Source organism: Eleutherodactylus coqui, chromosome 4 (assembly GCF_035609145.1).
Source record: "Eleutherodactylus coqui strain aEleCoq1 chromosome 4, aEleCoq1.hap1, whole genome shotgun sequence".
Taxonomy (NCBI): domain Eukaryota; kingdom Metazoa; phylum Chordata; class Amphibia; order Anura; family Eleutherodactylidae; genus Eleutherodactylus; species Eleutherodactylus coqui.
Genome location: NC_089840.1, coordinates 5,829,928 through 5,974,106, shown reverse-complemented (window position 1 = coordinate 5,974,106; position 144,179 = coordinate 5,829,928). Strand labels below are relative to the sequence as shown.

The 144,179-nt window shown below is 49.1% G+C and overlaps 5 protein-coding genes across 8 annotated transcripts; 4 read left to right on the top strand and 1 right to left on the bottom strand.

The window, feature by feature from the left end:
- Positions 1–36,158: 36,158 nt before the first annotated feature.
- On the bottom strand, positions 36,159–56,737 carry SETD4 (SET domain containing 4). 3 transcript variants are annotated; one of them, XM_066598997.1, is made up of 11 exons: positions 56,668–56,737; positions 52,183–52,271; positions 51,653–51,748; positions 50,623–50,660; positions 48,683–48,771; positions 47,175–47,604; positions 46,449–46,623; positions 46,294–46,375; positions 45,279–45,359; positions 43,162–43,285; positions 36,159–37,994 (listed from the first exon to the last, which is right to left on the bottom strand). In XM_066598997.1, exons 2-11 carry the CDS (start codon positions 52,250–52,252, stop codon positions 37,863–37,865), a joined length of 1,317 nt encoding a protein of 438 aa, XP_066455094.1. In that variant the 5' UTR covers positions 52,253–52,271; positions 56,668–56,737; the 3' UTR covers positions 36,159–37,862. The 3 variants fall into 3 exon arrangements, with proteins under 3 accessions (XP_066455094.1, XP_066455091.1, XP_066455092.1); XM_066598994.1 differs by lacking the exon at positions 36,159–37,994 and adding an exon at positions 38,011–38,339; XM_066598995.1 differs by lacking the exon at positions 36,159–37,994 and adding an exon at positions 38,011–38,339 and having other exon boundaries at positions 52,183–52,267; positions 56,668–56,711.
- Positions 56,738–62,414: 5,677 nt separating this feature from the next.
- LOC136625058 (carbonyl reductase [NADPH] 1-like) lies at positions 62,415–95,360 on the top strand. 2 transcript variants are annotated; one of them, XM_066598993.1, is made up of 3 exons: positions 62,415–62,759; positions 63,513–63,620; positions 93,413–95,360. In XM_066598993.1, exons 1-3 carry the CDS (start codon positions 62,474–62,476, stop codon positions 93,847–93,849), a joined length of 831 nt encoding a protein of 276 aa, XP_066455090.1. In that variant the 5' UTR covers positions 62,415–62,473; the 3' UTR covers positions 93,850–95,360. The 2 variants fall into 2 exon arrangements, with proteins under 2 accessions (XP_066455090.1, XP_066455089.1); XM_066598992.1 differs by lacking the exon at positions 93,413–95,360 and adding an exon at positions 64,917–66,169 and having other exon boundaries at positions 62,416–62,759.
- LOC136625057 (carbonyl reductase [NADPH] 1-like) lies at positions 75,821–90,757 on the top strand. Its single transcript, XM_066598991.1, has 3 exons — positions 75,821–76,151; positions 89,037–89,144; positions 90,188–90,757. The coding sequence occupies exons 1-3, from the start codon at positions 75,866–75,868 to the stop codon at positions 90,622–90,624; spliced, it is 831 nt and encodes a 276-aa protein (XP_066455088.1). The 5' UTR covers positions 75,821–75,865; the 3' UTR covers positions 90,625–90,757.
- A 7,419-nt stretch (positions 95,361–102,779) lies between the features above and the next one.
- Positions 102,780–109,423, top strand: LOC136625056 (carbonyl reductase [NADPH] 1-like). The gene is made up of 3 exons (XM_066598990.1): positions 102,780–103,114; positions 107,706–107,813; positions 108,854–109,423. The coding sequence occupies exons 1-3, from the start codon at positions 102,829–102,831 to the stop codon at positions 109,288–109,290; spliced, it is 831 nt and encodes a 276-aa protein (XP_066455087.1). The 5' UTR covers positions 102,780–102,828; the 3' UTR covers positions 109,291–109,423.
- An 11,987-nt stretch (positions 109,424–121,410) lies between these two features.
- Positions 121,411–136,198, top strand: LOC136625055 (carbonyl reductase [NADPH] 1-like). Its single transcript, XM_066598989.1, has 3 exons — positions 121,411–121,728; positions 134,479–134,586; positions 135,629–136,198. Exons 1-3 carry the CDS (start codon positions 121,443–121,445, stop codon positions 136,063–136,065), a joined length of 831 nt encoding a protein of 276 aa, XP_066455086.1. The 5' UTR covers positions 121,411–121,442; the 3' UTR covers positions 136,066–136,198.
- The last annotated feature ends 7,981 nt before the right edge of the window (positions 136,199–144,179 follow it).

The window sequence follows — 144,179 nt, the reverse complement described above, 5'->3', positions numbered from 1 at the left end:
CCTATGTGTACAATGTATGGAGACATCATAGCAGCAGGCTACACCCACCAGCTCAGAGATAGAGAATAGATCCTGCTCTCCTATGTATACAGTGTATAGAGACATCATAGCAGCAGTCTACACCCACCAGCTCAGAGATAGAGAGGAGATCCTGCTCTCCTATGTGTACAGTGTATGCAGACATCATAGCAGCAGTCTACATCCACCAGCTCAGAGATAGAGAAGAGATCCTGCTCTCCTATGTGTACAGTGTATGAATACATCATAGCGGCAGTCTACACCCACCAGCTCAGAGATAGAGAAGAGATCCTGCTCTCCTATGTGTACAGTGTATGGAGACATCATAGCAGCAGTCTACACCCACCAGCTCAGAGATGGAGAAGAGATCCTGCTCTCCTATGTGTACAGTGTATGGAGACATAATAGCAGCAGACTACACCCACCAGCTCAGAGATAGAGAAGAGATCCTGCTCTCCTATGTGTACAGTGTATGGAGACATCATAGCAGTAGTCTACACCCACCAGCTCAGAGATAGAGAAGAGATCCTGCTCTCCTATGTGTACAGTGTATGGAGACATCATAGCAGTAGTCTACACGCACCAGCTCAGAGATGGAGAAGAGAACCTGCTCTCCTATGTATATAGTGTATGGAGACATCATAGCAGCAGTCTACACCCACCAGCTCAGAGATAGAGAAGAGATCCTGCTCTCCTATGTGTACAGTGTATGGAGACATCATAGCAGCAGTCTACACCCAGCAGCTCAGAGATAGAGAAGAGATCCTGCTCTCCTATGTCTACAGTGTACAGAGATGTTGTAGGAGTAGTTCACAAGTCATATAACGGCCAGATATAGTGTTATTATTCATGTACACAAGCGCCAGCTTATGCGGTTATGCTTTATTTTGGATATGCAGCCTTGTAATGGCATCTCTGGCTCGGAGAAGTGAGATATTGGTGTTAGTTGCTCCATATGGAGATATAGGTAACAGTGTTCATCTGCAGTACAGTTACACTCACATTATACAAGATGAAAGCCGAAAGACACAACTTTGAACATGAAACAAATTCTTCACTCCTGATACACCAGACATGACCTCCGTTCCAGCAATGCGTTCAGACTTGTTGAGAAGGGTTTGTAGACATGTCACGGCCATTGTTGACTCCTCGGAGCAGACACAAGTAGGTGACATTGTACCACCAGGAAAGACTCACAACCTGCGCTCATTTGTATAGGTGGAAGGATCCGTGTGGCTGAGGTTTTTGTGGTGAGCCAGAATTGTGTGTTTTTATCATTGCGCGACCTCAATTGTTTCACACGACACGCTTGTGGTTTTGGTCTCCAAACAATCCCCAGGATAAGCAAATATCCAGCGAGCGGCACATCTCCCATGTCCCCCGGCAGCTGCTCGTAGGGTAGATACTGTCGTGGAGCAATTACATTGTCTCAGTGTGGAGCGGGTTCAACACCCTGAGGGCCTAGACACCTGGGTGCAGTATTAGTGTATCTTGACGCCACCATGAAGCTAGGGGTTTGAGAGGACTTGGACGCAGCCACACCCCTAGGTCCTAATTGGCGAGTTGTCCAAGGTCCTAGCAGCACAGTGTTTAGTGCTTTTTCCGTGGCTGGACAACTAGGGATTACTGTACCTGCTAGGCGTACAGCATTCACTGAAAAGGGTTGCATGTAAGGGGGAAAAAAGAATGGAAGCCTAATCCCAAGTCACAGCACTGTTATGCCGGAGAACAGGCTGCTTATCGATGTGGCGGAGGGTTACTGTGCAGGCCACAAGAAGATCTGAGTCGGCCCCACCCCCGGTGTTCACCGGTTACATGTGCAGACCAAGGGCTCTGCGCTTCCTCCTTGGCACCCGCTACAAGGGAGCGGAGCCTATAATCTTAACACTGCAGCCGGCGGGGACAGTCACAGGGGCCATGGTAAGGGGAGGGCACAGTCAGTGCCGCGCTGCTTGGAGGGACAATGAAAGCAGGAAGAGTGACAGGGACAAGCCGCTGGGGACACTGCCGGCGGTGCAGCGCTGCCCACAGTCACTGTAGCGCTGCTACCATTAGCCCGCTGCCGCCACCGGGTACATTGCCGCTGGGAAGACTCACAGGAAAAATCCAGGGCCGGGCCAGTGCTGCCCACTGTCAGTCCAGCGCTGCTGCCGGGAGACCCCAAGTGCCGCTGGGTACGGTGCCGCTGTGAAGAATCACAGGAATAAGCTGCTGCCGAGGGGAAGCCAGCACCACTGGAGGGGATACAGCCACCGATGCAGCACTGCTGGGTGGAGGCCGCTGCCATCTACAGTCACAGCGGCGCCAGCAGCACATGTGTGAGTAGGAGACCGCTGTGCATTGCTGAGTTGAGTTCCAGGACCTGCTGTGAGGGTGACTAATAGCCTACCAGGAACAGGGGGGCGTTAACCCCCTGTCAAGCACCTACTATCTTGACACCACCCACACTTCCGGTGGCGTCAACATACACTAATACCCATGGGTGCTAATACACTCGGCGCTACAGAGCATATTAGCGCATGAACCAATTTTTTTTTTTGACTATTCGAACCCTGCACTATAGCGCGGGTTTGAAAAAAGAGCGGGAAGATGGGTCCGGCCCTAGCTTTCTTGCAGGTTGAAAAACTACATGTGAAAAAAATAGGTCAAGTCCAATCTTTTCATGTGCCAATTCTTAGGAGGAGGTAGAGGTGTATGTGTCGGCCTGGGCTCACCGTATGGTATGTCTGATGCAAGACTGATCATGATGGCGAAAGCTGTGCTGCTCCTATAACTGACAGCCACAGCTGCCCAGGACTGACCACTGTGCTGCCCCATTAAAGGTACAGGCCCGATATGCTCATACTTGACAGCCACAGTGTCCTCATACCAGAAATCAAGAGTGCCCCACTAAGGCGCCACAGTGCCCCTACACCCGACAGCCACGGTGCTGCCTTAATAGAATTTACAGAAAGTCTAGAAATATTCGAAGCCCTTCACAGACTAGACTCTTTAAAATGATTATTCTTTATTGAAAAGTATCTAAAAACATACATACAAGGGCTAGACCAAATGGGATAGGGGGAAATATGGCCCAAAACCCCATGAAAAACACACAAAAACAGACTCCGACACAAACAACAACGAGGAGAGACACTGCTCTCCAGCAAAGGAAGGGCTAAAGATGGTGATACGAGAAGAGGACCCAACACCCATCCGTATCCCTAGTGTAAGGGTCGGGTGGAATGGATGAGGAGCAGAGGAGCTCAATTGCATTGGGGTTAATTATTGTTGACAAAGGAGTATCACTACAGGCTCTACGCGTTTCACCGCCCCCCCCTTGTGCCGAATCTTCAGAAGATATTGATGCGTGGGTTAAGGCCGACTAAGATAATCAAAAAAATGTGGTCTGAGTCGCCAAACCATAAAACATTATAGGTGCGGCAACATTTAGGCATTCACCCTTAGAGAAAATAAGTCAAGGACCAACACTGAATAGTGATCAGCTGTCAGGATCCCCATGTGGGGAACTGGTTTGGTCGTTGGGGTGTTAGGGAAGTAAAGAGTATATAGCCCGTCTGGTGGATATCGCCGTCAGACCAGAAAGCTCTGTATATCTGAAAAAGAGATCATTCCCCACCCTTCATATAAGACCTATATAAAGAAAACAAAAAGTAGCAGCGCCTCTGGCCTGGATGGTAGGTCAGGGACCAAATGGCTGATGGCACTAGAAGGAGTATAAGTAGTGAGAGGTAGGTCCTCCCTCTGGGTGGTTCTCCTGGTTTCCAGCCAATAAGCAGTGTAGTGGGCTGGACACACCATGAGCTAATGAATAAACACCGCCCACTAGGCAAGCAAAGCAATAAGGCATCATGGGGGAAAAAAAGAGGGAAGAGAGATGTCCCCAAACCTGTATGGCGCCTCGTTTAATCTGCAGACACTTGGGTTTGGACATTCAATAACGATTATAGGGGGAGAAACCTCAAAATGAGGAAGACAGTCGAGTAAACAGTCAGAAAGTCTGCGCCATTGTTATGGTACATTCAAGGCACCAAATAAACACTGATGACCCCTCTGTGCTTCAATCACTACATTATAAGTATCCGGGGTCATGAATGAAGGGCAAAACAGATCTTCAGAGAAAACATTAAAGGAGATGTGTTCGTTTAATCCTATTGGTTGGAGGGATTCAAGGCGGTAAATCCACTCGGCTTCTTTCCTGAGTAGTAACTGGTCAAGGCCACCTCCTCGGCCATCAGACTTCATCACCTCAATGCTGATCTGGATTACGGTTTTCTCCAGCAGGCTTTGGGGTATTTTGTCGCTTCCGAATTATATCGTGTGCACACATCATGGAGCAAATTAGACACAAGCTATCAGCCTCATATCCAAAATGGCTCTCTGCCCAGAAACAGCCAGACAGGGCCTTTTATTGAGAAGGATAACACCTGCCCTTTATGGGCGTTTAACAGGTTACATCAGTAACATATATGATTCTCATTTGTCGGATCATATAGAATCCCCCCTCCTTCCTGCCCACCTTCTCTCAAGTCCAATGTATAAGCAAGTCTTTGTCTCACAAACGTGCTCAAAACTGAAAGTGAAAGTACATATCTCTTTGTTCAAGAAGATCCTGTGTGGGGGATGGGGAGGACTGGGAAAACACTCAAGCAATAACATATAACACTGTGATTTAACTCTTTCCTTATGCAGCAGAGTTCCACATTAGGCTGAAGTCACAAAACACACATAATACGTCTAGTGCAAATCGATAGACATTTTACACCAACCAATCATCATGTCTATCACAATCCCCCCTTAAAATGTCTATCCTCTAACTCTCTATCTAATTTTCACAGTTCTCTGCGCATGAGCCTATAACTGGAGCGCATTGAAGGTTCGTTTTAGAGTCTTCAAGGGGGTGTAGGACTTGTCCACTCCTGCTGGGGATGCATCCAGCAAACTCATGGTGGGAGCGGCTTTTCCAGCATCAGTTTCACAGGTCTCTCTCTGACACAGGGGATAACACAGCAGACTAGAACAGAAAAGGTAACCATCAGTTCACATACAACAGCGACGCCCATCTGTGCCAGGATCCTTTACCACCCGCTCATCCATGGCGAGTGCTGGTCCCAAAAGTTAGCTCTTTTTAGTTAGTGCGGTCAGCCTCTTAATGGCAACTGCGTCTTTACCCGCGGGTCACGTGTCGTCTGGGATGTAGGTACAACAAGTCTCCCCTATCATCTTACAGACACTCCCCTTTTAGCTAAAGTCATATCTAAGGTCATTCTATTTTAAAAGTCATAGTCGAGGTAGGTCCTATTGGTCGACTAGTCCCTATAAGGCGTCTCTAGTATAATTTATAAACCACTGCTAATTATAATAAACATAATTAATCCAATCAACGTTTATTTACCATAATGATCAGGAAAATGGACTCGATTCTAGTTTTAACTTGGTCTCTATTTTTTTAAAACTTGTCAGGTACCCCCCTTGGCTATCCTATGACGTCAATGTATACGTGTAGATCAAAACTACCACCAGGGGTCTCTCTTCTCGCTCTAGCATAATGTTACAATACTAGTAGTGTGCACAGGTACGCACGGCGTGGGACTCCCTAATCTTCACCCACACCAATGTCCCTCCTGGAGATAGTCCTAATGGTGAACACGTCCAGGTCGCCTCACCCTTGCGTCAGGGTTTTCCCACTGCCCGTAAGTCCCTACTCCTAGGAGGGGGGGATCCCTACCTCACCTCAGAGGGAGGCCATGGATTCCCTGGGCTCATTTCCGGGCATCCATACCCTCTATCTGTACAAGTTAACACCCCACAGGGTGTGCCCTCGCCGGAACCTAAGGTCTTCTGCACTATCCCTTGGCAAATGGGAATTCCACTGACAATCCATCTTAGGAGATCGGGGCAGGCACAGTACTAGTACATTTCTCCTTTTCTTTGGTAGCGTATGTGGTTGGCATTATCGGAACTGGCTCTTCATCTTTTTTAAACAAGGGAAATATTGGTGAGTTCCCCAAAAATCTCCCTCTACCCTGCCTAATTGCCCGGCAGGTGTAGTTTCCAGGGTAGTCAGTAACACTCTCTCCGGTGCAAAACACTTAAGTAGTTATAGAGTATTCCTTCTTCCATCTCTCACGGACAGTGTAATTAGCGGAAATGTTCGTGAAGAGACTAATAAACCACTCTTCAGCATCTACAGGGAGATTTAGGGGGACCATCCCCGAGTGTAGTCGGGCACTACCGCACACGCAACAGTTAGACTTGTTGCTCCTGTTAGCATTGTACCTCATCAACTCCAACCAGAGATTCTGGTCAGAGTAGCCAGTCGCTACTGTCAAGGTGTCCTCAAAAGGTAGGGTCGGCTATGATCATCATGTTCGTCAAGGTCTTTATCTTACGGCGGAGGGGGTTAATTATGGGCACGGGACTAAGTGAAGGCTTCCATTCGGCTGCATCTACCATACCCCTTATTTTAAACTTCCCTAAGGGATCTGTCCTCCCGTACCGGTATGTCCCCAGACTATAAGTCTCCCCGTCCCCCGGGCTTGGATCTCCCATGGTTAATGTAAAAACCGCATTAAAACCAAGCAACATACTAAGTTCAGCCTTCCAACACCTGCTGTCCTTATTATTCTCAAGGAGGGTTATACGACTAATTAGGGATTTCCCGCTCTTATCTTTCTTATTTAAGGCACTTCGCGGTTTATAGGACCAGTCTATTCCTGTGTTACATCCCACTAATCCCCAATAACGGCAGTCTTCTCCCCAGACGTTATCAGTGGCGCAAACATATTGTATTCCCCGGGTATATAAGTCATATAACCAGCTGGACTGAGCTAAATCTGGCCTGCGGTGGGATCTTGCGCCTAGACACGGGACCACAGTACAATAGTCGAAGGAATATGCGGCTACTTGAGCATTGAACGAGTTATACTAGAAGGTAACCATACCCTCATATTCTTCCGACTAAGGATTCCAGTTGCTACCCTCCTCTCTCACTAGCCCTAACCAGAGTAATGTCTTTGGCACAACTAAGACTGGTCTCCCGGATCTGAAGCTTTCTTACAGTATGAAGCATGGATCCATGTAAGTCTTTCGGCTAGTTTCACAGCTGTGGCAGTAGTCAGAAGCACCTGGTAGGGGCCATCAAATCGGGGCTCAAGAGGGTGCTTCCTGGGGAACTTCTTGACGCACACCCAATCCCCAGGCTGCAAGATATGTGTCCCAGTGTCTGCCTCTGAGTCTGGAAGAGAACACCTGTGCATAGGCTTTGGTTAATTCTTTAACAACGGAAATCACATACTCAGTCAACACATCAGATTGTAATTGTAACCACTGAGGATAGTAACGACCTAGCCTTGGGGCTAGCCCAAACAATCTCATAGGGAGATAATGTATAATCCCCCCCTGGGTTCATATCTAACACTGTATAAGGCTATTGGATGACAGTCTTTCCAAAGTGGCGTCATTTTTAAGTATCTTACTTTTTAGCGTGCCACTAAGTCTCTCCACCTTTCCATTACTCTAAAGATGGTAGAGTATGTAAAAGGCCTGGGATACACCCAGAGCAGACATGACATGTTACATTCACCTGCGAAGTTTATACCTCTGTCTGACTCTGGATCACCTCTGGTACCCCATATTCACAGTTTACCTCGTTCATGAGCTTCTTTGCGGTTACCTACTTGTTTGCCTTGGTAACAGGGTCAGCCTCCAACCTGCAAAGACATCAACAACAACAAGCACGTATTCATACTTCCCAACAAGTGGGAGCTGAACGTAGTCAATTTGCAATCCCTGAAATGGGTAGAGTGGTCCCGGCAAGTGCGATGTGACAAATTTACTTCTGCCCTGACTTACCCATGGCATAGATCACGCTAAACAGGACAAATGATGCAGCAGCTACGGAGAACCCAGAAGTCGCCCATCCTCTTTCAAGCGTCGTCGTCATTGCTGCTTCACTAGGTGGGTCTTTCCGTCCACCAGCTGGGCCATCATGGGATACAGGAACTGTGGTGGGCAAGTGCTGTTGACTGTTCACCACACGCTGTCCTGTTTCTGCTGCTCCCATATTAGTCCATTTATTCTTTTCTTCCTTGCTGGCTTGTAACTGTAAAAGTCTTTAGCATATCAAAGTCCAAATTTTTATCAATGTCCAAAGTTTTTACCACTGACTCATGCTGTCAGTATCTTTCTTCTTTCTTCCACGGCTTGAGGGCCGCTGCCTTTGCTATGCTGTCAGCGAGGGTGTCGTCTCTCGCCTCTCCAGTGTAGGAATCGGTGCGAACTCTCAACTTTGTCAGGTAGAAGCAGGGCCTCCATGCGACTCTGTACCGCTGCACCATTCTCAATTGGTTGTCCTGCTAAGGTAAAAAAACTGTCTGGCCTTCCATATTGGGCCGTAATCATGAGCTATGCCAAATGCATACCAGGAGTCAGTGTAAAGGATTGCCGGTCTTACCTCTCGCCACTCTACTCGCCTCAGTGAGGGCCTTCAATTCCGCTTCTTGTACTGTGACATGCGGAGGCAGAGCTTCTGCTTCTAGGACATCTTGTTGTGTGACCACTGCATATCCGATGTGGAGTCATCAGTCCTCACCCTGGTACCATCTGCAAAAAGCTCAACATATGCATTATCAACAGAGGTTCTGATAACTGTTTGCATACCTGCAGTTTCTTACCGAATTAGTACTAAATAATCGTGCTGATGTTCTATTTCACATGGCTCAGAATCTTGTTATCCTATTCCATTTATTTATTTATTTTTTTTTCAAACCCAATAGCTGATCTACAACACCTAGATCATCTATGACCCAGATCACCTATGCCTCCCCCCTTTTGAACCGGAATACTCAATGGAAAAAGAGTCATTGCGTTCAAACTAGTAAACCAAGAGGCACAAAAACAAACACTTTGTAGGTCAAGGTGACATTGTATGCAGCGAAGTCTGAGCGAAAATCTCCTTACAAAAATTTTTTTTTCCTTTCAGGTCGCAGTTAGCATTTTTTAACACAAGGGGGCGCCACACAAGTCAAATTTTACGTCACCCAGTGTAATAGTATTTCAGGGTATGGCCAGCGTTTAGCTTTTACTCTTCTGTCGGAATATAATTATAGCTTCAGTGTAAACTGACACTAGAATATACAAAAGACTTAAAGAAAAACTAAAGAATACGGATGAATTAACATCCTACTCTGGGCAATTCAGTCCCTCTTTCTTCACATAAAAAGTAAAATTACTTCACCAAATTGCATGAAAAAAAGTTTGCTGGGTGACTATAGGGAAATTATTTCATCTGTAGGAGCCTTCCGTAACATCATCTGTCTGAGTATCCATTGGAGAAGCGGGCAGTGGAAAACAGAGCCCCTGGGAACATGAGAGAGCGTCCCCTGTCATGTATTCCTGGTCTCTGTCCCCCATGCATCAACTCCAATCTTCCATGCACTATAAACCAGCTTAGTCATCTACTATGTCCCAAGCTGCATCTCCACAAAGGTTTGTTTCCCTGAACTTATCACACATCCAAAGTGGCCACATCTTGGAGTGTAACAAAGTCTGGTCAAACAAAACCTTACTTCAGACAATCATGATGTTAGCACTGGATACAGTAGCATTGGGGAATATAGGCCTCCCAAGTGCAGCAAAATGGCCGCCAGAGGCAGAAAGGGGCGGGGCTACAGATCTCCCAGGTGAGGCAAAATGGCCGCTGGAGGAATGGGCGGGCCCAGGAGTAGCAGCACTTCCAGGTGAGGCAAGATGGCCGCTGGAGGAGGAAGGGGCGGGGCCAGGTCCTGTCCCGGATGGGGAGGGACCGGAAGTAACATCACACACCCTGAAAGTGAGCACATGGGGGGGGGGAAGTAACTTCAGGGTGGGGGCAGGCCTCACTACATTTTCTGCAGAGTCACACTATGTTGGACTGTAAACATTGCAAGCGCGGCCGCCATTACAGGGAGGGGCTGTAGTGAACACAAAGGCATTACATTGTTCATTAGCAATACACATACCCCCCCTACATGCTTTCCCCTCTTCAATCTCTTAACTACGTTATACCTCCTCCTAGCAATCTAAAAACACCTTTCTTTCTGCAACTTTTCCTGGTCCTTTCCCATTGTTCAGTAGATTCTGCTCCCTTCCCTTCAGCAACCAAATCACAAGCTCTATGACCTTTGTCCTTGCTCACTCTGCTCAACTCTATTCTATTCGAAGTTTCTATTCATTCTATTCGAAGACACAGTAGTGTTTCTCTTGTAAAATCTGCTTTCTTCAAATCCTTCCAATATAACCTCTCTTTCCCACTCAGATTACAATGCACATTAATTCTACAAAACACAGGGAACGACAAAGTAAACAGAAAGGGTTAATTGGAAAAAGCTTTCAGTTCACTCTTATCAGCAGCCCTCCCCCCAACAATAAACACTGCACATTCTTTCTATAATACCAGACAGACGGGATTACTGGAGAATACCCACAACGGCTCAAGGTATATATCTCATCTACCTTTATAACAGCCCACCATATACTAGTAATCCCCAAGAGCACTCCTTATACACGATCTAGACAGGACATTTAGCTATACACAGAGACTGACGATTATTTTAAATGACCAAAACCTCAATAATATTCTGGAGACATCAGCCGTCACAAAGCACGGCTATACTTCACACGTATATACCTTTTCACATATGAGAACATAACACGCTCAATCATAAAGGTAAGTATACGTATCATAAATCTTCCTAACCTCACACTAGTTTTACCTAGGAGTAAGTGTCACTGGCGTGTTCCCTCAGACCTAAACAGCCGAGTCCGCCCTTCCGACACATTAACCCTCACAGAATTTATCTCTTGGTCTTGCATACACAGTGTTTAACCGTCTCAGACACAACAGCATACAAAATACCCCTAGACAGGTAACATGGTGATTTTTCGAGTGGACAGACCTGTCTTTCAGTGAAGGTCCAGTCTGGATCAGATACAGGCAGATTTAGCAGTCAGAACCCAGATCACATCGGTAGATTTACATAAAGCAATCTTACCGTGTTCTGTAGATTTTCGGGCCCCTGAGTTCTGCGTGCCATCTGCCGATCTCTGTACGTTCCAGGCTGTGACCTCACAGATCCACTCGCTCACCCAAGGACGACACTGATCTGGATTACGGTTTTCTCCAGCAGGCTTTGGGGTATTTTGTCGCTTCCGAATTATATCGTGTGCACACATCATGGAGCAAATTAGACACAAGCTATCAGCCTCATATCCAAAATGGCTCTCTGCCCAGAAACAGCCAGACAGGGCCTTTTATTGAGAAGGATAACACCTGCCCTTTATGGGCGTTTAACAGGTTACATCAGTAACATATATGATTCTCATTTGTCGGATCATATAGAATCCCCCCTCCTTCCTGCCCACCTTCTCTCAAGTCCAATGTATAAGCAAGTCTTTGTCTCACAAACGTGCTCAAAACTGAAAGTGAAAGTACATATCTCTTTGTTCAAGAAGATCCTGTGTGGGGGATGGGGAGGACTGGGAAAACACTCAAGCAATAACATATAACACTGTGATTTAACTCTTTCCTTATGCAGCAGAGTTCCACATTAGGCTGAAGTCACAAAACACACATAATACGTCTAGTGCAAATCGATAGACATTTTACACCAACCAATCATCATGTCTATCACAATGCCTTTGAATTTCAGGCATGATGAATCTCCGGCATGAAAATCACGTACATGGTTAGCTACCGGCATACTTTCCACCCGGCAGGTGTTACCTATATGTGCCAATATGCGTAGACGCATTTGCTGGCAAGTTTTGCCAATGTATTGCTTTGGACATGTACATGTGGCCAAGTAAACAACGTGGGATGTCTGGTAGCTGACAAAGTCTCGCAAGGTGTAGTCCTTGCGTGTTCGCACAGAACAAAAGGTATTGCCTTTGTCAATAAACGGGCAAGCCGCCCAGCCAGAACAATGAAAACATGCCTATTGGTCTAGAAGTTGTCAACCAGTCAAGTCCTTGGTCTCTACAGGCTCTTGACAATGTGGTCTCTCACGTATCTCCCTTCTGTAGGTGATACTTGGGGTAATCGCAATGGATTCCTTGATGTCCCTCTCATAAAGTAAAATGTCCCAATAGTTTTTTAGTATATTACGGACCTCCATGTGTCGGGTATCTAACATCCCAATAACCCTAAGCCCCCCTGCACATGGGCGGAAATTCTGTGGCGGGATTTCCCGCAGAATTTTCGCCCCTGCCCGCCTGCATAGGATTGCATTACAATACGCAATCCTAGGCAGACTGCTGTGATTCGTCCGCATGAAAATGCATGCGGAAAACAAACCGCGGCACGTTCTATTTCTGTCACGCAGAGGCCCGCACAGAAATGTCACTCCCCGGCCGCCTGCTTCGCCCTGCAATGCGCCGGCTGGCCGGCAGCAGCCGGCACATCACAGAGCCGGAGCCGGGGTAGAAGGTGAGCAACGCACTGGTCCCTGCAGGGGCGCGGGTCGAGTCCCGCTGCAAGAATTCTCGCAGCGGGAACCGAACCGGACGTCTGCAGGCGGCCTAAGTTTTGTAGATTGATTTCTTATGCGTGGGGAAAGCAGCTTGGACCGATCTTGCACTTCTCTCCGCTTCATCTAAGAGCGCCTTTGGATACTTTCTTTGTATAAACCTGTTTTTCAGTTTCGCACTTTCCATTGCAAAACATTCTTCATCCGAACAATTGCGACAAAGCCGCAAAGATTGGCCCTTTGGTAGGCCCTTCTTCAGACTGAATGGATGGAAGCTATCCCAGCGCAACCGACAGTAGCTCTCTTCTTACGAAATAAATCAGAGGAGATGCTACCATCGGTCTGTAGGGTTAGTTGGTTGTCGCTAATGTCCGATGTGAAGTGCAAGTTGAGATCATTTGCATTGAGAAATTTGGTAAATTCACGGAACTGGTTTCTGGAACCAGTCCAAAGAATTAAAACGTCGTCAATGAATTGTATCCAATTAAGGACATATGGGGAGCAGACAGAGTCAGGGGAAAATACTGCCAAAGGCCGCCTGCAGGGACCAGCACGTACTCACCCGCGCCCGCGGCTCCGGCTGTTTGATGTGCCAGCTTGTCGGGCAGCCGGCGCATGCGCAGACCGGAGCCAGCGTCGGGTGAGTGATGTTTCTGTGCTGGGCTCTGGGAGCCCCGCAAAGAAATAGGACATGCCGCGGTTTGTTTGTCGCGCGAGATTTTACGCGGCCAAACCGCAGCCATCTGCATAGGATTGCGTTTGTTAACGCAATCCTATGCAGGCTTCCAGCGGCGGAAATTCCGCGGGAAATCCTGACGTGGAATTTCCGCTCGTGTGCAGGCACCCTTAATAGAGAGCAACATTTTCCCGCTAAGAGGCAGACAGACACAATGTGCTCCTAAGAGACAACTACAGTCATGGCCGGACTCAGCTACCCATGTGCTTACACAGAGCTTTGGCTACCAGCGTGTATGGGGACCCTAGGCTGTGGCAATCGCTCCCTAAACTCCGCCTGGCCAGATGATCTTCCTCTGTGCAGCAGCATCTTGTGGAGCTACTGTGTTTCCCCAAAAATAAGACGCTGTCTTATATTTTTTCACCCAAAAAGGGCACAGTGTCTTATTTTCGGGGGGGGGGGGGCTTGTACTTACCTGGTCCGCAGAGTTCCAATGGTGTCCGGTGGTGATGCGGCATCCTCCTCATCTCACAGATGCCTTCTGCTGGCAACGGGGCTTTGAATACCCCGCCTCAAGCAAAGCAAGCGCTGTAATTGGCTAACCGAGCGCTGGCAGCCAATCACAGCTAGTGCTTGATAAGCCAATCACAGTCATTCAGTGATGTCATTTACAGCTGTGGCTGTATTCATGTACTGAGCTTGGTTCTGGTGCTGTGTTTTATGTGTAGTGGCTCAGTACATGCTTTCCTGGACCACTCCATAATGTCATACATATATCTCTTATGTAGATGCTCTGTGCAAAACCGTCTTGTCATTCTGTTATGTGTATTGCACAGCTGCAGCGGGTGAGAGGTTAATGTCTGCAAAGTGTGAGCTGACTGTCTGTAAATGTATCAATTTATGTCTTGTCACATGGTATGAGAGAGACCATACCTGTGAGTGTTTTAGAGGGGGAAGGGAGTCCAGGTCTTCCATCTGGAGTTCCAGCTGATAGAGCCAAGTACAGAGGCACATGGGGGTACCTTCAGCCCTCATGTGTTGAAGATGGAAGAGGAGGAGAGGTTTCCCAGAGTGCTTGTTTCTGTGATGATGATGGAGTGAGCCCCCAAGGGAGAGAGTGAGCAACTAGTGAATAAGACTTTCTCAAGGCCCAGTGCAGAGGTACTCTTTCTTTTCTTCAATTGTTCACGCCCAAGCGTCCTGAAGTCTGGGACCGCTTGGTGGGGGTACTCATCTTGAAGTCTGTATATATATATATATATATATTGTGAGGGATCAGCGTTTAGGATCGGTAGCAACCTGGACATAAGCAGTCAGAGACAGTGACACATAGGATAAAGTCTTTAGTCCAGGCTTCGCCTGGGTTTATTTCCAAGCAACAAAAGCAAAATACAGCCTTAACATCAGGCAAACATAAAGTAAATCCTGCACGTCTGAGCACTTACTATACATGTAGCGTCCCTGTCTACACACTGGTAACCAACTGGCTCCTGCACACAGCCAGCCAGGACTCTCAGACCTGCAGAGGTCTCAGCTCTCCCTCTAGGCCCTGTAGGCCCAGGCTTTATAAGGCCTGGTACCAGCCCCACCTGGTACGTGGGAGTGACCATCCCACCCTTCACTTTGGTCACTCCAGGAAAAGCCGGCCCGGATTATGCGGCTTGGAGCCACCTACTTACTACAACGTGTTAGTAGCTTACTGCTACTAACACTATACTGCTGCCTTCCTCCACCGAGCCCAGGCTGCTCGGTGGCACGTATCTGCCCAAGCGCTCCCCAAAGCAGCATAGAAGAGCATCCTATGCGAAATATACCTGCCCTCCAGCACCTTGCCGGTCACCGTCTCACAATATATATATATATATCTGTAACACTACCTGCACTCGGAATACTGTCTACTCGTGCCTTGTATTGTTGGAATTGTTATCCAGTAAAGTTATTCCAGGCCCTGACCGTTCTCGGGGACCTGAGGTACTCTATTCCTGTCTGAGGCTCATTTATGAGCTTGGTTCTAATATTGTATCTATGTACTGAGGTTAGTTCCTGCTGTATTTATTTATTAGGAGCTTGGTTCTGTTGCTGTATTTATGTTTTGAGCCTGGTTCTGGTACAGTATTTAGTCACCGAGCTGTTCTGGTGTGGGTATGCCGCAGATTGCCTATCATTGCCTATATATTGTTTTTTTCCTTATTTTGGGGGTGCCTGCTAATCTAAAACCAGCAATGGTTACAGTTGTACTAGAACAGACAGCCACAGCACTCCTTTAAAAGACATGATCCTCCTTAAGCGACAACTCAGTGCAAACAGCAATAGTGACCACGAACTATAAGTGTTCTCCTAAAAGAGAGCATTCAAAATGGCCGTCTTGTCGGTGACATGGCCTAGGAGGCTTCCTCCTTCCCCCGCAACTTGCTGCAAAATTGTATCACCATCTACCAATCTGTTTTCATTCTACATTGGTGTTTCCACACTTTTTGGACACCCTGGATATCAGTGAATCCTAGTAATATTGTACAAAGGTGACCCCAGGTCCAGCTCTTACATAATCGTGACCCCAGGTCCAGCTCTTGCATGATGGTGACCCCAGGTCCAGCTCTTGCATGATGGTGACCCCAGGTCCAGCTCTTGCATGATGGTGACCCCATATACAGCTCTTACATAATGGTGACCCCAGGTCCAGCTCTTACATGATGGTCACCCCATGTACAGCTCTTACATGATGGTAACCCCATCTACGGCTCTTACATCATGGTGACCCCATCTACGGCTCTTACATGATGGTGACCCCAGGTCCAGCTCTTACATGATACTGACCCCAGGTCCAGCTCTTACATGATGGTGACCCCATGTACAGCTCTTACATGATGGTGACCAGAGGTACAGCTCTTACATGATGGTGACCCCTGGTACAGCTCTTACATGATGGTAACCCCATCTACAGCTCTTACATGATGGTGACCCCAGGTCCAGCTCTTACATGATACTGACCCCAGGTCCAGCTCTTACATGATACTGACCCCAGGTCCAGCTCTTACATGATACTGACCCCAGGTCCAGCTCTTACATGATACTGACCCCAGGTCCAGCTCTTACATGATACTGACCCCAGGTCCAGCTCTTACATGACACTGACCCCAGGTCCAGCTCTTACATGACACTGACCCCAGGTCCAGCTCTTACATGATACTGACCCCAGGTCCAGCTCTTACATGATACTGACCCCAGGTCCAGCTCTTACATGATACTGACCCCAGGTCCAGCTCTTACATGACACTGACCCCAGGTACAGCTCTTACATGACACTGACCCCAGGTACAGCTCTTACATGATACTGACCCCAAGTACAGCTATTACATGATGGTGACCCCAGGCACAGCTCTTACATGATGGTGACCAGAGGTACAGCTCTTACATGATGGTGACCCTAAGTACAGCTCTTACATGATGATGACCCCAGGCACTGCTCTTACATGATGGTGACCAGAGGTACAGCTCTTACATGATTGTGACCCCATGTACAGATCTTACATGATGGTGACCCGAGGTACAGCTCTTATATGATGTTGACCCTAGGTACAGCTCTTACATGATGTTGACCCCAGGTACAGCTCTTACATGATGGTGACCCCATGTACAGCTCTTACATGATGGTGACCCGAGGTACAGCTCTTATATGATGTTGACCCTAGGTACAGCTCTTACATGATGTTGACCCCAGGTACAGCTCTTACATGATGTTGACCCCAGGTACAGCTCTTACATGATGGTGGCCCCAGGTACAGCTCTTACATGATGGTGGCCCCAGGTACAGCTCTTACATGATGTTGACCCCAGGTACAGCTCTTACATGATGGTGACCCCATGTACAGATCTTATATGATGGTGACCCCAGGTACAATGGTGACCCCAGGTACAGCTCTTACATGATGGTGACCGCAGGTACAGCTCTTACATGATGGTGACCCCATGTACAGCTCTTACATGATTGTGACCCCATGTACAGCTCTTACATGATGGTGACCCCAGGCACAGCTCTTACATGATGGTGACCCCAGGCACTGCTCTTACATGATGGTGACCCCAGGCACTGCTCTTACATGATGGTGACCCCAGGTACAGGTCTTACATGATGGTGACCCCATGTACAGCTCTTACATGATTGTGACCCCATGTACAGCTCTTACATGATGGTGACCAGAGGTACAGCTCTTACATGATGGTGACCCCAGGCACTGCTCTTACATGATGGTGACCCCAGGTACAGCTCTTACATGATGGTGACCCCAGGCACTGCTCTTACATGATGGTGACCCCTGGTACAGCTCTTACATGATGGTGACCCCTGGTACAGCTCTTACATGATGGTACCCCCAGGTACAGGTCTTACATGATGGTGACCCCATGTACAGCTCTTACATGATGGTGACCAGAGGTACAGTTCTTACATGATGGTGACCCCATGTACAGCTCTTACATAATGGTGACCCCAGGTACAGCTCTTACATGATGGTGACCAGAGGTACAGCTCTTACATGATGGTGACCCGAGGTCCAGCTCTTACATGATGGTGACCCCAGGTACAGCTCTTACATGATGGTGACCCCAGGTACAGCTCTTACATGATGGTGACCCCAGGTCCAGCTCTTACATGATGGTGACCAGAGGTACAGCTCTTACATGATGGTGACCCCAGGCACTGCTCTTACATGATGGTGACCCCAGGTACAGCTCTTACATGATGGTGACCCCAGGCACTGCTCTTACATGATGGTGACCCCTGGTACAGCTCTTACATGATGGTGACCCCTGGTACAGCTCTTACATGATGGTACCCCCAGGTACAGGTCTTACATGATGGTGACCCCATGTACAGCTCTTACATGATGGTGACCAGAGGTACAGTTCTTACATGATGGTGACCCCATGTACAGCTCTTACATAATGGTGACCCCAGGTACAGCTCTTACATGATGGTGACCAGAGGTACAGCTCTTACATGATGGTGACCCGAGGTCCAGCTCTTACATGATGGTGACCCCAGGTACAGCTCTTACATGATGGTGACCCCAGGTACAGCTCTTACATGATGGTGACCCCAGGTCCAGCTCTTACATGATGGTGACCAGAGGTACAGCTCTTACATAATGCTGACCCCAGGCACTGCTCTTACATGAACCCCTTTGACTAACCACCAGAACCTCCCCAGTGACCTCACTGATACATTTAGCCCTGATGAGAGCGCGTCGTCCACATACTTTGTGGAATTACCTGACATTTTCCGCTCTTCTGCTACATTTCCAGATACAAGGGATGCAGAAGTTAATAAAAGAAGGTTTTGATCATCCTGAAACCGAAGACCTTTCTGCTCCTCCGAGAGGCTTTCAGACACCGAGACTTCTTCAGAGCTACCGTAAGACACCAAGAAGGCAGCTCGGGTTTCTGCTTCAAAGGTGACTCCATGTAAAACTATCTAGGAAGAAACAAGGCGTTTCACGACGGCTCGTCACCGCTGAAGGCATATTTTGACTTTGATTCATTTGTCTCCTCGGGAGACTTTGGTAAAGGAAGGGTTTTACATCCTTAAGATGCCGAAGAGCCTGCGGAGACCCTGCTGTATACAGAGCAATAGCAGGAGGCGTAGATTCCGTGCGTGACTTGAGGTGGTGATGAGCGCCATTTTCAGGCTGAGTCTGTCATATTGATGTCAGATCTGGAGGAGCCGCAGCAGCGATTAACCCCCAACAGTCACGTTAAAATTGGGAAAACCCTCCGGATAATATCGCCTCTTTTACTGTAGATTGTGAATTTATGTCTCGTGTAAATATATTTGGCGCAGAATTCGGTCGCCTTAAGTGCATTTTTAACCAATTGGGGACATAACTAATTTTATCCTTAAGAGCCAGTAAATGGTTTCCCCTTTTGTGTTCCAGCGGTCAGGACTCTTCTTTTTTCGTCACTGTAGCGGTACGACATCTTGTAATTTGTTGGACGAGTTCTCGTTTTTAGAGGAACCATTCCGGGTCCATAGAATGTATTCAGTAACGGGGGGGTTAGCGGATACAAGCTGTTCCACCATCGCTTCCTGCAGGTTACCTTTACAGCGTTCGCCCGGCGCTCTGGAGATCCTGTTACCTTTATTCTTCAGGTCATTCTGATTCTATAGAGGGCTTATCAGGTTTTACCATATTTGTGTGGCGCCACATTCCAGGACCGGCAGAGTCTACAGCGCCGCATCAGGCCGGGTATTTATGGTGCTAGTTTGAGATATATACGATTTTTTAAATTGTTTTTTATTTCTGTTTTGGCTTTTTTATGGAGTTTTCCGCGCTGGATCTATGATCGATGATCTAGGAGGTTTCACTCTTCCAGCAGATGGGTGAGAATGTAAAAAACATTTACTCTCCAGAATACCCTTCCAAGGCGTATTCCGATAATTAAAGGGGCTGTCAGAGTTATTTATTTTATATTCAAGTAGTTTTTGGCTACCCATGCCAAAAACTATATAAAATTCATATAGTCACCCTGGCACCGAACCGCCGTCCCCGCTCATCACGTATTTTATAGTATGAGTTGTTTTGTTCTTTTTTTTTTTGTCAGTTTTTAAAGTCTTGTGTAAGGGGAAAAATGTTTTTGCATTTTTTTTCTGTTAAAACATTTAGATACCACGATCAGCAGTGACTGCAGCATCTGCTGGGTTAAATGAGTGATTACATGAGCAAGTCCTCATCATTTACATTTTTTTTTCACTTTTTCAGGGAAAAATCCCATGGGTGACAATCAGAGAGCAAATCTGCTCTCTGATTGACGGGGGATGGTAACATGAACAAAACTTCATGCCATACCTTCCCTGGGACAGGGAGGTACACAGGAGAATCACCGATCTTCTCTGACACCTGCTGTTGTCTTCTACTCCTCTCACTCTGCTCTGCACCCACTGATTGACATGACAGCTATAAAATTGGTTTTACCAACCGCAGCTCGAATGGGTTTAATGGCGACCAACAAGCCAAAAAAATATACCTTTAAAATGACACCCAAACCATGTTGCTAGCCCTCATGGAACCGGCGCTACAACCATTTTAAGTAGAACAAGTTCTGTTTCTCCAAAAGTATAATGTTCTTTGAGCAGAGCTCGTTCTAAACTGTTGGGGGTTAAAGGGGTTGTCTGGTTACTGGACAAACCCGCTTCGATAGGGCTGAAGGGGTTAAAATGCTCAACTGAAACATACCTCCACGACTGCTGGGACCCAGGGCTGCAGCCACGCTGTGGTCCCAGTGGTTGTTGACATCCCAGGAACTTAGGTGACCGCTGCAACCAATGAGGGGCTGCAGCGTCACATTCTTGAACTCCTGGCATCATTGGCTGCAGCGGTCACATGACTTCCTGTGATGTCAGTGATCACAACAATCACCTGGATCAGCGCGGGGCTGCAGCACTGGATCCCAGAGGCCACGGAGGAGTAAGTATGTTTCAGTTTATTATTTTAACTCCTTCAGTCCTATTGAAGCTGGGTTCTCTGGTAATCAGTCAACCCCTTTAAACAACAAGAATGACAATATTTCTTTAGGGGTCCCAGTGATCAGACATCCCTGCCGTTAAAGGGGTTTTCTGAGTAATTGGTGGCAGTGCGGGGATACAATGCTCACCTTCCGCTGCCGTATTGCTCCCCGCCGCTGCTCGCCGCACTCCAGCCTTCTGTTTACAAGCCCTGCAGTGGTCAAGTGGGTTGTTTACCCATGTGACTGCTGCAGCCAATAGAAGGGTCGGCAGGGTAGTCACCGATAGCATCCTGTAAACCTGACGGGGGCTTCTGCATTAGTCAGGTTTAGGGGGATCACCAAGCCCTCTGGTCAGGTGACATCCCGTCAGATGCCGCAGCTCCGGACTAGACAGTGAAGGTGGTCCGTTGCCAGGGTGAGTATATTTATTATATATCATTTTGGGCATTTGTAGCCAAAACTAGATGAAATAAATAACTCGGACCACCCCTTTAATCAATGCATTGAAGGGGGATTCCAGGGAGTAAAAGCTTCTTCCCATTTTCACCCATCTGCTGGAAGGGTGAAAACTGACAGCTCAGTGGGGTCTGACCACTGGGACCCCAACTGATTCCAAAAATAGGGGACCCATGCCTCCCCCCTATTTCTCAATGCAGGGTTGCTTCTCCCCAACATCATAACGTTGCAGTTGGCTGCAGCTCCATTCATTTCAATAGGGATGTGATAGCCACATGCAAAGAACTCGGCTATTTCTGTCAGCCCCATTGAAATGAATGGAGCCGTGGTCGGACCCCACCGATCTATGAAAATTAAAAGGGGTTTTGCCATGACTTAAAATTAGTGCATGGAGGCACAAGAGGGAACTATTACCAAATGGAGTCACAGAGCAATATCACTGTATGGGGTTTAAGAGGGCACTATTGATGTATGGGAGCACAAAGGCGACACTATAGCTACATGGGGCAGAGAGGGGGCACTATTACTGTTTTGGGCCTCAAACATGGTACTATTAATGTGTGGGGTCTAAAATAGGCGCTATTACATTGTGGGGCACCAACGAGGGCATTACTACCATCAGGGACACTGTGGATATATACGGTATATCCCTGGAGCACCACCGGGCCCTGTGCGTCCAGGCAGTAAACTTTCTGAACTTGCCCTGGGGCCCATTCAGCGGGTGTCCTCCCAGACTACTAATATTAGTTTACGGGCCACCAGAAAAGTTTTATTCTCATCCCGCGACTTTTGACGCCCCACAAGTTCACCCTAAATGTCCGTTAAAGACGATTTACTTAACATTTTCCCTTTGCGCCTGACACTCTTAAATAAAGCATCGGGATGATCGGCTGACATGCGGCGGGCACTCGAGGCGCTCGCGCTGCTGGCGGCGCTCGTCATCCCAGCCGGCGCTTCACTTCATCCATTATCCCTCTGAAAATTTTATCACAGCTAGAACGAAAAAACAGCAGCGAGCGAAGCCAGAATGTCTCCAGCCATCATGGTGAAGCGAGCCCGGCGGCATGACAGCAGGCTGGCAGCAGCCCCGAATGCCTGGAGGGTCTACACAAGCTGAAGAGGTGTACGAGAACCTGTCCGCTGTCATGTGACCGCCTGATGCGCACGAGATAACATTACAACAGAGACTGCTGCAGGCTTCAACACATCAGAAGACCCCGGCTGCAGAACGAATGCAGGACTTACTTTAGGAATGCTCTGCAGTCCGGGTGGTTTTTGTTTTTGGTATATTTTTGAACTCCACCATAGATTTACTTAGTTGTTTGTTTCATTTTATGTTCCCTTAAGGGGGTTACCCAGTTGTAAATTATTGAGGCAGGATAGTAAATCGATGGGGTTCCGTTGTCAGGCGATTGTTCACTGGATCGGTGTGCTTGTGCACTGAGCTGATTTCTACAGGAAGCAGACAGCTCTGTTCTTCCTGCAGTGGCCAGGCTTGGTATTGCAGGCAAAGTTCCCACTAAAGTGAATGAAGGTGGAGTGCGCCAGGGATCTTTCCGACCCATCTACCCCCATTCACAGTAACAGGAGTTGCTCATGCATTGGGAGACTCCTGTTTACACCGAGCGAGAAGCTGCTCAGCAGTCGCTCCATTTCAGTAAGCTGAGACTCGCCACTAGCGATCACTGAGTGATTTCTCGTTGGGTGCCCTCTTGGGGACTGTGTGTATATGGGCCTGCAGTTGCCTGGAATCGGCCCATGTAAAGGTACCTAAAGCTGACCGAAGACCAGGCAGACTGCGCCAACTGCCATACGCTGCTGCCACCAGCCAGAAACGCATGTGTTGCAGTACCGCCGCTAAGTGTCTGTTTTATTGCCGTTTTAAGCCTGTCTATAGATATACTTTACCGCCAAACTCCTTCACGACCGCAGCATCACCAGTGACCAACGTACAGTAAGACCGACCTCAGCCGGACCGGTGAGTGATTCCCGACCAGCAGGCATTGCCCGTCTCGTCCTCTCTGGCTTATGAGGTGAGCCTGGCATCGGCTTACACCGCCGCTACGCCGCGCCGCAGATCCTCAACCTACTAAAGTGATCCGCTACATCTAGATGGAATTGGATGATTAGTTAAAGAGCTTTACGGGGATTTGCATCGCCTCAGATCCCGGTGACCTGCTGGAAATTAATTGTAAATCTCTTTTTTGGGGTGGGCGGGGGAGGGGTTGAGGGGGATAAGTGTCTTCACGCTGAAGAATGCAGACATACATCATGTCTGCGAATACAATAAAAAAAGATCAAATGTAATATTTTCTTTCAACGCAGACAAACTGCTTTGAGATTTTCCATACAGACAGCCTTGAAGACCGCCGCGGGCGCTGGCCAATTACAGCTGACAAATACCATTTGGTTGGGAGTTGAAGAAGGCAGCGAGAGCGGAGATAGCGGGATGAAAGGGATTGTGCTGCTGCGGAGAAGTGTAACTAGTAGGGTCACAGGGCTGGAGCCCTGGTCACTGACTGCACCGACCCATCAGGGCGGCCCGGGGGCCGAGAGGATACAACTGCAACAAAAAGCTGCTTAATAGTGAAGAACAGTAACAATGTATCAATCCTCCAGGGGGTCCAGAAGAGGTGGGTTTATTGCATAATTTCCAGTAGCAGCAAAGTGGATGAGGAGTCGGTGGAGGGAGCAGCGGGGCCCAGACTGTATATAGGGATCATTTATTGTGGAGAACTGACCCCTGGTAGGGAGGCTCTAGTACCCTGTTGTACCGCCTCTAGCTTGGATACAAGATGTGATACAGGGAGGCATGGAGACTCTAGTACCCTGTTGTACCGCCTCTAGCTTGGATACAAGATGTGATACAGGGAGGCATGGAGACTCTAGTACCCTGTTGTACCACCTCTAGCTTGGATACAAGATGTGATACGGGCGGACATGGAGGCTCTAGTACCCTGTTGCACCGCCTCTAGCTTGGATACAAGATGTGATACAGGGAGGCATGGAGACTCTAGTACCCTGTTGTACCGCCTCTAGCTTGGATACAAGATGTGATACAGGGAGGCATGGAGACTCTAGTACCCTGTTGTACCGCCTCTAGCTTGGATACAAGATGTGATACGGGTGGGCATGGAGGCTCTAGTACCCTGTTGTACCATCTCTAGCTTGGATACAAGATGTGATACAGGTGGGCATGGAGGCTCTAGTACCCTGTTGTACCGCCTCTAGCTTGGATACAAGATGTGATACAGGCGAGCATGAAGGCTCTAGTACTCTGTTGTACCATCTCTAGCTTGGATACAAGATGTGATACTGGCGGGAATGGAGGCTCTAGTACCCTTTTGTACCGCCTCTAGCTTGGATACAGGATGTGATACTGGCGGGCATGGAGTCTCTAGTACCCTGTTGTACCCCCTCTAGCTTAGATACAAGATGTGATACTGGCGGGCATGGAGGCTCTAGTACCCTGTTGTACCGCCTCTAGCTTGGATACAGGATGTGATACTGGCGGGCATGGAGGCTCTAGTACCCTGTTGTACCGCCTCTAGCTTGGATACAAGATGTGATACGGGGGGCATGGAGGCTCTAGTACCCTGTTGTATCGCCTGTAGCTTGGATACAAGATGTGATACTGGCGGGCATGGAGGTATACAGGTTCTGTATGGTATTCCTGCCGCATATCATTGCACATTTGCTGTAACTGAGTATCTAGAGGCCGCTGCAAGTTAAACATGTGGCTGATCGGAGGCCGATTACCAGACCAACTTCAAATAAAATGTCTTTAGGTAAAATCAAATGCTGCAATATGAAATAATGACGAACGTCCTGGTCGGGGTTAACTCTTTGCTTCCTGAAGTACGTGATGAAAACTTACGATCAACAAGAGGTTTCAAAGTTCTACTTCCTTCGAAGCGACTATAAGCAGAGCCTCCAGGGGCAGTAAAGGGTTAACGTGTCTCCAGGCCCCCCAGCTGTTTGGCTTTTGGAGTGTCAGATGAGGAGGACCTGTGACCTGGAGGTCGTTTGTGCAAACCACAAATTAAGAGGTCGGCTTCCCGCTGCCCCCTGATACTAACATTGTCCTAAACCGCAGTAACCTGCAGTAATATGATTAGCGGGAAGAGGCTGCGGTGCGCAGGGGGCTTGTGGAGCTGGAAAGTGGGCATCAGGGGAAATTACTGCACGGAGCGAGAAGGACCCTGCGATTGACTGCGACTGGGCGTGAAATCTACGCAGGGCAGAACGGGCGCAGCCGCTGGGTCCAAGAAACAGAAGCCACGCTATAGGGCCGTGCGGGGTTAGAACAACATGGCGGCTTCCTTCCAGAGGATCTCCACCCCAGTCCATACGTTATGTCTACTGTAGGGGGCGACGCATCCTCCCTAGTAGTGCAAATCCCCCATAGAGTAACAGGAGCATTAATGTTTGGAAAACTGCATTACTGTGCCTTTAAACTGGGGCGGTTTTGGAGATACGCGCACTTGGCTCAAGCCTGGTGGGTTATTTGGCGGGGCTACGGCCGAAGGCGATGTGACGGGTGAGAGAAGGTGAAGAACCAGGAAACCGCCTGCAGTGGGAGCTGGGAAAGACGGCATTTACCGGGTGATGGGCAACCAGATGACTGACGAGGGCCTCCCGGTCTGCCATGGCTTGTGAAAGCAAGTAAAAGATAATATTCTGCAGCAGTACTGCAGTGTATTATCTGAGAGATGATAAGGTCACAGGTTCAAGTCCTCTTCATGAACATGGAAAAGGTCAAAAGCAAAATATATATATATAGCGCAATAAATAATAAAAATAGATGTTTGATGTCTCTGCATTCATTACGACTACAATAAACTGAACACAATTGTTATTCTAAGCAGCAAAAGCTATATGAAAAAAAGCAAAAACATGGAGCCAAAATACTTTTTTTGTTCATTTCACCTCGCAAAAAAGCAGTTTATACACCCACATTTTCGAATGAAAACCGTACGCTGACAAGCGTGTGAATTTAGCCCTACAGTAATCAGAGGAGGGCGAGCAGTGCCGCCGGTCTCAGTAGTGCAGCCTCAGGCTCCGCGCCCGGAACCGCAAGCAATCATATCTCCGCCTAGAAGAAAGTTATTAAAAATATTTTTAGTTTTTTATTTGACACTTTTGGGACCTTTCACGCAGGACGGAATAGGCGGCGCGATGTACTGTGTGCTGCGGTAACTTCCACGCCAAAATCTGCAGTCTCCCTGCGGATTTGATGCGGAATTGAAAATGGCTTAAGTCCTGCCTGCAATTCCTCATTAAAATCCATAGTCAGACGTGGATTTCAGTGTGGAATCTCGGAGCTGCGGATACGGCTGCGTCCTGCGGCGTAATTCCGTCCCGTGTGAACGGTCCCGTAGCGCGCCATCACACAGGTGGAATTAGCCCACATTACGCAGTAAATTTTCTACCAACTTCTGGGGCCTCCGTGAGTATTTGGATGCAGAACTGAAAATGTTGCTGTCAGTTCTGCATCAAAATCCTCCCCAGGCCGACCGCTCTGTGGCGAGACTCCGCAGCAGCAGATTAAGCCGCATTTTACAGTGCGGATTGCGGAATAATTCAGCTCATGTGACAGAGTATTTACTGAAAAGGACAAAATCCACAGAAAAATGGCCGTACTTGCCGATATAAGGGTGCACTACACTAATGGCGCACTACACGTACTTGTGGCAATGGCACCCTATATCGGCAGCCGCCCCTCCAACAAGTTGTGGTCGTTCACCATTCTCCTGCACCGGCTACATCCCCATGTAGTATCCCTCCCGCTGCGGGGTGCTGGGCCATGTATCTGCGCTTGTACCCTTATACCCGTCTCCTGGATCGAGAATTAGTTATGTACCTGCAGAGGTCTATCAAGGCTCATCAGAAGGGCTCACTGACGGGCGTATGTCACCCGCAATACGTGGTGCTAAGAGCCCATTGATTTCTATTGGGTCACTCACATCTGTTTTTTTTCACATGCATAGTAAGCCTGTGAAAAAACCGCCGCACGGCCTATTTACCTGCGCAATACTCACCAGTATGGGCTGTGGAGCGTTTACATACATGTGATTGTGTATTTACTGGGCTCTGCACATTTTACGCAAATAATACGCGAACACGTACGCCCATAGAGGTTCATAACTGCTATGGCGGCTTTGTATTGTTAATTGCACGTCTTAATAAATGAGAGTGGAGTGTTTCTTGCTGCGGTGACCCCCGACTTCATGGGTCATGGCGCGGATGCCAGAGCGACACCCACTTAATCTGCAGCAGCGATCTAAAAAAGTTCCTCAAAGAAAAGTGTAAAGTTTATCAAAAGAATTCTCCTTCGTCCGTGAGCCGCGGCGGCTTCATGCTGCATTGTGTTGCTGGTCCTCCACCTGACAGCCCTCGTCCTCGCACCTCATCAGTCCTTGGCAGGAGCTCCGGGGATCCTCCACCTGTGGATGTGGGTGCCGTCACCTCCTTCCATCTGCTAGTAATAGACTCCTGACTTCCTCGCGCTGGCGGTGTATATACAGCTGTACGGCGGCCGCTCCGTCCTGACATGTCTCATCGCTGCCAGACCCAGCGGGATTTATTCACTGCATGAACTCGTTTTCCCTTTAACCGCAGTTGTGTAAGGTGGACCACCCATCGTATCCCGGCGTGCAGCGGCACTCACTGGAATCAGGCCTGTCGCCTCAAGGCATCCATTAACCGCCAATACGCCTTTTTACTGACCTCACTAATGGGCTCTAAACCTGCACATCCATCTTTTTGAGGTGGTGGCTTGGCTGACTACTGACAACGGGGCTCCTGCTCTAACCGTCAGGAGAGGAGAAAACTCAGACCCCTTACATGCCCCAATCAGATGACAGGGGAGGGGGTCTTTCTGCCTCTCATCAGCCCCCATCACAGTGCAATTGTAAGGTTCCAATGGGTTTACATGGCAGCCAGAAACCTGACAAAGGCCTCCATGTCTGCCATGTAAGTCAGCTTATTAGGCCCCGCCTCCAGCTGCGGTCATAGGCTGCACTACATAGGTAATGCAGTGTGCTATTCTAGCGATCGAAGGGACTTAAAAATAGCAACAAAAAAGTTCAATAAGGTTTAATTTAAAGAAAAAAAATGCACATTTTGTGGTGGCCAGAAGTCTATGTTGCTGGCCCCTCCATAAATGTCATACATGTAATGTCTTTTGTAGATGCGCAAAGTTGTCTAGTCATTTTGTTATGTGTATTGCCCAGCTGCAGCAAGTGAGAGGTTAATGTTTGAATGAGGCTGGGAGATGCCTACAATGTATCAATCTTTGTCTAGTCATGTGATCTGTGTTGTCTATAAGTATGAGTGCTTTGGGAGTTTGGAGTCAGTTTTCCATCATCTTCTGGGTTTCTGAGTCTTCAGAGTGCCGGCCACCTGGGTACCTTCAACCCTCATGTGGTGAAGAATGGAGGAAGAGGAACGGTTCCTGAGGGTTCAGAAGCCAGGAACCGTGGAGAAAGAGAGCAAGAGGAGTAAGAGAGAGAGAGATTGAAAGAAAAGCCCGAGATCCCCGTGCAGAGGTACTGACCTACGAGAGTGTCTGTGGAGTGACCGTACCCCTATCCTCCTCTAGAAAGTTCTCCTGCCAGGAGCGGTTCCTGTCAGATAACTTGGCCTGCAGAACCGGTGTCATCTTGTGTTTCCTCCCTGACCCCTATTCTTCTGTTTTGCCTGCATGGCCGTCTTGTATCCTTGTGCCTTGTACCAAGTTTTCTACAAGTAAAGTTTTGCTAGGCCCTGACCGTTCCCTGGAACCTGAGGTATGTTACACAGTCTGTGGCTCATTAATTAACCACTGAGGGTCATTCCGGTGGGTCACCCGTGACAACCTTGTATCCTGTTCTCATGTTTATTGGCCACCCCTCTCCTAGTGGTGTCTAGAAGAAGCCCAGCGCTGCTGTGGCCGTGGCGGAACTGGTGTATCTTGATGCCAACGGAAGCTAGGGGGTTGACAGGAGGAACGCTCCTGTCACACTCCTAGCTCCCAATTGGTGCAAGAATTGAAGGCCCTGGAAGGTCCTAGAATGCATTTTTTCCAAACCCCGTGACTATCCTCCCCGGCCTCAGTGTAAGTTGCCCATGTTGTGCGTGCGTCGGTTGTCACTCCCCTGCCGCTGTGGCCTCCCTGTGGCAGTGCATCACTGTCGTTTTCTCCCCCCCACGCGCACTGTATGGGCTCTCTGCTGTCGTCCTCCTGCGGTACTCTGGCGGCGCCGCCTCTCACAGTGTTATGTCCTCCCTGCTGTCCTTTGCTGGTACTCATTGGCCAACGGCACTCAATCACTGTGCCCCCACGCTGTATGGCCTCCTAGCTCTCTTTCTGCTACTGTGAAAGGCTGCGGGCGCCAGCGGTGAGTCTCTGTCCCACGGCGCTGTGTGCTCCATGCTGCAGCAGCACCTGGGAAGCCTCTTGATACCACTGTGGTGTCCCTGCTGACGCGGCCCCTGTTGGGTGAATGGGTTAAGCCCCCGGGGAAGATTAAAGCCGCAGTGCTATTTCTGCTGCCGACCCTGCTGTGCGCTTCGGGGAACGAACTTGTAGCTCATGCTGGCTGCCTGCAGAGAAGTTGGGGGGCCCCAGGATAAACTTTTGCACCCGGGCCCATGATCCTTTAACTATGCCCCTGGGTCAAGACACTGCTGTAGTAAACTCAATCAGTTTCCTGAAGTAGGAAGTGCAGGACGTTCCCGTTACTAAGAGGACCCCATAAATACCGCCATAGAAGAGTTCAGTCCTTCCAAGTGCTAGAAGAGCTTCTGGACCCCGATGCCATCTACAACACTGGTGTCTTCATATATAGAACACAAGCCTTCGGGTCCCCTTAAAGGGGTCGTCCAGTTATGGGACAACGTTCCCCCACTAACTGCAACTGCATTAAAATAACAAAGAGCTATACTTACCCGTCCTCCGCCGGGGGGATCCAGCGCTGTAACCCCACCGTCCTCACGGCATTTGTTGTAGAAGATGACATCAGCACGTCACCTGACTGCTGTAGCCAATTATAGCCTGCAGTGTCATTGCTCTGGACTCCGGGCATGATGGCGCCCAGGATGTGAGCATTGATGACAGATGATGATTGGCTGCAGTGGCCACGTGACTTTGTGACGTCATCTTCCTCAACAAGTGCCGGGAATACGGCGGGGTTACAGCGCTGGATCCCCCTGGTGGAGGACGGGTAAGTATAGCTCTTTGTTAAATTAATGCAGTTGTAGCTAGTGGGAGAATGATGTCCCATAACCAGACAACCCCTATAAAGACCTGAGGTCGGCTGCACCTGCTATCTCTGCAGCCCCCAGAGCTGCGTCCTCGTCGGTACGGCTGGAAATCTTGTGCATCTCGACTTATCAGAGGCATTTGATGATGTGCCACATAAAATGAGAATGCTGGGCTGGAGGGGAATGTGTGATCGAGTTACAAGGGACTGTGCCAATGTAAGGGGTTACAGAAGGAGTGAGATCAGTGCTGGGAAGAACTGCCCTTACAGTAGAGAATCAATAGGCGCCACCTAAGCCCCGCCCACCACTTAAAGATTCTCTGCTCTTCTAGCTCCATATAAAGAAAAGGTATCTGCATCACAAGGCCGGGCAGAACACAGGAGGGCAGGGTGATGCAACCACTGTGAAGTGAGTGCTGCAGACGCAGCAGAGAAACCCTAAAGTACATAGCGGCTGTTGAGAGCTGAGTGCTGTCCTCCAAGCAGTGCAGGAGAGATGACCGAAAAGGGCTCCGATGATTGAGGTCTCAAATTGAGGAAGGCGAAAGGACCTGATGACCAGGGGCAAAGATATGGAAACAATCCGTGTGGAAGGAAAGGGAGGCTTCCTTCTTGGAGATGCTAACAGCACCATGGACCCGAGACGGTGACAAAGCTGCAGGATGCCTGAGACTGATCTAACGACTACTTAGTATGCGCACTATGACAGCCGAGCACGGACTGGGGGAGTGCGTCCCCGAGGCCACTGTAGTTAATTGGGCACCAACACCACAATCCCTATGCATATACCCCATTAGGTCATATGAACATCCTGGGGCACGTCCCCCTCTATAAGAGTGGCACCCATTCTGGCGAACTTTCCACCATCTTTGTATTACAGGACACTGAATGGTCATTGTGTAACACTACGCTTCCTCTGCTGCCGCGGACATGTGTGGGCGCAGGCGGCTTCCCATGGCAGAAACAGCTGTTTGCTAGGGGTACTGAGATTGAAACCCGGGCGATTGCTGCGGGGGTCAAATTCCATGAGGATGTTTTCACACACAATGAAAATTGGGGAATACGCCATCCTGGAATTACGCGCCAAAATCTGTGCGTTAGCAGCGAGGATTTGGGCGCTGAATATTATGTAGGAGGACCATATTCTGAAATGTTGTTATGGAATATTCCCTCCCGTATGAAAGCAACCTTAGGGGTTCTCTCTGATTGGACAAGCCCTTAAAGAATCACTTTCACATAGCTCAGATTTATATTTAAACCCCACCCACAAATACAGACCACACCCCCATAACAACCACCGAAGTGCCTCCATTGACGCCTGTTCACATGTGGTTCCTGGCTCTCCATTGGTTTTGATCTGGACAGAAACCCGGGGCAGAGTCAGAAACTAAGTGTGTATAGGCCCATCTTCAGGACAGGCCATCAATAGTTGATCAGTAGAGTTCTGCTCGGGATCCCCGACGATCAACTGATTGAAGAGGCCGCAGCGCTTGGGAAAGCACTGCAGCTTATTTCAAAGCCTGTGACATCACATTCATTGGTCACATGGCCTGAAAATAGTCAGTCCTATTCACTGAGCTGCAATACTAGGCACAGCCACTATACAATGTATGGCACTGTGCAGTGAATCGCAATCAGTCAGCTACTTTTAACCCTATAAACTAAGTTTACAGACTGGAAGTAGGTGACCTGCTGAGTCCGGGGAGGTAGGTTTTATTCTTACCTTCCCCGCTGATCCCTAGCGGAATGGGCGGAGTACTTAGAGTGCCGCTCAATACAATGAACAGCGGCTTTCAGTGTTGACTCTGGAGGGGCGATGGGGATGGCAAGTATAACATTTACATCTCCACACTCAACGGGTAACCTAGAGCGCCACTGGCACTTCAATCGACTGATGATGGGGATCCTGAGAGGTGGACCCCGCCGATCCACTATTCGTGACCTATCCTGAGGATAGCTATTAATAGTAAAGTCCTGGGAATTCCCTTTAACGAGCGCCATCTTGGTGATCCCATTAACAGTGCCAGCAGTTTGCCCTCTACTGCCACACAGCGCCCTCCATGCGCTACAGGGCGGGCAGAAAACCGTAATGAGTAACAGGGATTAGATACAGCTTGGAGGACCTCTAATTGGTTGCTATGGGCAACATGGATAGTTTTTGTCAGTTTCGACAAGTCTCCCTCTAATAGACGGCAGATCTGGTTGTCGGTCTTCAGGAGCCACAACTTTGGCTCCCAATTCCGGGTTTAATAAATAAATCCTGCGATGTCCTCGGCTCCGCGTTCTCTTGGCGGCGCGGCCTCTATAACAGTTATAACAATAGCGAGGTGCGAGAATGACAGATCAAAAGAAGTCCTGCGCCCCAACACGTCCCCCTCCGGAGCTCCGACAGGACGCAGGAGACGTAACTCAGCGGTGACATCACTGGTTATGACAACAAGTCCGCAGACGGCCCTCGGAGCCGTATATGAAGTTACATGAGCCCCATAATGGGGGCGGATATATGTTCTGGAGTAAGGCTCTGTTCACGTCTGTGCGGTGCCGGATTCACCCTGACAGAACTGGACAGCGCCGAACAGACCCCTAGACTTTAATGGGGTCCGACCGGCTTCCATTGTGCCCTTTAGCATCTTCGCGGATGAAATCATGCAGCATGCTGCGCTATTTAGGTTTTTAGATTGAATTGTGTCAGAGACCCCTTACAGAGCGGCCAATGCAGATGTGAACAGTCTCTAATGACCACCGGGCGGGTGTGGGGTCTATGAGGCCGTTGGAATGAATCCAGGTTTAGTTTGGCGCTGATGACAGCCGTGTTCATGTCTGGAGACCTCAGGGTGAGCGCCTCAATCCTGCCTTTGCTGTGTAGCGGCACACTGCCCCCTGCTGGTGTGATGATCTGGGGGGGGGGGGGGTCACACATATGACACTCGGTCCCCCCTAGTAGTGGTAATAGTTGTTTACAGTCAGTCTGTGACGTCCCATAAAGCAGCTGCAGCAGCCAGTACAGCACAGTCATTGGCTGCAGCAGCTTGATTGGAAGGCTCAGGCTGCCGGCAGCTTGTCAAGATGATGTGACCAGGCAGACCGGCAGCCGCCAGCAGGGGGGGGGGGTGAGCAGGGAGACCGGCAGCCGCCAGCAGGGGGGGTGAGCAGGGACACCGGCAGCCGCCAGCAGGGGGGGTGAGCAGGGACACCGGCAGCCGCCAGCAGGGGGGGTGAGCAGGGACACCGGCAGCTGCCAGCAGGGGGGGTGAGCAGGGAGAGCCATCAGATGATTCGTGATTTTACAGCATGGGGGGCCGCTGAGAGGCCTTTACATAACTCGGACAACCCCTTTAAGGGGATTTTACACTGCATGATAATCAGGCAAGAACACTCACCCCGAGGTTCTTCTGCCCCGTCATCGATGCAAGAGTGCAAATAATCAGCAGGCGAACCAGAAAACACATTAACCGATTGGTTGGTTTACGTGATCATAAAAATACTCGCTAGTCAAATGCCGATCACGCCGTGAAAAAGGGAGACGTGCGGCCGACCAGCGGCAGCTCTACGGGGCCAACAATGGTATCAACCGGTCTGGTAGACGCGCGCTGGCCCGCTGATGGCGCTCAGCTACTAGATCTAATTAGTCCGTGTGTAAGAACCGCTATACCTTGATGCGAATGGGTCACTAAAGAAAGCTCTCCGTTCAGAATAGCGGATGACGTTACAGCTTCGCGGTGATGGTTACAATTACAAGTTAGGACAATTCTACAGTCCAAAAGCCGCCATTTACATGAGGAGCGATCAGTGAGATCGGGGCTTATCCACATGGCCATTACACAGGCTATTGTTATCGGAGATGGAAGCCATCCGGTGTGTGCTTCCCATTCTGCTGGGAAGAACTGGGACCATTGCTTGTAGTGAAGTCACCCTCAGCACCAATGGGTACAGAGACATCCCAGACAATGTGGCATCACCTGCCCTGTGGTTATACTTTGTGTCTCCACCAACATGACGAGCGCCATGTCATACGGCACGCAGGGTGGAGGAGCAGAATGTCTGCAGACTTCATTGGCCCAAAGTCCGGATCTCAATCCCATTGAACGCGATGAACTAGAACGCCGTATCTGTGCGCCCAACACACCCATCATCCCACATCACTATCTGATGCTCCTCCAGGAATGGAAGTGATCCCTCCAGACATCTATGGGGATCTGGTGGAAGCGGCCGCGGAGGGGGACTGCAGTCACTGAGGCCAAAGGAGCCAAAACCGCATGGAGGAATGTGAATAACATCCAATTTCACCCCCTTCTATGTGCGTCCCAATACTTGTGTCAGCTTAGTGTATAGGGAAGAGCAGCTCTGGAGACCAAACTTCTGCTTTAAAACAGGGGGGGCACAGGAACCTTCCGGGGCCTATTTAACATATACGAGGAGCCTCGTGTGGTGCAGAGTGTAAGCTCTCGCCTACGACCTGAAGGTTGCAAGTTCGATCCCTGCATGAATCAGGTAGCCGGCTCAAGGTTGACTCAGCCTTCCATCCTTCCGAGGTCGGTAAAATGAGAACCCAGCTTGGTTGGGGGGTAATAAGTAATAATTACCTGAAAGCGCTGCGGAATAAGTTGGCGCTATACAAATACCATGATTTGATTTTGATTTGATTTGATATACTATTGGACAGGGTCAAATTTTCGATAGTTCAATGCATCATCTTCCTTCAAGAAGGTGCTTTCTGTACGTGTGACGTAAGGCTGCCGGCCGCTCGCTCTGCCGGGGACGACGCTACTTTCTGCCATTTGGGATTGTAATGGGCGCATCCCGCTGCCTGTCGGGGACTCCATTATTTCACACTTGCTTCCGACCTCTCACCTCCCCGCAGACTGCAGTTCAGCTACTGTTCCTGCCAAGTGAAAGGCTTCCAGCTGCCAGATCCTCCTGTGAAGTGCGGGAATATCCAGGCCGCTTACTTTCCCCCTGACATCACGAGGAGCCTTGAGAGTCTGCGATGGACTTTATAAAGTGAGAGCCATTTCCTCTCCTCGTAAATCGCAGTCCTTAGAAGGTTGCGCAACGGGTTGACAAGTGGGAAATCATAAAGCTAACGGCGCCACCTACAGCACAAAGGGCGTAATGCTTTACAGACCATTTAACCCTTTCACTGTGAAAATGGAAAGCGCAATGTCAGCCTGACCAGGACCTTTATGGGTATGAGGGACCTGCTGATAATGGTGGCGTATAAAGGGGTCGGCGGGGGCCATTTATTTTACCTTCAAGTCTCAGTTCACATTTGGGTTTCCGTTTTTAAAGGATCCGTCTGCAATCCCAAAAATGGTTTAAAAACAGAAGCCGAACTTCGTCCTTTGTATTGGTTTACATACATTTTAACGGACGGCTGTCTTAGCGCAGGATGCGTTCACACGGCAGAATTCAGACAAGGAGTGTTGCTGCACCATGAAGGGGCGGGTCACTTCTTAAAGCAAAAACCTGCAGAACTGCGTCCAAATTTCACAAACAGATTTTGCCCATTGACAGGACGACATCCGCGCCCAAAGCTGCAGCCGATAATGTTAGCAGCAGAATTCAGCATAAAATTGCGCAGCGAATTCGCCGTATGAACGTCCCCTAAATAATTGGATCTTCGAGTTTCCCTCCCAGATGAAAAAACGGGTCCATTAAATGGAACGAACCCCGGCCACACGAGGGCGGCTTCTACTTCCATCCGTTCTCCATTGGCAACAGTGTAAAAGAATAAAACCAGAAGGCTTTCTGTCCGGTTACCATTTTTTATTGACACAACCGCCGCCGCTACAGTGCGGGAAAAAAGGGCGAACAGCTGATGTAGCGGATATGAACGGAGACGCATTGACAAACAAACGTTTCTTTCCATTTTCTGTCCATGACGGAGCGGAACGGAAACGCGAACACAGATGTGAACGGAGGTGACGGACCTGCATGGTTACGCCCCGGTGTTTGTCACTGCGGGAATCCACGGCAAAATCTGCGTCTGAATTTTGATATAGAATTGCTGGCAGAGTTAAAGGAGCTCTCGGGGTTCCCGGACAACATCCCCCTCCAGGGCCCGCTGTGGTCACATGACAAAGGGAGCGGTACTTACCCGTCCTCCACCACCGTGATCCAGCGCCGCCGTCCCCTTGGTGCCTGTTGTATTAGAGGTCAACAGAAATCACCAGACTGCCGCAGCGCCACCGCCCATAGACCTGGCAGCAGCGCTCACATCCTGGGCACCATGATGCCAGAACTTCAGGACAGTGGTCTCTGATTGGTTGGTGATTTATGGTGATATCTTCCAAATCAGACTCCGGGGCGGGGGGGGGGTTGCTGTGAATCTGGATTGTGGCTGCGGAGGAGGGGTAAGTACATCTCCTATTCTTATTTTACCCCAGTGGGCGCCACTATGGGGGGATGTTGGCCAGAATTGGAGAGCCCCTTTTAAACAGTTTTCAATTCTGCATCACGACCCGCATGTGAGGACTCGTTCACACAAGCGTATTCGCGCGGCATCTTATGCATGTAACAGGCAGTGAATGATTTCAATGGGTTCATTCATCTGCGTATTTTTTCATGCAATGTTCTGTCCCGTGATAAAAAACGTAACATGTCCTCCTCGGGGCGCGTCACGCACTGAAATATTACGCACTGAAATATTATGCACTGAAATATTACGCACTGAAATATTACGCACTGAAACATTACGCACTGAAGTATTACGCTCTGAAGTATTACGCACTGAAGTATTACGCACTGAAATATTACGCACTGAAATATTACGCACTGAAGTATTACGCTCTGAAGTATTACGCACTGAAGTATTACGCACTGAAGTATTACGCACTGAAATATTACGCACTGAAGTATTACGCTCTGAAGTATTACGCACTGAAGTATTACGCACTGAAGTATTACGCACTGAAATATTACGCACTGAAATATTACGCACTGAAATAGGCCATTGAAGTGAAGGGGCAGCGCAAACGCGCACAAAGACCCGCAGGAACGGCTAAAAACGCAGGCAATGGCGATTATCGGTCACATAAAAACGCGGCATATTTACAAAACTGACACCTGCATCCGCCCTGTGAACGAGCCGAGGGGGCAGAATTTTCCACAAGGCGGTCGCACATTCCGCCGCGTGTTGCAGAACAATTCCGTGTCCTGTGAAAGGTCCCTTCAGGAACAATCCAGCAGCTTTATCCGTGCGTGCTGTACGAGAAAAGGTGAACCCCACCCAGGGAGCGGCGCGCCCGGCGCAGCCCCCACTGCTAAAATAAAGTATATACCGAAAATCAAACAGCCGCCACTGATGGAAGCTTCTGGGTGACGTCACATCGTGGGTACGGCGGCCTGGGAAGACCAAGGACCCTCCAAGGCTTCCTTCATCAGGCACACGGAGGGGTCTTGGTCTTCCCAGGCCGCCGTACTGTGTGACATCACAAGGAAGCTTCCGCCATCATGCATACGTTAAATGGCGCCTGTGCCCCCGATCCGTAGAATATCGTCTGAAGTCCTCAGAATCTTCATTTCCTCTCGTCTTAAGGCTTCCACCAGAACAAGGTGACGATCCGCCGGCTTCTCACCTTTCCGAGACGAGATCTGAAAAGACAATAACTTTTACTACAAATGTTCAATTCACAAGCTGCACTAGAAACATCTGGTGGGCGGAGCCTCTCCTCTAAAACTACCGCCCCCCCGATACTGCTGGGGTCACATGACCCCGATTAACCATAAAAACCAATTGTGGTGTTGTAGTCGGTGGGATTCAGAGGAACAGCCGTCAGCTGCTGCAGCGCCCTCTTGTGGATGGTTCCATAGCAACCCCAGAGCAAGCGCACTACTTGACCGAACGTAGACAAAGCAAGAGATGAATATCAGAAACAGCGCAGCTCTTGGTTGAGTGTGGAACTGCAGCTTGGCTCCATTAACTTGAATGAGGACGACCTGCAATACCAGATGCAACCATCAAGAATAGACTGGTGCCGTTCCTGGAATAAAGAGCTAGGTTTTTTAACCCCTTAGTGAAGCGGCATATTTTGGTCCTGAGGATGAGACGACTTTAGGAGGATTTTCATCTCCGATTTTCAAAAGCCATGTTTTTTATTTCCCCCCCCCCCCCCCCCCCCATGGCCGCGTGACGACTTGTTTTTTGTGTGGCGAGATGAAGTTTTTATTAGTACCGTTTGGGTGCATATAATGTAGCGCAAAACTTTTATTAATTTTTTTTTTTGAGGCCGGGAGAAAAGTCTGTCTTGTTTTTCTTTTTTTTTTTAGACAGTTCATCATGCAGCATAAATGATGAGATAATTGTATCAACCTGCAGGGAAAAACAATCTTAAGACAACAGCAAAATTATATGGGGGGCGGCCATCCCGTCTAGACAGGACTGTGGGGCGGGCGGCCTTCCCGTCTGGACAGGACTGTGGGGCGGGGGCGGCCTTCCCGTCTGGACAGGACTGTGTTGGGCGGGCGGCCTTCCCGTCTGGACAGGACTGTGGGGCGGGGGCGGCCTTCCCGTCTGGACAGGACTGTGGGGCGGGGGCGGCCTTCCCGTCTGGACAGGACTGTGGGGCGGGGGCGGCCTTCCCGTCTGGACAGGACTGTGGGGCGGGGGCGGCCTTCCCGTCTGGACAGGACTGTGGGGCGGGGGCGGCCTTCCCGTCTGGACAGGACTGTGGGGCGGGGGCGGCCTTCCCGTCTGGACAGGACTGTGGGGCGGGGGCGGCCTTCCCGTCTGGACAGGACTGTGGGGCGGGGGCGGCCTTCCCGTCTGGACAGGACTGTGGGGCGGGGGCGGCCTTCCCGTCTGGACAGGACTGTGGGGCGGGGGCGGCCTTGCCGTCTGGACAGGACTGTGGGGCGGGGGCGGCCTTGCCGTCTGGACAGGACTGTGGGGCGGGGGCGGCCTTCCCGTCTGGACAGGACTGTGGGGCGGGGGCGGCCTTCCCGTCTGGACAGGACTGTGGGGCGGGGGCGGCCTTCCCGTCTGGACAGGACTGTGGGGCGGGGGCGGCCTTCCCGTCTGGACAGGACTGTGGGGCGGGGGCGGCCTTCCCGTCTGGACAGGACTGTGGGGCGGGGGCGGCCTTCCCGTCTGGACAGGACTGTGGGGCGGGGGCGGCCTTCCCGTCTGGACAGGACTGTGGGGCGGGGGCGGCCTTCCCGTCTGGACAGGACTGTGGGGCGGGGGCGGCCTTCCCGTCTGGACAGGACTGTGGGGCGGGGGCGGCCTTCCCGTCTGGACAGGACTGTGGGGCGGGGGCGGCCTTCCCGTCTGGACAGGACTGTGGGGCGGGGGCGGCCTTCCCGTCTGGACAGGACTGTGGGGCGGGGGCGGCCTTCCCGTCTGGACAGGACTGTGGGGCGGGGGCGGCCTTCCCGTCTGGACAGGACTGTGGGGCGGGGGCGGCCTTCCCGTCTGGACAGGACTGTGGGGCGGGGGCGGCCTTCCCGTCTGGACAGGACTGTGGGGCGGGGGCGGCCTTCCCGTCTGGACAGGACTGTGGGGCGGGGCGGCCTTCCCGTCTGGACAGGACTGTGGGGCGGGCGGCCTTCCCGTCTGGACAGGACTGTGGGGCGGGCGGCCTTCCCGTCTGGACAGGACTGTGGGGCGGGCGGCCTTCCCGTCTGGACAGGACTGTGGGGCGGGCGGCCTTCCCGTCTGGACAGGACTGTGGGGCGGGCGGCCTTCCCGTCTGGACAGGACTGTGGGGCGGGCGGCCTTCCCGTCTGGACAGGACTGTGGGGCGGGCGGCCTTCCCGTCTGGACAGGACTGTGGGGCGGGCGGCTTTCCCGTCTGGACAGGACTGTGGGGCGGGCGGCCTTCCCGTCTGGACAGGACTGTGGGGCGGGCGGCCTTCCCGTCTGGACAGGACTGTGGGGCGGGCGGCCTTCCCGTCTGGACAGGACTGTGGGGCGGGCGGCCTTCCCGTCTGGACAGGACTGTGGGGCGGGCGGCCTTCCCGTCTGGACAGGACTGTGGGGCGGGCGGCCTTCCCGTCTGGACAGGACTGTGGGGCGGGCGGCCTTCCCGTCTGGACAGGACTATGGGGGAGAGCGGCCATCCCGTCTGGACAGGACTATGGGGGAGAGCGGCCATCCCGTCTGGACAGGACTATGGGGGAGAGCGGCCATCCCGTCTGGACAGGACTATGGGGGAGAGCGGCCATCCCGTCTGGACAGGACTATGGGGGAGAGCGGCCATCCCGTCTGGACAGGACTATGGGGGAGAGCGGCCATCCCGTCTGGACAGGACTATGGGGGAGAGCGGCCATCCCGTCTGGACAGGACTATGGGGGAGAGCGGCCATCCCGTCTGGACAGGACTATGGGGGAGAGCGGCCATCCCGTCTGGACAGGACTATGGGGGAGAGCGGCCATCCCGTCTGGACAGGACTATGGGGGAGAGCGGCCATCCCGTCTGGACAGGACTATGGGGGAGAGCGGCCATCCCGTCTGGACAGGACTATGGGGGAGAGCGGCCATCCCGTCTGGACAGGACTATGGGGGAGAGCGGCCATCCCGTCTGGACAGGACTATGGGGGAGAGCGGCCATCCCGTCTGGACAGGACTATGGGGGAGAGCGGCCATCCCGTCTGGACAGGACTATGGGGGAGAGCGGCCATCCCGTCTGGACAGGACTATGGGGGAGAGCGGCCATCCCGTCTGGACAGGACTATGGGGGAGAGCGGCCATCCCGTCTGGACAGGACTATGGGGAGGGCGGCCATCCCGTCTGGACAGGACTATGGGGGGGGGCGGCCATCCCGTCTGGACAGGACTATGGGGGGGGGGCGGCCATCCTGTCTGGACAGGACTATGGGGGGGGCGGCCATCCCGTCTGGACAGGACTATGGGGGGGGCGGCCATCCCGTCTGGACAGGACTATGGGGGGGGCGGCCATCCCGTCTGGACAGGACTATGGGGGGGGCGGCCATCCCGTCTGGACAGGACTATGGGGGGGGCGGCCATCCCGTCTGGACAGGACTGGGGGGGGGGAGCGGCCATCCTGTCTGGACAGGACTAGGGGGGCGAGCGGCCATCCTGTCTGGACAGGACTAGGGGGAGTACGGCCATCCTGTCTGGACAGGACTATGGGGAGAGTGGCCATCCTTTCTGGACAGGACTATGGGGAGGGGAGGAGGTGAGCTGTGACTATTGTGAATGGTGGATCCTGTGTTATCTATATATATGTGTCTCCTCTCAGTGTAATCATGTCTGTACAGGGAGGGGAGGAGGTGAGCCGTGACTATTGTGAATGGTGAATCCTGTGTTATCTATATATAGGTGTCTGTTCTCAGTGTAATCCTGTCTGTACAGGGAGGGGAGGAGGTGAGCTGTGACTATTATGAATGGTGGGTCCTGTGTTATCTATATATAGGTGTCTCCTCTCAGTGTAATCCTGTCGGTACAGGGAGGGGAGGAGGTGAGCTGTGACTGTTGTGAATGGTGGCTCTTGTGTTATCTATATATAGGTGTCTCCTCTCAGTGTAATCCTGCCTATACAGGGAGGGGGAAGAGGTGAGCTGTGACTATTGTGAATGGTGGCTCTTGTGTTATCTATATATAGGTGTCTCCTCTCAGTGTAATCCTGTCGGTACAGGGAGGGGAGGGGGTGAGCTGTGACTATTGTGAGCCGGTAGACTCATGTTGTCTGAGGTGCAGTAAAGCAAGGAGTAAGACATATTAGAAGTGAAACAAAGATAAGGGCGACGAAAGGGAAGAACAATCTACATGAAGGGCAGAAACATAGGATGTCCTGGTTGTAATACAAATGTCTGCAGATGAAAATCAGGACCTAAAATCTTGAACTATATGAATGATAACATAAAGCGGGGGGGGGGGCGACGGGGCGAGGTGTTCGCTGAACGGCTAAATACTTGGGATTAGGTAAAGTACAGATGATACAATGAAGGGGCGAGTATAGAAGTAAGGAGGGCGGCAAACGTCCTGAGAGCAGAGGGGGGCAGAAGAACTGCATGTGCTTCATATACAGAAGGGGGGAGGGGGGCGGAGGGGGGTCCTAGGGAACAGATTCATCTGGAGAATTAAAATGAAGAGAAAAGGAGGTTCCCCAAAAAGCAGGTAGGGCGGGAACAAGTCATGCAGGTTCTTATCTTTTCTCCCACCCCATCTCTCTGCCCCCATTACATCGTTACACCTACAGAGCGGACTTCACTCGTTACAATGTTTATTCCAATGGCTGTACATCTTTTTTTCTGTGTGTGCAGACCCCCTTTCTGCCCGTTGGATAGTAGGAACCGCGGCCCCCCATGACATCTCCAGGCTCTCGGATACGTTTGGCAGCCAGGGAGACTTTAAATGACCCGGCCAATCTGCGGCTTTTGCGCTGCGCCTGCCACTTTGGCGACGGGAGCGTGAACAGAAGCTGGAGTAAGGTCAGCAGATAAATCCGGGGCCCTCAGGTACGTAACTTCATCCCCCCTCAGGATCCATGAGGGGAGATGTAACTAACTTTTTTAACTTGTTTTTTACTTTACATGATCACCGTTTATCAATTGGATAACGGTGATCATGTGACCAGGAACCGCATACAGGGGCCCCCAGTGACATCTCCGGCAGCCCCCATGACAGCTTCTCGGCTACCTCACAGCATGGAGCGGTCCCATCCTCAGCCCACATGGCTTTGATCCTCTGGAGATGCATGTTTTTACGTCCGTCGCTGGGGCCGTCACTAAGGGGTTAAAGACACATTTTTACAACATCCTTCTGTAATTCGCACTGGGATCCCGTGTTCTCTGACTCACCTCGTCTAGCGCCCGGGAGGTCTCTTCTAGTAAGTGGAGGCAGATTTTCCTCACCAGTTCCCCGGCCGCTCGCTCACACGACTCGGAAACAAAACTTCCCAGAAGAACTTTTTTCCAGTAGTGGCTGAAAATGATGTAAAAAAGGAAAATTAGACTAAATTGGTTTCCAATTCATTATTTCTTAAATCTCCTTTACAGAAAACGTCATCTGTTCCTGTAAGACACCTGATGAAGAGTCATCTCACTTATTACCATGGCAGCTGCTTTAACCCCTTCCCCTCTGACATACCTGTACAACACAGTGGTACAGGGTGAGTAGGAAGCGGGCGGGCTGTGAGCCCCCAACACGTCCAGCGGGTGCCGGCTGCTTGAGAGACGTCACCCGCTGCAATCACAGCTTACATGCACCGCAATCCTGACAACCAGAGAGGAGGTGGGCTACTCCCATCCAACATGTGATCGCAGGGCGCCAATGGTAATGTTGTGGGGGCTCCTGGGACCCCCTTGTGTGTGCGGCCGAGCATTATCCTGCTGGAAGCCGCCATGAGAGGAAAACATGGCTGCAGGATGTCCTGAACATATCGCTGAGCGGTCATTGTCCCTCGTACCACTACTAGGGGGGACCGACTGTTATATGCGATGGCCCCCCCAGACCATCACACCAGCAGGGGGCAGTGTGCCGCTCTACAGCAAAGGCAGGATTGAGGCACACAACCCCACTGCAAACGGAGGTGAGGGTGGGTGTCAGAAGCCGTACATGTAATGGGGGCGATAGTGGGGGTCAGAGGCCGTACATGTAATGGGGGCGATAGTGGGGGCCAGAGGCCGTACATGTAATGGGGGCCGTGAGACCAAATGTCCTTCAGCCCTCTGTCTCTGGATGGCTGACAACGCTGGTGTTGTCGGACCATCAGACGGTCCTCTCTACCTGTGGTCTGTAGGGGGCGTCCTGAGCCCAGTCACCTTGTGTGCCCCCATCACTGGTCCCAACACCCCCTAACAGTCTGGTCAGATGCTCCTCTCTACTGGTGGTCTGTAGGGGGCGTCCTGAGCCCAGTCACCTTGTGTGCCCCCATTCACTGGTCCCAACACCCCCTAACAGTCTGGTCAGATGCTCCTCTCTACTGGTGGTCTGTAGTGGACGTCCTGAGCCCGGTCACCTTGTGTGCCCTCACACATCTACTGGTTCCAACACCTCCTAACAGTCTGGTCAGAACGGCCGATGGGGGACAATTCATGGATACGACCCTCCAGCTTCTCACATCCCAATAAGGCGCCCCCCTCTGGTAACGAGGTGAAATCTCTTCTCTGTGTCATAGAAGCGTCTAGTGGCCAACAAGCTCTACAAGCGGAAGAAGAGGTCACTACACACAAGGGGCCTCCGAGAGCCTCTTATAGGCCAAGGTGGGAACCACTTTTAGGGTCCAAGATGACAAGACCGTCCATCTAATCACCACAACTCCCAGCATCTACAGATCTGCCTGAGATGGAACCGCAGGACGGGGTCCGCAGCAACACAGGAACTTCTTTTGGGGGTGGGGTGTTTTTTTTTTTCTTTAACAAAGAGTGTATTACATACAGATGTGCCCGGTGTCATGGTCACCTTCTCCCACCGTATTCACCTGTACCTGCGACCTGTGATGCTTCCATCTCTAGCGAGGACCACCACAACTGACCATCCAATGCAGCACACAACCTCTTTATAGGTGTTGTCCATGGAGTAACATTTTTAGCACAAACCCAGTAACGTCTTGTGGGATAAATCAGGCTACAGTCACTTGTTTCATCCTGCTCCCGTCTCACCTCTCCCCCGGTCTCTGCTCATTTCTGGGTAGCTCGGTTATGAAGACTTGTAAGTGCAGGACAGCTTTGGCCAATCTGCTCTGTGGCCTCGGCTGTATCAATGCTGAAGCCAGGGACTGGTTGCAGGAGTCACATGCCTAAACAGCACATGACCAAACTAACGGGAGCGGAGACCGGGGGGACCAGACAGGCGAGTATAGTCTGATTGGGTGCCGCTCATACTGACTGCTTATTAAGAGATCTAGTCTGCTTAGATACAACATAGATACATTGTATCTTCAAGAATAAAGATGAAGACGGAACGCATCTCATACAATTCATCGGCTGCCAGGCTCAGTATTCTGCACGCTGTAAGGAGCCTCCAGGAGGGACCATCTTGTCCGAACGTCAGGTTTCTGGAAAGAGAGAAAACTTTGAGAATCCCTTTTAGATGGCCCAGAATTACCGCCGGTACAAGACAGGAGGCCAAAGGTACATGAAAGGTTCTAGGATGATTTCTGTCATGGAGTATTGTCTCAGCAAAAACATATGCTACTACTGAATGCTAATGGACTAAAGCTCATAATAAATGTGGCACACGGCAGGTATAACAATTGTTGACTCAATTTGTGCCAGAAAATCTTTCCCAGTGTGAAGGGGAAAGCAAAAAGGGTATATAGGTGACCCAACAGGGTGACCTCTGATATGGAAGACTCACCCAGCCATGTAATACAAACTATGCAGTTGCCCGCATCCTCCACCAACAGAAACACATGATCAGCATGGGTTTCAGCCTTTGATCCTTCAGCGATCCAAGGATGGGACTCGGCTTCAGTCACTGTCTGAAGGAGGCATTATATGGCTTTACTATATGCCAGTTAGCTCGGTGGTGCCTTCTTTCACCAGATGCAATTTGGGGATCCAGCTGGAGTAAATCTCAGCGCATCTCACTGGACAATGTGCATCTACTGTGCAAAAAGTAGCAGGCCCACAATCTAAGGGGCTAGTGGCGAGGCGAGGTTTACTGGGGCACCTTATAGACACCCTAACCAAGGAGGTCTTTGTGGGACAACAGAAGCAAATAATTGTTGTCACTCCCACCTGGATACAGAGAGCATGGTTCAAAGCTAATAAAGTACTCCATGTAATCTCTTATTTATCCTGTGGGGGCGCTGCAGGGAAACTGCACAGCTGCTAGAGGTTCTGAAGATTAACAGCTGTTTCTTACAAAAGAAAAAAAAGGAATAAATGAATCGAGTCCTAAAAACTATTCACCCCCCAAGGAGGCTGAAATACTGAAGCTGCACAGTACAAAGGTGAACGATCAATAAGACGGTGATAGGAACTTACTCTAAGAAGCCGTTTTCTTTCAGCAGCGACAACTTCTTCTCTGACTGTTTGTTTTCTCTAGACACAAACTGAAGGATGACGGCTGAAATCATAAAACATCCGGATGGATTACAGGTCCGATAACGCCATGCAGGTACACTGAAGACTATACCCACCCGCTGTCACATATACACTTTGGTGGGGATTGTTAGCTGCAATAAAGCCGTACTCCAGGAGGAGGCGCTGGTTATCATGATGTCCGTAGCATATAAACACCTGCTCATATTTCCTATAAGGGACCAAAGTCCGGATCTCGTAGCAGCGATTCTTCTCATTGAAAGCGCCCTCCACCTTGTGGGAAATAATAAAAGCCATTGAAGTCAGGCGAAGGGTAAAACACAGACGGGACAATGAGCAGGGGCAGAGTAGTCAGGAATTAACCCTGCGCGGTGCTCACCTGGACAATCCCCATTGTACACAGAGCTCACCTGCACCCTCCCCACCGTAACAAGACATTTAGCTGGACTCTCCACATCCTTTGTGGCACTCATCTGAATCCACGACCCCACCACCTCCACGCTACAGGGCACTCACCTGCACACTCCCCACCCTACACCGCGCCCACCCCCATCCTACGAGGAGCTCGCCTGCACATCCCCCGCCTGCACATCCCCCACCTGCACAATGTATATACACAAGTATGAATGGATCAATGAAAACCAGTGTGCTTTCATTGGATCCATACGCTGCGTAATATACGATTAAATTACGCTCCTTTGAGCCTGTAAGTCACAGCGGCACTGCAATGTACCGGTCTCTCTGCAGACAAACACAAGGGGGCGTAACTCCTACAGTTAAACGTTGGCAGCCACATGATATTCGGCCGTGTAATCCGCGGTTACCTGCACCCCTGCTTGGTGGTTCAGTAGATCTAAATAAGGCGCCAGAGCGTACACATCCTCCTCCGCGGAGAAACATTCCCTGCGTGCGTGCTTCATGTACACCGTCCTGGTATTCACCGTGCACCAGGCCCACCGCACGGCGTCGTAGGTCAGGATGTTCTCTGCGGCCTCAGGAAACAAGGGATCCAAGGAACGGAAGAACGGCAGCGCTGAAGAGTAGAATTCACGGACGGCGCTCCGCTGCTCCAACGCTTTCTGCTTAACAGGATCCGGCAAGCAATTCACCGTCTCTGCTTCCCAGTAGACCGGACAGTCGTAGGCGTTGGGCAGGACATCCAAGTATGGCTTCCATGGCGACCGATCGCCAACGTACCTCTCCAAGACCAGGAAGGTGCACAGAGCCAGCAGAGGAGACAAAGGGGGGCGCCACCTAGCCATGAAGATAAAAATACCCCGTAAGAGGCAATGACGCTGGTTGGATGCAGCAGAGCTGAGATTGTCTTTTGATGCACACTAGGGATTTACATGGGACTGCAGCTATGACGAGCTGTGCTGCGTTAATGTGAATACAGCTCAACCCTTGGGGAGTTTTTGTTTGCTTTTTTTTTTATATAAACTTTGATCAATCATTTTTACTATTATCTTTTGTAAATCCCACTAGAGGACTGCTTGGCGGCTTCTGATGTACCTCCAGGGGTTACAGCAACCCACCGACACCCCACAGCTGTGCTGCAGGCGTACGCATGGACCTACAAAGGAAGCCCCATCCATCTGTAAAACCACTGACGTAGGTGCTGAAGTCACCATGGACAACAGCAGCTAATGGGTTAAATGTCCAGGATCGGGGTTAGCTTCAATACCGGCCATTGCCACCAGTTGTCCACTGCATTCCCAAGTGGAGTGCATTGGAGAGAACACAAATTCCACCATCTTGGACTTTTGCGGACGCAGCGATACCAAATATGTTTTGGGGGTTTTTTGTGATCATAAATATGTGAAAGGAGTTTTTGTATCTTTATTAAGTTTTATTAATTATAAAAAATAAAAAGTATAATTTTTTAATTTTTTTAAGTCTCCATCAACTTGTGATCGTTTGATCGCTTATACTGTATAATATAATGCCAAATTCTTGCATTACGCTGCGTCCTGACAGGCGATCAGTCATGGCAGCCCTGGGGGCCATCAGAAGGCAACCGAATGGCCCCTCATGATCTCATCACGGGGGGCGCACGGGACCTCTGAACATCGATCGGGGCATTTAAATGCTGCAGTGAGGACTGAAAGCAGCTTTTCAAGGCTTTACAGCCACAATCAGTGGGAATGCTATTGCGGTTGCTGTGGGTAAGTGCCAGTTGCAAAAGACAGCCGGCACCCACCGTATATAGAGTGGCATCGGCTTCTGATCCCGCTCCATGCAAACCCCGCACTCCCAGGATTAACTGCATGCCCTGGGGCGTGAAGGGGTTAATGATATGTGCAGAACCAACATGGAGCCGTGACATGCTCACCCACGGATGTACTTGCCGAGGTCACTGCGGAGGACGGTGCTGGTGGTGAGCAGACAAGACTCTGGCAGGGAGATGATCAGCGCTCCTGGCTGGGCAGAGAACAGAAACGTCAAACACTGCACCCAGGGAAAAAATAACAAGGCGTCTCGCTGCGGCTTTACTGCAACTGCATCCAATACTACAGCAGGTTCTAACCGCCGCCTGTGATACAACCAAGATGGGGCTCAGCTTTCCCCGTCTTTGTAAGCGCTGCGGAATATGTCGGCGCTATACAAATACTGATTCTTATTTCCCTTTCCTGTCTCTTAGAGGCCGCCCTCACTGACACACATACATCCGTGAAACACGTGTGACCGGTAAAATGGATGAAAATGTAGCGTTCCACAGATCTGCAGGCTAGAATGGGTTAAACGGAGTCAATCTCTGCGTACATTGGACTACGTTTAGTCTGACATACATTTCAGGCATTTTTTTTTGTGGGATACAAAACTACAAAACCGAAGCGGCCGTTCTTCTGTCCCACAAAAAGAGTATGGAAGCGCGGCTGCATATATATATAACGGAAAACAAATGGAAATATACGGCCGCACGTTTTCATCCTCAACGTACGTATTTTGTGGTCAAGGGGCAAAAAAAAAAGCGTTGAACTACAAAACTATATTAAGAAAAAAGAGCGGACAGTAAAAAAGGTAAACGTGTTTCATAAAGAAAAGATTCAGAAAGGATGGAAACGAATTCCGCACAATCGATTTTAAAAACGTGGCTGAACCCTCAGAGCGCCGGCGTGTTTAGACTTTTTTCATGTATGTTTCTTATTTAAGTGAAATGTACGTGGGAGCGCCAGCGTGGGCGGCCCTTAGACTGCGCCGGGCAGATCTGTCGTGGATTTACAGAATCTCATCCACACTGCAGAAAAAAATCTTCACTCAATCAATGCCGAAATTGATCTGCAGTGCGGAACCAAAATCTGCGGCACGCCAATGTTAGCAGCGCATTTGTTGCAAAGAACTTGCAGGATTCTGCCAGAGACTTCAATGGAGGCCGAAATCCACCCCAGGAGCTGCGGATTGTTAAAGAAGATTTTACCCACCGAAAATAGGACCCGTGAACGTACCTGCGCGGTGCGGCCACACATGGTGGGTGTGCTGCGGCCACACATGGTGGGTGTGCTGCGGCATGTGAGATCCGTGGCCGATGCGCCCCGTGGATTATTATGCGGATTTGGTGCAGATTTTTCCAGGTGTGAACGCACTCCTGAGGGACGTATCCAGCCTCTTCGTCACTGCAAGATCTCTAACAGTGAGGAAGAGCAAATCTACAAGTACTTGTGCCCCTCAGGCTGGTTCACACGGGACGGAATTGCCGCATGAAATGTCCGCACGCCAATTCCGCCCATGGCTCCTAATCCCAGGATTACCCAGCAAAGTGGATGAGATCTCGCTAAACTCTCGTCGACACGCTGCAGCCAATCCGCGCGGAAGCCAAAGATGCAGCATGTCAATTCTTTTTTCATTTCTGCAGCAGCCGCTCTCCTCTCTATGGTGAGAGATGGCCGCAGGGGGAATGCAGGCGGCGAAGCAACTTCAAAAGTGCAAAATCTCGCAGTTCTTTGGTGCGGTCGTTACGCGAGATTTCCACCCCGTGTGAACCCAGCCTTAGTGCGAGGGCTACAGGGGGCTGGTACATGAGCATTCAGCTAGTGCACGCAGTTAGCACGACTTGCCAGGCTGCACTGTCATTATATCGGCAGCAGAGGGCTGGTGTATTACGTATTAGAGTGCAGCACATGCAGCGGTTCTCCACTGATTGCCGCCGGCACCCGGCCTCATCTACTGAAACAATGCCAAGACCAGGAGCCATCCGGTCATCAGTGGAGACCAGCCTACGGTGCAGCGGAGAACTGCTGCGTGTAAAGGTGCCCCTACTGTATCATCACCTACCTGCAGCGGCCGGGCGCTCATCAGCCCCCTCCCCGTATCTACAAGAGAAGAAGAAGCAGGCGTCAGACAGGGTGGACAGCAGAGTAAGGGAGCTGGTGCACACGCTGCGGGATCTCATTTGGGGGCTGCATCATAGGTGACGACAGCAGCGTTGTGCCGGACCCCCCAAACAGGACCATTCACTACCGTTAGTAGTCAACTACACCAGTGTACACTCCTAACACTGAAGAAGTCAACGGGACGCTTGTAAACTTTACTTCTGACAGTGAACGGTTCGCGGTTCCCTCACGACGCCATTTTCATCACCTGTGATGGAACCCCGGCACAGCGAAAAATGCTGCGAAGACAAAGCTGAAATGCAGAGGAGGGATGAGCTGCAGAATACAGACTGTCCCCGTCCATGTGTGAGCAAGAGGAGGACCAGACTACACAGGGTATATAGTAGTCTGTATCCATGGAGACACACAGGTCTACAAAGGAGCTGCATACACAAAACAGCAGGAGACCATTAACCCATTCCTGACCCAGAACATACATGTACACCGTGGGAGGGAAGCGGTTTATGCAGAATGCTGCAGATGTACGGCAAGTAGATGGTGCAGGCCCAGGAGGTGAGCCTCTGCCATCCACAACGGGTGCCGACTGAAACTGGGGCCCTGCAATCCCCACCGTTAAAGGGAACCGGTTGCATCCCCACAGCTCAACAGACTAGTTTCTGGGGGTGTGAAGGAGGCGGGTGAGACCCCTACGGGAGCGTGTACAGCTCTATGAGGGAAGTCGAATTTCAGTGTCGTGCACAATCTGAAGTGGCGGGCACTGCAAGAACCAGGGAGTGGGTGAGTATAAAAGATACATCCCCCCGGCTCCCTGTAGCCCCCACTAACAGCACCACAACGGAAGGCGCTTTCACACCTAACGATTTATCGCACGAGTCAAGGCCGTCCGCGTTCAGCCGCTTCATACAGGCAGACGAGCACCAGAGCGAATGAACAGCGTCCCTTTAACCCCGACAAGCTGCAATCATTGGTACCTGAGAAATGCGCCGCCCTCAGCTGCTTGTCCTGGAAGCCCCTCCCCTTCATCCACCTCCGCAGCCGGATGTTCCGTTCTTCATGACTCCGACTCTCTGTAAGCAGCAAGAACCGCCAATAAGTACAAACGTGTAACTCACAAACGTCACCCAAAGAGCAGCGGACGCCCCTCCTCTCCTGACGCAGCCGCTTCACTAAATACGTGTGTATATACAGATATACGTAACACAATAGGTGATGGCACAGCTCACCTCCTCCCCTCCCTGCACATCATTAGCAGCAAACATCTGGGAGTCATTTCCTGATGAGGTTTCTGACATCCTGGTTGCTGCTGTAAGGGAAACCTCTGGAACTTTTTTACAAAGCAGGATGGCTGCCTGCCTAATCACATCAAAGACACGTCTGCGCGGGCCGAGACTGATGTGAACGGCAACAATCCAACGTGAAATCTGCTGGTGCTCTATAAGAAATGGGGATAAAACCCTCCCCGAGGAGCTCTTTGGAAGACACGCAGCCGGTCCGCCGTTACCTGCAGATGCTTCCGGAACTTTCTTCTTCCGGCGTCTTCCTGTCCGCCCTCGTTTAGGAGGCATTGTCATTCTTCATATTTGCTTCTGCCTTGTAACGAAGGAAACCAATATGAGAAAACAATTACTGGATGTGCACAAACATCTGCGCTGCAGGAGCTGCAGGCGCCGTGGGCGGGGCTTAGCAGGAGGGCGTGATATTCATCTTGGCCAACAGACATACAGAACGTGCGCGCCATAATTACACCTGGTGCATCCGTCCCCGACTCACTACTAACGAGCTCCGGAAAATAACGAGTCTGGTTAATATCGCCCCAAGGCATTTTAAATGCCTCCCAATTTTCAGCACCTCTGCTTGCTGTCAGGAGAAACTTCTCACTGTCCTTTCTAGATCTGCAGCTTCCCACAACTCCTCGCAGCCTCATCTGCTTCCAGATGCAGAGAGCAGACGGTGCTGCAGAACGTGTCAATGGCGCGTAAAACGGCGGTATTCTGGCACGGGTTTTGTGCGAGATGCAGGAGAGCGAATGGCATCACCTGCAGCGCTCCGTTTACACGGCGCTCGTTACCTTCTGCAGCGACGCTGTGACATTGAGTAATCGCAGTCCTTATTGTTCCGAGAATCCACAGAAAACCGGACAATTATTTCCTGTGGTGCGTAAAAAAAAATATATTGAATCGCCTTTACGTGGAACCGCGATCTTCATACGAATGCGCACAGCCATCGCATACAGAATGGCGGCATCAGCCTGGGTCTGCCCCGCTGTTATCACACTCAGTGCCTCCCGGATTCACACGGCCAAGAGAGAGCTGTGGACGAGGTTCTTGGTCCCAACTCGCACTGCGCAGCACATCCTGTCTGTGCAGAACGCACACGGCTGGTCACAGTCGCCCGCGAGGCACGCACGAAATAGGACAGGCTCAGATTTTTTCGATTTCTAATCAGTAAGAGCAAAAAAAAAAAACCGCTTCCGCACGACGCCGCTGAAAATGATGGTTTATTACAATGCGCAATTCCACAGAGCTCGCGCGTTATTCCCGTGTGGCTATGACCTTATTAACACACGGTTTTCTTACACACTGCGCCATTTTTGGTGCATTTTGTTTGAGAATGTAAACACAGCGGTCGCCATGCCAGCAGACGCCAAACCTCCACGTATTCCAATAGACAGAGCGCCACTCAGAGGTCAATAACTGTTTATTCCTCGGCACATAAAAGCTGCGACGTTTCGACCCTCCAAGTTGGTCTTCATCAGGTCTGCGCAGCTCGTTAATGAGCCGGTGTGTAGCCGTTACCGCCTGCGGAGTTTACCTCGGGCCGCTTCTTACACGGGATGGAATATTCTGCACGTCCACTGCCGAAAAAAAATGGCGGCTGTCTGTGTGGATTCTGACTATTGCGCAGCGCATTGTGGAACATTCCAGAGTGTTGGACCCCCGAGGTCGGCCGCTCACTGCGCAATTGTTACGCAGGATGCAGCAGAGATGCGGATTGGCTGCAGGACGCGTTCGACGGAACTTCTTGCGTTATTTTTTCCCACGGCCATAATTGTGGAATTGCATTTGCTGTAGGTTATAAATCCGCAGCGATTGCGCTCGGCGTCCGTCAGGAGACGCTCGCAGGGACGGGTTTTCCATGCAAATTCTACCTCTAAAAGCTGTATCAAAAAAGGCGTCTTTCTGCCGCGGTTTGTTGTGGATTTGTGCGCGGATCCGGCCGCGTCAATGTGCAAAATCCGTGTGCGGAATTGTGACACAGAAAGTCACGTTTCTGCATTGAGTAGCGACATGAAAGCCGTGCGTTCGAGGACTGAAGAGGGCGACTCGCTCTGCACGCGGTTTGGTTTTTGCGCTCATGAACATTGCGTATTTCCCGCACGTGAAACCCCTGCAGCAGGCGCTACCGATCCGCAGTCTGTACGGGTCACACGGGTTCACCGCGGATTCCCGGGCGCCAACTGACTTTAGTGGTTTATTTCAGGACACAACAGGACATAAACACACGGGTGAAAACCGCGGATCTGAACGCCGCAGCGCAAATCAGCGGGGGAATCGCTGAGCGGTCGCTGCCAGCTGAAGCTGCTGATTCTAGTCGCCGATCTAAGGGCTCAAAAAGCGGCGCCAAATCCTGTTGTGGTGCGAATCACGGACTGAGAGAAGCCACTGACGGAAGCGGGACTGCGCCAATACATAAGATACGTGCCATATGCGGATTCACTGCAGCGGCGGATTAAAGCAACGCGGCTCGCATCTCTTCTTGTGCACGCAACGCGCGAACATAGAGAAAACGGAAACAGCAGATTTGTGCCCCGGCGTGCGCAGAGCGAACGAGCCTGAAGGACGGACGGGCGCAGTCCGGGAAACCCCGACCGATCCCGGACCCAGAGCGAAACATTCTGCACAAAATCACGCAGCGGTACACGGGGTCATCTCACTGGCTGCGGCAGGAGGAAAAATATAGAAACCGTGTTGCGCCACGTGAGACCGCCGCGATACAAGTGCCACGTGAGATCTGACCGCAACGATACAAGCGCCACGTGAGATCTGACCGCAACGATACAAGCGCCACGTGAGATCTGACCGCCGCGATACAAGCGCCACGTGAGATCTGACCGCTGCGATACAAGCGCCACGTGAGATCTGACCGCTGCGATACAAGCGCCACGTGAGATCTGACCGCCGCGATACAAGCGCCACGTGAGATCTGACCGCCGCGATACAAGCGCCACGTGAGATCTGACCGCCGCGATACAAGTGCCACGCGAGATCTGACCGCCGCGATACAAGTGCCACGCGAGATCTGACCGCCGCGATACAAGTGCCACGCGGGATCTGACCGCCGCGATACAAGCGCCACGTGAGATCTGACCGCCGCGATACAAGCGCCACGTGAGATCTGACCGCCGCGATACAAGTGCCACGTGAGATCTGACCGCTGCGATACAAGCGCCACGTGAGATCTGACCGCCGCGATACAAGCGCCACGTGAGATCTGACCGCCGCGATACAAGCGCCACGTGAGATCTGACCGCCGCGATACAAGCGCCACGTGAGATCTGACCGCCGCGATACAAGTGCCACGTGAGATCTGACCGCCGCGATACAAGTGCCATGTGAGATCTGACCGCTGCGATACAAGCGCCACGTGAGATCTGACCGCTGCGATACAAGCGCCACGTGAGATCTGACCGCTGCGATACAAGCGCCACGTGAGATCTGACCGCTGCGATACAAGCGCCACGTGAGATCTGACCGCTGCGATACAAGCGCCACGTGAGATCTGACTGCCGCGATACAAGCGCCACGTGAGACCGCCGCGATACAAGTGCCACGTGAGATCTGACCGCCGCGATACAAGCGCCACGTGAGATCTGACCGCCGCGATACAAGTGCCACGTGAGATCTGACCGCTGCGATACAAGCGCCACGTGAGATCTGACCGCCGCGATACAAGCGCCACGTGAGATCTGACCGCCGCGATACAAGCGCCACGTGAGATCTGACCGCCGCGATACAAGCGCCACGTGAGATCTGACCGCCGCGATACAAGCGCCACGTGAGATCTGACCGCCGCGATACAAGCGCCACGTGAGATCTGACCGCCGCGATACAAGTGCCACGTGAGATCTGACCGCCGCGATACAAGTGCCATGTGAGATCTGACCGCTGCGATACAAGCGCCACGTGAGATCTGACCGCTGCGATACAAGCGCCACGTGAGATCTGACCGCTGCGATACAAGCGCCACGTGAGATCTGACCGCTGCGATACAAGCGCCACGTGAGATCTGACCGCTGCGATACAAGCGCCACGTGAGATCTGACTGCCGCGATACAAGCGCCACGTGAGACCGCCGCGATACAAGTGCCACGTGAGATCTGACCGCCGCGATACAAGTGCCACGTGAGATCTGACCGCCGCGATACAAGTGCCACGTGAGATCTGACCGCCGCGATACAAGTGCCATGTCAGATCTGACCGCTGCGATACAAGTGCCACGTGAGATCTGACCGCAGCGATACAAGTGCCACGTGAGATCTGACCGCAGCGATACAAGTGCCACGTGAGATCTGACCGCCGCGATACAAGTGCCACGTGAGATCTGACCGCCGCGATACAAGTGCCACGTGAGATCTGACTGCCGCGATACAAGTGCCACGTGAGATCTGACCGCCGCGATACAAGTGCCACGTGAGATCTGACCGCTGCGATACAAGTGCCACGTGAGATCTGACCGCAGCGATACAAGCGCCACGTGAGATCTGACCGCCGCGATACAAGTGCCATGTGAGATCTGACCAGAACAACCCCCCCTGTAAATACTCTGGTGTGACTCGTAGGGCACAAAACACGAGAGAGTCACAGGGGCAGAACACAAGGCGGCCCTTCCTTCCACACAGCGGCGGTTCTGTTACAATGTATCCGCCAGCAGCTGCTCAGCCTCTGACTGCACCGACACATTGTAACAAACCCCCCGACGCGCTTACATCAGTGAGCGGAGCGGCCATGCAGGAGACACACGCTACTTCCGGGACTGCCGCTCCCGCCGAGGCGCCTCATTGGTCGGCGCTGTGTGACGTCACAGAGAGCGCGGCACTAGAGGGAAGCTGCCGGCCGCTTCCGGTCTCCGCGCTGTCTGCAGGCGGCCGCCATCTTGTCGGAGCCCCATTCCTAGGCCTGACAGGAGACTCCCACACGTGCAGCTCCTCCCCGTAATTAACCCGCCTGGCTGGGACTTGTAGTCCCACAGCGCTGATAGGGGTCCATAAATGGTGTCACACGTGCAGCCTGGTGTAAAATAGCATTAAATCCATCAGTTTGGTAGTTTAAGCCAACGTGGACGCAGGAGAAGCGCGGGAAGCGCCGTCCGATTGCTTCACTGAGGAGTCACAATTTTTTTAAACAGCATTCAATTTTGGCGCCAACTTTGAATGAATGCGATTTAATTTTTAAAGGAGCAGCTGTCTAAAAACAGAATCTTCACCCATCAGACGCTCCCCGATCACCGGGCGCCCCACGATGGTTGTGCAGGGTGAGATAGTAACAGAACAACCAACGTCGGAACCACGAGAAGACGGACCGCTGTAGAGTGTGAGAAGACCACGCCCCTTACATGCAAAGCCACGCCCCATTTTCCATAACCGTAGCCTTCAGTGACCCCAGTGGTAATAATGACCCCCGTCCAGGTGTCATCCGGCGCGTCCAGGTGACATCTGTATGTCTTGCATGTGACGTCTGTGTGTCCATTTTTCCGTCCGCGCGTCATCTGGTTTTTTTCTTGCACACAAAGGAAAACTGAAAAAGACACAATTTTCCCCCAGAATTGCTGAGCCGTGATCCATGAGAAGCGCACAGATGTCTTCCACGTGCGCTCATTTATTTTTGCGCACCCACGAAATTGAATGAGTGACCGTTGTTCGAGAAGTCGGAGCAGAACGGGACACGCTGTGATTTCCTTTACCGTCTGTGTAATAGCGCCATTGATTGTAATGGTCAGTGTACGGTGCGCATGCGGTCCGCTGCAGAGACGGGCAGCGCCCAAACGTGGAAATCACCGCGTGAATAAGCGTGAAAAGAAATGATTATTTGACTTGATAACTATCATTCTTTCTTCCTGGTTTACTCTGTTAAAATCAGAACCGGACATTTATGTAAACCGCCGTTCGTGAAGCAGGCGCTCGTGGAGCCGTTATCACGGGGCCTCTAGAAGGCGGGGTCTCATCGGTTATTACGGACAGCGGCTCCTCTATTGCCTTGCACTACGCAGTGATGTACGACACGGGCGGATATGCCTGTACGGATGGCGTAGATGTTGGGGGCGTTTCCTAGTATATACAGTCACTGATCCGCCATAAGAATAGCGCCAATGTTGTGTAGGTCCATCTGTCTTCTCCATCGAGGACGAGCAGATCCCAGTAGATACGTCTGATGCCACTGATCCACCATATCATGATCCCCCTCTGACCATCGAGGCCCAGACTCCATGAGGCCTCTGATGAGTCCTGCGGTATCGGCAGTAGCTCTTGTAAGTTGCTCGGTGCGGCCTCCGTGGATCGGGCTTGTTTTCCAGCCATCGGATGAGATCTGTGGATTTGGAGGACAAGTCATCACCTTCATCTTGTCGTGTTCCTGAGTAGTTCCTGCAGTGCGGCCGGAACATCATCCTGCTGGGGGCGCTGCCATTAGGGAATCCCGCTGCCATGAAGAGCGGACTTCTCTGTACAACGTTAGGTAGGCGGCCCGTGTTACATCCACATGATGTCAAGTACCCGGCAGAACATCGCCCATTACATTGCCCCCCGCTTCCCATCCTGGTGCCATCTCTTCCCTAGGTAAGTGATGCCCTGGCCGTCCACATGATGTAACACAGAACCAACAGAAATGACAAGACATACTGCAGGATCAATCAAAGCATCGCTGGTTGTGGTCCCCCAGGAGGACTAAAAAAAAGTGTGAAAATCAGAACAAAAAAGTTTTACTAATTATTTTTAAAAAAAGTAATAAAAGTTCAAAGAAAACCCCCTTTTGCCATATTTGCAATAAAAAAAATCAAAATAATAAACCAAAAATACGTGTTGAGTATCACTGCGTTCGTAAAAGTCTGATCTATCAAAGTAATGCATTATTTACCACGCACAGTGAACGTGGTCTGAAAAAAAAATAACAACAGAAATGCTCTTTTTTGGTCACGCTATCTCCTAGAAAAAATGTAATAAAAAGCGATCAAAAAGTCAATTGTATGCGACAATGGTACCAACAGAAATGACTGGACATACCGCACTAAATGAGCCCCACACAACTATGTAGGCGGAAAAATAAAAAAGTTATTGAGCGCAGAAAATGGACACAAAAATAATTTAAAAAAATTAAATATCTTAAAAAAAAACTATATGTTTGGTATCACAGTAATCGTACCGACCCGTAGAATAAAGTTATCGGGTCACTTTTGTGGCAGTTTGTGTGTCGTAGAAATAGGACACAACAAAAGATGGTGGAATGTCGTTTTTTTTCCCATTTCTTTCCACTTAGAATTTTCTTCAGTACATTATGTGATACAATAAATAGCACCATTGAAAAATACAACTCGCCCTATTAAAAAACAACAAGCCCTCAGACAGCAACGTTGATGGATAAATAGAGGAGCTATGATTTTTTAAAGGGAGGGAGGAAAAAACGAAAATGGAAAAAAGCAAAAAAGCTCCGTCACTAAGTGGGTTAACCTATATGCGGAAGTGATCGTGCGAACAATGGACCTAGAGGAATTGGAAATCAGGATGAAAATAGGTGGCAGAAACATCAACAATCTCCGTTCTGCACATGACACAACTCTGCAGAAACAGAAGTCCGTCTGAAGCAGCTGATATGGAAGATTAAGGGCGCCCACCCACTGGCGTTTGCGATTTCCGTGCGTTAAAAACGCCGCGTCTTCGCGGCGTTTTTCGCTGCGTTTTTTGCCGCGTTTTCGTGGCGTTTCCATTAATTTCCATTGACTTTCATGGGTGCATTAGGAGAAAAATAAGGACACATATGCAACTGCCGGTTCCTATGTTAAAAAACGCCACGCAACGCAACGCAAAACGCCAGTGGACAGGAGTACATTCAATTCTAATTGCTCTGCAGGAAAAACGCAAAACGCAAAGAAAAAAAAATCGCCAGTGGGTGGGCGCCCTAAAACTGAAGATGATAAAATGGGCCTCAACCTGAATGTAAAGAAGACAAAAATTAGGGCAACTGCAAAAAATGGCCAAATTCAAATCAAAATCGACAATGAAATCATAGAATGCGTGTGGGACTTCATCTTCCTTGGTTTAAAAACTGACCAGGCTGGAGAATCTATGCCAGAGATAAAACGCAGGATAGCATTGGGGGGAAGCACGAGGCTAAACATGGAAACAATCTGCAAAAGTAGGGATATCGGTATAGCAACTAAATGCAGGATAGTGCAAACCACTGTTTACCCCAGAGCCACATATGGATGTGAGAGCGGGACTGCGAGGGAAGCTGATAGGAGGAGGATTGATGCGTTTAAGCTACTGTGTATGCCTGGACTGCGAGAGTAATAAACAAAGAAGTCCTGAATTGTATAAGACCCAATATATCACTGGAGAGCAAAACTCAGATGCATAAAGAACCAGATGACTGGACTCAGACTCACAAAGGACAAGATGACCAGACTCACTAGAAGACAAGATGACCAGACTAAGGGAGGACAAGATGATCGGACTCAGGGAGGACAAGATGACCAGACTCAGACTCACGGAGGACAAGATGACCAGACTCACCGGAGGACAAGATGACCAGACTCACCAGAAGGCTAGATGACCAGACTCACTAGAAGACAAGATGACCAGACTAAGGGAGGACAAGATGATCGGACTAAGGGAGGACAAGATGACCGGACTCAGGGAGGACAAGATGACCGGACTCAGACTCACGGAGGACAAGAGGACCAGGCTCACCGGAGGGCAGGATGACCAGACTCGGGCGCATGGAGGACAAGATGACCAGACTCAGACTCACATAGGACAAGATGAACAGACTCAGGGAGGACAAGATGACCAGACTCACCAGAGGACAAGATGACCAGACTCACCGGAAGGCAAGATGACCAGACTCACCGGAAGGCAAGATGACCAGACTCACCGGAAGGCAAGATGACCAGACTCACCGGAAGGCAAGATGACCAGACTCACCGGAAGGCAAGATGACCAGACTCACCGGAAGGCAAGATGACCGGACTCAGGGAGGACAAGATGACTGGAGTCAGACTCACGGAGGACAAGATGACCAGGCTCACCGGAGGGCATTATGACCAGACTCCGGCGCATGGAGGACAAGATGACCGGACTCAGACTCACATAGGACAAGAGGACCAGACTCACCGGAGGGCAAGATGGCCAGACTCATGGAGGGCAAGTGTCAGGACCGGCGGCTCCCAGAGCCTCCATGCCCGCACTGCTGGTCCTATCACCCAGGCGGCTGGGTTGCGGCGCAGGGGAGCCCCGGTGTTGGTGACCTCCCTTGGCCGCTGTAGTTCTGTACGCTGCCGGGTTGCTAGGGACGTGGCGGGCGCTGCCCCCCACCGCATCCCGTTGCAATGACAGCTGGGCGCGCTTCCTCTGTCTCCGCCCGCCCAGCAAACGCTGGGGGCGGGTTTTCCAGTGCTCCGTGACTGGCTCCTGTTGCTGTCAGGCTCCCTGCCCCAATCAGCGGCTGGGGCGGGAGTTCTGACAGCATTTAAACCTTTCAGTTCCTGTCCAGCACTGCCTGTGTATGTTTGGTCTTTCAACTGGTTGCTGCTTTGTTTCGGACTTGCTTGGACTCTGACTTTGCCTTCGCCTGACCCCTTTGTACTGCATTCACTCCAGTTGCCAACTCGGACTGCCTGACCTGTTTCTGTGTTTGCTTGTTCCCGTATTTGTTTGTAGTCTACTCCCTGCTCCCCTTACCTAGGGACTGTCGCCCAGTTGTCACCATGAGGCGTAGCCCAGGGGGGCAAGTAGGTAGGGATTGGGGTTGTGGGTAGTTTTCAGGGACTTCCCGGACCCCAGTCCCTGACAGCAGGATGGCCAAACTCACGGAGGGCAAGATGGCCAGATTCAGGTCCACGGAGGATAGGATGACCCGGCTCAAACTCACGTTTTTTGGCCATGTAATGCAAGCAGAGTCCCTAAAAAAATCTATAATGCTTGGACGGATCAGTGGCAAAAGAAAACCTGGCGCCAAAGGACATGATGGCCGATACTGTCAGAGCTGATACTGGCATGGATATCACACAACTGAAAGAAGCTAAACCGAAAAACATGGAGGGAGCCTGTAGGGTCGCCAAGGGTCGTGAGCGACTAAACAGTTAACAACAACCACTACATACCAGGGACACCCCACAAGACCAGCTGTTTTTGAGATGCTCTGACCCCATCATCTACACATCACTATTTGGCCTTTGTTAGAACTGCTCAAATCTTTACAAGTCACAATTTTTCCAACAAAATCAACTTCAAGAGCTGATTGGTCACTTACTACTTAAAATATCGTTCTCTGTGATAGTCGCCATTGCTACCAAATCAACGTTATTCACTTCACCTGCCAGTAGTTCTAGTGTTTTGGCAGGTTGGTGAGCGCTGCTGTGGGGACATAACTCAGCCTCGCAGTTCTCCTTTCTGACCACTTGATGGCAGCAGCTTCATCTATGAGCAGGCAGATCTGAGTGCTCGCAGGGAGGAGCTGCATTCCCTCCATTGATCACCATCCGTGTGTGTATCCTGCTCTCTGCACCTCCTCTGCACGCAGTAAATGGCCGGAGTGCGGGTGGCAGTAGTCACGGGCAGCAATAAAGGGTTGGGGCTGGCTGTGGTCCGGGCTCTGTGCCGGCAGTTCCAGGGGGACGTGTATCTGACAGCCAGGAACCCCCAGCTTGGAGAAGAAGCTGTCAAGACCCTAAATAATGAGGGGTTGTGCCCGCTCTTCCATCAGCTGGACATCAATGACCTGAAGAGTATCCGGGCTCTGCGGGATTTCCTCAAGGAGAAGTATGGCGGTCTGGATGTCCTCGTCAACAATGCTGGAATTGCATTTAAAGGTACGTGCTGCAGGGTCAGAGGTCGCCCATTCCTGTTGGAGTATTTCTCTTCAGTAATACGGATTCGCACTAAGAGTTCCCAACGGGGTTTCTGCATGGATTCGGAGAAGAATCCACAACAAGAAGTGATGTATCACTACAGTTATTTCTGCATGTGGATCTGTGATCCGGGTGCAGGAAAGTCCGTGCTCTGTAGATTACCATGCGGATTCCAATTAAAAGTAATCTAGTGTGGATTTGATGTGGAATCTGTGACCGCCTGTTGATCCGCAGAACGCAGTCTAGAACCGAAGAGATGACGACCGGCTGCGGGTGCGTCTTATTATGATATGTCTTCACCACAACTATCCTCTCGGAGGTGCAGCGATTTACGTCTAGAGGGCGCTGCAACCATAGAGGGAATTGTTGGGACTGAAAAAATGTATGTGGGCCAGAAATGTAATAAAACAGAAAAATAAGGCAAATGTACCTCCTCAGTGGCCCCCAGTCCGGCACGGGAGCCCTGGTACCTGCTGATTCAATCAGATGTGCCGTTCCTTGCCCACATGACCATTCAACCAATCAGAAGCTTCAGCCTTTATGCCTCTTCATACATAAACATGTACTAAATTCTGTTACTGCGAACAGGTTTCCATCATTTATGTCATCTCAGATTGATTGGATTTGCTAAGATTGTTTGGTATAAATATATACCAAAATGATGCAACTGATTTGACCTGAACCTCACAGACTTTCTATGTCCTATTTTTCCAGTTGCCGACACGGCGCCATTTGCTACCCAAGCGGAAGTCACTCTGAAGACCAACTTCTTTGGCACACGAGTGGTTTCCCATGAGCTGCTTCCACTGATTAAACCCAATGGTAAGTGTAGAGTGATGCCTATTTAACGTGTCCACTAGGGGTTCAAATGTGAAGAGGAATCCCACAGTTTCCACCATGTAATGCTGGGTTCACATATTGGGTATCGCTATGTTCAATATGTCCGTCTCCGACAATTTAGACAAAACCCTGCGATGGAAAGGGTGAATACAGTGATAAATCCTACGTGAACCCCGCCTAGAATTGGTTACATAACAGTAAATCAGAAGAGCGGCAGATTATAGTACAACCCCAATTCCAAAAACTTGGGCTGCTGGGTAAAATGTAAAAAAAAGTAGGCAAAAAATATGCAATGATTTGGAAATCTCATCTATCCATATTTTATTCACGATGGAACACAAAGCAGGGGGAGAAGTTTTTCCATTTCATTTTTAACAAGTTAGCTCATTTAGAAACTGATGGCAGCGACACATCTGACAAAAGTCGGGCCAGGGGTAATGAGAAGCTGGAAAAGTAAGTGGTACTAATGATAAAGAGCTGAAGGGTCAATTTTCTACTAAGTCACATGACTGCATGTTAGAGAGGCCGAGTCTCAGGGGCCAAGATGGTCAGAGGTTCACGAATCAATGAAAAAAATGCAAACAAATTGTGGAACAATTGTAGAAAAATGCTTCTTAATGTAAAATTGTGAAGACCTTGAACATCCCACCATCTATAGAACATTAGTACAACTTACTTTTCCAGCCTTTTGTTGCCCCTATCCCAACCTTTGTGAGATGTGTTGCTGCCATCAATTTCTAAATGAGGTAATTTTTTAAAAATGAAATGGAGAAATGTCCTCCCCGTCCCTCTGATATGTTCTATTGGGAATAAGATATGGTCAGGTGAGATTTCCAAATCATCACATTTTTTTTTCTTTACATTGTACACAGCGTCCCAACTTTTTTGGAATTGTATTATATACTGAGAGATATTGACTTTTGTATGCAGTTGTAGCGGCTATTTTTGCATAAGTGACAACAGGAAGTGCAGCCATATTGGTTGTCACCTTTAAATTGTCTTCTCAGAATCGGATTTTCCCGTCTCTATAAACATATGCCATCCAGCTTTAGACTTTCATTTATCACGGTCAGTTTCCCCAAATTAGGGAGGCTCATCCGAGACATAAGTGGCTACCATATGCCTCCATTACTGCTGTGGGAAACTATAACACCAGTCAATAGACATGCCACCCAATATGGGGCTTTGTGTGTGGGGTTTGTAGCCACTATAGACATCAGCTGATTTGTAGGATAATTCTCTATGGGTGTCTTACCACCATGTATTACGCTCTTACAGGAAGGGTTATCAATATATCCAGCATGGCCGGTCCCAGAGCTCTCGCCAAGTGCAGCCCTGAACTTCAGGAGAGATTCCGCAATGTTACTATCACAGAAGACGAGCTGGTGAAGCTGATGGAGAAGTTTGTGGAAGACACCAAAAATGGAGACCATCAAGAAAAGGGCTGGCCAAACACTGCTTACGGGGTGTCTGAAATTGGGAGAACGGTGCTGTCCAGAATTCAAGCACATCAAATAAAGGAGAGCAGAGAAGGAGAGGGCATCCTCCTCAATGCCTGCTGCCCAGGGTGGGTGAGGACTGACATGGCAGGCCCCAATGCCACCAAGTCACCAGATGAAGGTGCCGAGACACCCGTCTACTTGGCTCTCCTCCCAACATCAGTGGATTTGCCCAATGGGGAGCTGGTCAGCGATAAGAAAGTAGTCACCTGGTAGAAGTGAAATCCCTTATGTCAGCTGTTAGCCTTACGCACCTATTGATATGACGATGGGTCCTTTCCCCCGTGATATGTAGTTTTTACTTTCAGGTTAACGTCCCCTGGATCACACACTAGCAATGGTTCCAGTATGTGGCAGCTGATGCTACTGTAGACTAGGGTGTAGGACCTGAGGGTGTAGTCAGACAATCTGGGTCAGAACAGGCGACACACATCAGCACGAGGAACAAGTCAGAGGTCTGGTCATGGAGAGGAGGTACAGCACAGTAAAGTAGGGCAGGCAGCGGATAGAAGCGTAGTCAGTATAGCAAGTCAAAGTCAGGAGTGGAGAATGCAGAGTAGTCAGGGAAAACCACAATCGGTACAGAGTAGCAATCTTGGCAAAGTCTTTAACCCCTTCTCGCCCCAGAGTGTACATTTACATCCTCGGTGTGCATGGAGTGGGGTCTCACATACGCCTGCACACTGATCGCAGCTTTTAAGCCTTTTAAATCCTCAATATTTATTTGAGGGTCTTGAATGGCCCTCCCATGATGAGGTCAGGGTGTTGTTCTGTTGCCATGGCACCCTGGGTCCTTCTGAAGGCCCCCAAGCACCCATGGCTGATTGCTTGTGACATGACTTGATAGACTGTCAGAATGCGGTATAATGCAATACTATATTCATTTTAAAAAAGTCATCTCACCTGCTTCACTATGGTCTTATGTTGTTGCATTATACTCTGTGAGCGATCAAATGAAAGCAAGTTCAAGTCCCCTGTGGGAACTAAAAAAAATATATTAAAGGGAACCCGTCATGTCCTCGCATAAACCAAGTAATAGTTAGTCAGTAAGTAATATAAGTCAGAGGGCGACACCACTGGATCCAGGTAGCGGGTGAGAATAAAGAATCCATCCCCCGGCATCCTGTCACACCCACTAACAGCACCAGAATTTAGATGATTTGGGGACAGGTTCCCTTTAAAGGGGTTATATGGGGATATAATGTTCTGTAAAACTTCGCTCAGCTCACAGTAGTAAAATAACTTATTACATACTCATCCATCCGCGCTCCCCACCTCTGCTATATCGCCATCTCTCCGGTCCCAGCTGAACTTCACTTCCGGGAGGGGAGTGATGACGACCCAACACTGGGTCACATCAGCACTGCTGCAATTCACTGGCTGAAGGGAGACGGTGATTGGCTGCAGCGGTCACATGGCCCTTTTGTTAGGGACGTCATTGCACTCGGTAGTGAAGACCAGTGGGGACCGGAGAAATGGCGATATGGCAGAGGTGGGGAGCGCGGATGGATGAGTATGTAATCCGTTATTTTACTACTGCAGGCTGAAGTCTTATAGAATATTATGCCCCCCGATGACCCTTTAAAAATCGTACCAACCCACAGAATAAAGTTATGTCATTTTTGTCGCAGTATGTACGCCATGAAAACAAGCCCCACCCCCCAGGGTGGTGGAATTGCGTTTTGTTTTTCATTTCACCTTACTTAGAAATTTTTTTAAGTTTCTCATTACATTATCTGGTACATTAAATAGTATTATTGAAAAATACCACTCGGCCTGCAAAACAGAAGAACAAGCCCTCAGGCAGCGGCGGCGATGGATCATAAAACAGCTGTGATTTTTTTGAAAATGGGGAGGAAAAATGAAAGAAAAAAAGGGCCGCCTCATCAAGGAGATAATAAACGGCCAGCACGGTGGCTCGGTCATTCGCACGTTTGCCTTGCAGCACTGGGATCCCAGGTTCCTAATCTGACTAAGCACAACATCTGCATGGAGTTTGCATGTTCTCCTGTGTTTGCGTCGGTTTCCTCCCACAATCTAAAAGCATGCCAATAGATGTATTAGGAAAACCTGTGAGCCCCGATGGGGACAGAACCCAATATGAAGTGATGTAAAGTGCTGCATGATGTGTACAATGGTGATTATTAGTAAATATGGGATAGTAAGCCCAGGAAAGCTCTTGGCTCATGTGACATCTTTGGAGTCGCCACTGTTGTACCACTTTCAGAGGGCCGGACCCCCTCCTGTATGTCCCAGATATTCCAGACTTGTTTGAACAGGTGGCACTTCTTCGGCTTTCTCTTGCACTTCTAGCCTACTCCGTACTTGGCCCGGCCTATGTAAATGTTCTTCGAAGGTGGTTGAATATACTACGATATCATCCAGTTAAATTAGCACTGCCTCCAAGTTAAGGTTGCCCAGGCATCGCTCCATCAGTCACTGGCAGGCCCCAGGGGCATTGGTTAACCCGAATGGCATCCACTTGATTCCAAACAGGCCCATGGGTAGGATGAAGGCTGTCTTTGTCTTGCTTTTTCATACCCCGGCACTCGCCAGTGCCCATTGACCAGGTCTGAGATGGACATATATTTTGCTTTCCTAGTGCATTTAGGGACTCCTTGATTCGCAGTATGAGGGGAAGAACCACTAATAGTACAACATTCAGCTTTCCGTAGTCAACACAGAATCTTAGGGACCATCTTTCTTCCGCACGAGCACTACAGGGGCTGCCCAGGGGCCCCGACTCTCTGTAATTACTCCAGCATTCAGCATTTAAGTGAATAACTTTTTAAAAACAGAAAAATGATGGTAGAAAAAGACCACAAAGTCCACGAAGCCGCCGTTATATTATTGCCTTTTTATTTCTCTCTTATGATAGATCTAGGTGTATGCGGGGCAGCTAAAATTCATTGATTCTTCATTTTCCAACCACATCTGTTGGACGTTTGTTCCAAACATCTACTACTCTTCCAGTAAAAAAATATTTCTGTTACGTCAGCTGGGCGCACCTCGCCGCAGCACAAACGCGGAAGTGATATCGCGTTCCCACAAGACGCACAACTGGAACACCAAAGGGACAGTGAACTGTATACTGGACTCACGGACAGACATAACATAGGATAACGGCCAACACACTCACCAAACATATATAAGCAGATGGAATTGCTGTAATAAATACGAGGAATTCGTTTGTGCATTGGCCAATGAACTTAAGCCGTGAGCCCAGCTTCAAGGGTCCTCGTGTCTCGCGGTCCCTACTCTAACGAGACAACATGAACCAGAACCCTGCCTGGAAGCAGAGCGATCGCCTCTATAAAGGCGACCCCGCGCTGAAACTTAAGGGCCACAGTAGCCTAGAGATGATACATAACCCAGCAGCACAGGACACAGCTCACACTCCAACACACTAGGGCTAGCATGCAAGACAGAACAACCACAGAGCAGGATTGTGCACACCTGATGTCCGGCCACCTACACAGACACTGGACAAGACGCTGTTCACACACCTAACACATATACAGGCATGCAGGACTAACATCCCTAGAGTGAAGGGATACCAGCTTCCTCTTGCAGAGGGGCTGGTGAATATATATGCAGCAGACCTGTGGGGATTGGCTGACAGGAGGAACTCCACACCCAGCCAGCCCAATTATCCCTCACCTGTGAAGGTGTGCTCCTGGAAACCTGTAGAACAACAGATCCCAGCAGCACAACCTGACCATTTTCTGGTGTTTCTAATGTTTTCCCACAACTAATCTCAGATTGTGCCCCCTTGTTCAAGTGTTTAACTATAACATTCCTGGGCTGCCCTTGGCTCATGGGATCATTCACATTGGCACAGCACACTGGAACTTGGATATTCTGCACAATGGCCAGCGTGTTAGCCACCAATAGGCCACATCCGGCTTTAGCTACTCCAATAGGTTCAATCATCATGGGTATCCCAATATAAATGCTTGTTATTCCCCACCGGTAGCATTAAAATCTTCTCCTGTCTTGGAGGAATGGCAGAAGTCATTTGGATGGGAACATACACATTTACAGAGGCTCTTTGCTCAGAAGACCTTTTTTGTAGCCTGCAAGCCATAATCTGCTGTTGGAAAGCTTCATGAGTCGCGCGATGCTTCAAGGTCCGTATCCAGTAACTTGGCCCCTTTTAGTAAACGAAATTAGATCGAGCTCCTGGAGAAAATTAATGCCTAAAGTTCCGGGGGTGTAGCCTCTCAAGGAGGCCTTTCTTCCCTACATCCTGTCCACAGATTTGGACCTGCATCCAGGCCACGTCTACTACCGGAATCGATGCATCATTGACTGCTATCACCTTAATTGGTGTTTCTGTATCAGGGCAAATACAGTCCCTGAAATGTTTCTCAAAATAACTCTGGAACACTTTAGACCCCATGTCCATGAGACACTGGACCTCCTTATTTCCAAAGTAGGCTAACGGATTGAGGCATTCAGCAAGAAGGTCTTCTGAGTGTTGTGGTTCACTTTGATCCCTTGCATCCCCTGCGGTATGCCCAACTACCATTAGGGGCTCTAGTTGAACTTTTCTTCTCTGAGGAGTCGGTTCTCAGACCAATACTAGCAGGCGGTGTGGCCCCAGTCTCCGCAGTGCCAACACTGCAGTCCTCTGCAGGCACTTCTACCACTAAATCATCTTCTGCCGGATAACTCGTGGCTTGTGTGTTGAGCGTGGGACAAACCAGTTGTCTCGCCGAACGAGCCTGTAACTCTCTTTATGCCTGAGCATCTGCATTTTGACTTGACGAGACCCTCATAATTTGATTATAATCAAATCTATCTTTTGAATGCCAATCATTATTTCCTGCAGGTCATTGGCATATTGTGTATTGTGCATCTCCCCCTAGTGCACCGACGGCTCAGGTCCAAGCTCTGGAGCCACAGTATAGAAATTCTTAAAGTCCCTTTCAGCCTTTTGATGCATTATATTCTGCCCATTAAACTTAAGGCCCATTTACATGGGATGAATGTCGGGCAAGCGATGCCCGCCCCTCGTCCCCGCACATACTCGCTGCGGTGCTGCTGCACGGGAGCTAGTATTGCTGGCTCGCTCACAGAGTGGCCAGTAGGGGGCCAGGCGGCCGCAGGAGATTTCACTCCTTGTTTCCCTGCCACTGTCCATTCACTTAATACAGCGGCCGTTCAATACTGACCGGTTGCTATTTAAACTGAAAGATCAGCTCATCGTCCAGCACCGTATGCAGCATAAATGATGGACAATGAGCTGATCGCTCAGTGTAAATAGCAGCCAGGCAGTACTGAACGCTCGCTGTATTAAAGGGGTTGTCCCGCGGCAGCAAGTGGGTCTATACACTTCCGTATGGCCATATTAATGCACTTTGTAATGTACATTGTGCATTAATTATGAGCCATACAGAAGTTATAAGAAGTTTTTCACTTACCTGCTCCATTGCTAGCGTCCTCGTTCCCATGGAGCCGACTAATTTTCGGCGGCTAATGGCCAAATTAGCCGCGCTTGCGCAGTCCGGGTCCTCTTCTTTTCTGAATGGGGCCGCTCGTGCAGGATGCCGGCTCCGTGTAGCTCCGCCCCGTCACGTGCCGATTCCAGCCAATCAGGAGGCTGGAATCGGCAATGGACCGCACAGAAGCCCTGCGGTCCACCGAGGGAGAGGATCCCGGCGGCCATCTTCCGCAGGTAAGTAAGAAGTCACCGGAGCGCGGGGATTCAGGTAAGCGCTCTCCGGTGTTCTTTTTAAACCCCTGCATCGGGGTTGTCTCGCGCCGAACGGGGGGGGGGGGGGGGTTGAAAAAAAAAAAAACCCGTTTCGGCGCGGGACAACCCCTTTAAGTGAATGGAGAGGGGCGGGGGAGCGTGATGTGAAAAATCTACTGCCCTGCCTCACCCCCCTGCTGGCCGCTCTGTGAGCAAGCCAGCAATACTAGCTCCTGTGCGGCGGCACCGCAGCGAGTGTATGCAGGGACGAGTGTCAGGCATCATTTGCCCGACATTCGTCCCGTGTAAATGGACCCTTAGTCTTGCAGGAACTTCTTTTAACCAGATTACTAAATCCACTACCTGAAATCTGCAGTCACTGCTCCATGTACAGATCATTAGCACAGGGCCTTTGGGGAGGTGATAACCTTAAGGGATAGTACTCACGATTACTTACCACTGCAACTTGACTATCTAGATACTGTCTGTCAGTCTATCTGCTCTCGCTGGTGGCCTTTCTCCTGGTGATGGCTCAGCACTTGGGTCCATAATTGTAATTGATGTTTCCTTGGATGATCAGCAGACCTCCCTCTGTCACATGTTTTGCAACAGCTGGGTAGCACCACTCTATGAATCTGAGTTGCACTGTCTTTATGCAGGAAAAAAACAGCTCTCCAGCAGCATCGGGGTACCTCAATCCTCACAAGGCTCTCTGCAAAAACAACTGAGTCACACCAGAGCTCGGGAACAGGAGCTACCTTTTAAACCCAGCCAATCAATGATCAGCTCACTGTCATATTAATCCATAGCAAAGTTAGGGTAAAAAAAGTAATGTGACTTCTCTGAAGGTTCTAGAAGGAACATATATGAATCTGCATGGGTATTTAACCCCTTACATACATATTACACACAACGGTTCGATCTGGGTTTTTGTCTCAATGTCATTTTACACATAAAAATTGTAACCTGAGACAGAGAGAAAAGTGTGCTTTCAAAAGAGCCTAATACACAAGCCCACCACGTCCTGCTGAAGATCAGCCACTATTTGCAGCGACTCTCTGCCCTGAGTTATAGAATTGGCTATTGAAGGAGGGTTTTGACTATAAACATTGATGGCATATAAATCAATATCTGATAGTTCGTAGTAGAATAAAAGATGGTTTGACTCGTTAATTATAATTCCGTCTATGACCAGTTTATTCCTTGGCTCACAACTGCAAAAAAATGGAATGGGACATTTATGAAAACTAGCAGAAAGGAAACATGATGTCAGGGATGGAACCCAGGACCTTCTGTGCTCCAGTCAGTAGCTCTCACTACTGAGCTATCCAGCCTGTGGACAGTTCCCTTGCATGACTCTCAGCAGTGTTTCCTGATCCCAGTTACCTACCGTGTTTCCCCGAAAGTAAGACAGTGTCTTACTTTCTTTTTATCCCCAAAAGCCCCACTATGTCTTACTTTCGGGGTATGTCTTATATTGGACCTATACCGCGAAAGCAATTGGGTCTATACACTTCTGTATGGCCATATTAATGCACTTTGTAATGTACATTGTGCATTAATTATGAGCCATACAGAAGTTATAAGAAGTTTTTCACTTACCTGCTCCGTTGCTAGCGTCCTCGTTCCCATGGAGCCGGCGCAGTCCGGGTCTTCTGCTTTCTTCAATGGAGCCGCTCGTGCTGGATGCCGACTCCGTGTAGCTCCGCCCCGTCACGTGCCGATTCCAGCCAATCAGGAGGCTGGAATCGGCAATGGACCGAGAGAGAAGATCCCGGCGGCCATCTTCAGCAGGTGAGTATGAAGACGCCGGACCGCCGGGATTCGGGTAAGTGACAAGTGCAGGGGACGGCGCGGTGACGTATGGAGAGGGGGGCGGCGCGGAAGTGGGCAGGAGGCGGCGCGCAGCTACGGTAGATGAGAGGGAGGCGGCAATACCCCCCGTGTTTCCCCGAAAGTAAGACATATGTCTTACTTTCGGGGTACGGCTTATATTAGCCGACCCCCCTGAAACCCCCGATACGTCTTACAATCGGGGGTGTCTTACTATCGGGGAAACACGGTAGTTCCTGCCTCCTGGTCCTGACCCCGCCTCTGTCTTGATTGCAATTCCTATAAAAGCCTGGCCCTGCCACTCCCTCAGTGCATGATTATTCTGCTCCACAGCACCGTTTGCTTAATCTCCACTTGCCTGTTCCTCCGCTATTTCTACAAGACCTCCTGATACTGACTTCTGGTTTCCCTTCCAACCATGCTACCCGCCTCATCCATTTGTACTGCAAACTGTGACTACCTGTTGACGACTTCCAGCTTCCTCCCAACTACTACCTGAGGCTCCACACTAGTGCCTGAAATCCCTACACATGAAGCGGTTGCTGGTGGCGGCTTATTAGTTTGCTACTTTACCAAAATGCCTTTGAAAAATAAAAGTGGAGTCTGACTGGTTATTACGGACCGCTGCTCCCATTTGCTGTGCACTAGGTTTGATAATTCCTTTCAGTGAATATATGGCAGCGATATCTATAACTGTATATCAAACAACTGTATCCATCGCCCACTGACTTACGTAGTAAATAAAGCTTGTGATCATTGGTATGCGATTATTGATTAGGATTCTTTCTATATACATTGGGTCCAAGACGTATATACACCCTGTACTCGGTACTTAGTTAAAGCCCCTTGGGAGTGATTCCAGCCTCCAGTCTTCTTGGGGATGCCACAAAGTTTGCAGCCCTGGATTTGGGGATTTTCTGCCCTCTGTTAGGTTGGATGGGGGTCGTCTGTGCACAGCCATTGTCAGCTCTCTTCAGAGATGACTCAAGGACAGTCACAGAGTTGTCCTCACTATTGTCTTGTCTTGGTTGGGGTCTTGGGGTTATTGTCTTGTTGAAAGGTGACCCTTCTGCCCGGTCTGAGGTCCCTTGGCTTTGAATCAGGTTTTCATTATCTCTGTACTTTGCTCCATTCAGCTTTCCATCCACCCTGACCGGTCTCCCCTCCCCAAGCATGATCTTCCACCACCAGGCTTCACTGTAGGGATGGTATTGGGCCGGTGATGAGCGGCGCCTGGTTTCCTCCAGACAGAACGCTTAGAGCCATAAATTTCCATCTTGGTGTCATCAGAGCAGATAATCTTGTTTCTCACAGTCTGAGAGCCATTGGGTGCTTTTTGGTAACCCCAGGGGGCTTTCATGTGTCTTGGGGCTCCCACACACTTGCGATTGTGTTTTTTGTTAACGCGATTGTCAATGGGACTTTCTAATGTTAAAAACGCAACGCACCGAAAACGTAGTTGCGTTGCATTTTTTTACAATAGAAAATCCCATTGACAATCGCGTTAACAAAAACCGCAATCGCAAGTGTGTGGGAGCCCCAACTGAGGAGGCTTATTTCTGGCCCCTCCGCCATAAAGCCCAGATTTGTGGAGGCTACAGAGTTGGTTGACCTTCCAGAAGTTTCTCCCTTCTGCACAGAGGGTCTTTGGAGCTCAGCCAGAGTGGCCATTGGGTTCTTGATCTCCTCTCTTACAAGACCCTTCTCCCCCTTAGTTTGGGGGTCGGCAGCTCTAGGAAGATCTTGGTTGTTCTACTATGTAAGTATTATGGTGGCCGCTGGGTTCTTGGTTTCCTCTCTTACTTGACCCTTTGTTACCATGCGGTGGCTGCGGGTCCTCCCGGGGCGGCTGGGCGCTGGGTCCCGTGGTCGGGGTGCGTCCCCCCGCTTGTTGTCCGGCTGCCGGGGGTGCGGCTGCCTGGTCGGCGCGGTGTGCGCGCTTATGGGTGTGGGCGGCGCCGTGCACGCGCCTGTGAATGCAGCTCCGTGCTCTGGCTCCTGTTCATTTAATTCTGTTGGGGGGTGCTGCCTGCCTCTCTCCGCCCCTGGGTAGAGGCTTCTGTTTACAAGGCTGGCAGGGAGGTCCATTCACTGCCAGTTATCGGTTTCGGTCAGTGTGTTTGCATCCTGCCTCTGTCAGTCTCCTGTTGTCAGCTTCTGCTATATCTGCCAGGTCATCCCATCCGCCTCGGTCTGCTTGTATTTTCTGTTGGTTTATTCATCTGCCCTTCCTATCGGTATTCTACCCTGTCCCATCTTGGTACGCCAGCATCTCTCCTCGGTCCCTAGCGAGAGTAGGGACCGCCGCCCAGTTGCCCGCCTGGGGTTAGCAAGGAGTGGAGGCAATAAGGCAGGGACAGGGGTTGCGGTAAGTTCTAGGGCAGCCCGGGCTGGCGTATCATCGGGTAGGATAATGTAACACCCCTCTTCCTCTTAGTTTGGTGGGTTGGCGGCTCTAGGAAGAGTCCTGGCTGCTCTTCCATGTAAGTATTGTGGGGGCCGCTGGGCTCTTGGGAACTTTCAGGGGAGCAGAAATGTTTTTGCAGTTTCTCCAGATCTGCGCCTCCACACACTCCTGTCTCTGAGCTCTGCAGGCAGTTCTGTTCTCCTCATGGCTGGATTTTGGCTCTGATCTGCATTGTGAGCGGTGAGACCTTATATAGATGGGGGTATTATGTCCGATCAGCTGAATTTACCCCAGGTGACTCCAATCAAGCTGTAGAAACATCTCAGAGATGATCCAATGAAATGGGAGGCCCAGAGCTACAAGTGTCACCAGCGGGTGTGAATACTTATGTCACTGCAGAATGGGAGTTTTAATACATTTTTTTTCCAAGGACGTCTGCCATTATGTTGTCACTTTGTCATTATGGGGTATTGAGTGCAGAACAATGGGAACACAGGGCCCCAACATGTAAAAGAAAGTGAAAGGAAAGTCTCCGGACGTCGCTGTAGGTTGAGTCCATAGAAATCTATATATGCAGGAGAATGTACTTGTGCATAAGCTTCAGTATGAACTGCTCTATTTATGTAACTCAGCAGAGCAGTTCTGCATTCTGAGCACCAGATGGCAGCACATCACTCAGTTCTAGGAGGAGGGGGCAGATCTCAGTCCTTGCAGGGAGGAGCTGCCCCTCCTGCTATAATACCCTCCAGTCTCTGCACTTCCTCCTCTGTATACTGTAAGTGCTGGCAGCATGGCTGGAGTGCGGGTGGCAGTAGTCACGGGCAGCAATAAAGGTGTTGGGCTGGCTGTGGTCCGGGCTCTGTGCCGGCAGTTCCAGGGAGATGTGTATCTGACAGCCAGGGACCCCCAGCTTGGAGAAGAAGCTGTGAAGGCCCTAAATAATGAGGGGTTGTGCCCGCTCTTCCATCAGCTGGACATCAATGACCTGAAGAGTATCCGGGCTCTGCGGGATTTTCTCAAGGAGAAGTATGGCGGTCTGGATGTCCTCGTCAACAATGCTGGAATTGCATTTAAAGGTACGTGTGGCGGGGTCAGAAATACTTGCTGGGTAATTTTTGGACCATGAGTTACCGAAAAGTGTCCGTCTATATATATTTTATTAATTTATCCTGAGTTATATCCTGTATTATCCTCCAGAGCTGCACTCACTATTCTGCTGGTGGAGTCACTGTGTACATACATTACTTATCCTGTACTGCTCCTGAGTTACATCCTGTATTATACTCCTGAGCTGCACTCACTATTCTGCTGCTGGAGTTACTGTGTACATACATTACTTATCCTGTACTGATCCTGAGTTACATCCTGTATTATACTCCAGAGCTGCACTCACTATTCTGCTGGAGGAGTCACTGTGTACATACATTACTTATCCTGTACTGCTCCTGAGTTACATCCTGTATTATCCTCCAGAGCTGCACTCACTATTCTGCTGGTGGAGTCACTGTGTACATTACTTATCCTGTACTGATCCTGAGTTGCATCCTGTATTATACTCCAGAGCTGTACTCACTATTCTGCTGGTGGGGTCACTGTGTACATACATTACTTATCCTGAGTTACATCCTGTATTATACTCCAGAGCTGCACTCACTATTCTGCTGGTGGGGTCACTGTGTACATACATTACTTATCCTGTACTGCTCCTGAGTTACATCCCGTATGTCGAGGGTTAATTTGTTCAAACAGACTGGTCAGTCATGTTGTCGGTTCCGAATTGACCTAAGCAGGAGGAGCGCTCCTTTGAGAGACCATGCACAGACCTATACACACAGTATATGGTTTGAAACAAGTGACTCTGTTTATTGTCTGTATCGTCTCAGTTTATATAGAAGATCGCCCACGCAGGGATGCGACCTATGGTAATACAAGGAATAACCTCATGATAAACTCATGACTTCTATATCTGACAATAAACCTATGACATAATCATTCAATAAACTTTGACATTCAGGCTTGATATATGACTTTTAAGAAATTGCTGATAATCTTCTTTGCGGTTAGGCTAGGTCTTACTACATCCCGAGACATCTGGCCTTAGAACTTCCTGATTCCACTTAGATCAGACGTACTTCCTTAAAGAGTCATGACTTCTGTTACACATACAATATATTGCTAAAATATTCTTTTTGCTAAAATAGATTGATAAGCATATATACGGTACTCGTTTTTGATAAGCGACATTTATTAATTTCTTTACAGCCCCTATTGGCCCTTATCATTCCCCCATTTTGGACATCAGGAAGTCACACACAGGAATGACAATTATGGGGAATTTTGAGGCTGAGTTGATCCAGAGGAAGGCGAAAACCCTTTTAGGAAAAAGCCAATTATCCTTGTATAAAAAAGGGAAAAATTCCTTCCTGACCCCAAATATGGCGATCGGAACAAGTCCCAAGATCACAGCCGACATCTGACTTTTTAAAATGCATTATTGTTTTCATGAATCTAAACAAATCTCTTACCATTTGTGTGAAACATAAAGTGTATGTTTGACCGCATCACAATGGGGACAATATTCATATACATTAAGAAAGGTATTTTCCTGAATAACATTGCTCTCTTCCACATCACTATTGTTATGCACTATTGAATATATATCGCAAAGTGTCTTTATTGGAGTGGGGATAGACAGTAAGCAAGTCCGTAAAATATCTTCCCCACTCCGCAGGTTGGGCATGCACATATGGGAAATATTCAGTACGTCTTTTGCAAAGTATTCCCACATGTTGGGGTGTCCTTCCGCCCAAACAGTCCATCTTCTTCTTACATTGACAGTTGATGAAGAATTGTCCCGCAAAGAGAGTAGTCCAAGAAAACAAAGGGTAAATAATACACCTATCCAGACTATCAATGCTGGTGTCCAGGTTGCCATCCTCCTCCCCCACCCTGGGTTGGGCTTACTCTCCACCCCCCTCGTGGTGCTGAGGCGTTGGAACTTTCTTGCAGTGTGAGGCATGGATCCAAGTGGGTTTGCCTTCTAGCTTGACCGAGGTGGGAGTGGTTAACAGCACTTGGTATGGTCCGTCAAAGCGAGGTTCCAAAGTCTTTCTGACGTGTCTCTTTACCACCACCCAATCTCCGGGATTCAGAGAGTGGGATCCTTCCAAACTATCAGGGTCTGGAATAGAAGAGAAGACTAGGTCGTGTGTTATTTTTAGCTTTTGGCATAAATCCTGCACAAAGGAAGTAACTTTATCATGACCCAGGGATAGAGCTTGGGGGTGATACAGTCCTAACCTGGGCACGGAGCCAAAGAGAATCTCATAAGGAGACAGTCCTGTTTTCCTATTTGGCGTGGTTCGTACTGAGTAGAGGGCCAGAGGTAGGCACTCGGGCCAAGGTTTTCCTGTTTCAACCATGGCTTTCTGTATCTTAAGTTTGAGGGTGCCATTGAGTCTTTCTACTTTTCCGGAGCTCTGCGGATGATAGGGGGTGTGAAACGCCTGCTCTACTCCTAAGGCGGACATGACTTCCTTCATTACCTCACCAGTGAAGTGAGTACCACGGTCGCTCTCAATGGTCTCTGGTACCCCAAATCTGCACACTAACTCTGACACAAGTTTCTTTGCAGTGGCCTGGGCAGTGGCCTTCGGGACCGGGTAGGCCTCAGCCCACCCAGAAAAGAGGTCAATGCATACCAGGACATACTCATACCTTCCTGATCTGGGCAGCTGGATGTAATCTATCTGTAGTCTCTGGAAGGGGTACAAAGGTCGCGGAGTGCACTTCCGAGGGGTCTTTACTACTTGACCGGGGTTGTGTAGTGCACAGATTTCACAAGCCTTGACGTATGCCTTTGCCATCCTGTCAAATCCCGGAGCGTACCACATTTTCTCCACCAGGGCTACCATGGCATTACGAGAAGCGTGCACCTTTCCATGAGCCAAAAGGGCCATACTAGGATAGGCAGCCGCAGGTAAACACATACGGGAACCCATCATCCAACCTTCATTTCCTTTTACTGCCCCTGCACTTGCCCAGCGCTCCTGCTCTTGCCCTGAGGGGAGTAGGTCCACCTCCTTCTGTGGTGGGACAGAGAGGGTCTGGTCCTCGGCAGGGGGATCAGGATCCTCCTCCGCTGGGCAGGACCTGGTCTGAACTCTGCACACGGGTGCCCTCCAGTCCAGCAGGGCTGCAGCCTTTGCTGCTCCGTCTGCCTTCTCGTTGCCTCTGCTTTCCAAGGAGTCCCCTTGGGTGTGTGCCTTTACCTTTATTATGGCTACCTGCTTCGGGAGCATGATAGCTGACATTAAACTACTTACTGCCTCACCATTCTTTATCGGTCTGCCTTGAGCTGTTAGGAAGCTCCGCGCGCGCCAAATCGGCCCATAGTCATGCGCAACGCCAAACGCGTACCTGGAGTCCGTGTAGATATTAGCAGTGACTCCCCGGGCTAACTTGCAGGCCTCGGTCAGAGCGCACAGCTCCGCTTCCTGTGCTGACATATGTGGGGGCATGGCGCGGCCTATCAGTACTTCATTCATTGATACTACAGCAAACCCTGTCACAAATCTGCCCATCTCATTCTGGTATCGTGATCCATCCACAAACATTTCAAGGTGGGGGTTCAGGAGAGGCTTATCTGTGACATGAGCAAATCCAGCTGTCTCCTGCTCCATCAGAGCAGCACAGTCATGCTGGTGCTCGGCGTCAAAAGCTTCCTCTTCGCCTAGGGAATTGACAAAAAGTTGATCCCCTGTGCTTACTCCCCCTTTTGAATCAGTGTCACCTAATGGCAGTAAGGTGGCCGGATTCAAAGTTGTGCAACGTTGAAATGAGACATTGGATGAAGAGTGTACTGCAAGTTCCATTTTAACCTGTCTAGCAAGAGACAGATGTTTACGGCTCACCTGTGTCAGAATTCCATGTACGTCATGGGGCGTGAGGACCACAAGAGGGTAGTCTAGGACCACCTCAGAAGCTTTCTCAAGTAGTGCTTGTACAGCCAGAACTGCTCTTACACAGGAGGGTGAACCCCTGGCTACTGCATCAAGATGTGCACTGTAGTATGCTACAGGGCGCTTTTTGTCACCATGCTCTTGTGTGAGGACGGCAGTAGCATGTCCCGCCATCTCAGTCACGAACATCTGGAAGGGTTTATCATAGTCAGGCAGACCCAGTGCTGGAGCACTGGTAATCTGTATTTTCAGCTGATGGAAAGCTGACTCGGCTTCCGGAGACAAAGCAAATGGCTTAGAACTCAGGCAGTCGTACAGAGGCTGCATGGTCATGGAGGCAGAGCGAATCCACGGCCGACAATATGAAACTAACCCCAGAAATGTCCGCAACTGAGCATGGGAGGTAGGGAGTGGCATGTCCTCCACCACCTTGGTACGTTCTGGCGTGAGGTGTTTTGTACCAGGACCTAGGCAGTGACCAAGAAACACAACATGAGATTTGCAAAACTGTAATTTGTCTTTACTGGCTTTACACCCGCTGTCTGCAAGAAAACAAAGGAGGCTGAGTGAAGCCGCAACACAGGTGGGTCTGTCCGGTGCACAGAGTAGGAGATCATCAACATACTGAAGCAGGGCCACACCTGGTGGGACCGTCCATGCATCAAGTACAAGCCTCATACATCGGGTGAATTGATTTGGGCTGTTTTGTGCCCCTTGTGGTAGGACAGTCCAGCAGTACTGTTTTCCTCGGAATGTGAAGGCAAACAGGTACTGGCAATCGGGGTGGATCGGGACGGACATAAAGGCATTGGCGAGATCGATCAGAGTGTACCAACAGGTTCCGGATGGTATGGTGGACAACAGAGTGTAAGGGTTGGGGACCAAAGGTGTTTCTAGGATGGTCACCTTATTGATTTCTCTTAGATCGTGAACCATCCGGTAGGTATCAGGTTCACCTTTCTTCCCTTTCTTTTTAACCGGGAAGAGTGGCGTGTTAGCGGGTGAGACGCAAGGTTTTAAAGCATTCAAGGCACATAACTCTGTAATAGTGGAGGCTATTGCGTCTTCCTGTGCCATGGCTAGGGGATATTGGCGGATCATGGGGGCTTTTTCCCCATCTTTGAGATATACCATGACTGGGGGTACGTGGAGATGGCCCAAGTCTGTCTTCCCTTTTGCCCAAAGGGTCTCTGGCACTGCTGAGAGAACCTGTGTATCTTCTGGGGTCAACACATATACAGTACAAGAAGGAGGCGGAGTGACCAAGTCTGCTGCCATGAGACAGAATACTTGGTGGTCGGCCGCAGAGGTACTGACATGAGCCCCACCGGAAGGATGGAGCTGAATACAGCACCCCAGGGGTCCCATCACATCGGTTCCCATGATGCAATCCCCAGCGGGTGACACCAGGAAGCGAGTGAGGACTCGTGACCCTTGAAAGGAGACTTCTATGGGTTCGGTCTCACGCATGGGTGTTGGTTCACCGGACACTCCAACGGCTATGGCTATGGAGTCTGAGAGGGGAATACTAAGGTCATTGACTTGTGAGGTACTGACACATGATTTAGTAGCCCCTGTGTCAATTAAAAAGGGCACCTCCTTCCCCTGGATTTTTAGAGGCTGAAAAATTTGTGGCCCACGTGCGTCAGTAACTATAAGGGACACGGGGGAAGGAGTGCCAGACCTTCATTGGTAATTGGTATACCCGTTGTTTCCCTGTGGGCGGGATGATGTGGTATTGGCCGTACTTCCCTGTTGCCCCCTTTCGTCTGACATGTTCTGTCTAGGGCGTTTAGGGGCTCTACAATTACGGGCCAAGTGTCCAGTCTTCCCGCAGTTATAACACTTACGGGTCTCCCGCCTGGGGTCGTTAAGTCGGACTGTGTCCCCCTCCATGGTGTAATGTTTAACCATAACACCCTTTGCGTGGTCTTCTGTATCCATGACAAATCCTACAGCTTTCTTATATAGATCACGCGGTTTGGCCTGTCGCCAATCGGGGGTACATGCTTTAACGCGTTCAGACAGGCGCTTATCTATTCCTTGCATAAAGGCTTCACAAAAAGCAGCATTACGTATTGCTTTTGGACAATCATATAAACCCAGATCTCTGCCAACTTCCTCTAAACGGCCAAAGTAACATTCAATAGACTCGCCCTTGTTCTGTCTACACTGGGTTAGGGCTGTACGTCTCTCTTGGGCTTTGTCCTTAAACCAGGTCTTAACCTTGTCAACATATTGAGTACCACTAAGTAATGTCTGGGGGTCATCTGGGCGATCTTCAAGACCACAAAATTGAGCAATACTATTGTAAAGGCCCAGAGGACATTTTACATTCATAAGACATTCCATATCTGTCCAAGTGGCAGAGTAGTTTTTCTGTATGACTTCCAACTTTCTATGGAAAGCTGCTGGCTCTGTCTGGGGATCGGGCAGTTGCTGACACAGTGCCATCTGGTCTGTGGCGCTCCAGGGTCGCCATGTAGTGACTGTAGACCCGGGAGTTGGTCTATGTGCGTCCGTAGGTCTGTCATTAGAAGACGATGGTCTGTCAGTGTCCTCTTGTCTGACCGTGCCCAATGGTGGACTTGGTCTGTTTGGTTCTCTATAATGGGTAGTGGAGGTTGTAACTGGGAATAAGGGAACCGGTTGTCTACACTGATCCCTGGGACGTGGAGTCCCACATACTGTACAGAGTTCTTTAAAACAGGCATTCTGTTGACCACAACGTGGACAGTCCCAAGCCGGACCTCTATTTACTTCAGGGCTCGGGGATCCTGATTGAGGGCTGTAGGGAGGTGTATCCATCTGGGCAGTAGCCTGTGGATACGTAGGAGGCAAGGGTGGCAAATTGGGATACAGAGAATTAAAGGGATTATTTGGAGACATTGGTGGAACGGCCGGGACGACAGGAGAGACTAATGGAACCGTAGGGGTTTCCATGGGAACGTCTATTGGTGGCCGGGGCATAGGACAATAAACTAAAATGCCCTTGCCTCGGGATTCGGAGTCCCAGTGTTCGTCTTCTGCTGTTTTAGAGCAGTCCAGAATAGCCTTCATGCCTTTTTCCAAACCCTTTTTTCTTATTTCCTTTCTATGCTTATCCTCATATTGTGACCAAAATTCATAATTGAATGTTCCCGCCTTCTTGAGGCCTATACGTTTGTAAACTTTATAGGCTTGTCTGCAAATGTCCTCCCCTTCTCTATCTTTAATTATCTCAATAGGAGTCTGATATATCTTAGATTGTTCAGACCCCATCTTGACCACTTCCGACTATTCTTCACTAAGTATACAGGACGTATATTTCACACAGTAAACTAAGATAATCACTGAGACTATCTGGGAACACACAGTTCCCTGTCCCGGAATAGATTTACAGAACTAAAACGTGGTCAACTTCAAACACTAGGATTCAGGGGAGACCAGACTTCGCCTCTTAGGGAACTTTTAGTAATATTATAACAGATCCAGAGTAAGAATATGACTGCCAGAAATGAGACTATAACAATGACAATTATTTCAATCTCCAATACAGACAACATGACTCTTTAAGTCCCAATGAGTGAGTTCTTCCGTCTAGGACAGTTAAATGAACTTATTCACTCTAAAATATGGACGGGGCAGAAAATATAGGAAACAGGCAACAACATACCTCTAGTCCGTTAGAGACACACAGATCAAAAGAATCCAGACTGTATAATAGTAAGATAAGCTCTTACCTGTACACCGGTGTTTTAGTCTGGAGTCTCCGGATCCAATATCCACGTCAACGGGCCAGGAGTTTGTTTCAGTCTACTGGTTGCGATGTCCCGTAAAGGTAAGCCCCGCCCCCTAGTTGGGCGCCAAGAACTGTCGAGGGTTAATTTGTTCAAACAGACTGGTCAGTCATGTTGTCGGTTCCGAATTGACCTAAGCAGGAGGAGCGCTCCTTTGAGAGACCATGCACAGACCTATACACACAGTATATGGTTTGAAACAAGTGACTCTGTTTATTGTCTGTATCGTCTCAGTTTATATAGAAGATCGCCCACGCAGGGATGCGACCTATGGTAATACAAGGAATAACCTCATGATAAACTCATGACTTCTATATCTGACAATAAACCTATGACATAATCATTCAATAAACTTTGACATTCAGGCTTGATATATGACTTTTAAGAAATTGCTGATAATCTTCTTTGCGGTTAGGCTAGGTCTTACTACATCCCGAGACATCTGGCCTTAGAACTTCCTGATTCCACTTAGATCAGACGTACTTCCTTAAAGAGTCATGACTTCTGTTACACATACAATATATTGCTAAAATATTCTTTTTGCTAAAATAGATTGATAAGCATATATACGGTACTCGTTTTTGATAAGCGACATTTATTAATTTCTTTACAGCCCCTATTGGCCCTTATCACGTATTATACTGCAGAGCTGCACTCACTATTCTGCTGCTGGTGGAGTCACTGTGTACATACATTACTTATCCTGTACTGATCCTGAGCTACATCCTGTATTATACTCCAGAGCTGCACTCACTATTCTGCTGGTGGCGTCACTGTGTACATACATTACTTATCCTGTACTGCTCCTGAGTTACATCCTGTATTATACTCCTGAGCTGCACTCACTATTCTGCTGGTGGAGTCACTGTGTACATACATTACTTATCCTGTACTGATCCTGAGTTACATCCTGTATTATACTCCAGAGCTGTACTCACTATTCTGCTGCTGGAGTTACTGTGTACATACATTACTTATCCTGTACTGATCCTGAGTTACATCCTATATTATCCTCCAGAGCTGCACTCACTATTCTGCTGGTGGAGTCACTGTGTACATTACTTATCCTGTACTGATCCTGAGTTGCATCCTGTATTATACTCCAGAGCTGTACTCACTATTCTGCTGGTGGGGTCACTGTGTACATACATTACTTATCCTGAGTTACATCCTGTATTATACTCCAGAGCTGCACTCACTATTCTGCTGGTGGGGTCACTGTGTACATACATTACTTATCCTGTACTGATCCTGAGTTACATCCCGTATTATACTGCAGAGCTGCACTCACTATTCTGCTGCTGGTGGAGTCACTGTGTACATACATTACTTATCCTGTACTGATCCTGAGTTACATCCTGTATTATACTCCAGAGCTGCACTCACTATTCTGCTGGTGGAGTCACTGTGTACATACATTACTTATCCTGTACTGGTCCTGAGTTACATCCTGTATTATACTCCAGAGCTGCACTCACTATTCTGCTGGTGGAGTCACTGTGTACATACATTACTTATCCTGTACTGATCCTGAGTTACATCCTGTATTATACTCCAGAGCTGCACTCACTATTCTGCTGGTGGAGTCACTGTGTACATACATTACTTATCCTGTACTGCTCCTGAGTTACATCCTGTATTATACTCCAGAGCTGCACTCACTATTGCACAGGCTTCAGAGCTGAAATCTTCCAGTATTCCTTGGTACTCAATGTTTACAGCTTGCAGTGGTGATCTGAGCTGTATATTCGGCCCCTCAGGCACTGTAGAGCATAATTATGTGGCATCATCAAGGCATGCTGGGAGTTGTAGTTTTCCTGCGGTGTGGTTTGATAGCCCCTGGATAGACTCTAGTCGTGGAGTGCAGATGTTTGGACGGGCCTCGGCTCGCCTTGTAAGCTCTGTATCTGCAGAGTCACGCTGACTTGTCTGTAACCTGCAGTTCTGGTTTGTTACGCAGTTTATGGTTTTTCTGCAAAGAACCCTTATAAATAGCGGCTGCCAGAACTCGCTGCCCGCCACTGCGGCTGCCACTGCGGCTGCCAGAGGAGTCGTCATCGAGGTTCCTGACAATCGGGCAGCGGTCATGTGACGGGGGGCTCGCACCCCCTTGACCCAATCTGAAACACGTTGTGAGCGGCTCGTATTGATGCACGGAGGTATTTCCTGCGCCAACTTTGCAGCACGAACCCTGAAGCCGTGATCATATGAACGCGCAATTGTTTATAATAGCGTGTACGGACGATTTCAGTACAAATTAGGCTCCCAAATCCGGGCCCCATTATGGGTGTAATGACACACAATGAGTGAACCACAATATGAAGTCTTAATACAGCGGAATTACTTTACTGCTGATGCTGCAAAGTCCAATAAGTTGGGGTCACCTCCATTGTATCACATATTGTAATACCGTAGCGCTGAGCAATAAACCCGGCGTGAAGCCTCAGGCACCACATGGACTCCAGCCATACAATGCACAGACCGCCTTCTGTGCCCCGCTTTCATGCAGAGGTCTAATCTCTGGGAATCCAACACAAGAAAACCTCGGGGGAGATTTATAAAACCGACTCTGTTGCCCATTTGTAGCCACCAATCACAGCTCGGCCTTCAGTTTTTAACATAAATCTCCCTATAGCCCTTCGTTACGTGCCTGACTATAGTTATTGAAGCCATGGACACTTCTAGAGGCAATTATTTTCACTGAAATGCGGGTATTTTGGGGGTTTTAGTAACATTTTGGCAGCTTTCTGTCTTCTGCAGCTTCTACATAGCGCTGTATATGGACACTGCAGACGGCGGCTCAGTAGGAGATCCGTGTGCTGGACCGACAGCTTAAGGCTCTTGTATACTCAACCATCATAATTAGAGATGAGCGAGTATACTCACTAAGGCACATTACTGGAGCGAGTAGTGCCTTAGCCGAGTATCTCCCCGCTCGTCTCTAAAGATGCGGGGGGCGGGAAGCGGCAGGGGAGAGCAGGGACGAACGGAGGGGAGATCTCTCCTCCCCCCAACACCCCCCCCCCCCCCTTCCCCCTGCTCCCCGCCGCAACTCACCTGTCGCCGGCTCACGAATCTTTAGAGACGAGCGGTGTGATACTCGGCTATGGCAATACTCGCTCCAGTAATGTGCCTTAGCGAGTATACTCGCTCGTCTCTAATTATAATCCTTCAGTGTAAATGCCGCCGTGATCTGAACGATGGACAATAATTAGTTTGTGCAGGTATAGAAGTCAAATGACGGATCGGCGCCTGTAAACAGGAAGTCTTTCATCTATGAACCACTGCCTGTTTACTGTGAATGGATACCCGGCGCGCTTCACCTCCAACCAATGAGTGATCGCTGCTCCTGTGCTTCCTGCATAGGAATAATTATGGCTGGTACAGCAGTCGGGGGCTGAAGGACTGTCGGGGTGCGTTCACACAGGACCACCTGCCGGGCACAGATGTCCAACGGGTCATCCCAGCAACGATCATCGCTGGTGAATGAAGGCGGAGCGCGATCATTCCAGCCTCCCGCCTCCATCCAGAGTACGCAGGCAGTCGCTCGTAGAGAAGGGGCTGCCAGTTTACACGGACTGATCCGTTGTCATGCATGCAGAAACTCAACAACCAACGAGAAGCAAACTAATTCTAATTCCAGTGATCTGCAGAAGACAAACAATGCAACATTTTTAATGAAACCCAAAAATGATTGTCAGCCCAAAATAGATGCATTTAAGTGAAAAAATACTTTCCTCCTTCAAAGGGGTTCATACAAAAATGACCAAATCTGGGATTGACAAAACAACTGTGAGGGGGATTCACAACTGGCTGAGTGATCGTACTCAAAGAGTGGTCATAAATGGCTGCACATCCAAGTGGAAGAATGTATCAAGTGTGGACCACAAGGCTCTGTCCTGGGCCCAGTGTTGGCCAACATTGTTATAAATGATCTGGAGGAGGGAATTGTGGGAAACTGATCAAATCTGCTGATGACACAAAGCTAGGAGGGATAGCTAACACTAGGGAAGAGAGAGAGGATTCAAAAAGATCTAGAAAAGCTTGCACAGTGGTCAGCGACTAACAGAATGGTATTTAACAAGAAGGGATGCAAAGTCCTACATCTGGGCAAGAAAAATAAAGAAAGCCCATAGAGAATGGAAGGAATTGGGCTAAGCAGCATCACATGTGAAAAGGACTTGGGTATACTAATAGATCACAGACTGAACATGAGTCAACAATGTGATGCAGCAGCCAAAAGGGCAAACACAATTCTGGGATGTATTAAGAGAAGCATAGAGTCTAGATCACGTGAGGTCATTATCCCCTCTGCTCTTCCTTAGTCAGACCTCATCTGGAATACTGGGTCCAGTTCTGGGCACCCCACTTTATAAAAGACATAGACAAACTGGAGCAAGTTCAGAGAAGAGTTACCAAGATGGTGGGCAGTCTGCAAATCATGTCCTACTCTGTTTCCCTGAAAATAAAACCGTGTCTTATATTAATTTTTGCTCCAATAGATTTTTTTTTTTTACATGTATAGCTGCCTGGACACTATTTATATTGTTTTTTTTTTGTTTGTTTTTTTTAATTGTAACCAGGGCTAAATTTTGGAGTAGGGCTTATATTTTAAGCATCCTCAAAAATCCAGAAAAATCGTACTAGGGCTTATTTTCAGGGAAACTGGATTTGTAGAATGGTTAAAGGATCTGGGAATGTTTAGCTTGCAGAAGAGAAGGCTGAGAGGAGACTTAATAGCGGCCTACAAATATCTGAAGAGCGGTCACAGTGCAGAGGGATCAGCCCTATTCTCATATGTACAAGGAAAGACTAGAAGCAATGAGATCAAACTGAGAGGGAGGAGACAGATTAGATATTAGACAGTGAGTGGAACAGGTTGCCACGGGAGGTGGGGAGTTCTCCTTCAATGGAAGTGTTCAAACAAAGGCTGGACAGACATCTGTCTGGGATGATTTAGTGAAACCTGTACTAAGCAGGGGGTCGGACCCGATGACCCCAGAGGACCCAGGTGACCCTGGAGGACCCATCCAACTCTACCATTCTATGAAATGTGATAGAACATAATACAATTTTTTTTTTTTATTTCTCACAATTTCCATTAAAAGCCATGAAGAGAGCCTCGTTCCTGGCACTAGTTGCTCATACATGGCGGCCGCTCTCTTCGGTGTACCAACGTATTTGACCTGAACCTCAGACTTTCCATGTCTTATCTTTCCAGTTGCCGACACGGCGCCATTTGCCACCCAAGCGGAGGTCACTCTGAGGACCAACTTCTTCGCCACAAAAGACATTTCCGATGAGCTTCTTCCACTAATCAAACCACATGGTGAGTGCGCGGCGACGGGCCCGTCCACCGGGGGGTAAAGTGTACCGACCAATCTCATTACGTCTGCCGTGTACACCGGTCATCTGACCGCTCAGAGCAGAAGAGCTTGTGTTCACCTGCGGGGACCTGGAGGTTGGTGTCACCTTTAACCCCTTAGTGATTTTTGCAACAATCTTTTGGGGATTTTCATCTTCACTTTTTAAAACCCATACATTTTTGGTTTTTCCATCCACCCGGCTTGTTTTTTTTTTTTCTTGGTACCATTTTTTTATGTACATTTAATGTATTGTAGAATTTTTTTTTTTTTGGAGAGCGCGGAGAAAAAACACCAACTATTGTTTTCCCCACAGTTTAGTCATGCAGCATAAATGACGGTCAGTTTTTTTTTTTTCTGCGGGCCGGTACGATTACGAAATTACCAAAATTGTATATTTTCTTTTACGTTTTTCTACAACAAAATCCTTTTCTTTGGATAATCTATATTATTCTGCATGGGCCCTCCGCTATTACGTGGTGTAGGGCAGATGACCACTAAGGCTGCTCCCTCCCTCTGTAAGCCCTTACATTGATCGTGGCATATAAGGGGTTAACAGCAGGGATCAGTGTTCTCACCGATCCCCACTGTTGCAGCAGGAGCCTGGCTACTGGCATAAATGTTTGCTGATTTGCGGAATGTGCTACCCACCTGGGTTGTACACTTACACCCCCGGGTGGGAAGGGGTTAAAGTATCATCGTGGATATTAATTGTCCCATATCTGTAGAAATCTGCCAACCATTTAAAGAGTTAACAGTCATCATTATAGATGTTAATAATTGGCAACGATTATGATGGTCTGTTCCCTATTTGAGTTCTGTGGAGGGCCCCCAGGGGCTGCTGTGTACCTCAGTTACTCCTGTGGGAAACGATGGCATCAGACAAGAGATACTCGAGCCATTTGCAGGCTAAAGGGTTGGATGGCCCCCATAGACATCACATTATAGCCTGAGCTGTAGGACCGGTCCTCTGTGCTGCCGCTCACCACCATGTGTTGTGCTTTTACAGGAAGAGTTGTCAATGTGTCCAGCATGGTCAGCATCTCGGCTCTCGCCAAGTGCAGCCCCGAACTTCAGGAGACGTTCCGCAGTTCCACCATCACCGAGGACGAGCTGGTGAAGCTGATGGAGCAGTTTGTGGAGGATGCCAAGAACGGAGTCCATGAAGAGAAGGGCTGGCCAAACACTTCTTATGGGGTGTCCAAAATCGGGGTGACAGTGCTGTCCAGAATTCAAGCACGTCAACTAAAGCAGAGCAGGAAAGGGGAGGCCATCCTTCTCAATGCCTGCTGCCCAGGGTGGGTGAGGACTGACCTGGCAGGCTCCAATGCCACTAAGTCACCAGATGAAGGAGCTGAGACACCCGTCTACTTGGCTCTGCTCGCGACTTCCTTGGATTCGCCCAACGGGGAGCTGGTCATTGATAAGAAAGTCGTCACCTGGTAGATGTAAGATCTAAAGCCCGATGCCCTTCTGTCCGCTGTTGGCCTTAACCGAAGCCCTTATTAGTAGGACGATGCCTCGTTTCTCCTGTGAGATGTAGTTTTATATCTATAATAAATGTTGTCATTACCTAAAATGTGAGGTGGAGTTCAGTTCTTTGTGCTGCAGCCTGTAAACATGACCTCACAGGGAAGCGGCCGCGGGGAACACAGCGGGGAGCCTGGAAGGGGTAGCGCATGCCTGTTTGTTGGATCGCTGCATGGGGAGCAAGTTTTTGCAAAAGAAAAACCCCGGACATCCCCTTTAAAGACCTACACTGACGGGCCCCTTTATCAGCACCCCAGCTTCTTTATTAGAGCTCCTGCCTGTTTAGTACTCGTACCCCGGGGTTCCCCTCCATTCAAAGCTGCACTGCATGTTAATGGTAAATACGAAGTATTAGCTAATATTTTGGCCAAAATACGTGAGCCCACAAGCCACGTCACGGGTCCTGGTTTATTGTGGGTAACCTGTGGGAAGGGGCCTGTGATTCTGGTATGAGCTATCTAGCCCTCCTGGCAACCATCGTAAGCTCTTCTGTACAATCTATATGGACCTTCTGTAGACCATCCCCCACCTGACTCAAAGGGGCTGACGCTTCTGTTCTCCTGAGCGCCGACTCTCCATGTTTCATCCAGACTCAATAGCTTTACTAAATAAAGAAGAGTCTCCAATTTTAGAAATTTACCCGCCAAATGTTCATCTTCTCCTGTTTTGTCCGTCTTCACAGCAGATTCTGCATAGCATTACGTGACCCTCCGCCTGATAATATCTCCACTTCTCTGACATCTACAATTCGAGACTAACCATGCTAAATAGATGACCTGTCGCAGGTGTCACATGACATTATAGCTGCCGCCTGCTGCGCTCTCATTACTAGATATGAATGGACTCTGTTGGACATAACACAAAGGCCGGATTTACAATGGCGAGCGTGGAAATTGGACCGACATGGAGCTTGTAAACCTGCAGTTGTGATGCCATCTGCGAGAGAAATGCGTTGCGTCGCGGTCCATGAGATCTTCACACACGTTTTTCATCAGCATGAAAATGGATTGTTATTTCAATAGGGTAAATTAAAGCTCGCACCCACGGGCCTGGAAATCGCATCTGCATGCAAGTGAGAAGCGATTTTATATATATATATATATATATATTAGTGCTTCTGTAAAGAATAATGTGGAATATCACCCAAAATGGGAGGTTCTGCAACTCTTCTATCGTGCAGGATTAATTCACCTGCTGTCAGTTCTGGATAATTCTCATTCTCGTGTGCGGCTTCTGTGTATCTTGCAATACAGACAAACAGTGCGCTCCTATAATTGTGTTGGGGGTCTTCAACGGAGACCAGTGCTGATGTTGCCTGAGTCCAAATTCAAAGGAAAGTTAATTTGAGTACTCGTAGGAGAGAACCATAATAAGCCACTACACACACACAAAGTCTAGTGAATCAAAATGAATTCTACTTTATTGTTGAACATTGCCAGTTTTTATACAAGATGAAAAGAAGGCATTTCCAAATGTTGCCTGGTACAAAGATTAGTGACAAAAAACGCGGCCGGTGATTGGACGACTAACAAGGATCTGTTCGCTTCTCGTTTATCTTTCATCTGCTGCAGACATAAAGATAATCGTTCTCACATTTTTGTCCAGATTCACCGGCGCAGTCAATGACTGAACGGTTTATGAGCGAACATCTTACCCGCTTGTATGGACGAGCGAACTCCATAATCGTCTGCACGTTCGCCAACGTGAATGATGAATCACTCCGTGTAAAAGTACCTGAAGGCCGGCGTCACACGGGCGTCTGTCTATTGGCGCACTACTCAGTACAACTTTTTTGCGCCCTGCCCTAGACTTTTATCTGCAGGTATCGGCGTATTTTGCTGTATGGTTTCCTGCAATGGAAAGGGTGAATACAGTGATAAATCCTATGTGAACCCCGCCTAGAATTGGTTACATAACAGTAAATCAGAAGAGCGGCAGATTATAGTACAACCCCAATTCCAAAAACTTGGGCTGCTGGGTAAAATGTAAAAAAAGTAGGCAAAAAATATGCGATGATTTGGAAATCTCATCTATCCATATTTTATTCACGATGGAACACAAAGCAGGGGGAGAAGTTTTTCCATTTCATTTTTAACAACTTACTTTTCCAGCCTTTTGTTGCCCCTATCCCAACCTTTGTGAGATGTGTTGCTGCCATCAATTTCTAAATGAGGTAATTTTTTAAAAATGAAATGGAGAAATGTCCTCCCCGCCCCTCTGATATGTTCTATTGGGAATAAGATATGGTCAGGTGAGATTTCCAAATCATCACATTTTTTTTCTTTACATTGTACACAGCGTCCCAACTTTTTTGGAATTGCATTATATACGGAGAGATATTGACTTTTGTATGCAGTTGTAGCGGCTATTTTTGCATAAGTGACAACAGGAAGTGCAGCCATATTGGTTGTCACCTTTAAATTGTCTTCTCAGAATCGGATTTTCCCGTCTCTATAAACATATGCCATCCAGCTTTAGACTTTCATTTATCACGGTCAGTTTCCCCAAATTAGGGAGGCTCATCCGAGACATAAGTGGCTACCATATGCCTCCATTACTGCTGTGGGAAACTATAACACCAGTCAATAGAGATGCCACCCAATATGGGGCTTTGTGTGTGGGGTTTGTAGCCACTATAGACATCAGCTGATTTGTAGGATAATTCTCTATGGGGGTCTTACCACCATGTATTACTCTCTTACAGGAAGGGTTATCAATATATCCAGCATGGCCGGTCCCAGAGCGCTCGCCAAGTGCAGCCCTGAACTTCAGGAGAGATTCCGCAATGCTACTATCACAGAAGATGAGCTGGTGAAGCTGATGGAGAAGTTTGTGGAAGACACCAAAAATGGAGACCATCAAGAAAAGGGCTGGCCCAACACTGCTTACGGGGTGTCTGAAATTGGGAGAACGGTGCTGTCCAGAATTCAAGCACGTCAAATAAAGGAGATCAGGGAAGGAGAGGGCATCCTTCTCAATGCCTGCTGCCCAGGGTGGGTGAGGACTGACATGGCAGGCCCCAATGCCACCAAGTCACCAGATGAAGGTGCCGAGACACCCGTGTACTTGGCTCTCCTCCCGAAATCAGTGGACTTGCCCAATGGGGAGCTGGTCAGCGATAAGAAAGTAGTCACCTGGTAGAAGTGAAATCCCTTATGTCAGCTGTTAGCCTTATCATACGCACCTATTGATATGACGATGGGTCCTTTTCCCGTGATACGTAGTTTTTACTTTCAAGTTAACGTCCCCTGGATCACACACTAGTAATGGTTCCAGTATGTGGCAGCTGATGCTACTGTAGACTAGGGTGTAGGACCTGAGGGTGTAGTCAGACAATCTGGGTCAGGACAGGCAACACACTTCAGCACGAGGAACAAGTCAGAGGTCTGGTCATGGAGAAGAGGTCCAGCACAGTAAAGTAGGGCAGGCAGCGGATAGAAGAGTAGTCAGTATAGTCGGTCATTGGCCGCAGCGGTCACATGGCCCTTTTGTTAGGGACGTCATTGCACTCGGTAGTGAAGACCAGTGGGGACCGGAGAGATGGCGATATGGCAGAGGTGGGGAGCGCAGATGGATGAGTATGTAATCCGTTATTTTACTACTGCAGGCTAAAGAAGTCTTATAGAATATTATGCCCCCCGATGACCTTTTAGAAAAATGTTTTACTGTTTAATAGAAAAAATAAAAGGTAATGTAATTTTAAAAAAAACAACTTTTCCTACATTTACCATAAAAAAAAAATCGAAACGAAAAAAACCCCCAAATATATTTTGTATCCATAAAAGTCCCATTTATTAATGTGAGGCATTATCTATCCGGCACGGGGAACGTGTTCTTAAAAAGAAATTACACAAGAGCAAAATTAGTTTTTCGGAGACCGTCAACCCGACAAAAATATAATAAAAAACTGCAAACAAACCTTGTATGTACTAATAGAAACTACGGGACGTCCCATATAAAAACTAGCCCTCACACAACTATGTCAACGGAAAGTAAACGTCTGGCGAGCCGAGGATGGCGGCTTTTACTCTTTTTTTAAAGATATATTTTTAAACATAATATATATACATTTTATATCGTCGTAATCGTACCGACCCACAGAATAAAGTTATGTCATTTTTGTTGCAGTATGTACGCCATGAAAACAAGCCCCACCCCCACCCCCCAGGGTGGTGGAATTGCGTTTTCTTTTTACTTAGAAATTTTCTAAAGTTTCTCATTACATTATCTGGTACATTAAATAGGATTATTAAAAAATACCACTCGGCCTGCAAAACAGAAGAACAAGCCCTCAGATGAAGAGCTATGATTTTTTTGAAAATGGGGAGGAAAAAGGAAAAATGGAAAAAAAAAGGGCCGCCTCATCAAGGAGATAATAAACGGCCAGCACGGTGGCTCGGTCATTCGCACGTTTGCCGTGCAGCACTGGGATCCCAGGTTCAAATCTGACTAAGCACAACATCTGCATGGAGTTTGCATGTTCTCCCGTGTTTGCGTCGGTTTCCTCCCACACTCTAAAAGCATGCCAATAGATGTATTAGGAAAACCTGTGAGCCCCGATGGGGACAGAACCCAATATGAAGTGATGTAAAGTGCTGCATGATGTGTACAATGGTGATTATTACTAAATATGGGATAGTAAGCCCAGGAAAGCTCTTGGCTCATGTGACATCTTTGGAGTCGCCACTGTTGTACCACTTTCAGAGGGCCGGACCCCCTCCTGTATGTCCCAGATATTCCAGACTTGTTTGAACAGGTGGCACTTCTTCGGCTTTCTCTTGCACTTCTAGCCTACTCCGTACTTGGCCCGGCCTATGTAAATGTTCTTCGAAGGTGGTTGAATATACTACGATATCATCCAGGTAAATTAGCACTGCCTCCAAGTTAAGGTTGCCCAGGCATCGCTCCATCAGTCACTGGCAGGCCCCAGGGGCATTGGTTAACCCGAATGGCATCCACTTGATTCCAAACAGGCCCATGGGTAGGATGAAGGCTGTCTTTGTCTTGCTTTTTCATACCCCGGCACTCGCCAGTACCCATTGACCAGGTCTGAGATGGACATATATTTTGCTTTCCTAGTGCCTTTAGGGACTCCTTGATTCGCAGTATGAGGGGAAGAACCACTAATAGTACAACATTCAGCTTTCTGTAGTCAACACAGAATCTTAGGGACCATCTTTCTTCTGCACGAGCACTACAGGGGCTGCCCAGGGGCCCCGACTCTCTGTAATTACTGCAGCATTCAGCATTTAAGTGAATAACTTTTTAAAAACAGAAAAATGATGGTAGAAAAAGACCACAAAGTCCACGAAGCCGCCGTTATATTATTGCCTTTTTATTTCTCTCTTATGATAGATCTAGGTGTATGCGGGGCAGCTAAAATTCATTGATTCTTCATTTTCCAACCACATCTGTTGGACGTTTGTTCCAAACATCTACTACTCTTCCAGTAAAAAAATATTTCTGTTACGTCCGCTGGGTGCACCTCGCCGCGGCACAAACGCGGAAGTGATATCGCGTTCCCACAAGACGCACAACTGGAACACCAAAGGGACAGTGAACTGTATACTGGACTCACGGACAGACATAACATAGGATAACGGCCAACACACTCACCAAACATATATAAGCAGATGGAATTGCTGTAATAAATACGAGGAATTCGTTTGTGCATTGGCCAATGAACTTAAGCCGTGAGCCCAGCTTCAAGGGTCCTCGTGTCTCGCGGTCCCTACTCCAACGAGACAACATGAAGCAGAACCCTGCCTGGAAGCAAAGCGATCGCCTCTATAAAGGCGACCCCGCGCTGAAACTTAAGGGCCACACTAGCCTAGAGATGATACATAACCCAGCAGCACAGGACACAGCTCACACTCCAACACACTAGGGCTAGCATGCAAGACAGAACAACCACAGAGCAGGATTGTGCACACCTGATGTCCGGCCACCTACACAAACACTGGACAAGACGCTGTTTACACACCTAACACATATACAGACATGCAGGACTAACATCCCTAGAGTGAAGGGATACCAGCTTCCTCTTGCAGAGGGGCTGGTGAATATATATGCAGCAGACCTGTGGGGATTGGCTGACAGGAGGAACTCCACACCCAGACAGCCCAATTATCCCTCACCTGTGAAGGTGTGCTCCTGGAAACCTGTACAGCCACAGATCCCAGCAGCACAACCTGACAATTTCCTGATGTTTCTAATGTTTTCCCACAACTAATCTCAGATTGTGCCCCCTTGTTCAAGTGTTTAACTATAACATTCCTGGGCTGCCCTTGGCTCATGGGATCCTTCACATTGGCACAGCACATTGGAACTTGGATATTCTGCACAATGGCCAGCATGTTAGCCACCAATAGGCCACATCCGGCTTTAGCTACTCCAATAGGTTCAATCATCATGGGTATCCCAATATAAATGCTTGTTATTCCCCACCGGTAGCATTAAAATCTTCTCCTGTCTTGGAGGAATGGCAGAAGTCATTTGGATGGGAACATACACATTTACAGAGGCTCTTTGCTCAGAAGACCTTTTTTGTAGCCTGCAAGCCATAATCTGCTGTTGGAAAGCTTCATGAGTCGCGCGATGCTTCAAGGTCCGTATCCAGTAACTTGGCCCCTTTTAGTAAACGAAGTTAGATCGAGCTCCTGGAGAAAATTAATGCCTAAAGTGTCGGGGGTGTAGCCTCTCAAGGAGGCCTTTCTTCCCTACATCCTGTCCACAGATTTGGACCTGCATCCAGGCCACGTCTACTACCGGAATCGATGCATCATTGACTGCTATCACCTTAATTGGTGTTTCTGTATCAGGGCAAATACAGTCCCTGAAATGTTTCTCAAAATAACTCTGGAACACTTTAGACCCCATGTCCATGAGACACTGGACCTCCTTATTTCCAAAGTAGGCTAACGGATTGAGGCATCCAGCAAGAAGGTCTTCTGAGTGTTGTGGTTCACTTTGATCCCTTGCATCCCCTGCGGTATGCCCAACTACCATTAGGGGCTCTAGTTGAACTTTTCTTCTCTGGGGAGTCGGTTCTCAGACCAATACTAGCAGGCGGTGTGGCCCCAGTCTCCGCAGTGCCAACACTGCAATCCTCTGCAGGCACTTCTACCACTAAATCATCTTCTGCCGGATAACTCGAGACTTGTGTGTTGAGCGTGGGACAAACCAGTTGTCTCGCCGAACGAGCCTGTAACTCTCTTTATGCCTGAGCATCTGCACTTTGACTTGACGAGGCCCTCATAATTTGATTATAATGAAATCTATCTTTTGAATGCCAATCATTATTTCCTGCAGGTCATTGGCATATTGTGTATTGTGCATCTCCCCCTAGTGCACCGACAGCTCAGGTCCAAGCTCTGGAGCCACAGTATAGAAATTCTTAAAGTCCCTTTCAGCCTTTTGATGCATTATATTCTGCCCATTAAACTTAAGGCCCATTTACACGGGATGAATGTCGGGCAAGCGATGCCCGCCCCTCGTCCCCGCACATACTCGCTGCGGTGCTGCTGCAAGGGAGCTAGTATTGCTGGCTCGCTCACAGAGTGGCCAGTAGGGGGCCAGGCGGCCGCAGGAGATTTCGCTCCTCGTTTCCCTGCCACTCTCCATTCACTTAATACAGCGGCCGTTCAATACTGACCGGTTGCTATTTAAACTGAGAGATCAGCTCATCGTCCAGCACCGTATGCAGCATAAACGATGGACAATGAGCTGATTGCTCAGTGTAAACAGCAGCCAGGCAGTACTGAACGCCCGCTGTATTAAGTGAATGGAGAGCGCGATGAGAAAAATCTACTGCACTGCCTCACCCCCCTGCTGGCCGCTCTGTGAGCAAGCCAGCAATACTAGCTCCTGTGCAGCGGCACCGCAGCGACTGTATGCGGGGACGAGTGTCAGGCATCATTTGCCCGACATTCGTCCCGTGTAAATGGACCCTTAGTCTTGCAGGAACTTCTTTTAACCAGATTACTAAATCCACTACCTGAAATCTGCAGTCACTGCTCCATGTACAGATCATTAGCACAGGGCCTTTGGGGAGGTGATAACCTTAAGGGATAGTACTCACGATTACTTACCACTGCAACTTGACTATCTAGATACTGTCTGTCAGTCTATCTGCTCTCGCTGGTGGCCCTTCTTCTGGTGATGGCTCAGCACTTGGGTCCATAATTGGAACTGATGTTTCCTTGGATGATCAGCAGACCTCCCTCTGTCACATGTTTTGCAACAGCTGGGTAGCACCACTCTATGAATCTGAGTTGCACTGTCTTTAATGCAGGAAAAAAACAGCTCTCCAGCAGCATCGGGGTACCTCAATCCTCACAAGGCTCTCTGCAAAAACAACTGAGTCACACCAGAGCTCGGGAACAGGAGCTACCTTTTAAACCCAGCCAATCAATGATCAGTTCACTGTCATATTAATCCATAGCAAAGTTAGGGTAAAAAAAAGTAATGTGACTTCTCTGAAGGTTCTAGAAGGAACATATATGAATCTGCATGGGTATTTAACCCCTTACATACATATTACACACAACGGTTCGATCTGAGTTTTTGTCTCAATGTCATTTTACACATAAAAATTGTAACCTGAGACAGAGAGCAGAGGCAGAGAGAAAAGTGTGCTTTCAAAAGAGCCTAATACACAAGCCCACCACGTCCTCCTGAAGATCAGCCACTATTTGCAGCGACTCTCTGCCCTGAGTTATAGAATTGGCCATTGAAGGAGGGTTTTGACTATAAACATTGATGGCATATAAATCAATATCTGATAGTTCGTAGTAGAATAAAAGATGGTTTGACTCGTTAATTATAATTCCGTCTGTAACCAGTTTATTCCTTGGCTCACAACTGCAAAAAAATGGAATGGGACATTTATGAAAACTAGCATAAAGGAAACATGATGTCAGGGATGGAACCCAGGACCTTCTGTGCTCCAGTCAGTAGCTCTCACTACTGAGCTATCCAGCCTGTGGACAGGTCCCTTGCATGACTCTCAGCAGTGTTTCCTGATCCCAGTTACCTAGTTCCTGCCTCCTGGTCCTGACCCCGCCTCTGTCTTGATTGCAATTCCTATAAAAGCCTGGCCCTGCCACTCCCTCAGTGCATGATTATTCTGCTCCACAGCACCGTTTGCTTAATCTCCACTTGCCTGTTCCTCCGCTATTTCTACAAGACCTCCTGATACCGACTTCTGGTTTCCCTTCCAACCATGCTACCCGCCTCATCCATTTGTACTGCAAACTGTGACTACCTGTTGACGACTTCCAGCTTCCTCCCAACTACTACCTGAGGCACACTAGTGCCTGAAATCCCTACACATGAAGCGGTTGCTGTGGCGGCTTATTAGTTTGCTACTTTACCAAAATGCCTTTGAAAAATAAAAGTGGAGTCTGACTGGTTATTACGGACCGCTGCTCCCATTTGCCGTGCACTAGGTTTGATAATTCCTTTCAGTGAATGTATGGCAGCGATATCTATAACTGTATATCAAACAACTGTATCCATCGCCCACTGACTTACGGAGTAAATAAAGCTTGTGATCATTGGTATGCGATTATTGATTAGGATTCTTTCTATATACATTGGGTCCAAGACGTATATACACCCTGTACTCGGTACTTAGTTAAAGCCCCTTGGGAGTGATTCCAGCCTCCAGTCTTCTTGGGGATGCCACAAAGTTTGCAGCCCTGGATTTGGGGATTTTCTGCCCTCTGTTAGGTTGGATGGGGGTCGTCTGTGCACAGCCATTGTCAGCTCTCTTCAGAGGTGACTCAAGGACAGTCACAGAGTTGTCCTCACTATTGTGTTGTCTTGGTTGGGGTCTTGGGGTTATTGTCTTGTTGGATGGTGACCCTTCTGCCCGGTCTGAGGTCCCTTGGCTTTGAATCAGGTTTTCATTATCTCAGTACTTTGCTCCATTCAGCTTTCCATCCACCCTGACCGGTCTCCCCTCCCCAAGCATGATCTTCCACCACCAGGCTTCACTGTAGGGATGGTATTGGGCCGGTGATGAGCGGCGCCTGGTTTCCTCCAGACAGAACGCTTAGAGCCATAAATTTCCATCTTGGTGTCATCAGAGCAGATAATCTTGTTTCTCACAGTCTGAGAGCCATTGGGTGCTTTTTGGTAACCCCAGGGGGCTTTCATGTGTCTTGGGGCTCCCACACACTTGCAATTGTGTTTTTTGTTAACGCGATTGTCAATGGGACTTTCTAATGTTAAAAACGCAACGCAACGCACCAAAAACGCAGTTGTGTTGCATTTTTTTTACAATAGAAAATCCCATTGACAATCGCGTTAACAAAAACCGCAATCGCAAGTGTGTGGGAGCCCCAACTGAGGAGGCTTATTTCTGGCCCCTCCGCCATAAAGCCCAGATTTGTGGAGGCTACAGAGTTGGTTGACCTTCTAGAAGTTTCTCCCTTCTGCACAGAGGGTCTTTGGAGCTCAGCCAGAGTGGCCATTGGGTTCTTGATCTCCTCTCTTACAAGACCCTTCTCCCCCTTAGTTTGGGGGTCGGCAGCTCTAGGAAGATCTTGGTTGTTCTACTATGTAAGTGTTATGGAGGCCACTGGGTTCTTGGTCTCCTCTCTTACTTGACCCTTTGTTACCATGCGGTGGCTGCGGGTCCTCCCGGGGCGGCTGGGCGCTGGGTCCCGCAGTCAGGGCGCGTCCCCCCGCTTGTTGTCCGGCTGCCGGGGGTGCGGCTGGCTGGTCGGCGCGGTGTGCGCGCTTGTGGGTGCGGGCGGCGCCGTGCACGCGCCTGTGAATGCAGCTCCGTGCTCTGGCTCCTGTTCATTTAATTCTGTTGGGAGGTGCTGCCTGCCTCTCTCCGCCCCTGGGCAGAGGCTTCTGTTTATAAGGCTGGCAGGGAGGTGCATTCACTGCCAGTTATCGGTTTCGGTCAGTGTGTTTGCATCCTGCCTCTGTCAGTCTCCTGTTGTCAGCTTCTGCTATGTCTGCCAGGTCATCCCATCCGCCTCGGTCTGCTTGTATTTTCTGTTGGTTTGTTCATCTGCCCTTCCTATCGGTAATCTACCCTGTCCCATCTTGGTACGCCAGCATCTCTCCTCGGTCCCTAGCGAGAGTAGGGACCGCTGCCCAGTTGCCCGCCTGGGGTTAGCAAGGAGTGGAGGCAATAAGGCAGGGACAGGGGTTGCCGTAAGTTCTAGGGCAGCCCGGGCTGGCGTATCATCGGGTAGGATAATGTAACACCCCTCTCCCTCTTAGTTTGGTGGGTTGGCGGCTCTAGGAAGAGTCCTGGTTGTTCTTCCATGTAAGCATTGTGGGGGCCGCTGGGCTCTTGGTCACCTCTCTTACAAAACCCTTCTCTCCTTAGTTTGGGGGTCAGTGACTCTAGGAAGAGTCCTGGTTGTTCTTCCATGTAAGTATTATGGGGGCCGCTGGGCTCTTGGGAACTTTCAGGGCAGCAGAAATGTTTTTGCAGTTTCTCCAGATCTGCGCCTGCACGCACTCCTGTCTCTGAGCTCTGCAGGCAGTTCTGTTCTCCTCATGGCTGGATCTTGGCTCTGATCTGCATTGTGAGCGGTGAGACCTTATATAGATGGGGGTATTATGTCCAATCAGCTGAATTTACCCCAGGTGACTCCAATCAAGCTGTAGAAACATCTCAGAGATGATCCAATGAAATGGGAGGCCCAGAGCTACAAGTGTCACCAGCGGGTGTGAATACTTATGTCACTGCAGAATGGGAGTTTTTAATACATTTTTTTTCCAAGGACGTCTACCATTATGTTGTCACTTTGTCATTATGGGGTATTGAGTGCAGAACAATGGGAACACAAGGCCCCAACATGTAAAAGAAAGTGAAAGGAAAGTCTCCGGACGTGGCTGTAGGTTGAGTCCATAGAAATCTATAGATGCAGGAGAATGTACTTGTGCATAAGCTTCAGTATGAACTGCTCTATTTATGTAACTCAGCAGAGCAGTTCTGCATTCTGAGCACCAGATGGCAGCACATCACTCAGTTCTAGGAGGAGGGGGCAGATCTCAGTCCTTGCAGGGAGGAGCTGCCCCTCCTGCTATAATACCCTCCAGTCTCTGCACTCTGCACTTCCTCCTCTGTATACTGTAAGCGCTGGCAGCATGGCCGGAGTGCGGGTGGCAGTAGTCACGGGCAGCAATAAAGGTGTTGGGCTGGCTGTGGTCCGGGCTCTGTGCCGGCAGTTCCAGGGGGACGTGTATCTGACAGCCAGGAACCCCCAGCTTGGAGAAGAAGCTGTGAAGGCCCTAAATAATGAGGGGTTGTGCCCGCTCTTCCATCAGCTGGACATCAATGACCTGAAGAGTATCCGGACTCTGCGGGATTTCCTCAAGGAGAAGTATGGCGGTCTGGATGTCCTCATCAACAATGCTGGAATTGCATTTAAAGGTACGTGTGGCGGGGTCAGAAATACTTGCTGGGTAATTTTTGGACCACAAGTTACCGAAAAGTGTCCGTCTATATATATTTTATTAATTTATCCTGAGTTACATCCTGTATTATACTCCAGAGCTGCACTCACTATTCTGCTGGTGGAGTCACTATGTACATACATTACTTATCCTGTACTGCTCCTGAGTTACATCCTGCATTATACTCCAGAGCTGCACTCACTATTCTGCTGGTGGTGGAGTCACTATGTACATACATTACTTATCCTGTACTGATCCTGAGTTACATCCTGCATTATACTCCAGAGCTGCACTCACTATTCTGCTGGTGGAGTCACTATGTACATACATTACTTATCCTGTACTGATCCTGAGTTACATCCTGTATTATACCCCAGAGCTGCACTCACTATTCTGCTGGTGGAGTCACTGTGTACATACATTACTTATCCTGTACTGCTCCTGAGTTACATCCTGTATTATACTCCAGAGCTGCACTCGCTATTCTGCTGGTGGAGTCACTGTGTACATGCATTACTTATCCTGTACTGATCCTGAGTTACATCCTGTATTATACTCCAGAGCTGCACTCGCTATTCTGCTGGTGGAGTCACTGTGTACATACATTACTTATCCTGTACTGATCCTGCGTTACATCCTGTATTATACTGCAGAGCTGCACTCACTATTCTGCTGGTGGAGTCACTGTGTACATACATTACTTATCCTGTACTGACCCTGAGTTACATCCTGTATTATACTCCAGAGCTGCACTCACTATTCCACAGGCTTCAGAGCTGAAATCTTCCAGTATTCCTTGGTACTCAATGTTTACAGCTTGCAGTGGTGATCTGAGCTGTGTATTCGGCCCCTCAGGCACTGTAGAGCATAATCATGTGGCATCATCAAGGCATGCTGGGAGTTGTAGTTTTCCTGCGGTGTGGTTTGATAGCCCCTGGATAGACTCTAGTCGTGGAGTGCAGATGTTTGGACGGGTCTCGGCTCGCCTTGTAAGCTCTGTATCTGCAGAGTCACGCTGACTTGTCTGTAACCTGCAGTTCTGGTTTGTTACGCAGTTTATGGTTTTTCTGCATAGAACCCTTATAAATAGCGGCTGCCAGAACTCGCTGCCCGCCACTGCGGCTGCCACTGCGGCTGCCAGAGGAGTCGTCATCGAGGTTCCTGACAATCGGGCAGCGGTCATGTGACGGGGGGCTCGCACCCCCTTGACCCAATCTGAAACCCGTTGTGAGCGGCTCGTATTGATGCACGGAGGTATTTCCTGCGCCAACTTTGCAGCACGAACCCTGAAGCCGTGATCATATGAACGCGCGCAATTGTTTATAATAGCGTGTACGGGCGATTTCAGTACACATTAGGCTCCCAAATCCGGGCCCCATTATGGGTGTAATGACACACAATGAGTGAACCCACAATATGAAGTCTTAATACAGCGGAATTACTTTACTGCTGATGCTGCAAAGTACGATAAGTTGGGGTCACCTCCATTGTATCACATATTGTAATACCGTAGCGCCGAGCAATAAACCCGGCGTGAAGCCTCAGGCACCACATGGACTCCAGCCCATACAATGCACAGACCGCCTTCTGTGCCCCGCTTTCATGCAGAGGTCTAATCTCTGGGAATCCAACACAAGAAAACCTCGGGGGAGATTTAGAAAACGGACTCTGTTGCCCATTTGTAGCCACCAATCACAGCTCGGCCTTCAGTTTTTAACACAAATCTCCCCGTAGCCCTTCATTACTTGCCTGAATATAGTTATTGAAGCCATGGACACTTGTAGGGGCAATTATTTTCACTGAAATGCGGGTATTTTGGGGGTTTTAGTAACATTTTGGCAGCTTTCTGTCTTCTGCAGCTTCTACATAGCGCTGTATATGGACACTGCAGACGGCGGCTCAGTAGGAGATCCGTGTGCTGGACCGACAGCTTAAGGCTCTTGTATACTCAACCATCATAATTAGAGACGAGCGAGTATACTCACTAAGGCACATTACTGGAGCGAGTAGTGCCTTAGCCGAGTATCTCCCCGCTCGTCTCTAAAGATGCGGGGGGCGGGAAGTGGCATAGGAGAGCGGGGAGGAACGGAGGGGAGATCTCTCCCCCCCCCCCCCCCCCCCTGCTCCCCGCCGCAACTCAACTGTCACCGGCGCCGGCTCCCGAATCTTTAGAGACGAGCGGGGAGATACTCGCTCCAGTAATGTGCCTTAGCAAGTATACTCGCTCATCTCTAATTATAATCCTTCAGTGTAAATGCCGCCGTGATCTGAACGATGGACAATAATTAGTTTGTGCAGGTATAGAAGTCAAATGACGGATCGGCGCCTGTAAACAGGAAGTCTTTCATCTATGAACCACTGCCTGTTTACTGTGAATGGATCCCCGGCGCGCTTCACCTCCAACCAATGAGTGATCGCTGCTCCTGTGCTTCCTGCATAGGAATAATTATGGCTGGTACAGCAGTCGGGGGCTGAAGGACTGTCGGGGTGCGTTCACACAGGACCACCTGCCGGGCACAGATGTCCAACGGGTCATCCCAGCAACGATCATCGCTGGTGAATGAAGGCGGAGCGCGATCATTCCAGCCTCCCGCCTCCATCCAGAGTACACAGGCAGTCACTCGTAGAGAAGGGGCTGCCAGTTTACACGGACTGATCCGTTGTCATGCATGCAGAAACTCAACAACCAACGAGAAGCAAACTAATTCTAATTCCAGTGATCTGCAGAAGACAAAACGCTGCAACATTTTTAATGAAACCCAAAAATGATTGCCAGCCCAAAATAGATGCATTTAAGTGAAAAAATACTTTCCTCCTTCAAAGGGGTTCATACAAAAATGACCAAATCTGGGACTGACAAAACAACTGTGAGGGGGATTCACAACTGGCTGAGTGATCGTACTCAAAGAGTGGTCATAAATGGCTGCACATCCAAGTGGAAGAATGTATCAAGTGTGGACCACAAGGCTCTGTCCTAGGCCCAGTGTTGGCCAACATTGTTATAAATGATCTGGAGGAGGGAATTGATGGGAAACTGATCAAATCTGCCGACGACACAAAGCTAGGAGGGATAGCTAACACTAGTGAAAAGAGAGAGGATTCAAAAAGATCTAGAAAAGCTTGCACAGTGGGCGGCGACTAACAGAATGGTATTTAACAAGGAGAAATGCAAAGTCCTACATATGGGCAAGAAAAATGAAGAAAGCCCATACAGAATGGGAGGAATTGGGCTAATCAGCAGCACATGTGAAAAAGACTTGGGTATAGTAATAGACCATAGACTGAACATGAGTCAACAATGTGATGCAGCAGCCAAAAAGGCAAACCCAATTCTGGGATGTATTAAGAGAAGCATAGAGTCTAGATCACGTGAGATCATTATCCCCCTCTACTCCTCCTTAGTCAGACCTCATCTGTAATACTGGGTCCAGTTCTGGGCACCCCACTTTAAAAAAGACATAGACAAACTGGAGCAAGTTCAGAGAAGAGTTACCAAGATGGTGAGCAGTCTGCAAATCATGTCCTACTGTTTCCCTGAAAATAAGACCGTGTCTTATATTAATTTTTTGCTCCAATAGATTTTTTTTTACATGTATAGCTGCCTGGACACTATTTATCTTGTGTGGTTTTTTTTTTTGGTTTTTTTTTATTAATTGTAACAAGGGCTAAATTTTGGAGTAGGGCTTATATTTTAAGCATCCTCAAAAATCCAGAAAAATCGTACTAGGGCTTATTTTCAGGGAAACTGGATCTGTAGAATGGTTAAAGGATCTGGGAATGTTTAGCTTGCAGAAGAGAAGGCTGAGAGGAGACTTAATAGCGGCCTACAAATATCTGAAGGGCTGTCACAGTGCAGAGGGATCAGCCCTATTCTCATCTGTACAAGGAAAGACTAGAAGCAATGGGATGAAACTGAAAGGGAGGAGACACAGATTAGATATTAGACAGTGAGGGGATCAATGAGTGGAACAGGTTGCCACAGGAGGTGGGGAGTTCTCCTTCAATGGAAGTGTTCAAACAAAGGCTGGACAGACATCTGTCTGGGATGATTTAGTGAAACCTGTACTGAGCAGGGGGTCGGACCTGATGACCCTGGAGGACCCAGGTGACCCTGGAGGGCCCATCCAACTCTACCATTCTATGAAATGTTATAGAACATAATACAATTTTTTTTTTTTTTTTTATTCCTCACAATTTCCATTAAAAGCCATGAAGAGCCGTGTATAAGATGGGAGACGTGCGGAGCTGTAGCAGACTATAGGCGCTGTATTATGGGGTCCTTATGCTGACTGGGTATATCCATATCATGGTCACCCCGAATAGATATCAGGCGGTTGCTAAGTAACCATAAGCGCCCCACACACACCTACTCTATGCCAATAGTCTTATTGTGCCATCTGTAGATGATTCGCCAAGTCTGATTGTTTGGCCCCGGTGATCCCAAGAACAGGGCTTGGGTCTGGTCCCTCGTTCCTGGCACTAGTTGCTCATACATGGCGGCCGCTCTCTTCGGTGCACCAACGTATTTGACCTGAACCTCACAGACTTTCCATGTCTTATCTTTCCAGTTGCCGACACGGCGCCATTTGCCACCCAAGCGGAGGTCACTCTGAAGACCAACTTCTTCGCCACAAAAGACATTTCCGATGAGCTTCTTCCACTAATCAAACCGCATGGTGAGTGCGCGGCGATGGGCCCGTCCACCGGGGGGTAAAGTGTACCGACCCATCTCATTACGTCTGCCGTGTACACCGGTCATCTGACCGCTCAGAGCAGAAGAGCTTGTGTTCACCTGCGGGGACCTGGAGGTTGGTGTCACCTTTAACCCCTTAGTGATTTTTGCAACAATCTTTTGGGGATTTTCATCTTCACTTTTTAAAACCCATACATTTTTTGTTTTTCCATCCACATGGCTTGTTTTTTTTTTCTTGATACTATATTTTTATGTACATTTTAATGTATTGCAGAATTTTTTTTTTTTTGGAGAGTGCTGAGAAAAAACACCAACTATTGTTTTCCCCACAGTTTAGTCATGCAGCATAAATGACGGTCAGTTTTTTTTTCTGCGGGCCGGTACGATTACGAAATTACCAAAATTGTATATTTTCTTTTACGTTTTTCTACAACAAAACCCTTTTCTTTGGATAATCTATATTATTCTGCATTGGCCCTCCGCTATTACGTGGTGTAGGGCAGATGACCCACTAAGGCTGCTCCCTCCCTCTGTAAGCCCTTACATTGATCGTGGCATATAAGGGGTTAACAGCAGGGATCAGTGTTCTCACCAATCCCCACTGTTGCAGCAGGAGCCTGGCTACTGGCATAAATGTTTGCTGATTTGCGGAAAGTGCTACCCACCTGGGTTGTACACTTACACCCCCGGGTGGGAAGGGGTTAAAGTATCATCATGGATATTAATTGTCCCATATCTGTAGAAATCTGCCAACCATTTAAAGAGTTAACAGTCGTCATTATAGATGTTAATAATTGGCAACGATTATGATGGTCTGTTCCCTATTTGAGTTCTGTGGAGGGCCCCCGGGGGCTGCTGTGTACCTCAGTTACTCCTGTGGGAAACGATGGCATCAGACAAGAGATACTCGAGCCATTTGCAGGCTAAAGGGTTGGATGGCCCCCATAGACATCACATTATAGCCTGAGCTGTAGGACCGGTCCTCTGTGCTGCCGCTCACCACCATGTGTTGTGCTTTTACAGGAAGAGTTGTCAATGTGTCCAGCATGGTCAGCATCTCGGCTCTCACCAAGTGCAGCCCCGAACTTCAGGAGACGTTCCGCAGTTCCACCATCACCGAGGACGAGCTGGTGAAGCTGATGGAGCAGTTTGTGGAGGATGCCAAGAACGGAGTCCATGAAGAGAAGGGCTGGCCAAACACTTCTTATGGGGTGTCCAAAATCGGGGTGACAGTGCTGTCCAGAATTCAAGCACGTCAACTAAAGCAGAGCAGGAAAGGGGAGGGCATCCTTCTCAATGCCTGCTGCCCAGGGTGGGTGAGGACTGACCTGGCAGGCTCCAATGCCACTAAGTCACCAGATGAAGGAGCTGAGACACCCGTCTACTTGGCTCTCCTCGCGACTTCCTTGGATTCGCCCAACGGGGAGCTGGTCATTGATAAGAAAGTCGTCACCTGGTAGATGTAAGATCTAAAGCCCGATGCCCTTCTGTCCGCTGTTGGCCTTAACCGAAGCCCTTATTAGTAGGACGATGCCTCGTTTCTCCTGTGAGATGTAGTTTTATATCTATAATAAATGTTGTCATTACCTAAAATGTGAGGTGGAGTTCGGTTCTTTGTGCTGCAGCCTGTAAACATGACCTCACAGGGAAGCGGCCATGGGGAACACAGCGGGGAGCCTGGAAGGGGTAGCGCATGCCTGTTTGTTGGATCGCTGCATGGGGAGCAAGTTTTTGCAAAAGAAAAACCCCGGACATCCCCTTCAAAGACCTACACTGACCGGCCCCTTTATCAGCACCCCAGCTTCTTTATTAGAGCTCCTGCCTGTTTAGTACTCGTACCCCGGGGTTCCCCTCTATTCAAAGCTGCACTGCATGTTAATGGTAAATACGAGGTATTAGCTGATATTTTGGCCAAAATACGTGAGCCCACAAGCCACGTCACGGGTCCTGGTTTATTGTGGGTCACCTGTGGGAAGGGGCCTGTGATTCTGGTATGAGCTATCTAGCCCTCCTGGCAACCATCGTAAGCTCTTCTGTACAATCTATATGGACCTTCTGTAGACCATCCCCCACCTGACTCAAAGGGGCTGACGCTTCTGTTCTCCTGAGCGCCGACTCTCCATGTTTCATCCAGACTCAATAGCTTTACTAAATAAAGAAGAGTCTCCAATTTTAGAAATTTACCCGTCAAATGTTCATCTTCTCCTGTTTTGTCCGTCTTCACAGCAGATTCTGCATAGCATTACGTGACCCTCCGCCTGATAATATCTCCACTTCTCTGACATCTACAATTCGAGACTAACCATGCTAAATAGATGACCTGTCGCAGGTGTCACATGACATAGCCGCCGCCCGCTGCGCTCTCATTACTAGATATGAATGGACTCTGTTGGACATAACACAAAGGCCGGATTTACAATGGCGAGCGCGGAAATTGGACCGACATGGAGTTTGTAAACCTGCAGTTGTGATGCCATCTGCGAGAGAAGCGCGTTGCGTCGCGGTCCATGAGATCTTCACACACGTTTTTCATCAGCATGAAAATTGATTGTTATTTCAATAGGGTGAATTAAAGCTTGCACCCACGGGCCTGGAAATCGCATCTGCATGCAAGTGAGAAGCGATTTTATATATATATATATATATATATATATATTAGTGCTTCTGTAAAGAATAATGTGGAATATCACCCAAAATGGGAGGTTCTGCAACTCTTCTATCGTGCAGGATTAATTCACCTGCTGTCAGTTCTGGATAATTCTCATTCTCGTGTGCGGCTTCTGTGTATCTTGCAATACAGACAAACAGTGCGCTCCTATAATTGTGTTGGGGGTCTTCAACGGAGACCAGTGCTGATGTTGCCTGAGTCCAAATTCAAAGGAAAGTTAATTTGAGTACTCGTAGGAGAGAACCATAATAAGCCACTACACACACACAAAGTCTAGTGAATCAAAATGAATTCTACTTTATTGTTGAACATTGCCAGTTTTTATACAAGATGAAAAGAAGGCATTTCCAAATGTTGCCTGGTACAAAGATTAGTGACAAAAAACGCGGCCGGTGATTGGACGACTAACAAGGATCTGTTCGCGTCTCGTTTATCTTTCATCTGCTGCAGACATAAAGATAATCGTTCTCACATTTTTGCGCATGAGCAGCGATTGTTGAGTCGTCCAGATTCACTGGCGCAGTCAATGACTGAACGGTTTATGAGCGAACATCTTACCCGCTTGTATGAACGAGCGAACTCCATAATCGTCTGCACGTTCGCCAACGTGAATGATGAATCACTCCGTGTAAAAGTACCTGAAGGCCGGCGTCACACGGGCGTCTGTCTATTGGCGCACTCCTCAGTACAACTTTTTTGCGCCCTGCCCTAGACTTTTATCTGCAGGTATCGGCGTATTTTGCTGTACGGTTTCCTGCAATGGAAAGGGTGAATACAGTGATAAATCCTATGTGAACCCCGCCTAGAATTGGTTACATAACAGTAAATCAGAAGAGCGGCAGATTATAGTACAACCCCAATTCCAAAAACTTGGGCTGCTGGGTAAAATGTAAAAAAAGTAGGCAAAAAATATGCGATGATTTGGAAATCTCATCTATCCATATTTTATTCACGATGGAACACAAAGCAGGGGGAGAAGTTTTTCCATTTCATTTTTAACAACTTACTTTTCCAGCCTTTTGTTGCCCCTATCCCAACCTTTGTGAGATGTGTTGCTGCCATCAATTTCTAAATGAGGTAATTTTTAAAAAATGAAATGGAGAAATGTCCTCCCCGCCCCTCTGATATGTTCTATTGGGAATAAGATATGGTCAGGTGAGATTTCCAAATCATCACACTCTCTTTTTTTCTTTACATTGTACACAGCGTCCCACCTTTTTTGGAATTGCATTATATACGGAGAGATATTGACTTTTGTATGCAGTTGTAGCGGCTATTTTTGCATAAGTGACAACAGGAAGTGCAGCCATATTGGTTGTCACCTTTAAATTGTCTTCTCCGAATCGGATTTTCCCGTCTCTATAAACATATGCCATCCAGCTTTAGACTTTCATTTATCACGGTCAGTTTCCCCAAATTAGGGAGGCTCATCCGAGACATAAGTGGCTACCATATGCCTCCATTACTGCTGTGGGAAACTATAACACCAGTCAATAGACATGCCACCCAATGTGGGGCTTTGTGTGTGGGGTTTGTAGCCACTATAGACATCAGCTGATTTGTAGGATAATTCTCTATGGGGGTCTTACCACCATGTATTACGCTCTTACAGGAAGGGTTATCAATATATCCAGCATGGCCGGTCCCAGAGCGCTCGCCAAGTGCAGCCCTGAACTTCAGGAGAGATTCCGCAATGCTACTATCACAGAAGATGAGCTGGTGAAGCTGATGGAGAAGTTTGTGGAAGACACCAAAAATGGAGACCATCAAGAAAAGGGCTGGCCCAACACTGCTTACGGGGTGTCTGAAATTGGGAGAACGGTGCTGTCCAGAATTCAAGCACGTCAAATAAAGGAGATCAGGGAAGGAGAGGGCATCCTTCTCAATGCCTGCTGCCCAGGGTGGGTGAGGACTGACATGGCAGGCCCCAATGCCACCAAGTCACCAGATGAAGGTGCCGAGACACCCGTGTACTTGGCTCTCCTCCCGAAATCAGTGGACTTGCCCAATGGGGAGCTGGTCAGCGATAAGAAAGTAGTCACCTGGTAGAAGTGAAATCCCTTATGTCAGCTGTTAGCCTTATCATACGCACCTATTGATATGACGATGGGTCCTTTTTCCCGTGATACGTAGTTTTTACTTTCAGCTTAACGTCCCCTGGATCACACTCTAGTAATGGTTCCAGTATGTGGCAGCTGATGCTACTGTAGACTAGGGTGTAGGACCTGAGGGTGTAGTCAGACAATCTGGGTCAGGACAGGCAACACACTTCAGCACGAGGAACAAGTCAGAGGTCTGGTCATAGAGAGGAGGTCCAGCACAGTAAAGTAGGGCAGGCAGCGGATAGAAGAGTAGTCAGTATAGTCGGTCATTGGCCGCAGCGGTCACATGGCCCTTTTCTTAGGGACGTCATTGCACTCGGTAGTGAAGACCAGTGGGGACCGGAGAGATGGCGATATGGCAGAGGTGGGGAGCGCAGATGGATGAGTATGTAATCCGTTATTTTACTACTGCAGGCTAAAGAAGTCTTATAGAATATTATGCCCCCCGATGACCTTTTAGAAAAATGTTTTACTGTTTAATAGAAAAAATAAAAGGTAATGTAATTTTAAAAAAAACAACTTTTCCTACATTTACCATAAAAAAAAATCGAAACGAAAAAATCCCCCAAATATATTTTGTATCCGTAAAAGTCCCATTTATTAATGTGAGGCATTATCTATCCGGCACGGGGAACGTGTTCTTAAAAAGAAATTACACAAGAGCAAAATTAGTTTTTCGGAGACCGTCAACCCGACAAAAATATAATAAAAAACTGCAAACAAACCTTGTATGTACTAATAGAAACTACGGGACGTCCCATATAAAAACTAGCCCTCACACAACTATGTCAACGGAAAGTAAACGTCTGGCGAGCCGAGGATGGCAGCTTTTACTCTTTTTTTAAAGATATATTTTTAAACATAATTTATATACATTTTATATCGTCGTAATCGTACCGACCCACAGAATAAAGTTATGTCATTTTTGTTGCAGTATGTACGCCATGAAAACAAGCCCCACCCCCACCCCCCAGGGTGGTGGAATTGCGTTTTCTTTTTACTTAGAAATTTTCTAAAGTTTCTCATTACATTATCTGGTACATTAAATAGGATTATTAAAAAATACCACTCGGCCTGCAAAACAGAAGAACAAGCCCTCAGATGAAGAGCTATGATTTTTTTGAAAATGGGGAGGAAAAAGGAAAAATGAAAAAAAAAAGGGCCGCCTCATCAAGGAGATAATAAACGGCCAGCACGGTGGCTCGGTCATTCGCACGTTTGCCTTGCAGCACTGGGATCCCAGGTTCCTAATCTGACTAAGCACAACATCTGCATGGAGTTTGCATGTTCTCCCGTGTTTGCGTCGGTTTCCTTCCACACTCTAAAAGCATGCCAATAGATGTATTAGGAAAACCTGTGAGCCCCGATGGGGACAGAACCCAATATGAAGTGATGTAAAGTGCTGCATGATGTGTACAATGGTGATTATTACTAAATATGGGATAGTAAGCCCAGGAAAGCTCTTGGCTCATGTGACATCTTTGGAGTCGCCACTGTTGTACCACTTTCAGAGGGCCGGACCCCCTCCTGTATGTCCCAGATATTCCAGACTTGTTTGAACAGGTGGCACTTCTTCGGCTTTCTCTTGCACTTCTAGCCTACTCCGTACTTGGCCCGGCCTATGTAAATGTTCTTCGAAGGTGGTTGAATATACTACGATATCATCCAGGTAAATTAGCACTGCCTCCAAGTTAAGGTTGCCCAGGCATCGCTCCATCAGTCACTGGCAGGCCCCAGGGGCATTGGTTAACCCGAATGGCATCCACTTCATTCCAAACAGGCCCATGGGTAGGATGAAGGCTGTCTTTGTCTTGCTTTTTCATACCCCGGCACTCGCCAGTGCCCATTGACCAGGTCTGAGATGGACATATATTTTGCTTTCCTAGTGCCCTTAGGGACTCCTTGATTCGCAGTATGAGGGGAAGAACCACTAATACTACAACATTCAGCTTTCTGTAGTCAACACAGAATCTTAGGGACCATCTTTCTTCCGCACGAGCACTACAGGGGCTGCCCAGGGGCCCCGACTCTCTGTAATTACTCCAGCATTCAGCATTTAAGTGAATAACTTTTTAAAAACAGAAAAATGATGGTAGAAAAAGACCACAAAGTCCACGAAGCCGCCGTTATATTATTGCCTTTTTATTTCTCTCTTATGATAGATCTAGGTGTATGCGGGGCAGCTAAAATTCATTGATTCTTCATTTTCCAACCACATCTGTTGGACGTTTGTTCCAAACATCTACTACTCTTCCAGTAAAAAAATATTTCTGTTACGTCTGCTGGGTGCACCTCGCCGCAGCACAAACGTGGAAGTGATAGTGCATTTCCACAGACGCACAACTGGAACACCAAAGGAACAGTGAACTGTATACTGGACTCACGGACAGACATAACATAGGATAACGGCCAACACACTCACCAAACATATATAAGCAGATGGAATTGCTGTAATAAATACGAGGAATTCGTTTGTGCATTGGCCAATGAACTTAAGCCGTGAGCCCAGCTTCAAGGGTCCTCGTGTCTCGCGGTCCCTACTCTAACGAGACAACATGAAGCAGAACCCTGCCTGGAAGCAAAGCGATCGCCTCTATAAAGGCGACCCCGCGCTGAAACTTAAGGGCCACACTAGCCTAGAGATGATACATAACCCAGCAGCACAGGACACAGCTCACACTCCAACACACTAGGGCTAGCATGCAAGACAGAACAACCACAGAGCAGGATTGTGCACACCTGATGTCCGGCCACCTACACAGACACTGGACAAGACGCTGTTCACACACCTAACACATATACAGGCATGCAGGACTAACATCCCTAGAGTGAAGGGATACCAGCTTTCTCTTGCAGAGGGGCTGGTGAATATATATGCAGCAGACCTGTGGGGATTGGCTGACAGGAGGAACTCCACACCCAGCCAGCCCAATTATCCCTCACCTGTGAAGGTGTGCTCCTGGAAACCTGTAGAACCACAGATCCCAGCAGCACAACCTGACAATTTCCTGATGTTTCTAATGTTTTCCCACAACTAATCTCAGATTGTGCCCCCTTGTTCAAGTGTTTAACTATAACATTCCTGGGCTGCCCTTGGCTCATGGGATCATTCACATTGGCACAGCACATTGGAACTTGGATATTCTGCACAATGGCCAGCGTGTTAGCCACCAATAGGCCACATCCGGCTTTAGCTACTCCAATAGGTTCAATCATCATGGGTATCCCAATATAAATGCTTGTTATTCCCCACGGGTAGCATTAAAATCTTCTCCTGTCTTGGAGGAATGGCAGAAGTCATTTGGATGGGAACATACACACTTACAGAGGCTCTTTGCTCAGAAGACCTTTTTTGTAGCCTGCAAGCCATAATCTGCTTCATGAGTCGCGCGATGCTTCAAGGTCCGTATCCAGTAACTTGGCCCCTTTTAGTAAACGAAGTTAGATTGAGCTCCTGGAGAAAATTAATGCCTAAAGTGCCGGGGGTGTAGCCTCTCAAGGAGGCCTTTCTTCTCTACATCCTGTCCACAGATGTGGACCTGCATCCAGGCCACGTCTACTACCAGAATCGATGCATCATTGACTGCTATCACCTTAATTGGTGTTTCTGTATCAGAGCAAATACAGTCCCTGAAATGTTTCTCAAAATAACTCTGGAACACTTTAGACCCCATGTCCATGACACACTGGACCTCCTTATTTCCAAAGTAGGCTAACAGATTGAGGCATCCAGCAAGAAGGTCTTCTGAGTGTTGTGGTTCACTTTGATCCCTTGCATCCCCTGCGGTATGCCCAACTACCATTAGGGGCTCTAGTTGAACTTTTCTTCTCTGGGGAGTCGGTTCTCAGACCATTACTAGCAGGTGGTGTGGCCCTAGTCTCCGCAGTGCCAACACTGCAATCCTCTGCAGGCACTTCTACCACTAAATCATCTTCTGTCGGATAACTCGAGACTTGTGTGTTGAGCGTGGGACAAACCAGTTGTCTCGCCGAACGAGCCTGTAACTCTCTTTATGCCTGAGCATCTGCATTTTGACTTGACGAGGCCCTCATAATTTGATTATAATCAAATCTATCTTTTGAATGCCAATCATTATTTCCTGCAGGTCATTGGCATATTGTGTATTGTGCATCTCCCCCTAGTGCACCGACGGCTCAGGTCCAAGCTCTGGAGCCACAGTATATAAATTCCTAAAGTCCCTTTCAGCCTTTTGATGCATTATATTCTGCCCATTAAACTTAAGGCCCATTTACATGGGATGAATGTTGGGCAAGCGCATACTCGCATACTCGCTGCGGTGCTGCTGCACGGGAGCTAGTATTGCTGGCTCGCTCACAGAGTGGCCAGTAGGGGGCCAGGCGGCCGCAGGAGATTTCACTCCTCGTTTCCCTGCCACTCTCCATTCACTTAATACAGCGGCCGTTCAATACTGACCGGTTGCTATTTAAACTGAGAGATCAGCTCATCGTCCAGCACCGTATGCAGCATAAACGATGGACAATGAGCTGATCGCTCAGTGTAAACAGCAGCCAGGCAGTACTGAACGCTCGCTGTATTAAGTGAATGGAGAGGGGCGGGGGAGCGCGATGTGAAAAATCTACTGCACTGCCTCACCCCCCTGCTGGCCGCTCTGTGAGCAAGCCAGCAATACTAGCTCCTGTGCAGCGCACCGCAGCGAGTGTATGCGGGGACGAGTGTCAGGCATCATTTGCCCGACATTCGTCCCGTGTAAATGGACCCTTAGTCTTGCAGGAACTTCTTTTAACCAGATTACTAAATCCACTACCTGAAATCTGCAGTCACTGCTCCATGTACAGATCATTAGCACAGGGCCTTTGGGGAGGTGATAACCTTAAGGGATAGTACTCACGATTACTTACCACTGCAACTTGACTATCTAGATACTGTCTGTCAGTCTATCTGCTCTTGCTGGTGGTCTTTCTCCTGGTGATGGCTCAGCACTTGGGTCCATAATTGTAACTGATGTTTCCTTGGATGATCAGCAGACCTCCCTCTGTCACATGTTTTACAACAGCTGGGTAGAACCACTCTATGAATCTGAGTTGCACTGTCTTTAATGCAGGAAAAAAAAAACAGCTCTCCAGCAGCATCGGGGTACCTCAATCCTCACAAGGCTCTCTGCAAAAACAACTGAGTCACACCAGAGCTCGGGAACAGGAGCTACCTTTTAAACCCAGCCAATCAATGATCAGTTCACTGTCATATTAATCCATAGCAAAGTTAGGGTAAAAAAAAGTAATGTGACTTCTCTGAAGGTTCTAGAAGGAACATATATGAATCTGCATGGGTATTTAACCCCTTACATACATATTACACACAACGGTTCGATCTGGGTTTTTGTCTCAATGTCATTTTACACATAAAAATTGTAACCTGAGACAGAGAGCAGAGGCAGAGAGAAAAGTGTGCTTTCAAAAGAGCCTAATACACAAGCCCACCACGTCCTGCTGAAGATCAGCCACTATTTGCAGCGACTCTCTGCCCTGAGTTATAGAATTGGCTATTGAAGGAGGGTTTTGACTATAAACATTGATGGCATATAAATCAATATCTGATAGTTCGTAGTAGAATAAAAGATGGTTTGACTCGTTAATTATAATTCCGTCTATGACCAGTTTATTCCTTGGCTCACAACTGCAAAAAAATGGAATGGGACATTTATGAAAACTAGCAGAAAGGAAACATGATGTCAGGATCCAGTCAGTAGCTCTCACTACTGAGCTATCCAGCCTGTGGACAGTTCCCTTGCATGACTCTCAGCAGTGTTTCCTGATCCCAGTTACCTAGTTCCTGCCTCCTGGTCCTGACCCCGCCTCTGTCTTGATTGCAATTCCTATAAAAGCCTGGCCCTGCCACTCCCTCAGCGCATGATTATTCTGCTCCACAGCACCATTTGCTTAATCTCCACTTGCCTGTTCCTCCGCTATTTCTACAAGACCTCCTGATACCGACTTCTGGTTTCCCTTCCAACCATGCTACCCGCCTCATCCATTTGTACTGCAAACTGTGACTACCTGTTGACGACTTCCAGCTTCCTCCCAACTACTACCTGAGGCTCCACACTAGTGCCTGAAATCCCTACACATGAAGCGGTTGCTGGTGGCGGCTTATTAGTTTGCTACTTTACCAAAATGCCTTTGAAAAATAAAAGTGGAGTCTGACTGGTTATTACGGACAGCTGCTCCCATTTGCTGTGCACTAGGTTCCTTTCAGTGAATATATGGCAGCGATATCTATAACTGTATATCAAACAACTGTATCCATCGCCCACTGACTTACGTAGTAAATAAAGCTTGTGATCATTGGTATGCGATTATTGATTAGGATTCTTTCTATATACATTGGGTCCAAGACGTATATACACCCTGTACTCGGTACTTAGTTAAAGCCCCTTGGGAGTGATTCCAGCCTCCAGTCTTCTTGGGGATGCCACAAAGTTTGCAGCCCTGGATTTGGGGATTTTCTGCCCTCTGTTAGGTTGGATGGGGGTCGTCTGTGCACAGCCATTGTCAGCTCTCTTCAGAGATGACTCGCGGACAGTCACAGAGTTGTCCTCACTATTGTGTTGTCTTGGTTGGGGTCTTGGGGTTATTGTCTTGTTGAAAGGTGACCCTTCTGCCCGGTCTGAGGTCCCTTGTCCTCTGCATCAGGTTTTCATTATCTCTGTACTTTGCTCCATTCAGCTTTCCATCCACCCTGACCGGCCTCCCCTCCCCAAGCATGATCTTCCACCACCAGGCTTCACTGTAGGGATGGTATTGGGCCGGTGATGAGCGGCGCCTGGTTTCCTCCAGACAGAACGCTTAGAGCCATAAATTTCCATCTTGGTGTCATCAGAGCAGATAATCTTGTTTCTCACAGTCTGAGAGCCATTGGGTGCTTTTTGGTAACCCCAGGGGGCTTTCATGTGTCTTGGGGCTCCCACACACTTGCGATTGTGTTTTTTGTTAACGCGATTGTCAATGGGACTTTCTAATGTTAAAATCGCAACGCACCGAAAACGTAGTTGCGTTGCATTTTTTTTACAATAGAAAATCCCATTGACAATCGCGTTAACAAAAACCGCAATCGCAAGTGTGTGGGAGCCCCAACTGAGGAGGCTTATTTCTGGCCCCTCCGCCATAAAGCCCAGATTTGTGGAGGCTACAGAGTTGGTTGACCTTCCAGAAGTTTCTCCCTTCTGCACAGAGGGTCTTTGGAGCTCAGCCAGAGTGGCCATTGGGTTCTTGATCTCCTCTCTTACAAGACCCTTCTCCCCCTTAGTTTGGGGGTCGGCAGCTCTAGGAAGATCTTGGTTGTTCTACTATGTAAGTATTATGGTGGCCGCTGGGTTCTTGGTCACCTTACTTACTTGACCCTTTGTTACCATGCGGGTCCTCCCGGGGCGGCTGGGCGCTGGGTCCCGCGGTCGGGGCGCGTCCCCCCGCTTGTTGTCCGGCTGCCGGGGGTGCGGCTGGCTGGTCGGCGCAGTGTGCGCGCTTGTGGGTGCGGGCGGCGCCGTACACGCGCCTGTGAATGCAGCTCCGTGCTCTGGCTCCTGTTCATTTAATTCTGTTGGGAGGTGCTGCCTGCCCCTCTCCGCCCCGGGGCAGAGGCTTCTGTTTATAAGGCTGGCAGGGAGGTCCATTCACTGCCAGTTATTGGTTTCGGTCAGTGTGTTTGCATCCTGCCTCTGTCAGTCTCCTGTTGTCAGCTTCTGCTATGTCTGCCAGGTCATCCCATCCGCCTCGGTCTGCTTGTATTTTCTGTTGGTTTGTTCATCTGCCCTTCCTATCGGTATTCTACCCTGTCCCATCTTGGTACGCCAGCATCTCTCCTCGGACCGCCTCCCAGTTGCCCGCCTGGGGTTAGCAAGGAGTGGAGGCAATAAGGCAGGGACAGGGGTTGCGGTAAGTTCTAGGGCAGCCCGGGCTGGCGTATCATCGGGTAGGATAATGTAACACCCCTCTCCCTCTTAGTTTGGTGGGTTGGCGGCTCTAGGAAGAGTCCTGGCTGCTCTTCCATGTAAGTATTATGGGGGCCGCTGGGCTCTTGGTCACCTCTCTTACAAGACCCTTCTCTCCTTAGTTTGGGGGTCAGTGACTCTAGGAAGAGTCCTGGTTGTTCTTCCATGTAAGTATTATGGGGGCCGCTGGGCTCTTGGGAACTTTCAGAGCAGCAGAAATGCTTTTGCAGTTTCTCCAGATCTGCACACACTCCTGTCTCTGAGCTCTGCAGGCAGTTCTGTTCTCCTCATGGCTGGATTTTGGCTCTGATCTGCATTGTGAGCGGTGAGACCTTATATAGATGGGGGTATTATGTCCAATCAGCTGAATTTACCCCAGGTGACTCCAATCAAGCTGTAGAAACATCTCAGAGATGATCCAATGAAATGGGAGGCCAGAGCTACAAGTGTCACCAGCGGGTGTGAATACTTATGTCACTGCAGAATGGGAGTTTTTAATACATTTTTTTTCCAAGGACGTCTGCCATTATGTTGTCACTTTGTCATTATGGGGTATTGAGTGCAGAACAATGGGAACACAGGGCCCCAACATGTAAAAGAAAGTGAAAGGAAAGTCTCCGGACGTCGCTGTAGGTTGAGCCCATAGAAATCTATAGATGCAGGAGAATGTACTTGTGCATAAGCTTCAGTATGAACTGCTCTATTTATGTAACTCAGCAGAGCAGTTCTGCACTCTGAGCACCAGATGGCAGCACATCACTCAGTTCTAGGAGGAGGGGGCAGATCTCAGTCCTTGCAGGGAGGAGCTGCCCCTCCTGCTATAATACCCTCCAGTCTCTGCACTTCCTCCTCTGTATACTGTAAGTGTTGTCAGCATGGCTGCAGTGCGGGTGGCAGTAGTCACGGGCAGCAATAAAGGTGTTGGGCTGGCTGTGGTCCGGGCTCTGTGCCGGCAGTTCCAGGGGGACGTGTATCTGACAGCCAGGGACCCCCAGCTTGGAGAAGAAGCTGTCAAGGCCCTAAATAATGAGGGGTTGTGCCCGCTCTTCCATCAGCTGGACATCAATGACCTGAAGAGTATCCGGGCTCTGCGGGATTTCCTCAAGGAGAAGTATGGCGGTCTGGATGTCCTCGTCAACAATGCTGGAATTGCATTTAAAGGTACGTGTGGCGGGGTCAGAAATACTTGCTGGGTAATTTTTGGACCATGAGTTACCGAAAAGTGTCCGTCTATATATATTTTATTAATTTATCCTGAGTTATATCTTGTATAACACTCCAGAGCTGCACTCACTATTCTGCTGGAGGGGTCACTGTGTACATACATTACTTATCCTGTACTGATCCTGAGTTACATCCTGTATTATACTCCAGAGCTGCACTCACTATTCTGCTGGTGGAGTCACTGTGTACATACATTACTGCTCCTGACTTACATCCTGTATTATCCTCCAGAGCTGCACTCACTATTCTGCTGGTGGAGTCACTATATACATACACTACTTATCCTGTACTGACCCTGAGTTACATCCTGTAGATCTTTTTATTATAAAAGTGAAAAACATAACAATAAACAGAACATAAATGTCGCTCAGTTGGCATAAACATAAAACAAAAACAAATCATCACTTATATTAACTGTACTTTGCCTTACTTCAGGACAAAGGGGACAAAAGCAAAAGGTCCATCTGGTCCAAATAATACACACAGCACACTACACCAACCTGCACTCCAAAACTACACTCACTCATCCTCACCAATACATATACGCTACATACTACATATAACAATATACACACATGTAAGAAAACATCCCTAACTCTCAGGATCCAGCCTGAAATCCCAAAAAAAGAAGAAAGAAAACGACTAATAACCAAAGCAATTATATAATAACAATAATGCAAATAACAAAAGTAGTAACAATAAGAACAACCCAATCCCTTTTTTTTTTTTTTTTTTTTTTTTTTTTTTTAATGTCCACCACCTAAAAAAAATAAAACCTTACATAATCCTAAACTAACCCTATATCCAGACCAAACCACCACACACCCCAAACAACCCCCTACGGTGCAGCCTGGGAGCCACGCCTGCATCCCAAGTCCGTGCTCAATGTCTATGTCCAGGACGAGCCGAGCTGCACCGCATACACACACCCTGCCCGCCGCAGCCTGAGGGCCACGCCCGCACCAACAGTCCGTGCCCAGTGTTCATTGTCCGGGACGTGTCAAGCTACGGCTGAGGCATAAATCCCCCCCCCCTCCCCCCAATAAACCCCCACCCAACCTATCTATAACCCCTAACCCTATATATAAAACAAAACATAACATAACATATAACATCTCTTATACTACACAACTACAAACCAACACTACATATTAGTACCCGAAAGCCTAAGGTTCAGTTACCTGCAGCCGTACATACTTTATCTTTGACCGAAAACAAAAACTCTACTAGTGGCACACACAGCCCTCCACCAGGACTGGATATGATAAGCTGGGCACCGACCAAATAGAGAAAAACTATCCCTATAGTTAATCTGTCCCTACAATGTCCCTACTCCTTCCCTAAAACTTACTCCAGAGAAACTGTCCCTATCTCTCCCTATTCTGTCCCTACAAAGACCCTAACAATAAGAAGACTGTCCCTAACGAAATACAAACCCTCTCCATAGGAGAGAGGCCTTAGTCGTGCCCAACCTCTCATAATCCAGAGAGCGCACCTTCACCAGGTCACCCAGGATGTTTCTATTCACCTCATCCACGGGGAGGATTTTCTCTTCCGTCGAAACTAGACACCGTGCGTTCCAAATGTGAAACCTAACCACTAGGCTGACTAAGAATAAAGTGCACCGGTCCCTGCGACCAAGGTCCCCGAATGCCCCATAGACCCATTCCGCATACGAGAGGCGTGCCAACCTGGGCCAACCAATGGAGGCTCCCACCCGTTTGTACACCTCTGTATTAAAGGGACACTGAAGCAGGAAATGCTCCATGCTTTCCAGTACGTTGCTGCACTCCTGGCGGGGGCAACCCCTATCCACCAGTGGCCTGCTCTTCAAGTTGCCCCTTACATACAGTCTCCCGTGGAAACAGCGCCAAGTCAAGTCCCAAAACTTCAAGGGGATCCTGTCAGAATTCAATAAACGTAACCCTCCCTCCAGGTCCCGACTTGGGCAGTCCTTGAGCGCCAGGGGCTTCTGGAAATGGGTCAACAGAACCCTCTTATCGAGGAGTTTCCTCGACAGAGTTCTGATCTCCCACATCCCCAGACCCCACCGACGTATCATCTTCAGAACCACGGTAGCGTAAGCCGGAAGATGCCCGTGCGGCGTGCGAAGATCCTTCACTCGCCCTCCTGTCTCCCATTCCTGGAAGAAAGGCCGAAGCCATCCCCAACAGGAGAATACCCACGGAGGAGCCCTCTCTTGCCAGAGGTTGCCTATATTGATCTTAACAAAGGTGTTTACGAGAAACACCACGGGGTTGACCATAGATAACCCCCCTAGTCTCCTCGTGCGATATGTGACATCTCTCCTAATTAGGTTCAACCTGTTCCCCCACAACATTAGGAAGAACAGGTTGTAGACCCGGGTCCAGAGAGGTTCTGGCAAAATGCATACGCTGCCCAGGTAGATGAATAAAGGGAGCAGGTATGTTTTGATCAGGTTAACCCTTTCCCGAAGGGTCAAAGACCAACCCTTCCACTGGGCCACCTTCTGAGTGGCACCATCGAGCCTGACCACCCAATTTTGCATGGGGTAATCTCCCCGGCCAAATTTGATGCCGAGAACTTTAGCCGAGTCCTGGGGCACTGGAAGGGTGTCCGGGAGACCAAATGTAGGATCTCCCCTTCCTAACCAGAGACTTTCGCACTTATCCCAGTTGATGCCGGACCCGGATGCTTCCGAGTAGCGATCCACCTCTGCCATCACGTACTCTGCCTCCCCCCTCGAGGACACAAAGACGGTGACGTCATCAGCGTACGCTGCCACCCTGAGGGCGGCTTCCGGCACCGCCCGATCCATCCCGACCCCCGCCATAGGCCCACCATCAATCATCCTAAGGAAAGGATCAATGGCAAACACGTACAGCAAGGGGCTCAGAGGACAACCCTGACGGACGCCAGACCCAACCTCAAATGGGTGGCCGACCCAACCGTTCACTAGCGGGAAAGTCTCAGCCCCCGCGTACAATGTCCTGAGCCAATTGACAAACCCCACTGGCAGGCCATATCTCAGAAGAACAGACCAGAGGTACTCGTGATTAACCCGATCAAACGCTTTGGCCTGATCCAAGGACAGCAGGTACCCCTCCCAGTGACCAGCCCTACCCTGCTCCACTGCCTCCCGGACACCTAGAACAGCACTAAAGGTGCTACGGCCTGGAACAGAGCAATGCTGGGCGCCCGAGAGGAGCCGGGGTGCAAACTTGACCAGCCGATTAAACAGCACTTTTGCCAGAACCTTCCTGTCCGTATTGAGAAGCGCTATGGGACGCCAGTTCTCAATACGGCTCGAGTCTTTACCCTTTGACAGAAGGATCAAAGCCGACCTCCTCATTGACTTTGGGAGAGTGTCCGAGGAAAGACACTCATTGAAAACCTCAGTCAAGAGGGGACTCAAGAGGTCCTTAAAGGTCTTATAGTACTCAGATGTTAAGCCATCCGGTCCTGGCGATTTTTTGAGCGCAAGCCCATCAATCGCCAGTTTAACTTCCTCTATGTTGATCTCCTCTGTCAAAACATTAAGGGAGAGGTCATCCCCTGGCTCAGGAACAGCTTCAGCCAGGAAAGCCGACATCACATCTCGATCTAGATCCCTCTTCCTCAAAAGGTGCGAGTAGAAGGATCTGATGACTTCCAGAATCCCTGATCTGGACCTGTTCAGAGATCCCGTACCGTCGATCAGTCCAGTGACAACTTTACGATTCACTGACATCTTGCAGTTTCTGTAAGGGTCAGGTGAGTGGTACTTCCCGAAGTCCCTCTCAAAAACCAAAGATGCGTGCCTATTATACTGGCACCCTTTGAGCAAAGACTTCACTCTGGAGATCTCCTCGCGGCTACCTCCAGTCGAGACGAGATGTTCGAGTTTCCTCCTCAGGCCCTGATAAAGACGATACTTACTCAGGCTCCTGAGGCTAGAGAGCTGGCGGAAGAACCTCGCAGCCCTGATCTTGAACATCTCCCACCACTCTGACTTACTGCTACAAAGATCCAGTAATGGTACCTGGCTCTGCAGAAAATCCTCAAAGGACTGTCTTATCTCTGCTTCCTCCAGGAGTGATGAATTCAGCCTCCATAAGCCTCTACCCATCCGGGGGGTCTCTGCAACATTCAGGGAAAACAAAATCAGACAGTGGTCGGAGAACTCCACCTCAACAACAGATACTGGTGAAGAGATGGCTTCCTCCTTCAAATAAAACCTATCTATTCTAGACCTGCACTCGCCTCTATAATAGGTGAAACCCGCGTGGCCTGGGGTGTGCCGGATGTGGACATCCACCAGGCGAGCTTCGCTAGCTATGCTATTAAGCGCGACGCTATCATAAGTCAGCTTGCCTAGGGAGCCTCCCCTGTCACGGGTCCTCGTGACTGCGTTAAAGTCACCCCCAAAGATCACCTGCCGACTAGTAAAAAGGTACGGCTTGATCCTCATAAAGAGATCCTTGCGGTCCCGCTTGGTTTGGGGACCGTAGATGTTGATTAGCCGAAGCTCTTGTCCCTTCATGAGAACATCCAGGATCAGGCACCTCCCTATTTCTAACTCAATAACCCGTCGGCATTCAACTGCTGCGGTAAAAAGTACCGCCACTCCGCTATATGGCTCGGCCGCAAGAGACCAATAAGATGGACCAGACCTCCATTCCCTCCTTGCCTTGTGCACAGCTGCCAAATTTGGCAGCCTGGTCTCTTGCAAAAACAAAATGTCGGCTTCAACGCGGCCGAGAAAATCAAAGGCCGCAAATCTAGCCATATCAGACTTAATGCTGGCAACATTAATGGATGCCAGCGTCAACGGAGCGGGTGCCGCCATCATTGGTGATTGAGTTAGATGGCTTTCTTCTTCCCACCCCCCTTCTCATCAGGGTCTGAGGATGACCCCTTGCCACGTTTCTTGGACACTGAAAGGTCCATGGCAAGGGGCTCCTCAACCTCGTCCTCCTTGCCACTGGGCTCTGGGCCAGCCCTCCCCCTGGATGTCACCAAACCCCCACAAGAGGAAGGCTCAGCACCCCCTGTAGGCCTCACGCTTGTCCTAGGCACCTCTCCCTCCGAGGACGAGAGAGCTTGGTACCTGTTGGAGAGCCCAACAAGAGGAGAGTTTGGATTGCCTTCCTGCACCTGGCCCGTTGCAGGGGAAGATTTCCCTTCCCTTTTTTTCATTTTCTTGGAGCCCTGCTTGCGCTTTTTCTTTTGCCACTCATCCTTGCCCTCACCCACACTTTCATAGTGGGAAGAATCTGAATAAGTGGCATCCTCTTCCCTTTGGATCCTCCTGACCTCCTCATCCAGCTCCCTGTCCCCTGGAGCCTCAGCCACATGATTTGCGTCCGGAGCAGGGGCCAGCATTGACCCACCTGCCACCTGGGTTTCTACCAGCTCCCTGCCCCTTCCGCGCTTCTCTTGGCGCCTTAGCTTGGCTGCCCCAGCATGTTTGTTCTTCCTTGGCTCCTGGGCTCCATCGCCTCTGCTGGTCCCCTCCCCTGCAGAAGCAACCTCACGGCTCTCCTCCGCTGGGGCCATGACCGCATTGGCGAAAGAGCGCGGACAGCGACTGAATGGGTGACCGAGGTCACCACACAGGTGACACCTAATCTCTGCACAAGATGCCGCAAGATGACCTACCTCGCCACACAGAGCACACTTGATGACGTTACAGGCTGCACTCAAATGTGTGGGGTCGCCGCACTTGTGACAGAGCTTCGGCTGCCCCTGGTAGAAGGCCAAGATACGATCCCTGCCAAGGAAGGCCGCGGATGGTATGTGGGCCACCGAATTCCCTGAACGCTTAAGTTTTACCATAAACGTCCAGGCTCCGGACCAGATGCCGTGTTCGTCCCGGTTCTTATTGGGCATATCCACCACCTCTCCGTACCGACTTATCCAAGTCATGATATCATAACAAGAGAGGGACTCGTTACGAGTCAAAACGGTCACTCTCTTGACTCCAGTCTGGCGGGTTACCACTTGTGCAGCGAAACCGCGCCAGCCGGGCTCGTCCTTCATCAGCTCATAATTCCCCCAGAAGAGCTCCAGGCCCTCCGGGCGAGCAAAGCTGATGTCGAACTCAGACGAGCCGTAGGGGTGGATCAGGGCATAGATGTCATTTGCCCTGAAACCCATCTTCAGCAGGAGCTCCACCACCTTACTCCTGGATGGGCACGCGTCATTGCCTCTCCACTGAAGACGAGCCACATTCCTACGGCCAATGTCCTGCCCGGTTGTCGGCAGGGACCAGACAGTCTCCCCCCTTTGTTCTCGGAAGGCACCAAGACCATGTCTCTCCACCCAGAGAGACAAATCCACAACTCTGCCCCCTACATTCATCGAGCTCTCCCCCCTCCTCAAGGCCTCCAGGAGGCGCTGTTGCAAAACGCCGTCCCCAGAGCCCAAAGACAAGGAGGACGCCTCTCCCCTCCCTCCAGCGGCGACACTGGCATAACTTCTACCAGATGTTGTCGCCGCTGGAGGGGCGACTGGATCCTGACCCACGCCCTGACTACCCTCCGAAGCCCCACCCACCCGTACACAAGGTGGCATACTTGCCGGGGAACCGGGGACAGCTGTTCCTGCAGGAACAGGGGCAGCAGGAACAGGGGCAGCAGGGGTACCAACAGCCGCATCCATTACCTCACTGACTTCTCCATTCGCTGCTGGACCAGGACCCATGTAATCTTTACCATTAACTTTCCCTTTATGCCCTGAGGGAAAGTCCATGGCACTTCCGGTGGGTGGCTGAAGATGCACTTCAACATTTCTCTGGACATTGGTGGCTGTAGCTCCGCCCACCTTAGCCACTCTAGGAGTTGTAGTTCCTCCAACTTTCCTTGCAGGATCTTTACCATGTGTGGGAGGATCGGCAGACCCAGCCACCACCCCCTGCGCCCCCTCCGCACCGGAAAGGCGCTTTAGGGACACAGGGGGGACAGCTAAGCCACCACCGGTGGGACCTGGTGCTGGATCACGCCCCCCTCCCACTGGGACGTGACCAACAGCACCAGCACCTCTGGACTGGCCGCGACTCTTCGCTTTCCCAATGCTCTTCTCCACCTCCTTTACTCCTCCATTCCCACTACTAGCACAAGCGGGCTTGGAGTTTTGGGCCGCATTAACCCTCTCTTCCCCAGTCCCCTGCACCGGACCCACCACAGAGCCCGGGACTAGGAGCTCAGGGTTACCACCCTGGTTTGACTTTGCAGCCAAACCAGAGTGCTTGGTGACATAAACGAACTTTTCTTCAATATACGTTTTTTCCTTTTTCCTCCTCTTTTTGCTTGAGGTCTCCGGGGGTAAATCATTCCCGAAATAGCAAGACTGCAGCCTCTCTGGGGACTCTTGCAGCTGTATCTGCCGCATTATCAGCGCCCCCTCTCCACTACTGCTGCAGCTGTCATCTGTATCCTCTGAATCTGACTCGCCCGACGTGGAGGGCAGGCTGACCTGTTCAGCTGGGATGCTGGGCCCTGTAGTCCCACCTGGCAGTGCTGATTGCTGCTCTCCAGAGCACCCAGCTCGACCATCCTGAGCAGCATCGGATTCCACCGAGCTGCTGCTGCTGGAGTGCCTGGCAGAGCGCTCTTTAATAGCACCGCTGCTCACAGACGCCATTTTGATAAACCTCTCGTCATTTAACAGTTTTTCTTTGAAAGGCCCACTTCTTTCCAGGATCCTTTCCCTCTCCTCCGCATAAAACTCAATGGCCTCCTCACAGGCTTCAATCTGCCGTGATATGGCCAGTTTCCTGGTACGGGATTTTGCCCGCTTCGCATCATGTCGGGCAGCGTGCAGCTCCTGCGTATATTTATTCAGCTGCCTCCCGACATGTCCATAGTCCTTCATATATTTGGCGATACGGGTTGCCACATCCGTTACTGACTCGCCCTCCCTGCGATCAGCCCAACTTGCCTGCAAACGTTGTTTTTCAGCATGGTCCTCCACTCTCTTCCTCTGGCTCCGAGTCATCTTGGGCTCCTCCAGGGGAGTCAGGGTGACATTGCTGCCACTCTGACCTGATCTTCTCCCCTCCTGGGGTGCAGTCCTCCCTCCCCCTGACCGAAGCCAGAGGGAGGAGGTCCGGGACTCCATGGCTGGAGCAAGCCCAGCACCTGTAACCTTGGCTGGGTAAGATTCCTCTCAGTGGTGACCACACCCTGGATCCTGCAGAGCTCTCACACACCCAACCTTACTCCAGAGATGCACTCACTATTCTGCTGGTGGAGTCACTGTGTACATGCATTACTTATCCTGTACTGATCCTGAGTTACATCCTGTATAATACTCCAGAGCTGCACTCACTATTCTGCTGGTGGAGTCACTGTGTACATACATTACTTATCCTGTACTGCTCCTGACTTACATCCTGTATTATCCTCCAGAGCTGCACTCACTATTCTGCTGGTGGAGTCACTATATACATACACTACTTATCCTGTACTGACCCTGAGTTACATCCTGTATTATACTCCAGAGCTGCGCTCACTATTCTGCTGGTGGAGTCACTGTGTACATACATTACTTATCCTGTACTGACCCTGAGTTACATCCTGTATTATACTCCAGAGCTGCGCTCACTATTCTGCTGGTGGAGTCACTGTGTACATACATTACTTATCCTGTACTGATCCTGAGTTACATCCTGTATTATACCCCAGAGCTGCACTCCCTATTCTGCTGGTGGAGTCACTGTGTACATACATTACTTATCCTGTACTGATCCTGAGTTACATCCTGTATTATACCCCAGAGCTGCACTCACTATTCTGCTGGTGGAGTCACTGTGTACATACATTACTTATCCTGTACTGACCCTGAGTTACATCCTGTATTATACTGCAGAGCTGCACTCACTATTCTGCTGGTGGAGTCACTGTGTACATACATTACTTATCCTGTACTGATCCTGAGTTACATCCTGTATTATACTCCAGAGCTGCACTCACTGTTCCACAGGCTTCAGAGCTGAAATCTTCCAGTATTCCTTGTTACTCAATGTTTACAGCTTGCAGTGGTGATCTGCGCTGTGTATTCGGCCCCTCAGGCACTGTAGAGCATAATCATGTGGCATCAAGGCATGCTGGGAGTTGTAGTTTTCCTGCGGTGTGGTTTGATAGCCCCTGGATAGACTCTAGTCGTGGAGTGCAGATGTTTGGACGGGTCTCGGCTCGCCTTGTAAGCTCTGTATCTGCAGAGTCACGCTGACTTGTCTGTAACCTGCAGTTCTGGTTTGTTACGCAGTTTATGGTTTTTCTGCATAGAACCCTTATAAATAGCGGCTGCCAGAACTCGCTGCCCGCCACTGCGGCTGCCAGAGGAGTCGTCATCGAGGTTCCTGACAATCGGGCAGCGGCCATGTGACGGGGGGCTCGCACCCCCTTGACCTAATCTGAAACACGTTGTGAGCGGCTCGTATTGATGCACGGAGGGATTTCCTGCGCCAACTTTGCAGCACGAACCCTGAAGCCGTGATCATATGAACGCACGCAATTGTTTATAATAGCGTGTACGGACGATTTCAGTACAAATTAGGCTCCCAAATCCGGGCCCCATTATGGGTGTAATGACACACAATGAGTGAACCCACAATATGAAGTCTTAATACAGCGGAATTACTTTACTGCTGATGCTGCAAAGTCCAATAAGTTGGGGTCCCCTCCATTGTATCACATATTGTAATACCGTAGCGCCGAGCAATAAACCCGGCGTGAAGCCTCAGGCACCACATGGACTCCAGCCCATACAATGCACAGACCGCCTTCTGTGCCCCGAGATTTATAAAACGGACTCTGTTGCCCATTTGTAGCCACCAATCACAGCTCGGCCTTCAGTTTCTAACACAAATCTCCCCATTGCCCTTCATTACTTGCCTGAATATAGTTATTGAAGCCATGGACACTTGTAGGGGCAATTATTTTCACTGAAATGCGGGTATTTTGGGGGTTTTAGTAACATTTTGGCAGCTTTCTGTCTTCTGCAGCTTCTACATAGCGCTGTATATGGACACTGCAGACGGCGGCTCAGTAGGAGATCCGTGTGCTGGACCGACAGCTTAAGGCTCTTGTATACTCAACCATCATAATTAGAGATGAGCGAGTATACTCACTAAGGCACATTACTGGAGCGAGTAGTGCCTTAGCCGAGTATCTCCCCGCTCGTCTCTAAAGATGCGGGGGGCGGGAAGCGGCAGGGGAGAGCAGGGAGGAACGGAGGGGAGATCTCTCTCTTTCCCCCGCTCCCCGCTCCCCGCCGCAACTCACCTGTCACCGGCGCCGGCTCCCGAATCTTTAGAGACGAGCGGGGAGATACTCGGCTAAGGCCCTACTCGCTCCAGTAATGTGGTTAGTGAGTATACTCGCTCGTCTCTAATTATAATCATTCAGTGTAAATGCCGGCGTGATCTGAACGATGGACAATAATTAGTTTGTGCAGGTATAGAAGTCAAATGACGGATCGGCGCCTGTAAACAGGAAGTCTTTCATCTATGAACCACTGCCTGTTTACTGTGAATGGATCCCCGGCGCGCTTCACCTCCAACCAATGAGTGATCGCTGCTCCTGTGCTTCCTGCATAGGAATAATTATGGCTGGTACAGCAGTCGGGGGCTGAAGGACTGTCGGGGTGCGTTCACACAGGACCACCTGCCGGGCCCAGATGTCCAACGGGTCATCCCAGCAACGATCATCGCTGGTGAATGAAGGCGGAGCGCGATCATTCCAGCCTCCCGCCTCCATCCAGAGTACGCAGGCAGTCGCTCGTAGAGAAGGGGCTGCCAGCTTACACGGACTGATCCGTTGTCATGCATGCAGAAACTCAACAACCAACGAGAAGCAAACTAATTCTAATTCCAGTGATCTGCAGAAGACAAACAATGCAACATTTTTAATGAAACCCAAAAATGATCGTCAGCCCAAAATAGATGCATTTAAGTGAAAAAAATACTTTCCTCCCTCAAAGGGGTTCATACAAAAATGACCAAATCTGGGATTGACAAGACAACTGTTAGGGGGATTCACAACTGGCTGAGTGATCGTACTCAAAGAGTGGTCATAAATGGCTGCACATCCAAGTGGAAGAATGTATCAAGTGGGGAACCACAAGGCTCTGTCCTGGGCCCAGTGTTGGTCAACATTGTTATAAATGATCTGGAGGAGGGAATTGTGGGAAACTGATCAAATGTGCCGACGACACAAAGCTAGGAGGGATAGCTAACACTAGGGAAGAGAGAGAGAGGAATCAAAAAGATCTAGAAAAGCTTGCACAGTGGTCGGCGACTAACAGAATGGTATTTAACAAGGAGGGATGCAAAGTCCTACATCTGGGCAAGAAAAATGAAGAAAGCCCATAGAGAATGGGAGGAATTGGGCTAAGCAGCAGCACATGTGAAAAAGACGTGGGTATACTAATAGATCATAGACTGAACATGAGTCAACAATGTGATGCAGCAGCCAAAAAGGCAAACACAATTCTGGGATGTATTAAGAGAAGCATAGAGTCTAGATCCCGTGAGGTCATTATCCCCCTCTACTCTTCCTTAGTCAGACCTCACCTGGAATACTGGGTCCAGTTCTGGCCACCCCACTTTAAAAAAAGACATAGACAAACTGGAGCAAGATCAGAGAAGAGTTACGAAGATGGTGAGCAGTCTGCAAATCATGTCCTACTCTGTTTCCCTGAAAATAAGACCGTGTCTTATATTAATTTTTGCTCCAATAGATTTTTTTTTTTACATGTATAGCTGCCTGGACACTATTTATATTGTGTTTTTTTTGTTTTTGTTTTTTAATTGTAACCAGCGCTAAATTTTGGAGTAGGGCTTATATTTTAAGCATCCTCAAAAATCCTGAAAAATCGTACTAGGGCTTATTTTCAGGGAAACTGGATCTGTAGAATGGTTAAAGGATCTGGGAATGTTTAGCTTGCAGAAGAGAAGGCTGAGAGGAGACTTAATAGCGGCCTACAAATATCTGAAGGGCTGTCACAGTGCAGAGGGATCAGCCCTATTCTCATCTGTACAAGGAAAGACTAGAAGCAATGAGATCAAACTGAGAGGGAGGAGACACAGATTAGATATTAGACAGTGAGGGGGATCAATGAGTGGAACAGGTTACCACAGGAGGTGGGGAGTTCTCCTTCAATGGAAGTGTTCAAACAAAGGCTGGACAGACATCTGTCTGGGATGATTTAGTGAAACCTGTACTGAGCAGGGGGTGGGACCCGATGACCCTGAAGGACCCGATGACCCCCGCAGGTCCCTTCCAACTCTACCATTCTATGAAATGTGATAGAACATAATACAATTTTTTTTTTATTCCTCACAATTTCCATTAAAAGCCATGAAGAGAGCCGTGTATAAGATGGGAGACGTGCGGAGCTGTAGCAGACTATAGGCGCTGTATTATGGGGTCCTTATGCTGACTGGGTATATCCATATCATGGTCACCCTGAATAGATATCAGGCGGTTGCTAAGTAACCATAAGCGCCCCCCACACACATACTCTATGCCAATAGTCTTATTGTGCCATCTGTAGATGATTCGCCAAGTCTGATTGTTTGGCCCCGGTGATCCCAAGAACAGGGCTTGGGTCTGGTCCCTCGTTCCTGGCACTAGTTGCTCATACATGGCGGCCGCTCTCTTCGGTGTACCAACGTATTTGACCTGAACCTCACAAACTTTCCATGTCTTATCTTTCCAGTTGCCGACACGGCGCCATTTGCCACCCAAGCGGAAGTCACTCTGAAGACCAACTTCTTCGCCACAAAAGACATTTCCGATGAGCTTCTTCCACTAATCAAACCGCATGGTGAGTGCGCGGCGACGGGCCCGTCCACCGGGGGGTAAAGTGTACCGACCCATCTCATTACGTCTGCCGTGTACACCGGTCATCTGACCGCTCAGAGCAGAAGAGCTTGTGTTCACCTGCGGGGACCTGGAGGTTGGTGTCACCTTTAACCCCTTAGTGATTTTTGCAACAATCTTTTGGGGATTTTCATCTTCACTTTTTAAAACCCACACATTTTTGTTTTTCCATCCACCCGGCTTGTTTTTTTTTTTTTCTTGGTACCATTTTTTTATGTACATTTGATGTATTGTAGAATTTTTTTTTTTTTTTGAGAGTGCGGAGAAAAAACACCAACTATTGTTTTCCCCACAGTTTAGTCATGCAGCATAAATGACGGTCAGGTTTTTTTTCTGCGGACCGGTACGATTACGAAATTACCAAAATTGTATATTTTCTTTTACGTTTTTCTACAACAAAACCCTTTTCTTTGGATAATCTATATTATTCTGCATTGGCCCTCCGCTATTACGTGGTGTAGGGCAGATGACCCACTAAGGCTGCTCCCTCCCTCTGTAAGCCCTTACATTGATCGTGGCATATAAGGGGTTAACAGCAGGGATCAGTGTTCTCACCGATCCCCACTGTTGCAGCAGGAGCCTGGCTACTGGCATAAATGTTTGCTGATTTGCGGAATGTGCTACCCACCTGGGTTGTACACTTACACCCCCGGGTGGGAAGGGGTTAAAGTATCATCGTGGATATTAATTGTCCCATATCTGTAGAAATCTGCCAACCATTTAAAGAGTTAACAGTCGTCATTATAGATGTTAATAATTGGCAACGATTATGATGGTCTGTTCCCTATTTGAATTCTGTGGAGGGCCCCCGGGGGCTGCTGTGTACCTCAGTTACTCCTGTGGGAAGCGATGGCATCAGACAAGAGATACTCGAGCCATTTGCAGGCTAAAGGGTTGGATGGCCCCCATAGACATCACATTATAGCCTGAGCTGTAGGACCGGTCCTCTGTGCTGCCGCTCACCACCATGTGTTGTGCTTTTACAGGAAGAGTTGTCAATGTGTCCAGCATGGTCAGCATCTCGGCTCTCACCAAGTGCAGCCCCGAACTTCAGGAGACGTTCCGCAGTTCCACCATCACCGAGGATGAGCTGGTGAAGCTGATGGAGCAGTTTGTGGAGGATGCCAAGAACGGAGTCCATGAAGAGAAGGGCTGGCCAAACACTTCTTATGGGGTGTCCAAAATCGGGGTGACAGTGCTGTCCAGAATTCAAGCACGTCAACTAAAGCAGAGCAGGAAAGGGGAGGGCATCCTTCTCAATGCCTGCTGCCCAGGGTGGGTGAGGACTGACATGGCAGGCCCCAATGCCACTAAGTCACCAGATGAAGGAGCTGAGACACCCGTCTACTTGGCTCTCCTCGCGACTTCCTTGGATTCGCCCAACGGGGAGCTGGTCATTGATAAGAAAGTCGTCACCTGGTAGATGTAAGATCTAAAGCCCGATGCCCTTCTGTCCGCTGTTGGCCTTAACCGAAGCCCTTATTAGTAGGACGATGCCTCGTTTCTCCTGTGAGATGTAGTTTTATATCTATAATAAATGTTGTCATTACCTAAAATGTGAGGTGGAGTTCGGTTCTTTGTGCTGCAGCCTGTAAACATGACCTCACAGGGAAGCGGCCGCGGGGAACACAGCGGGGAGCCTGGAAGGGCTAGTGCATGCCTGTTTGTTGGATCGCTGCATGGGGAGCAAGTTTTTGCAAAAAAGAAAAACCCCGGACATCCCCTTTAAAGACCTACACTGACCGGCCCTTTATCAGCACCCCAGCTTCTTTATTAGAGCTCCTGCCTGTTTAGTACTCGTACCCCGGGGTTCCCCTCCATTCAAAGCTGCACTGCATGTTAATGGTAAATACGAGGTATTAGCTGATATTTTGGCCAAAATACGTGAGCCCACAAGCCACGTCACGGGTCCTGGTTTATTGTGGGTCACCTGTGGGAAGGGGCCTGTGATTCTGGTATGAGCTATCTAGCCCTCCTGGCAACCATCGTAAGCTATTCTGTACAATCTATATGGACCTTCTGTAGACCATCCCCCACCTGACTCAAAGGGGCTGACGCTTCTGTTCTCCTCAGCGCCGACTCTCCATGTTTCATCCAGACTCAATAGCTTTACTAAATAAAGAAGAGTCTCCGATTTTAGAAATTTACCCGCCAAATGTTCATCTTCTCCTGTTTTGTCTGTCTTCACAGTAGATTCTGTGTAGCATTACGTGACCCTCCGCCTGATAATATCTCCACTTCTCTGACATCTACAATTCCAGGCTAACCATGCTAAATAGATGACCTGTTGCAGGTGTCACATGACATTATAGCCGCCGCCCGCTGCGCTCTCATTACTAGATATGAATGGACTCTGTTGGACATAACGCAAAGGCCAGATTTACAATGGCGAGCGCGGAAATTGGACCGACATGGAGCTTGTAAACCTGCAGTTGTGATGCCATCTGCGAGAGAAACGCGTTGCGTCGCGGTCCATGAGATCTTCACACACGTTTTTCATCAGCATGAAAATTGATTGTTATTTCAATAGGGTGAATTAAAGCTCGCACCCACGGGCCTGGAAATCGCATCTGCATGCAAGTGAGATGCGATTTTATATATATATATATATATATATATATATGTGCTTCTGGTAAAGAATAATGTGGAATATCGCCCAAAATGGGAGGTTCTGCAACTCTTCTATCGTGCAGCATTAATTCACCTGCTGTCAGTTCTGATAATTCTCATTCTTGTGTGCGGATTCTGTGTATCTTGCAATACAGACAAACAGTGCGCTCCTATAATTGTGTTGGGGGTCTTCAACGGAGACCAGTGCTGATGTTGCCTGAGTCCAAATTCAAAGGAAAGTTATTATGAGTACTCGTAGGAGAGAACCATAATAAGCCACTACACACACACACAGTCTAGTGAATCAAAATGAATTCTACTTTATTGTTGAACATTGCCAGTTTTTATACAAGATGAAAAGAAGGCATTTCCAAATGTTGCCTGGTACAAAGATTAGTGACAAAAGGTCAAACTACTTTACATTCTAATATTGCTGACCAAGTCCTCATTCCAACAGGTTACCATATGGCTGTAAACCAAGGCCTTCTAAACAAAGAGGTATCAGCACATTCCTGTGTGAAGTGGACATCAAACCGTTACATAGGATCATAAAGGTTGACTCCACACTGTCTGAGTACAAACTTAATGACACCTCTTCCCAGACCAGAATGTAATCTTAAATGTCCATCCTGTTAAGTTCAACCTTGTCTCCAAGTCAACCGGATTTGCACATCAAAGAGGGGGCATTGTTTCTAGTAAACACATAGAACTGGTTTAGCCACCTACTCAGTATATTCTGGTCAAAGGTTCAAACTAATCAAGATGGCTGAATGAAATCATACATTTAGTATTTTAAAATCCTCATCCAATTAAACGCTTGAATATCCCTTTTGACATATGATTCTATATCCAAGTTCTATTAGCAACTTCCGGAATGTTTTACATATTTTTCATTTCCATAATACATAACATTAAATAACTAATGTCACATTTATTACACTGTTTCCTTATCTTTCTTATGTTGGGTTATTTAAAAATAGGATTAACCCCTAACAATTGCGCGGGGGGCGTTTACACCGCCTGTTTTGTCGTGTATGTTTTGTGTATTGTGAGACGTACATTATTTGGCGCCGGGTCTGTTTATATTTGTGGAAAATTCACCTATTTTCGCACAATATCATCCATTATTTCCAGCAGGAGGCAAAAATCGCATCGCGCTCATGTGAACGCCCAAGTATGCGACGCCATACTGTTGTTTTCATGAAACGCATCACACGCACGTAAAGAATTGCAAGTGTGATATCTGTCTGAGTTTCTTAGACGGTTATTGCGCCCGGCGCTGTAAATAGTCCTTTATGATGTAAGCGCCTTATACGCAGAACCATTCTTGGTCAAACAATTGTCGGATCGTGCGAATTTGAGCAAATTGTTCCGTGTAAACGCGGCCGGTGATTGGACGACTAACAAGGATCTGTTCGCTTCTCGTTTATCTTTCATCTGCTGCAGACATAAAGATAATCGTTCTCACATTTTTGCGCATGAACAGCGATTGTTGAGTCGTCCAGATTCACCGGCGCAGTCAATGACTGAACGGTTTATGAGCGAACATCTTACCCGCTTGTATGAACGAGCGAACTCCATAATCGTCTGCACGTTCGCCAAGGTGAATGATGAATCGCTCCGTGTAAAAGTACCCGAAGGCCGGCGTCACACGGGCGTCTGTCTATTGGCGCACTCCTCAGTACAACTTTTTTGCGCCCTGCCCTAGACTTTTATCTGCAGGTATCGGCGTATTTTGCTGTACGGTTTCCGCCAGCGGCACGTGGCAAACGGACGCACCAATTGAAATGGCTAATTATGTCCAGATGCGTTCTTTTTCCAGCGGGATTAGGCCGCTCTCGCACACGTTCACAAAATGCCGCCATGGAAAATGAGGCATTTGACTACGACATTGAGGGCGGTTTTGAACGCATTGTACGGCGTTTGACAGTGTTTTTTAACTTACACCATCACTGTGATAATGAGGTGCGGTAAACACGTAGAAATAGAAGAGGCGGCGCTGGAGGGTCGGTCAGCGACGCCCCAGTGTAATCCATGGAGGTGTTATACTGTGATCAGCGCAGTGGTTGAAATGCTGCACTAATCGCTGTAAATACCGGTCTGTGTGAGCGCTAGGAGTCTATGGAGGTGCGCAGATGTGTACATATGTATGGGTGGTTATGCGCAAAACACTGCACATACCTACGAACCATGGCACCTCAAGGGGCTACATAGCTTTATCAATCGGGTTGGAGGGAATGAATAGCTGAGTGCTGTGACCAATCACAGGCAGCGCTCAGCTGTCATTCAATGACGGCTGGCTGCTGCCCCTGATTCGTTACAGTGCTCAGCCAATCAGAGGCAGCACTTTCTGGTGACGGGGATTTTTCAATTCCTGGCCTCCCAAAGACCGGAGATGGCTGCTGGGGACGGACAGAAGAACTGGACGGCTCTTGTAGGTGCGTTCATTTTTTCTTTTCTTTATTTTTTTACAGCTAGGGAGAGTTTTCAGGAAAGGCCTTATATTTCAAGCTCTTCCCAGAAAATCATCACTGCAGTACTTGCCTGCAACCCATTGCTTACAATGGGGCTGCAGAGCGCTAGCCACATTGAAAGCAATGGATAGCATCACGGACCTTTGCCACAGCTGAGGCAGAGAATTCCTTCATCCCTGTGGTCGCCGTGGGGATGAAGGAATCCCCTGCCATAGCTGTCACAGCTGTGTCAGGGGAGCGCGATGTACTGCCTATATCGTCAATGGGACCAGCACTGCTGGCGCCGGCCCCATTAAAAACAATGGGCGATAGTGCTGATTTTTCTTAGCGCTGCGAGCGTGCAGTGAAGGCATCGCAAATGAGATGAAATGATTGAAAATCATTGGTTACGGTTTCATGTGTTTTTCCACTCACTCTCACAACGCAAGAAAGCCTATCGCAAGTGTGAAGCCGGCCTTACAGGAGGACGCTCCGCCAATCTCTCCTCCGTCTCCATCCTCTCCTTCCAACTAACTCCTGTCTCGCTAAACTCCTCCTCCTCCTCCTCCTCACACCTGACTGATTACAATCACCAAAGGTTATGAGATACAAAACTAGACTAAACGGATACATTTTTCAGACATTAACTCCTTCATGCCCTGCTGTGTTAATACAGACAATACTGTTCCATCCAACACTACATCCAGTGACATGAGACATACAGACATCCGAGTGCTGGGGGGCCCCCGACCTCTGGCCCCTACACTGCTTCATGTGTTACACAATTGGTTTGGACTTGCACGGCGTTCAGAGGACTATTTGTTCTCGCATTTTGATTTTTGGGTTTGAGCCAATAAAAATGTTCTTTGACCTTTCTGGATAAGAATCTGCAAGGCTGAAAGTATCAAGTCAAGTTCTTTAGCCGACGAATACCCTCCAGCATCAGGACAGGAGGAACTACCAGAGCTCTACAGAATGTCCTCCAGCATCAGGACAGGAGGAACTACCAGAGCTCTACAGAATGTCCTCCAGCATCAGGACAGGAGGAACTACCAGAGCTCTAGAGAATGTCCTCCAGCATCAGGACAGGAGGAACTACCAGAACTCTATAGAATGTCCTCCAGCATCAGGACAGGAGGAACTACCAGAGCTCTACAGAATGTCCTCCAGCATCAGAACAGGAGGAACTACCAGAGCCCTACAGAATGTCCTCCAGCATCAGGACAGGAGGAACTACCAGAGCTCTAGAGAATGTCCTCCAGCATCAGAACAGGGGGAACTACCAGAGCCCTACAGAATGTCCTCCAGCATCAGGACAGGAGGAACTACCAGAGCCCTACAGAATGTCCTCCAGCATCAGGACAGGAGGAACTACCAGAGCTCTAGAGAATGTCCTCCAGCATCAGGACAGGAGGAATTACCAGAGCTCTAGAGAATGTCCTCCAGCATCAGGACAGGAGGAACTACCAGAGCTCTAGAGAATGTCCTCCAGCATCAGGACAGGAGGAATTACCAGAGCTCTAGAGAATGTCCTCCAGCATCAGGACAGGAGGAACTACCAGAGCTCTAGAGAATGTCCTCCAGCATCAGGACAGAAGGAACTACCAGAGCCCTACAGAATGTCCTCCAGCATCAGAACAGGAGGAACTACCAGAGCCCTACAGAATGTCCTCCAGGATCAGAACAGGAGGAACTACCAGAGCCCTACAGAATGTCCTCCAGCATCAGGACAGGAGGAATTACCAGAGCTCTAGAGAATGTCCTCCAGCATCAGGACAGGAGGAACTACCAGAGCTTTAGAGAATGTCCTCCAGCATCAGGACAGAAGGAACTACCAGAGCCCTACAGAATGTCCTCCAGGATCAGAACAGGAGGAACTACCAGAGCCCTACAGAATGTCCTCCAGCATCAGGACAGGAGGAACTACCAGAGCCCTATAGAATGTCCTCCAGCATCAGGACAGAAGGAACTACCAGAGCCCTACAGAATGTCCTCCAGCATCAGAACAGGAGGAACTACCAGAGCTCTACAGAATGTCCTCCAGCATCAGGACAGAAGGAACTACCAGAGCCCTACAGAATGTCCTCCAGCATCAGAACAGGAGGAACTACCAGAGCCCTACAGAATGTCCTCCAGGATCAGAACAGGAGGAACTACCAGAGCCCTACAGAATGTCCTCCAGCATCAGGACAGGAGGAACTACCAGAGCCCTATAGAATGTCCTTTAGCATCAGGACCGGAGGAACTACCAGAGCCCTACAGAATGTCCTCCAGCATCAGGACAGGAGGAACTACCAGAGCCCTACAGAATGTCCTCTAGCATCAGGACCAGAGGAACTACCAGAGCCCTATAGAATGTCCTCTAGCATCAGGACCAGAGGATCTACCAGAGCCCTACAGAATGTCCTCTAGCATCAGGACAGGAGGAACTACCAGAGCCCTACAGAATGTCCTCCAGCATCAGAACAGGAGGAACTACCAGAGCCCTATAGAATGTCCTCTAGCATCAGGACCGGAGGAACTACCAGAGCCCTACAGAATGTCCTCTAGCATCATGATTGGAGGAACAGGAGGCGCTGCAGAGCCCTACAGAATACCCTCCAGCGGCTACTGACCAAATTGTCATTCCTAGTCCATGAGGGCGGCCTGAAGGCTCCTTATCCTGTAGTCAGCCCTTTGCTCACAGCCCAGCATTGTGCAGCTTGGTCGGCATGTCTGCCATTCGCCCCCCATTCTCTCCACAGAGGGGCGCAGGTTCACACCGAGCACGTGATGAACATGTTGGAGACGCCGCGGTGAACATTCTGTGATGGGGATTTAAGTGTTCCTGTAGTTTTTTTGAGTGGTGTATTTCCCCGGGTCCTCAGACTGGTGGCGGTCCGACGACGGCCCCCCACCGATCAGCCTATCAGGTCTTATGTATCTTTGTCATGTCAAATGAAACGAACCCCCTCCTGATACGGTAACGAGTTCTGTAATTATCTGCCGATCGCCCGTAAGTCACCAGCAAGCTATCAGCTCTTTTTATAAACTCTGATTTCTGGCAGCGGGATGCGGACCCGTGCCCCTGCAGAGACCTGCGGCTCACCCACTCCTGGCATCTTCCATCTCTGCTATGTGCCAGCTGATAGAACGTGCCGCGGCTGTGTGCATAGGATTGCATATTCTAAAGCAATCCTATGGCAGCGGGCACGGGCGGAAATTCTGCGGGAAATCCAGCTGCACCCGCCTTAGGCCTCATGCCCACAGGAAAAATCAGGCCCGCCGCGGATTCTTCATGCAGAATTCCGCAGCGGGTCCCTCCTTTCCCGCGGACATGAGGCCTAAAAAGAACAATTCCTTACCTGTCCGGACGCTGCGGATCTGCCCTCTGTCGTGGCCGGATCTTATTTCTTTGGCCCGGCGGATGTGCTCGGCACACCGGCAGCATGCGCGCGCTGTGCACTCTAGTTTTTTTTTTAACTCCTGCTCCCCCCCACCGGAGAGCAGGAATTCAGCTGCGGGTATGTCGCGGATCCGGACAGCTCCCATAGGCCTCAATAGAAGCCCGCGGGAGCTGCCTCCGGGGAGACCCGCACTAAAATGGAGCATGCTGCGGGTGTTTTCCCGCACACGCAATCCGCCCCTCAAGGAAAAATGACATCCGCAGGCATTTAACTACCTGCGGGTGTCCAATGCATCCCTATGGGGAGCGGATCACACTGCGGGTGATCCGCTACGGATTTTAATGTTATTTTAGCGGAGGACATGAGGCCTTACAGTTAGTAAAAAAAGCCAATATAAATAGTGTCCAGGCAGCGATACATGTAAAAAAGGAAAATCTTTTGGACCAAAAATTAATATAAGACCCTGTCTTATTTTCAGGGAAACATGTATATATATATATACTCCCCCCAGTAGGGGAATGCTACTGACAATGAGTATATATATATGTATGTGTGTAGCCCTACGGAAAGGATTGGTTTTGACCGTGAGGGTATATGTAACATGCAAGCATTGTAGCGGATCTTTACGTTATGTTTATGTTTTGATTCGCCTTCATCCATTTTGTTACGTTTTTGATATAAAAAACATACGTTTTTCGCCGTAAACTCTTTTTTTTTGTATCGTTTTGTAGTTCAGCCAGTTTTTTTTCTTTTTCTTTCCTTTAGCTCTGTTGAACTCCTGAAATGCGCCGCCATCCGCTTCCATACATTCTTCATTGACTGCAATGTTAAATACCGTATGCATTCACATAATCTTTACGTGGGACAGACAAGCATAGTCGGTTACGCTTTTTACACTAGTTTTAATCTAGTTTTCCGTTTTCATCCGTTTCCCAGCCCTGGGCATCACGCCGGTCCCTTACATTTCACACGCCCAACAACATGTAGTGTTCGAACACGATGACGCTCCCCGCCCGGCACAGAAGCACAATGCATATACAATAATTGTAACAAGGAGCAAATACCAATCCAAATGACATACAATAAAG

Coding starts and splice junctions, on each gene's coding strand:
- LOC136625055 (XM_066598989.1), top strand. CDS start 121,443: ATGGCTGCAGTGCGGGTGGCAGTAGTCACGGGCAGCAATAAAGGTGTT. Junction 121,729..134,478: donor TGCTGGAATTGCATTTAAAG/GTACGTGTGGCG, acceptor TTATCTTTCCAG/TTGCCGACACGGCGCCATTT. Junction 134,587..135,628: donor TCCACTAATCAAACCGCATG/GTGAGTGCGCGG, acceptor GTGCTTTTACAG/GAAGAGTTGTCAATGTGTCC.
- LOC136625058 (XM_066598993.1), top strand. CDS start 62,474: ATGGCCGGAGTGCGGGTGGCAGTAGTCACGGGCAGCAATAAAGGGTTG. Junction 62,760..63,512: donor TGCTGGAATTGCATTTAAAG/GTACGTGCTGCA, acceptor CTATTTTTCCAG/TTGCCGACACGGCGCCATTT. Junction 63,621..93,412: donor TCCACTGATTAAACCCAATG/GTAAGTGTAGAG, acceptor ACTCTCTTACAG/GAAGGGTTATCAATATATCC.
- LOC136625056 (XM_066598990.1), top strand. CDS start 102,829: ATGGCCGGAGTGCGGGTGGCAGTAGTCACGGGCAGCAATAAAGGTGTT. Junction 103,115..107,705: donor TGCTGGAATTGCATTTAAAG/GTACGTGTGGCG, acceptor TTATCTTTCCAG/TTGCCGACACGGCGCCATTT. Junction 107,814..108,853: donor TCCACTAATCAAACCGCATG/GTGAGTGCGCGG, acceptor GTGCTTTTACAG/GAAGAGTTGTCAATGTGTCC.
- LOC136625057 (XM_066598991.1), top strand. CDS start 75,866: ATGGCTGGAGTGCGGGTGGCAGTAGTCACGGGCAGCAATAAAGGTGTT. Junction 76,152..89,036: donor TGCTGGAATTGCATTTAAAG/GTACGTGTGGCG, acceptor TTATCTTTCCAG/TTGCCGACACGGCGCCATTT. Junction 89,145..90,187: donor TCCACTAATCAAACCACATG/GTGAGTGCGCGG, acceptor GTGCTTTTACAG/GAAGAGTTGTCAATGTGTCC.
- SETD4 (XM_066598994.1), bottom strand. CDS start 52,252: ATGACAATGCCTCCTAAACGAGGGCGGACAGGAAGACGCCGGAAGAAG. Junction 50,661..51,652: donor GAGGGCGGCGCATTTCTCAG/GTACCAATGATT, acceptor CTTCTCTTGTAG/ATACGGGGAGGGGGCTGATG. Junction 46,624..47,174: donor ACCACCAAGCAGGGGTGCAG/GTAACCGCGGAT, acceptor ATTTCCCACAAG/GTGGAGGGCGCTTTCAATGA.